General features: G+C 43.4%; 1 long non-coding RNA gene across 1 annotated transcript; it reads left to right on the forward strand.

The window, feature by feature from the left end:
- The first annotated feature begins 10,305 nt into the window (after positions 1-10,305).
- On the forward strand, positions 10,306-48,505 carry LOC142652869 (uncharacterized). Its single transcript, XR_012847965.1, has 4 exons — positions 10,306-10,390; positions 46,749-46,817; positions 46,904-46,930; positions 48,149-48,505. It is a non-coding gene; the product is annotated as an uncharacterized LOC142652869 (long non-coding RNA).
- The last annotated feature ends 95,674 nt before the right edge of the window (positions 48,506-144,179 follow it).

A 144,179-nucleotide genomic window follows, 5' to 3' on the forward strand; every position in this document is an offset into this window, starting at 1 on the left:
GGACCCACTAGACAGTATGACACAGGATAGGCTTAGATTCATGGCCCCAGCGGACAGTATCACACATGATAGGCTTAGATACATGGCCCAGCAGACATTATCACACATGATAGATTTAGATACATGGCCCAAGTAGACAGTATCACAGATACATGACCCCAGCAGACAGTATCACACATGAAAGACTTAGATACAGGGCCCCAGCAGTAAGTATCCTTGTATTAACATATGTCCACCCCCCAAGAAAAATGTGTGCATGAGTATGTGTATATATATATATATATATATATATATATATATATATATATATATATATATATACAGCATATCTGTAGCACTCTGACCCTATAGCTTTGGATAGTATTAGATACAAGCAGCTTAGCAGACAGTATCACACATGAGAAGCTTAGATATAGGGCCCAGCTCGCTGACATTGCGGCTCCAGCGCTGGACCCAGGAAAAGTAAGTATAAGAATTGCTTTGCTTTTTTATGTGTTGTTAATTTTTTGTGTGTGTATTTTTACAGGCTCGGTTGTTCGACTACGTCGGATTCGAGGACTGCTTCGATGACGGCTTTTTTATTCTCAATAAAAAGGTTAACGAGGGTTGTGTGTTTTTTTTTTATTTCAATAAAATATTTCTTCCATGTCCTTGTATTTTTGTAAACTTTATTACTACTGCCTTAGTAATGGCCGCTGGCTGATTGTCAGCGTCCATTACTAAGGCGGGGCTTAGTATTAGCCAGTGAAAAGGCTAACACTGACCCCCCAATTACTACCCCGGTACCCTCAGCCACCAGTGGTTGCTGGTAAGAGCAGAGTATGTTCCAGTACCTTGCCATCTGTAGCGACGGCCGGGTAGTGGGGCGACCACAGGCTGGTATTATTATGCTGGGAAAGGCCAAAAACTGTGGCCCTTCCCGCCCTGGTAATGCTAGCCTGCTGCTGTGTTGTATCTGGCTGCTTATGAAAAATGGTGGGGGGACCCCATGTTGTTTTTTCCAATTTTTTATTTAAAAAAAAAATAATAATAATTAAAAAAAAGCACGTGGGGTTTCACCCATTTTTCATAACCAGCCAGATACAACACAGCAGCAGCAGGCTGGCATTACCAGGGTGGGAAGACCCATTGTTTTGGGGTTTTCCCAGCCTAATAATACTGGCCCCAGCCTCCTCCTCAGGAGACGCCAGCGATTGCATCCACTCACCTCTGCCGGATCCCGTAGGGTGCGTGCGCACGCTCGTGCCCGCTCTTAAAGGGGCAGCGCACGCACCGGACCTCATGGACGAACTTTACCCGTGAGTACCCTGGACTATAAGAGGGGTCCAGCCCCCTAGTTCTATGCCTGAGCATTGTTGTGTTCCCTATAATTTGTCTTTGTGATGGCCTCCTAGTGTGTTTCCTGTTCCAGTCCCTGTCCCTGTACCTATACCTGTCTCCAGTTCCTGTTCCTAGCTATCCATACCTTCCTGGTCTAGTACCGAGCTGCGCCAAAGTCGTGCCGTGCTGCATCCACGTCTGACCTGCTTCACCTCGCCTGACGTCCGCCTGCTACCTAAGTCCCAGCCGAGCCTGCCCTGCTGCTGTCAGAGCTGCCACAGAAGAGGTACCTATAGAACTATAGACATTCACCTGCTCCCTGTTGGCCAGCTGCCTTACCACCAAGGCGGTACGGCCCAGTGGGTCCACAGACCCTTCGTGACAAATACCAGCCTGTGACTGCCCCAGTACCTGACCATCACTACAAGATGGTCAGGTACTGGATCGTACCCGACTGTTCCCGGCATTACCTGGTGGCGGTTGGTACCGGGGTCATAATGGGGTTTGGTGTTAGCCTTTTCACCGGCTAACAATAAGCCCCGCCTTAGTAATAGATGCTGTCAATCAGCCAGCGGCCATTACTAAAGCTGTAGTAATAAAGTTTAAAAGAAAATACAAAGATATGGAAGAAATATTTTTTTTAAATAAAAAAAAACCCAGACACAACCCTCATTAACCATTTTATTGAAAATAAGAAAGCCGTCATCTAAGTAGTCCTCGAATCCAACATAGTCCAATGACTAAACCTGTAAAAAAACAAACCCGTATCTAAGCCTACCACAAGGTAGGCTTAGATACAGGACCTGCAGCAGGCAGTAATCTTATACAGTATAAAATTACTGTCTGCTGGGGCCCTGTATCTAAGCCTACTATGTGGTAGGCTTAGATACAGGGCCCATCAGACAGTATCACACAGGGTCATGTATCTAAGCCTACTATGTGGTAGGCTTAGATACAGGGTTCATTTGTGATACTGCCTGTTAGACCCTATATCTAAGCCTACACCTGACACCATCCCGCATCCTGACATCATGCTTGGCGCACAGCGTTGTGATGTCATGAATCGAGAAGACGTCAGGACTTCCGCTGCACTCGGGAAGGAGGAGGGTAAGTATAGTGTCATCACTATAGTAACAGGGGATTAAAGAAAAACTGCAGCACTCAGATATCCAAAAAGTGTTGGTCTTTATTCACTAAGCAGTAAAAACTACAACGTTTCAACCCCTGTTGGGTCTTTGTCAAGCATAGTGATAGTAAATCAGTGCATTCTTTATAGAACACATATGGAATGACATCACTTCCTGAACATATTAGATATCAACAATAGTTAAATAACCTTTAAAAAATACAGCATCATGGCTTTAAATCTCCCCCAAATCATAAAAGTGAAATACAATTACAGAACATGAATAGATTGCCAGTCTAGTACCTGTATATCAGTCGATTAAGATACATCTTATCTTGTAAGCGTCTATGGTTCATTGCGCATGACAGGAAATCCTGGTAACCTCAATGTCCGGCGTCTGCCGTTACTATGGTTTCGCATCGCGATCTCACTCAGGACCGCGCATGCGCATGCGCATTAAGATAGGTTACCCAATCGTAACATAATAACCACGGAACCCGTTGTTATAGTAACAACAAGACGCTGACATAACATAGATGTGTCGCAAAGAGAGGGATTCTGCGTGTCTCATCAGAGAAATGGTAATCAAAGTACATTTATTTCACAATATATTTAACAGATGGCCAAAAAATGGAATCATTAATATCAGTTTCGATAGAAAGTGGACAGAAACGCCTATAACACTCCTGCACCTATAATTTTTCTCTTTCGATAAGACAGGCAAAAAATCCCAAAACAGACAGCAATCCAAAAGACTGATAAGGTTTCTTCAAAGCTTTCTTCACGGATAATTCAAAAAGTGATTCCCCATAAAGTGTAAGTGGCCTAAAAATATAAACAAGAACTAATAAGTAACATTAAAAGGAATATCCAATAATATTACAATCACATGACTCCTGGTCAGGCACTCTATCTTAAGTCTATTACCGATGACGATGTGGCCAGAACCATCTCCACAGACACAACCCTAACAAATGCCCGTTGTCCTGAACTCCCTGTTTAACGTCTTGGGTTCCAGGGTGTCCAGTTCATAAATCCATTTTAATTAAAGTTTTTTAAGGGTCTTTTCCCTATCACCTCCTCTCCTCATTGGAGCTACCCATCAATTATTCTAAATCGCAATTGTGAAATATTATGTCCAAATTGAATTAAATGTTCTGGAATCGGTAAGTCTACCTTCTTACTCCTAATGGTATACTTATGCTGGTTAATTCGTGTTCTACATTCCTGAGTGGTTTCTCCCACATACAAGAGTCCACGAGCGAAACATGTCGGGGGGGGGGGGGGGCTCTTCCTTGAATTTTAAAAACATGCTTCACTGCTGGATCTCTGTACTGGACATTTAGTGTAGGTGCAGCATTCTGCAGCCGCTGACACTCTGAATAATCACACTCATACGCACCATACGATATTGCATTACGCTGATCATTTCCAGCAGCATGCATGGCCTTTTTAATTTGTATGTGGTTTGTCTGGTTGCTTATATAGCATAATAAAGATTTATTATTTCATTATTTTTGATAGGTGGAAAAAGAGGGCTTATCTTGCCGGCAGGCATCCAGTTGTATATATTTTTCATGTGCCCACCAACTATTAGGGTCTCTTTCCTTGTTCTTATGCAACAGCCTGTTCTAGGTATAGTAGGTAAGATCAATATCTATATGTTATAATCCTGTGGTTCACTGTATGTTTTGCTGTATCAGATAGCACACTGAAACTGGCTACAACAACTTCTGTTCAGAACAGATCAAAAACCCGCTCTAGTTGAGAGAGACGCCCTTCACTTCAGAACGGTACTACACAGATTGTACTAAACCAGAGACTCCCAACAGGTATGATCGCACACCACACATGCACTCTGACAACACACCACTAGTCGGTTCCAACGTTAATCAAGCCACAATGGACTTTGCCAGGTTCCTTGTTCGACGTGAGCTGGTCACCAAGGCACTTGTAAAGTTCAGCGATCGCACTGAAAACTACAGTGCTTGGCGAGCTTCCTTCCAAAATGCCACCAGAGACTTAGATCTATCATGTAGTGAGGAACTGGATCTCCTGGTAAAGTGGCTAGGAAGTGAGTCCGCCGAACACGCTAAAAGAATCAGAGACATCAATGTAAATTATCCAGATGTTGGTCTTAAAAAGGTCTGTGACACACTTGAAGAGTGCTATGGCTCAGCCGAAGTCATAGAAAGTGCCTTATTCAAGAGAATAGAGGACTTTCCTAAAATAGCGAACAAAGGCTATACAAAGCTTAGGGAGTTAAGTGAACTGTTAATGGAGTTGTGTGTCGCAAAGGCAGAAGGGGATCTGGTAGGATTGACATTCCTTGAAACTGCGAGAGGTGTGAACCCCAAAGTTCAGAAGCTCCCATACAACCTGCAAAAGAAATGGGTTATGCACGGTTCTAGATATAAACAGACTTACAATGTACCATTTCCTCCATTTAATGTGTTCGTACATTTTGTCTCTGAACAAGCTAAAATTAGAAATGATTCTAGCTTTGATTTCACGTTGTCATGTGCCGCCACCCCTGTTAGTAAACCTCGTAGAACAATGGTGGAGGTCCACAAAATTAAAGTTCGATAAAGGAGACAAACCCAAAGACCCGAGCAGACAGTGTCCCTTACACAGGAAGCCACATTTCCTACTTAAAGAGGCTCTGTCACCAGATTTTGCAACCCCTATCTCCTATTGCAGCAGATAGGCGCTGCAATGTAGATTACAGTAACGTTTTTATTTTTAAAAAACGAGCATTTTTGGCCAAGTTATGACCATTTTTGTAGTTATGCAAATGAGGCTTGCAAAAGTCCAAGTGGGTGTGTTTAACAGTAAAAGTCCAAGTGGGCGTGTATTATGTGCGTACATCGGGGCGTTTTTAATACTTTTACTAGCTGGGCGCTGTGAAGAGAAGTAACATCCACTTCTCTTCAGAACGCCCAGCTTCTGCCTGATCACTGCTGTGACGTCACTCACAGGTCCTGCATCATGTCAGACGAGCGAGGACACATCGGCACCTGAGGCTACAGTTGATTCTGCAGCAGCATCAGCGTTTGCAGGTAAGTAGCTACATTGACTTACCTGCTAACGCCGAGGCTGCTGCAGAATCAACTGAAGCCTCTGGTGCCGATGTGTCTGACACGATGCAGGACCTGTGAGTGACGTCACAGATCTGCACTGCCAGAAGCTGGGCGTTCTGAAGAGAAGTGGATGATACTTCTCATCAGAACGCCCAGCTAGTAAAAGTAGTAAACACGCCCCGATGTACGCACATAATACACGCCCAGTTGGACTTTTAATTTTAAACACACCCACTTGGACTTTTGCAAGCCTCATTTGCATAACTACAAAAATGGTCATAACTTGGCCAAAAATGCTCGTTTTTTAAAAATAAAAACGTTGCTGTAATCTACATTGCAACGCCGATCTGCTGCAATAGCAGATAGGGGTTGCAAAATCTGGTGACAGAGCCTCTTTAAAGACGATAGATACCAGTAGACAATGCCACGTAGGGTTCGTCATGAGCATAGCAAAACTAGCTCCACTCCTTGAACACACAATACCACGCCTGGAACTTTGCGCTGCTGTGTTAGCAGTGGAGTTAGCCAAACTCATCACTATGGAAATGAACATGGAGATTAAAGATACCGAGTTTTACACTGACCTCAAGATAGTACTAGGATACATCTGTAACATAACTAGACGCGTCTATGCCTACGTAAGCAACAGAGTGCTAAGGATTAGAAGATCTACCTCTCCCGAACAATGGCATTACGTACCTACGCATCTCAACCCTGCAGACCAAGCAACCAGATCCATTGCTGCTAACCGTCTCAAGGATACAATCTGGTTTACAGGCCCTACGTTCTTGTATAGACCGATGCCCAGCACAGCAGAAACCTCCATGTTTGAACTAGTGGACCCACATGTAGATGTTGAGATACGCCCTCTGGTATCTGCGTTGCATACGGAGACTGTGGACAGCCACCTGAAATCTCATCGATTCCGTAGGTTCTCTACTTGGAGATCACTTGTCCGTGCAATCACCTGCTTGACTCCCATGGCTCAGTCGTACAAGACAACCTCGTCAGCAGATAAAAGGGACTGTAAAGGCTGGCATCGTTGTAAACATGTTTACACGGCTCTCAATCTGGAACAGGCAAAAAAATTAATCATCCGAGCTGTACAGCATGAAATCTATGCCAAGGAAATCGACTGTGTAATCAGTCAGACACCCGTACCCAAAGACAGTGTTCTGAGGAAACTTGACCCAGTCATCGATGAAGTTGGGCTCTTAAGAATAGGAGGACGCCTTAAAGAGACTCTGTCACCACATTATAAGTGCCCTATCTCCTACATAAGGAGATGGGTGCTATAATGTAGGTGACAGCAGTGCTTTTTATTTAGAAAAACTATCTATTTTTACCACGTTAGGAGCGATTTTAGTTTTATGCTAATTAGTTTCTTAATGCCCAAGTGGGCGTGTTTTTACTTTAGACCAAGTGGCCATTGTACAGAGGAGTGCATGACGCTGACCAATCAGTGTCATGCACTTCTCCCCATTCATTTAGACACTGCGTTGTTCACTATGTGCTGTTCCTGAAGTGTTTAGACAGTGACTAGACATTCCTTCCAGCCAGGACGGAATGTCTATTCACAATCTCGACACTTCGTTAACGTTTGTTTGGTACTTACAGCAGAGCAAGCGTAATCTCGCGGGATCACGCTGTAAATCACAGGTTACAGCGAGATTACAATTTGCTCTGCTGTAAGTACCAAACAAACATTAAAGGACGAGAGTCGCGGAAAAAATTTTTTTTATATCAATTTGCTTTTAGTGTTTTATTAAAAAATGTTTTATTTATTTGTGTGTTTGTGTTTTACTTTTTTTTTTTTTTTTAACTTTTTCTTGTCTATGGGGGCTGCCATTTTTTTTTCCATCTCTGTATGTGTCGATTAACGACACATACAGACATGGAATACGGCACATACAGCCCCATAGAGAATGCGAACGGTGCCCGTTCCATCCACTATGTTGTACGCCGTCTGTGTGGGAACGGCGCATGCACCGCTCCCACACAGTCCAAATTGAAAGTCTTCTGTCGAGCGACGGCCGGCGCCATTTTCATGTGGACCGGAAGCCGCGGCCGGACAGTAAGATTACTACTTCCGGTTGCGGCTTCCGGACTTGTGCACTTGGAGCGGAGGCAGCAGACGGAGCGGACGGACCGGAGGGAGCGGCAGCGGCAGGAGCAGGTAAGTTAGGTCTGTGCATGTACGTGTTATAGTGTGTGATTACTACTGTATGTAAACCTACTACACTGTGTGTTAGCTCAAAAAATGGCGACACACAGTGTAGGAGGTTTGGTCGTTCAATCCCCTCCTTTCTCCTGGCACTAGCCAGGATAAAGGAGGGGGGATTCTGTGAGCTCACTAGAGCGTGTGTGTATTCTCAAATTTTGCAGCATAAAGCAATGTGGTTGCATTACCACATGCCAATGCTGCAATTTTGGGAATTGCTCCATCTAGTGACCAGCACTGTGAAATGTTATAAATTAGAATCTAATTTATAATATTTCCTGACTCGTGAAAAAATAAAAAAAATTAGAACAATGTTTAATCACTTATACACTAAGGGTATGTGCACACACACTAATTACGTCCATAATATACGGACGTATTTCGGCAGCAAGTTCCGGACCGAACTCAGTGCAGGGAGCCGGGCTCCTAGCATCATAGTTATGTACGATGCTAGGAGTCCCTGCCTCGCTGCAGGACAACTGTCACGTACTGAAAACATGATTACAGTACGGGACAGTTGTCCGGCAGCGAGGCAGGGACTCCTAGCGTCGTACATAAGTATGATGCTAGGAGCCCGGCTCCCTGCACTGTGTTCGGTCCGGGACTTGCGGCCGAAATACGTCTGTCAATTACGGACGTAATTAGTGTGTGTGCACATACCCTAACTGTTTAACTAATAAAAAAAAAATAAATAATTTTCTAGCGACACATTCCCTTTAACGAAGTGCAGGGATTGTGAATAGACATTCCGTCCTGGCTGGAAGGAATGACTATTCACTGTCTAAACACTTCAGTAACGTAAATAGTTCAGTATAAGACAGCACATAGCGACCAACGCAGTGTCACTATACGCAGACTAAATGAATGGAGAGAAGTGCATGACGCTGATTGGTCAGCGTCATATGCTCTCTGTACAATGCCCACTTGGTCTAAAATAAAAACACTCCCACTTGGGCATTAAGAAACGAATTAGCATAAAACTAAAATCGCTCCTAACGTGGTAAAAATAGATAGTTTTTCTAAATAAAAAGCACTGCTGTCACCTACATTATAGCGCCCATCTCCTTATGTAGGAGATAGGGCACTTATAATGTGGTGACAGAGTCTCTTTAAGGAAGCCAAGGTAGATTTTGCAGAGAAACATCCCTTGATAGTTCCTGGACAGCATCCAATAGCTACTCTGCTTGTGCAACATCACCATGAGCAAACAAGGCACCAGGGTCCCGTTCACAGAAGAAGCCTTACGATCAGCTGGACTGTGGATAGTTGGAGCAAAGGGATGTGTGTGCAGATTCATCTTTAAATGTGTTACTTGTCGGAAACTTTGTGGTATGTTACAGATTCCAAAGATGGTGAATCTCCCCTATGATCGACTTAGCACAGATCCACCCTTCACCAATGTCAGCCTAGATGTGTTCGGTCCTTGGTCTGTGATTGTCCGGCAAACCATAGGAAGCCGTGCGAATGGGAAACGTTGGGCGGTTATGTACACTTGTATGTCCATCAGAGCTGTCCACATAGAAGTAATCGAATCTATGGCTACTTCATGCTTCATAAACGCTCTCCGTCGTTTCATTGCCATCAGAGGACCTGTCAAACATATTCGTTCTGACCGAGGCACGAAATTTGTCGGAGCAGCAAGGGAACTACAACTCTCTTCTAACTTGGACGCTAACAACGTAGAAAGATACCTTAGTGGACAAGGATGTAGTTGGACCTTTAACCCACCACACTCTTCACACATGGACGGTGCTTGGGAGAGAATGATACGCATTGCACGTAGAATCCTCGACTCATTCTTCTTACAAGTAGGATCTACAAAGCTGACTCAAAAGAGCTTGACCACCTTTATGGCGGAAGTATCGGCCATCATAAATGCCAGACCGTTGACTCCGATTTCCAGCGATCTTGATGACCTAACTGTTCTCACCCCCGCCACGCTGCTTACTCAGAAGACTGACACTATTTGCACGCCACCTGGAGAACCTCTACAGAAGTTGATAGAGGCAAGTACAGAGTCTCTCCAATACTTTCTGGGACAAGTGGAAAAAGCAATACATTCCCACTCTGCAAGGAGAAAGTGGCAAATCAGCAAGCCTAACCTCCAGCCCAGCGATGTGTTTCTAATGAAAGATTGCCAGTCACGAAGAAATGAGTGGCCGTTAGGTCTTATTACCAAGACATTCCAGAGTAAAGAGGGAAATTTTCGTAAGGTCGACCTAAAAGTACGGAAACAGAGTGAGGCCAAATTGTTCCTCAGACCAGTAGGGGAACTCGTTCTACTGTTTTCATCCAACAAACCCAATAGTGACGTCGGCTGATGTCAAGCGGGGAGTGTTCTGGCCTCGCCAGCTAGTCCAGTAATTTAAGTAATAATACCTATTTTTTTGTGTATGATTACCAGTATAGATATTGCAATTGCCTATTCTTGTACCCCATCTATATTATATTGTATGGTTATAGCACCATCTACTGGTGGTTTAGTGTATTCCTAGATTGTAGTTTTTCTATGTATTATGGGAAATCTCCTGAGGCATTGTGGGTTATTTCCTGTTCCTGTTTGTGTATGAGTAGCAGCCATTTTCCTCATCCTGCCAGTTCTACCTCAAGTTCAGTGCCAACAGCCTGTTCTAAGCATTGTCGGTAAGATCAAAATCTATATGTTATAATCCTGTGGCTCACTGTATGTTTCGCTGTATCAGATAGCACATTGTCAGTTTGCAGTATTACCTCATGTCATATTGTGTGTGTGTGTGTGTGTATAGCAGATTATTTGTATCCTATGCACTGTACAGTTGATATATTCTGAATACTACTGTTATTTCATCCTATAGTTTCACCCTTTCCTGTGTAATAGCAATAAAGAGAAAGATTACAGTTTCACAGCCTTTTTTCTTAAGAAGACAGGGGGTTTATCTACATGTCAGATTGCACACCGTGCTAATTTGGTATGAGGACCAAATAATTACCACTTTGCAAAGCCTTAGTGCAGCCTCATCTAGAATATGCAGTTCAGTTCTGGACTCCAGTTCATAGAAAGGATGCCCTGGAGTTGGAGAAAATACAAAGATGAACGACTAAACTAATAAGGGGCATGGAGAATCTAAATTATGAAGAAATATTAAAATAATTAAACCTATTTACCCTTAAGAGAGATGACTACGGGGGAGGGGCATTATTAAGTTATATAAATAAATGCATGGCCCATACAAGAAATATTGTGAAAACGTGTTAAATGTAAAACCCTCTCGAAAGACAACGGGGCACTCTATCCATCAGGAGAAAAAAAGGTTCAGTCTCCGGAGGTGACAAGCCTTTTTTACTGTGAGGACTATAAATCTGCGGAATAGCCTACCACAGGAGCTGGTCACAGCAGGAACACTAGATGACTTTAAAAAAGGCGTAGAAAATATCTACTCCTCTGTCAATGAGTAGAATTCTTGTTTAAATGTTGATCCAGTCAGATTGGCACTTGGGATCAGGAGGGAATTTTTCCTTTTTAGGAAGATTGGTTAAAGGGAATGTGTTGCAAATTAAACATTTCTTCCACAAGGTGGGAAGTATTAAAAATAAAATAATAATTTGACATGTTTTCCTATGTTGGCCACCAGAGGGAGCACTTCCCTCAATTACAGCAAAGTGAATCAGGCAAAGCAACCTGACTCACAGCTGCTGTAAATGTGGGAGGGAGACTCACCCCCTTGTTTTTGGCTACAAGCCAGAAAGAGGTGTCTTCTAATTGCCAAACATTGTCCAGTTCCATTTTTTAAGTGATTCTATAATTGTAGGACATGCTAATCACAGCAGCTATAGGACACACCAAAAGGCTAAGGCTGTATTCGCACGATCACATTACGTCCGTAATGGACGGACGCATTTCGGCCGGAAGTCCCGGACCGAACACACTGCAGGGAGCCGGGCTCCTATCATCATAGTTATGTAATGCTAGGAGTCCCTGCCTCGCTGCCGGACAACTGTCCCGTACTGTAATCATGTTTTCAGTACGGGACAGTAGTTCCACGTAGAGGCAGGGACTCCTAGCATCGTACATAACTATGATGCTAGGAGCCCAGCTCCCTGCAGTGTGTTCGGTCCGGGACTTGCGGCTGAAATACGTCCGTCCATTACGGACGTAATGTGCTCGTGTGAATTCTGCCTAAGAAATATAAAAGTCAAAAGAGAAGACCCTGTAGTGAATGACTTTTCAGTTCACTTGTTCACATGGCGAGCATTCGACATGTATTTTAGCGCATTTTACGTGCTGAAAAGCGTGTCAAAAAACAATTAAGCTTACCACTTAAATAAATATATAAGCGCGCTGTTAGTACACAACACGCTTTTTTACATGTTTTTGAAAGACACGTTGCGGATTAAAGAAGCGTACGGTCAATTCTTTGGCACGTAAAATGCGCCAAATGTTCCCATAGTTAATGGGAGTCCTAATTACACGCCAAAAAGCGCGCACAAAATGCAATAAAAAAAACACGCAAAAATGCCTGTATTTTAAGACGTTTCACAAGAAACACTAGTGTATTTGACAGGTGTACACGTCGTTTTCCTTTTAGTACCGTGTGAACATCCCCTAAGGGAATTATTTTTCATTTATCTTTAGTTTCCACAGTGGTGGATCCTCATTAGGGCGGTTGTCGGCCGCCTGGGGCCCAATGCTCCCAGGGGGCCCATGCCCATTTCTAGCGACACCACCGGGCATGAGGGGGCCTCGGTGCTAGCGACTGCCACATTCACTTGTATCGGAGTCCTCAGGAATCCAATACAAATGAATACTATAGGCTGCAGGCCACCTTAGGCCTGCAGCCTATAAGGCTCCAGGAAGACTCCATGCGCAGGTCTGCGTATGCGTTCGGCCCAGAGAATGCGCATGCGTCCGGCCGGAGCAGCCGGAGCTGGAACGGGGCAAGGTAAGTGCAATATATATATATTTTTTTTACGGGGTATAGCGCTGTGTGGCCCTATATACAAGGGTGGGGGCGCTGTGTGGGAGGAGCGCTGTGTGGCCCTATATATAAGGGGGAGCATTGTGTGCCCCTATATACAAGGGGGAGCACTGTGTGTCCCTATATACAAGTGGGGGAGTGCTGTGTGGTGGGGGGACGCGCTGTATATTCCTATATACAAGGGGGAGCTCTGTGTTGGCGGAGTACTGCGTGGCACTATATACAAGAGAGGGGAGCACTGTGTGGCCCTATATACAAAGGGGGAGTGCTCTGTGCCCCTATATACATGGGGGGCAGCGCTGTGTGTCCCTATATACATGGGGGAGCGCTGTGGGGCCCTATATACAAGGGCGTAGCACTGTCTGGCCGTATATACAAGGGGGAGCGCTGTGTGCCCCTATATACAAGGGGGGAGAGCTCTGTGGCCCTATATACAAGGGGAGGAAGTGCTGTGTGGCCCTATATACAAGGGGGGTGTGCTGTGTGGCCCTGTATACAAGGGGGAACACTAAGTGGCCCTATATACAAGGGGAAAAAGTGCTGTGTGGCACTATATACAAGGGGAGCGCTGTGTGGCACTATATACAAGGGGAGTGCTGTGTAGCACTATATACAAGGGGGAGTGTTGTGTGGCACTATATACAAGGGGGAGCGCTGTGTGGCACTATATACAAGGGGGAGTGCTGTTTGGCACAATATACAAGGGGTAGCACTGTGTGGCACTATATACAAAGGGTGAGCGCTGTGTGGCACTAAATACAAAGGGGAGCGCTTTGTGGCACTATATACAAGGGGGAATCTCTGTGTGGCACTATATACAAGGGGCGAAAGGAGGGGGCTTTGTGACACTACAGGGGGCTGTGTGGTACTATATACAAGGGAGGGGGATGTGTGGCACTATATACAAGAGGGGGCTGTGTGGCACTATATACAAGGGGGGGGGCTGTGTGGCACTATATACAAGGGGGGGCTGTGTGGCACTATATTCAAGGGGGGCTGTGTGACACTATATTCAGGGGGGGCTTTGTGGCACTATATACAAGGGGGGGCTGTGTGGCACTATATACAAGGGGGGGCTGTGTGGCACTATATTCAAGGGGGGCTGTGTGACACTATATTCAAGGGGGGCTGTGTGGCACTATATTCAAGGGGCGGCTGTTTGGCACTATATTAAAAAGGGGGATGTGTGGCACTATTTACAAGAGGGGGAGTGCTGTGTGGCGCTTACTAAAGGGGGCTGTGTGTGACTCTACGCGGGGATGTTTGTGGTGCTAGCTGTAGGGGTAGGAGGGATATTTACAGGGGCTTTGTGTAATGAAATCTACAGGGGGCTGTGTGTGGCACTATGTACAGGGGGCACTGTGTATGTGGTGCATGATATTGACACAATTATATTCGGGGGCACAGTGTGTGGTATTATATTCAGGGGCACAGTTTTCGGTACTATTTTATTCAGCGGTGCAGTGTATGGTGCTATTATATTTAGGGGCACAGTGTGTGGAACCATGAATATTTTATCTTAGTTTATAGATGTGGAAATGTTGGAAAAGTGAGGAGCCAAAGACATCCGAGTGGCAAATTCTACAGAAATGGGTCTTGGCCCGGAGAAGTCGTCATGAACTCTAGACCTGATGGAGAAGAAAATAGGAAAAAAAACGACTCGAATTTGAGACGTTGTCACCTGTGAGTCAAAAGATTTATAGAGAATCTGTCACCTCTCCTGACATGTTTACTATAGTAAATCCTTAAGAACAACAACCTAAAAGAAATGAGTCAAAGACTGAATTTATAATAAAGAATTTATAATTTTTATTATTGCACAACAAAACAGATAAATATATTTACTCACGAGTACTATCATATACTATCATTTGGGACCTCATTCAGTCCTTTTGATAGACATACCCAGGTGTTAGTAATTTATTTATTTATTAACTTATTTATGCACCTTGTTTTCTCATATATATCCTTTTCATGCATATCCTACAATAGTAGCCCCATTATACACATGTGTCTGGCTTCTTTTTCCACACTGTGATAGTCATCCTTGTCTTTTTAAACTTGTGAGTAAATATATTTATCTGTTTTGTTGTGCAATAATAAAAATTATAAATTCTTTATTATAAATTCAGTCTTTGACTCATTTCTTTTAGGTTGTTGTTCTTAACATATTATATGAGTTATCGCTAATGTTACCAATATTCATGGGTATTCACCTTTGTATGCCCTTCCCCTATATATTATATATTTATTAAAGTAATTTACTCTATATGACTTTCAAAGGGGTATTTTGGTTGTCCTCCGCATTGGTTGTGTATAATAAATCCTTGTATTTCACAAAAAGTCTTTGTGCAGTCTAGGACTGATAGACAATTCCCCTTGTCAGGAGGATGTGTTCCTGCACAGTGTGATACAGTCAGCGATGGTTGGAGACTGTCAGTATGTAGGGATTCAGCCCTTTGACAAGGACAATCATAACACCCATTTGTTAATGCTTGCACAAAAAGGTAATGTTAACAATAGTTATGGCGCGGAAGGGCAGCGGTGGAGAAGGGGGGGCCCAAGTTTGGGTAACAGCCCAGGGCCTATGGTCTACTTAATCCGCCACTGGTCTTTTACCTCTTTGGCTAGTATATGTTCTCTGGCTCTTCCTGCAACCCCATTTTGGACCTTTTGACCAAAAAACTCTTCCTGGGCGATCACCCCCATAATATGGACTGAAGAGTCTCTCCGGTTCTTAGATCGCCACCATGAGCACCAGTTCACTAGCAAACCCCCTTTAAAAATTCAGACAATGCTGAGAATATACTGTGTATTACAATATTACTAAAAATGCTCTATTAAGCCCTTAAGGACACAGCCTGTTTTGGCCTTGAGGACACAGCAGATTTTTTTTCAAATCTGACAAGTTACTTTATGTGGTAATAACTTTGGAATGCTTTTACCTATCCAAGCGATTCTGAGATTCTTTTCTCGTGACATATTGTAGTTTGTGTTGCTGAAAAAATTTTGCTTGATTAAATTCAGTATTTATTTGTGAAAAACACCAAAAGTTAGAGAAAATTTTCAAAAAATAGCATTTTTCTAAATTCAAACATATCTGCTTGTAAAACAGATAGTAATGGCACACAAAATAGTTACTAGTTAACATTTCCCATATGTCTACTTTATGTTTGCATTGTTTTTTGAACGTCCTTTCATTATTCTAGGACGTTACAAGGCTTAGAACTTTAGCAGCAATTTCTCACTTGTTCAAGAAAATTTCAAAAGGCTATTTTTTCAGAGATCAGTTCAGTTTTGAAGTGGCTTTGAGGACCTCATATATTAGAAAGTCCCCATAAATCACCCCATTTTAAAAACTGCACCTCTCAAAACATCATTCAGAAAGTTTCTTAACCCCTTAGGTGTTTCACAGGAATTAGAGCAAACTAGAGGTGAAATTTAAAATTTTCAATTTTTTTTTGCCAAAATTCATTTATAATAATTTTTTTCTGTAACACACAAAGTTTTACCAGAGAAGTGCAACTCAATATCTATTGCCCAGATTCTGCAGATTTTAGAAATATCCCACATGTGGCCCTAGTGTGGTAATTGACTGAAACACAGGCCTCAGAAGCAAAGGGGCTCCTAGCGGATTTTGGGGCCTCCTTTTTTTACAAATATATTTTAGGCACTATGTCAGGTTTGAAGAGGTATTGTGGTGCCAAAACCGTGGAAACCCCCCAAAAGTTACCACATTTTGGAAACTATACCCCTAGACACATTTCTTGAGGGGTGTAGTTACTGTTTTGTCCTATTGGAATTAGTCTGTAAAAATGAAAATCGACTTTTTTTTCTGAAAAAACGTAGAAAGTTGTACATTTTACAGAGAATTAAGAAGAAAAAGCACCCCAATATTTGTAAAGCAATTTCTCCGGATTACGGGACTACCCGATATGTGGTAATAAAATGCAGTATGGACCCACGACAGAGCTCAATAGGGAAGGAGCATCATTTGGATTTTGGAGCGCAGATTTTGCTGGAATGGTCTTCAGTGCCTTGTCATGTTTGCAACGCCATGGAGGGATCAAAACAGTGCAAACCCCACAAAGCTACACCCCAAGGAATTTTTCTATGGGTATAGTTAGCATTTTGACCCCGCAGTTTTTTTGCGGAATTTATCCAAATTTTTTCTAATAAAATGTAGTTTTAGCTCAGATTTTTTCATTTTAACAATAGATAAAGGAGGAAAAGCACCACAACATTTGTAAAGCAATTTCTCCCGAGTACAGCAATACCTCATATGTGGTAATAAACTGTTGTTTAGACACACGGTAGAGCTTAGAAAGGCAGGAGCACCATTTGACATTTGGAGCTCAGGTTTTGCTGGAATGGTTTGCGGGGCCATGTCACATTTGCAAAGCCCTGAAGGAGCCAAAACAGGGAGAAACCCACAAAAGTGGCCCCATTTGGGAAACTACACCCCTCACAGAATTTATCTAGCGGTATAATGAGCATTTTGACCCCACTGTTTTTTTGCTGAATTTATTTGAATCAGGCAGTGAAAATGAAAATCTAAATTTTTCCACTAAAATGTTGAATTTTTCTCATTTTCACAAGGAATAAAGTAGAAGCACCCCAACATTGGTAAAGAAATTTCTCCCAAGTACGGCAATACCCCATATGTGGTCATAAACTGCTGTTTGGACGCACCGCAGGGCTCAGAATGGCAGGAGCGCTACTTCGCATGCAGATTTTGCTTGATTGATTTCTCTGCACCATGTCACATTTGCATAATCCCTGATGTACCAGTACAGTAGAAACCCATGAGAAATGACTCAATTTTGGAAACTATACCCCTCAGGGCATTTATCTAGGGTTGTAGTGAGCATTTTGATCCCACAGGTGTTTCATAGATTTTATTAGAATTAGGCAGTGAAAATTAAATTTTTTCCAAAATTATATAGTTTTTGCTCCCAAATTTTTATTTTCACAAGGCGTAGAAGAAGAAAAAAAATCATGTGTGGCCCTAAATTGCTGATTGGGCACATGACAGAGCTCAAAATGGAAGGAGCGCAATTTGGCTTTGAGTACAGATTTTGCTGGACTGGCGTACGGGCGCCATGTCGCATTTGCAGAGCACCTTAGGTACCAGAGTAGAGTGGAAAACAATGAGAAGTGACCCCATTTCAAGGCATTTATCATTTCCCTGGACTCATAATCGAGCTTAGGAGTGAAAGAACACCATGCGCATTTGAGGTCTATTACAGCAAGTTGTCAGCTATGACACCCGCGGCCATGGCACCCATCAGGAATGCCGACAGGCTAAATACCACTCGCTGCATCTAAGGGGTTAATCAGCCGGATCGGAGCCTAGAAATATACAGCCGACATCCAGCAGTGATGGCGCTGGCTTATCTTCTGAGCCAGAGCCATCACATACTCATTCTCAAGGGGCTGTGATTGCAATGCTTGACGTACCGCTACATCCTGGTGCGTGAAGGGGTTAATTAACTAATCATAATAAAAACTAAATTAAAAGTATAGACAAATACATCTTATCAAGATAATTTTTGGTAGCCGCTGCTCTAAGTAACCGACAGCCGAGGATAAAAGCAGAGAGTGACTACAGCGTGTCCTTCCTCATAGCTGTAAGGCGGAAAGGTGAGACCCAATGTACACTACCTTGCTAAAAGTGTGTGGACACCTGACCATTACACCTATATCAGCTTGTTGGACTTCCCATTCCAAATCCATGTCGTTAATATAAAGTTGTCCTCCTTTTGCGGCTATAACAGCCTCCACTCTTCTGATGTTGGTTGAGTACTAGTTCGCAATCACGTTCAACCGAAAGGTGTCTGATGGGGTTGAGGTCAGGGCTCTGTGTAGCCACTCAAGGTTTTCTACACCAAACTACTCACCCCATGTCTTTATGGACCTCGCTTTTTGCACTGGCGCACAGTCATGCTGGAACAGAAAAGGACTGAACCTTAAACTGTTTCCACAAAGTTGGAATTTACAACTGTGTTAAATGTGTTGGCATTTTGCAGCATTAACATTACCCTTCACTGGAAATAAGGGACCAAACCCTTAAAAACAACCCAGACCATACCTCCCAACTTTCAAGTATCGCAAAGAGGGGCACATTTTTTTTCTTTTAAGCCACACCTCTAATCCCGCCCAATCCCTGCGCATATACACCTGGTCCAGTCCACACGTTATTATGCTCTCATAGTGCCTCCCACACAGTATAATGCCACTTTAGCTGCCCCCATACAGTATAATGCCCCCTAGCTGCTACCATACAGTGTAATGCCGCCTTAGCTGCCCCCATACTGTATAATGCCCCATTAGTTGCCCACATATAATGCCCCATTGCCCACATATAAAGTACCAGAGCCCACGTAGATAGTGCCACAGTGCCCATGTAGATAGTGCCACTCCCCCTGTAGATAGCATTACCCCCTGTAGATAATGTCATTGGGACTCCCTCTATGTGCGCCAGAGCTGTGGCCATGGATTCCGCTTCAGGAGGAGTCCCTGACGTCACTGTCTATATATGGAAAGTCAAATCAGGGGTTACATCTAAGGGCTTATTCAGACGAACGTGATATATGTCCGTGCAACGCGCGTGATTTTCACTGGCCTCGCACGGACCTATATTAGTCTATGGGGCCATGCAGACAGTCCGTGATTTTTACGCAGCGGGTGTCCTCTGCATAAAACTCACGACATGTCCTATATTTCTGCGTTTTTCACGCATCACGCACCCATTGAAGTCAATAGTTGCGTGAAAATCACGCGCACCACACGGAAGCACTTCCGTGGGACGCGCGTGATTCGCGCAACAGCAGTGAAAAGTATGAATGAAAACAGGAAAGCACCACATGCTTTTCTGTTTCCAAACATACAAACAGATTGTCATAATGATGGTGGCTGCCCGAAAAGCACGCAGCCGCGCACCATATGATCATGACACACGGAGCTGTTAAGTGCCTTTTGCGCACGCAAAACGCAGCGTTTTTTGCGTGCGCAAAACGCACACGTTTGTGTGAATCCGGCCTAAGAGTGTAATCCTCGGCCAGGGCGTCGGCAACCCTCTGGAAGGGGAATCTGCTTCAGGGTAGCCCCTGACGTCACTGTCGTCACTGTCCATATATGTTCCTTCCAAGTCTTGGCAGCTCCTGAGCAGAGCAGTTAGGGAGCAGGGCAAGTCTCCATCAATGATGGGCGATCAGATAAACAAAAATAATACCCCCAGTAAACGCTAAAATAGCATACTAAGTAAGAGAATAAGAAAACTTATTTTTAATTAGTTTTAATTACTTTTTTAAATATGACATAAGTAAAATAGACCGTTATAAACACCAATTATAGGCATCAATGAGATAATCCCTCTCTTGCACCACTGTCCCTATAGATGGCGTCACACACTACCCCTGTAGTTAGCATCACACACACACCCCTATAGATAGCGGCACACACATCCTCATGTAGACAGCATTACACACAGCCCTACCTATAGATAGGGCCAGACAGTCCCCCTTAGAAAGCGCCACCCCCCTGTGGATAGCGCCACACTCAGCCCTCCCTATGGATAGCGCCACACTTAGCCCCCTGTAGATAGCGCCACACACAGACCCCCTGTAGATAGCGCCAAACAGCCTTCCACGTCTTGTAAATAGTGTCACAAAGCTCCCATTGTATATAGTGCCATACAGCCCCCCTTGTAGATACTGCCACACAGCCCCCCTTGTATATAGTGCCATATAGCCCCCCTTGTATGTAGTGCCACACAGCCCCCTCTTATATATAATGCCACACAGCCCCTCTCATGTATATAGTTCCACACAGCGCACCTGTAATGATGGGGGTAGGGAAACAGATAAGTGAGCCCTAATCTACCCGCCACTCAGTCCCTGCCTACTTGCAACGACCCGCCCTAGGCGACGGGGTACAACTGGGCTACGGTCCTTACGCTCAATATGTGCACGACAGACAAACAGACAAGGGTACACAGAAGCTAAGGGAAATGGGGCAGTTGCCCATGGCAACACCGTGAGCAACAAGAGAGGTGAACGAGCCGAGTCAAACCAGGAGTGTACGAGGTACCAAACGCAGAGCAGGAGAGTAGTGAACAAGGCGAGTTAAACCAGGAGTGTACGAGGTACCAAACGCAGAGCAGGAGAGTAGTCAGTAAGCCAGGGTCAGTATGAAGCAGGGACAAATAGTTCAAGAAGCTGCAGCAGGGCCAGGAAACCAAACGAGAAGAATCACAAGCAAGGAGGAACAGGAAAGGCAGGTATAAATAGACAGAGGGCGGGAGCTAGCTCCATCTGGCCAGACTGTGATAGGCTCTCCCACTCCTAAGCCTGCCATCCTGAGTGGTGGAAGATGGAGTCAGTCTCACAGACATAGAAGCAGGTGCAGACTGATTACCTATGGGCGTTGACACAGAAGCTGTGCCTGGCAGATCCTTTACAGCACCCTTGTATGTAGTGCCACACAGCCCCCCTTTTATATACTGCCACACAGCTCCCCTCTTGTGTATATAGTGCCACACAGCCCCTCTCATATTTAGTGCCCCTTGTATATAGTGCCAGGCAGCCCCCTTGTATAAAGTGCCACACAGCCCCCCTTGTATAAAGTGCCACACAGCCCCCCTTGTATATAGTGCCACACAGCCACCCTTGTATATAGTGCCACACAGTCCTCCCTTGTGTATAGTGCCTCACAGCCCCCCTCTCTTGTATATAGTGCCACACAGCTCTCTCCCCCCCCTTGTATATAGTGTAACACAGCCCTCGTCTGGTATATCATGCCACACAGCTCCCTCTCTTGTATATATGGACAGTGACGGCAAGGGCTTCGCTGGGCTCAACACTTAAAGTAGAGCTGTGCCCGGGAAGTCCTCGTGACTATTGCTTAAGTATTAGTTTGGCGCTGCTGGGGAGGTATTTTGTACTGCACTGTGGTATTTGTTTGGCACTTCTGTTGAGGTATTTTGTGCTGTACTGTGGTATTAGTTGGCGCGGCAGGGGAAGTATTTTGTGATGCACTGTCGTATTTGTTTAGCGCTGCTGGGGGGGGTATTTTATACTGTATTGTGGTAATAGTTTGGTGCTGCTGGGGTGGTATTTTGTTCAGCACTGTGGTATTAGTTTGGCACTGCTGAGGAGGCATTTTGTGCTCCACTGATATTATTTTGGTGATGCTGTGGTGGTACGTTGTGCTTCACTGTGGTATTCGTTTGGCGCTGCTGTGGAGGCTTTTATACTTTGTGTGGGGGGAATGCTGTGTGTAGGGGGAGTGCTGTGTGTCCCTATATACAAGGGGGGAGCACTTTGTGGGGGGGGGAGTGCTGTGTGGCCCTATATACAAGGGAGGGGAGGGCTGTGTGGCCCTATAAACAAGGGTGAGCGCTGTGGGGAGCGCTGTTTCCCTATATTCAAGGAGGGGAGCGCTGTGTGGCCCTTTATACAAAGGGGGCGCTGTGTGTGCCCTTTATACAAGGGGGCAAGCTGTGTGGCCCTATATACAAGGGGGAAGCACTGTGTGGCTCTATATACAAGGGGGTAAGCGCTGTGTGGCCCTATATACAACGGGGGGAAGTGCTGTGTAGCACTATATACAAGAGGGGAGCGCTATGTGGCACTATATAAAAGGGGAGCACTGTGTGGCACTATATAAAAGAGGGGGAGCGCTGTGTGGCACTATATACAAGGGGGGGACTGCTGTGTGACACTATATACAAGGGAGGGGGTCTGTGTGGCACTATACAGTTGTAGCCACCTTTAACTTGATTCTGATAACTTGCTGCAGCGTGATATCATACAACAAAAGCAATTGAAAAGTCATTGAAAAAGTCAAGATAAAAGATCTAGCCATTGTTTATTTAATGCGTTAAAAGTCAAGGTAAAGATGGCTACATCTGTATTCAAGGGGGGCTGTGCGGCACTATATACAAGGGGGGTTGTGTGGCACTATATACAAGGGGGGTTGTGTGGCACTATATACAATAAGGGTTGTGTGGCACTATATACAAGGGGGGCTGTGTGGCATTATATTCAAGGGAGGGTTCTGTGGCACCATATACAAGGGGGGCTGTGTGGAACTATATACAAGGGGGGTTGTGTGGCACTATGTTCCAGGGGGGGTTGTGTGGCACTATGTTCAAGGGGGGGCTGTGTGGCACTGTGTTCAAGGGGGGGCTGTGTGCCACTATATTCAAGGAGGGGCTGTGTGGCACTATATTCAAGGGTGGAGCTGTTTGGCACTATGTTAAAGTGGGGGCTGTGTGCCACTATATTCAAGGGGGGCCTTTGTGGCACTATTTACAAGAGGGGAGGGCTGTGTGGCGCTATCCACAGAGGTATGTGTGAGGTGCACTGTACAGTGGCGGCTGTGTGGTGCTATCTATAGGGGGCTGTGTGTGGCGCTCTCTGCGCGGGGATGTGTGATATCTTCAGGGGGCTGTGTGTTGCACTATGTACAGTGGGAACTTTGTAAATGTGGTGCATTACTTTACAGATATTGACACAATTATATTCAGGGGTACAGTGTATGGTATTATTATATTCAGGGGCACAGTGTTTGGTACTATTTTATTCAGGGAGCAGTGTATGGTGCTATTATATTTAGGGGCACAGTGTTTGGCACCATGATAATTTTATCTTTATGTATATGTGTGGAAATGTTGGAAAAGTGAGGAACTGAAGACATCTGAGTGGCAAATTCTGCAGAAAAGGGTCATGGCCGTGAGAAGTCGTCATTAACTCTGGAGCGGATGATGAAGAAAAGGGGAAAAAAAAGACTAGAATTTGAGACGTCGTCACCTGTGAGTTACTAGATTTATAAAGAATCTGTCACCTCTCCTGACATGTTTATTATAGGAAATTCTTGTATTTCACAAAAAGTCTTTGTGTAGTCTAGGACTGATAGACAATTCCCCTTGTCAGGAAGATGTGTTCCTGCACAGTGTGATACTGTCAGCGATGGTTGGAGACTGTCAGCATGTAGGGATACAGCCCTTTGACAAGAGCAATCGTAAAACCCATTTGTTAATGCTTGCACAAAAAGGTAATGTTAACAATAGTTACGGCATGGCAGGGTGGAGAAGGAGGGGGGCCACGTTTGGGTAACAGCCCAGGGCCTATGGTCTACTTATCTGCCACTGAGTTTCTATTGCGGCGCAGCTGAGAAGACAGGAGACTGTTGTAGGTGAGTAGAAGTATTTTTATTTTTCATATTACTAACTTAATTTTTTTGTTTTGCAGGTTCGAAAATAGCGTGTGTTTTCCAATGTGGTTTTCGGTGGCTTGGGAAAACTGTGCCAAAACCACACTGTGTGAATACACCCTTAACCCTGTTCACACACAGTTGTTTGCAGGCAGAAAAAAATCTGCCTAAGAATTCCTAAGAATTTTTCTGCAGTTTTCGTGGCAGTGTTTGGCCACGGCCATTGAAGCTAATGCAATGACCTCTGAAACGACTGCCATGGGTTTTTTCTGCCTCCCACTGATTTCAATGGGAGGTCAGGGGCGGAAGCTGCGGCAATAAAGGACACGCCACTTTTTTTTTTCACAGGAGTGGCCAAAATCTGTCTGGGAAAAAAACGCCTCTGCCTCCCATTAAAATCAACGCAGGCGATTTCGGGAGTTTTATTGTGCTGATTCTGACGTGGTTTCAGCATCAAAATCAGCGCCAACGGCGAGCTAGACCTCCCAGACTGGCGAGCTAGACCGCCCAGTCTGGACTTGGTTTACCGGATTGTCAATCCTACTATTTTGCAGCGGTGAGTGCTAGAATATTGGCCTGGTTCCATCATAAGTCATCCAAGTTGTGGATTAATATTGAAGTTCCTGTGGCGCCTGTTCCACTAACCGCCATCCCATGGCTTAGAACACATTATTACACACCGGGTAAAAACGCCCATCTTCCATTTATTGCAGGTCCAGTAGTTAACACATATAAAAGATTTGGGGGTCAGTCAATACTGATACCACCAGATGGTCCGCTAGTTCCGATCTCCAACAACAATGATTTCCCTCCGGGTATGTGCCCCAATTTTTTTTTTATTGGCTTACTCATCTAGACCATCTCCTTTGACATTCCATAATTTCTTAATGACTCGGGGGCTTAAACTGTAATGACGGGGTAGGGAGACAGACAGGTGAGCCCTAATCTACCCGCCACTCAGTTCCTGCCTACTTGCAACGGCCCGTCCTAGGCAACGGCGTACAACTGGGCGACGGTCCCTACTCTCACTATGTGCACGACAGACAGACAGACAACGGTACAAAGAAGCTAAGGGAAAAGGGGCAGATGCCCACGGCAACACCGTGAGCTACAAGAGTAGTGAACGAGCAGAGTCAAACCAGGAGTGTATGAGGTACCAATCGCAGAGCAAGAGAGTAGTCAGTAAAGCCAGGGTCAGTATGAAGCAGAGGACAAATAGTACAAGCAGCAGAGCCAGGAAACCAGCAGAATCACAGGCAAAGGAGGAGCAGGAAATGAAGGTATAAATAGACAGAGGACGGGAGCTAGCTCCGTCTGGCCAGGCTGTGATAGGCTCTCCCACTTCTCAGCCTCCCAGCCCGAGTGGTAGATGATCGAGTCACTCTATCAGACTTAGGAGCAGGTGCAGACTGAGTAACCACGGGCGTCGACACAGAAGCTGTGTCTGGCAGATCCTTTACAGTACCCCCCCTTTTATGAGGGGCCACTGGACCCTTTCTAGGTGGACCTGGCTTATTGGGGAACCGAAGATGGAACCTCCTGAGCAATACCCCAGCGTGAACATCCCGGGCGGGTACCAGCAGAATCACAGGCAAAGGAGAAGCAGGAAACGAAGGTATAAATAGACAGAGGGCGGGAGCTAGCTCCGTCTGGCCAGGCTGTGATAGGCTCTCCCACTTCTCAGCCTCCCAGCCCGAGTGGTAGATGATCGAGTCACTCTATCAGACTTAGGAGCAGGTGCAGACTGAGTAACCACGGGCGTCGACACAGAAGCTGTGTCTGGCAGATCCTTTACATAAACTCTTTGATTTAATCATCCCGGAAACTGAAAGATCAATGATATGACGTTGGGACTTTCTACGGGTACAACACTTTTATAATGACAATAAAACAAAGCTGCATTTACATAGAGACTTGACACCATTGGAGCAATCGTGTGTATGGAATTGAGGAAGCGACAAAGCCCCATAATATTGCGCCCGGGACTGCGAGTTTAGTATGGCATGATTGGAAGGTGTTCTGCGCTTCTGAGGAATACTTGTCTTACGCATGAGTGACATTCCTGGGGGTAAGCGTTTAGCGTTCATTAGACTCTGGGAACTGATTTCACCGGATAGGGGTAAATGGCGAGACTGCTTTACCCTGCCATGGGTAGGGGTCTGTATTGTATTGTTACAATGTATAAACCTTCTGGGACCACTTGGTTACTTTACATTAGTCTCTTCTCTCTGATAAAGGGTATGTGTTTTATATGATTCCAATTCTGAGTGGGATTGGCCTTGGTCACCGTGGTACCTACATCTGTATTATTGATAATCTTACAGAGATATCTGTATATTCTATGTTCTGCATGTACTTTCTGTTTATATGATGCCCTTGTACCCTGCTGTGTCAGAGGTTTATTGTACACTGTGTATTGGAACATTGTACACTTAATATTTGATATTTATTTTTTGTTTATTCTTTTTGCGATTGCATTATATCTGGCCGTATGATATAATGAAAAGAATGTTAAAAAAAAAAAATCACGACCAACTAACTCTGTGTGAACAGGGAGTTATGTCTCTGTTTTTAAATACTTTATTAGTGCCTTAGTAATGGCAGTTGTCTGTTTGCTGACATCCATTACTAAGGCGGGGCTTAGTGTGAGCCAGTAAAAAGTCTATCACTAACCCCCCCATTATTACTTCGGTATCCACCACAACCAGAAATATCGTGAAGAGCCAGTACCTGACCATCTATAGTGAAGGTTGGGTACTGAGGTGGCTGGTATTATTAGGCTGGGAAGGTCCAAAAACAGTGGCCCTTCCCATCCTGGTAATGCTAGCCTGCTGCTGCTATATTGTATCTGGCTCGTTATGAAAATAGGGGGTCCCCACATAGTTTTTGTCAATTATTTATTTATTTAAAACTATTTGGGGTACCCCCCCCTATTTTCATAACCAGACAGATACAACATAGTAGCAGCAGGCTATCATTACCAGGGTGGGAAGTGTCACTGTTTTTTGGACTTCCCAGCCTAATAATACCAGCCTCTGGCTGCCCCAGTGCCCGACCATAACTACAGATGGTCGGGTACTGGATTGTATCCGGCACTTCCCGATATTCCTGGTGGCGCTGGGTACCGGGATAATAATTGGGGGGTAGTGCTAGAATTTTTAGAGGCTAACACTTAGCCCCGCTTGGGATGCTGGCTGTCAAAGTGTAACAGATTGTTACGATCAGTCCTTTTTTCATATAGATCAGTCTGTAATTTACCACTTTCAATATCAATCAAAGTGTCAAGGAACTGTATAGAAAAGAAAAGTCAGAATGGACCATGTTAAATTGTAATTCTGGATATATCACATTAAGTTCATTTAAGAACAAATCTAGGGTAGTAAAATCACCTCTCCAAATAACGAAGGTATCATCTATGTATCTAAGCCAGATCAATACATATTGAAATAAAACAGATGTATAGACATAGCTATCTTCAAATGATGAATTGGAGGGTTCACTAAAAGATATTCTGACCCTCAATGAGTTCCAAAACATGAGAGAGAAATTGGACGTCCAATTAACTGCACACTGTAAGGACCTGGAGGAAACTAAAAGAACCAAGAGGTATCGGGATATTGAGGACTATGGCAGTGGTAAGATCTATACCTGGCAAACCTTGCATGGTCCAGATGGTAGTGGTCACCAACAGCAACGTCGAAATAGGAGAAGACGACCTAGACAACAATATGAAGGTTTTTTTTGTCCACAGCAATTGATACAGAGTTCTCAGATGGCTCAACACAGAGTTCCTCTTTTTTTAGGGGGACATATGGACTCTGTACACAGAGAAGAGGTGGGAGAAAACACTACAGAGGGTATCTGGCAGATAATTTACAACCATCCACGGGGACGGGGCACCCCCGGAAGGAGGACTTAAAATTGGTGGTAAATATATCCACATATACAGTGTCAGATATTGAATTGAAGGTCCTGGAAAAGGGACTTTCTTTTTGTCCAACTAACGATATTGATTGGTTCCAATTACATGTTGTTTTAGATTTTTTTTTTTAGAAGACTGCGATTAAACGCATTATTCACCAATTAGCTCGTCACTGACTCAACAAATGATGCCATGTTATCTAGTGAACTTAGGCTGAGTGATTTAGCCTTTATATTACGAATTCATTTCAACCCCCCTAATAACCATGGGGTGGAGGCAATTGTTGAGACAATTGAGGAACTGAAACAAAATGAGGGTAATGTGAGACTAGGTTGGTGTAACATAACCAAGGAGGAACGTCATGCTTTGCAGGGGTTCAGAAAAAATTAAAAAATCACCACTAAGCAGGCAGACAAGGGGGTGCAGTCATCCTGATAAACGCCTCCAAATATCTAGCCGAAATACATAGGCAACTAGCAGACACTGATGTGTATGAGAGAGTGATGTTTGATCCCAAGTTTAGGATTATGAAAATTTTGAAAGATATGGTAGGAGAGGCAGTTCCAAACAATGTGATTGATATTAGTGCAGCAAAGTTACTAATTAATGAACACCCTAGAACCCCGATTTTGTATTGCTAACCCAAGATCCATAAGAATCTGCAGACCAATTGTCTGAGCGATGGATATTGTTTTTTGTCCTCCAGCTATTTCTTGTGGATAAGATCTTGAGGGTATAGGCAAACAATTGTAAATCATATATTAAGCCCTTAAGCTGGGGTGGCGGAGTATTTCAACTAGGGCTGAGGAGGGAGGTCAATGTAGAATATAAAGGGGTAGTCAGGTTAGAGAGGGGTCAGACTATATTGGTGGGGGGAGGACTAGACAACAGGATAGGGAGATCCTTTTGTTACAAAACAGCAGTGAAAATAAAAATGCCCAAATAATGTCAAATAATCACATTTCTGAAACTGACAGTGAAAAACTTAAAGGCAAGTTAAAGTATATGTTCACAAATGCCAGAAATCCAGCAAGCAAAATGGGGGGAGCTGGATGCCTTGATACTGGAAGAAAATATAGATATAGTTGGTGTTGCTGAAACGTAGCTAGACTCTTCACATGACTGGGCTTTAAATCTACAGGGTTTTACACTGTTTCGGAAAGACAGGACAAATAGGAAAGGCGGTGGTGTATGTCTGTATGTGAGAAGTGATATGAAGATGAGTGTGGAAGAGACAATAGTGGGTGAAGACTGAGGAGGTTGAAACCTTGTGGGTGGAACTAGAAATGGAGGTAAATACTGAAAAAATTACTTTTGGTGTAATCTATGGACCCCCCAATATATTACTGAGAAGATGGAAGGTTAGCAATATAAACAAATGGTGCGGGCTGCACAAGGGGGTACTGTACTGATAATGTGAGATTTTAATTACCGGGATATTAATTGGTGTCATGGTTCGGCTTCAACTGAAAAGGGGAGAAATTTCCTCAACCTGTTGCAGGAAAATTTTATGGGCCAGTTTGTGGAAGACCCAACTAGAGGTGAAGCACTTTTGGATCTGGTCATATCTAATAATGCAGAGCTTGTTGGGACTGTCAATGTTCGTGAAAACCTCGGTAACAGTGATCACAATATAGTTATATTTTACCTATACTGTAAAAAACAAACACAGGCTGGGAGGGCAAAAACACTTAATTTTAAGAAGGCCAATTTCCCCAGGATGAGGACTGCAATTCAGGATATAGACTGGGAAGAATTAATGTCAAATAATGGTACAAATGAGAAATGGGAGATTTTCAAATCTACTCTGGGTAATTATAGTGCAAAATTTATTCCTATAGGTAACAAGTATAAATGACTAAAATTAAACCCCACATGGCTTACACCTTCTGTAAAAAGGGCAATACATGACAAAAAAAGGGCATTTGAAAAATGAAAATCTGAGGGTACAGCTGTAGCCGTTGTAAAATATAAACAGCTTAATAAAATCTGTAAAAAGGTAATAAAATCAGAAAAAATACAAAATGAAAGGCAGATGGCCAAGGATAGTAAAACAAATCCCAAAAAATTCTTCAAGTATATAAATGCAAAAAAGCCAAGGTCTGAACATGTAGGACCCCTAGATAGTGGTAACGGGGAGTTGGTCACAGGGGATCAAGAGTTGATCACAGGGGTTACTACTAGCACTCTGCCTGGGACTCCTGCTCTGCTTCTGACATCACTGTCCATATATGGATAGTAATGTCCCGGAGCAGAGCTGAAGTCCCGGGCAGAGCACTAGAAAAGGCTCTGCTCCAATACTCTGGCTCTGGGGAATCCCCTGACATCACTGTGCATATACGGCTAGTGATGTCAGGGGCAACCCCAGGGCCAAAGTCCTGGGTAGAGCGCTACTAGCACTTGGCCTGGAACACTGCTCTGCTCCAGACAACACTGTCCATATATTGACAGTAATGTCAGGGGCTACCCCATAGACAGAGTCCCGGAGCAGAGCCACTTCTTGCGCTCTGCCTGGGACGTGTTTTTTCCTCCTGACATATATGAACAGTGAAGTCAGGAGGAGAGAAGCGTTCCAGGCAGAGCTCTTCTAAGGGACTCGGTCTCTGGGGAAGCCACAGATGGTCAGGGGCTTCCCCAGAGACGGAGTCCCGGAGCAGAGCCGCTAGCGCTCTGCCTGGGAGTCCTTCTCTCCTAATGACATCACTGTCCATATATAGACAATGATGCCGTGACGACGGCAGTGTCAGCACCCGGCGGATTAGTGGGCCCCCTAAGGATAGTGGGCCCCCGGCACTTGCCCGGGTTCGCCGGGTGCTGATGCCAGCCCTTCATCGATCGATCGATAGATAGATAGATAGATAGATAGAAAGATATGAGATAGATAGATAGGTATTACATAGATAGTGTGTAACTATCTATCTATCTATCTATCTATCTATCTATCTATCTATCTATCTATCTATCTATCTATCTATCTATCTATCTATCTATCTATCTATCTATCTATCTATCTATCTAATACAGGGGTCTCAAACTCGGCCGGGTAAGTGGGCCACATATAGAAAAAATTTGAAGTTGATGGGCCGCATTACTTTCAAATTTGATATATTACTAAATTATTGTTCATTAATTAGTTATTTGAACTACTATAAAACTATGTTACTATAATACTACATTACTATAAAAATACTACGTTACTATAATACTACATTACTATAATAATAGCGCTAGGTTTAAACTTACCGGAAATTTGCGTGCTTATTTCAACAATCCACTTTTCCACTTATTTCAACAATCTTACAGTTTGTGTCGCTAAATGCAGTCCAGCAGCTCAGTTGGCAGCGTTTGGCAGACACACAAATGTCAAAATTAGGCAGCCCCTTTTTTTATTGTTGTGTATTAAAAGAGGCATGGACTCGCGGGACAGGGATATAATATTACCACTTTACAAAGCATTAATGAAGCCTCATCAAGAATATGCAATTCAGTTCTGGGCCACACAAGAAATGCATACTAATAACACGTCATTTTATGTACCAGCTTTATGTTGTCTGAATATCATGTCTGTCTCCAGTAAACTTGGCAGTCTTATATTAGAACAGCCTTAAAGGCCTGCTAGGGAGAGCAGTAGTCTGATATTCAGAGAATGTGGTTCAAGAACAAACCTTCGCTAGTAATATTATAGAAAATATATTTCAGAGGCAAAGTATACATAGCCAGAGTGCACATATATGTAGCATAAGTATATAATAATGGCAATTGATTATTAGCAAAGCTATAATAATTATTTTTCTTTATCAACTCCCCCTTTTGTTTATTATATAAACACCTTTATTAACATAAATGTAATACTGCTTTTATGAGCTTATACTACAGTGATGACAAATGCATATAAATATGTGAAATGCGACATACAATACCAGATTAAAAACAATTATCGCAGCTATTGGTTTGAGAAAGGAGCTAAAAAACTCATTCAACCAAATTCCTATGGAACCCATCCACGAGAACGGGTCCCACTCTAGTTCAAACGTTTATGTTAACCTTTGAAGCTCTTTTACCTTCTGTAAATGCTCGGTTACAATATCAGAGCTATCAGAATTATAAGAACCGCACTCATTCTCCGCAAACGCATACGCACCATCTTGTGCGGCAAGTGAAAAAAAATCATCTACTATCATATTTTGCAAACCTATCCTGCTTGTCTGTGCTAGTTCTAAAGACTTCTCTGTTAGGGCATCCGATGTTTCGCTAATAACCTGATCCACTAGGTGAGAGTACAGATTTAACTTTCTCATAATGTGAATATCCCATCCTGCCAAAATTTAAGGAATAAGTCATCTCTATACTAGAGAAGATGTCTCATTTAAGTCTAAAAGTCGTGTAAAGTAAAGAGAAAGTGAACTCCTCAGAAAGGGGCAGAGTTTGTCTGACCCGCACAGCTGGAACCACATTTCCTAAAGTGCAATTACCTACTTAACATCTAAGTAACTACTTATAGGCCGTGTGTCCCCTCAGAAAATACAGATTTCCTATCAAAATCAAAGATTGGTTACAAATAACACATAAAAATGCAGTAAGCTATCTCTAGTCATAACAGTCCTTAAAATGCCTCTACAAAAGCAGGTATGTGTATAGCAATTGAAATACATACTGAGTCATTCAAGAACATCTAGATATCAAGAGCATAAAGAACACATAGAAATCTCACGCGTCTGCACTCATTTTGTGTCCTTAAAATGGAGACTAATTTAACCTACAGAGAAAGGGAAGAGTCTGGTCCAATACTTGTCCAGACCCTGCAAAGGTGCATTGTAAACATGTGTCATGACATAAAACATGACATAAAACACAGGAATTCCAACAATACCTTTAATAATTACCAAGGCCGCACCGTCCATGAGGCGAGATGAGCATCTCGCCTCAGGCGGCGGCCTGTTGCCTCTCTGAGAGGGCGGCGGCGCCACTGAAGCCAGCCACCGCCGCCACCACCCCCTCCTGCACTAATTGTACCTGCGTTTATTAGACGCAGATACAATTACATGCAAGTTCCGTGCCCGACCATTCAGCGCCCTACAATGACGCTAATTGGCAGGGCAGAATGAGCGCCGCTTCAGTTGTCAAGTCATTCTGCCCTGCTAATCAGCACCTTTCAACGCCGCTTCCATTGTTGAAAGGTGCTGTTTGGCGGGGCAAGTCATTCTGCTTTTTATCATGCCGCTTGCATCATTCAGCCCAAGCAGACCTACTGGGAAGAGAGCAGGTCTACATTGACACAGGACGGCGTGGGAACAGGATCAAGGTATGGAAAGTTTCGTTTTTTTCACTTAAAAGTGTGAGTGGCATTAACTACAGGGAGGGAGCTATATGTGTTGCACAATCTTCAGGGGAGGCTATATCTGGGACACTATCTATAGGGGGAGGCTATATGTGGGGCACTATATACAGGGGGAGCTATATGTGGGGCACAATCTACAGGGCTGGGCTATATGTGGGACATCATCTACAGGGGGCTATACGTGGGGCACTATATACCGGAGGAGCTATATATGGGACACAATCTACAGGGGAGGCTCTATGTGGAACACTACAGGAGGAGCTATATGTGGGGCACTATATACAGGAGGTGCTATATGTGGGGCACTATCTACAGGGGGGGCTATATGTGGGATAATAGCTACAGGGGGGCTATATGTAGAGCGCTATCTACAGGGGGGCCATACGTAGAGCGCTATCTACAGGGGGGTTATATGTGGGGCACTATCTACAGGGGCTATATGTGGGGCACTATCTACAGCGAAGCTAAATGTGGGGCACTACCTACAGGGGGCTATATGTGGGGCACTATCTACAGGGGGCTATATGTGGGGCACTATCTACAGGGGGGCTATATGTGGGCACTATATACAGGGGGGCTATATGTAGAGCGCTATCTACAGGGCGGCCATATGTGGAGCGCTATCTATAGGGGATGCTATATGTGGGGCACTATTTACAGTGGCATCTATGTAAAGCACTACAAGGGGATCTATGTAATAATACATACTGTATTACGTAAAAATTTTATAAAAATCAAAAAGTTGTATGTACCAAAAAATGGTACCAATAAAAACTACAGCTCATCCCTCAAAAAATAAGCCCTCACACCACTCAATCAACCAAAAAATAAAAAAATTAATGCCTCTCAGAATGTGAAAAATAGATTTACTTTGTAAAAGTAGTAAAATATAAAAAACATGTATAAATTTGGTATCACCCTAATTGTATTAAATCTCTGAAAAAAATTAAGTTGTCGTTCTTACCGCACGGTGAAAGCTGTAAAAACGAAATCCAAAAAAACAATAGCGGAATCACAGCTTTTTCCAATTTCAGCCTGCAAAGAACTTTATTTTCAGTTTCCCAGTACATTAAATGGTACCACTAGAAACTACATCTCCTCCCGCAAGAAATAAGCCCTACACCACTCTACTGATGGAAAAATAAAAAAGTTATGGCTCTTGGAAAGCGGGAAGGGAAAAACTAAAATGAAAAGGCAAAAAATGTATCGGTCTTGTAAGGGTTAATTAATTTCAAATGAAAAACCATTTATGACCTCGTGCGGTATTGCTGTACATAGGAGAAATTGCTTTACAAATGTTCTTTTCCTCCTTTATCCTTTGTGATTTTCTCGGCCTAATTCTAATAAATTCTGCAAAAGACCTGTGGGGTCGAAATGCTCACTATACCCCTAGATAGATTCCTTAAGGGGTGTAGTTTCCCAAATGGGGTCACTTTTGTGGGGTTTCCACTGTTTTGGTCTCTCAGGGGCTTTGCAAATTCGACATGACACCCGAAAACTATTCCAGCTAAATTTGAGCTCCAAAAGCCAAATAGCGCTCCTTCCCTTCTGAGTCCTGCCGTGGGTCCAAACAGCATTTTATTACCACATATCGCATAATGCCATAATCTGGAGAAATTGCTTTACAAATTTTGGTGTTCTTTTTCTCCTTTATTCATTGTAAAAATGAAACATTTCTATGTTTTTTCAGAAAAAAAAGTCGATTTTCAATTTCATGGTCTAATTCCACTAACTTCAGCAAAAAATGCTAACTATACCCATAAAACAATTCCTTGAGGGGTGTAGTTTCCAAAATGGGGTCACTCTTGGGGGGTTTCCACTGTTTTGATCCCTCCAGGGTGTTGCAAACACGACATGGCACTGAAAACCAATCCAGCAAAATCTGAGCTCCAAAATCAAAATGGCGCTCCTTCTCCTCTGAGCTCTGCCGTACGTATTGCCGTAATCGGAAGAAATAGTCTTACAAGTTTTTGGGTGCTTTTTTATTCTTTATTCCTTGTAAAAATTTAATTTTTTCAGAACAAAAGTAGATTTTTATTTTCACAGACAAACTCCAATAAATACAGCAAAATACCTGTGGAGTCAAGATGCTAACTGTACCCCTCGATAAGTTCCTTGAGGTGTGTAGTTTCCAAAACCGTGCCACTTTTGGGGGAGCTTCCACTGTTTTGGCACCACAAGACCTCTTCAAACCTGACATCGTGCCTAAAATATATTCTAAAAAAAGGAGGCCCGAAAATCCACTAGGTGCACCTTTTGTTCTGAGGCCTGTGTTTCAGTTCATTAGCACACTAGAGCCACGTGTGTTTCTAAAAACTGCAGAATCTGGGCAATAAATATTGAGTTATGTTTCTCTGGTAAAACCTTCTGTGTTACAGAATTTTTTTATGACATGAATTTCGGCCCAAAAAAAAATCTATTTGTAAATTTCCCTTCTATTTGCTGTAATTGCTATGAAACGCCTAAAGGGTTAAGAAACTTTTGGAATGCTGTTTTGAATACTTTGAGGGGTGCAGTTTTTAAAATGGTGTGATTTATGGGGATTTTCTCATATATAAGGCCCTCAAAGCCACGTCACATCTGAGCTGGTCCTTGAAAAATAGCCTTTTGAAATTTTCTTGAAAATGTGAGAAATTGCTGCTAAAGTTTTAAGCCTTGTAACGTCATGGAAAAATAAAATAATGTTAAAAAAAAAAATGCAAATATAAAGTAGACATATGAAATATGTGAAATAGTAACTATTTTGTGTGGTATTACTATCTGTTTTACAAGCAGATACATAAAAAATGAGAAAAATCATAACTTTTGCAAATTTTCTTTACATTTTGGTGTTTTTCACAAATAAGCAATTAATTTATTGACCACATTTTTCCACTAACATAAAGTACAATATGTCACGAGAAAGCAATCTCAGATTCGCTTGGATTGGCAAAAGCATTCCGGAGTTATTACCACATAAAATTACACATGTCAGATTTGAAAAAATGGTGATGGTCCTGAGGGTCAAAATGAGCTGGGACCTGAAAGGGTTAAGTGACTCACAGGTGACGTCAGATCTAGTTGTTCTTTTTCTCTTTTCTTCTCCATCCGGTCCAGACCTCTATGACGACTTTTCCTGGCCACAGTCCATTTCTGAAGTTTGCCGCTCAGATATCTTCAAGTTCTCGTGATGTCACACACTGTACCCCTAAATATAATAGCACCATACACTGCACCTCTAATTATAATAGCACCATACACTTTGTCCCTGTAGATTGTTCCCCCCATAGAGACCCCTGTAGATAGTGGCCTACATAGATCCCCTGTAGATAGTGACCCACATATAGCCCAGCCATGTACTGTAGATAGTGCCCACCTATAGCCCCCTGTATATAGTGCCCCACATATAGCTCCCCCTGTAGTGCTCCACATATAGCCCACCCCTGAATATAGTGTCCAACATATAGCCCACCCTTGTAGATAGTGCCCTACATATATCTCCCCCTATAAATAGTGCTCCACATATAGCCCACCTCTGTATATAGCCCCCCTGTAGATATAGCCCACCCTTGTATATAGTGTCCAACATATAGCCCATCACTGTAGATAGTGCCCTACATATATCTCTCCGTATAAATAGTGCTCCACATATAGCCCACACCTGTATATAGCGCCTCACATAAAGCTCCCCCTATAGTGCTCCACATATAGTCCACCCCTGTATGTACATAATGTCACTTACATTAAAAAAATATATTTACCTTACATACTCACCTTAATCCCGTTCCCGCACCGTCCAGTGGCAATGCAGACCTGCTCTCTTCTGAGCAGGTCTGCTGGGGTTGAACCATGCAAGTGGTGCATTGTGTCGTTGAAAGGTGCTGATTGACGTCATCGTGCCGTTTGCGTCTATGAAAGGCGCTGAATGACTTGCCCTGTCAATCCGCACCTTTCAACGTCGCAAAGAAGTAATGACGCCGCTTGCGTAGATGAAATTCACTGAATGGCCGGGCACGGAACGTACCCGGCCATTCATCTCTTATCCCTAGGAGGGGTTGGCGGTGGCTGGTTTCAGTGGCGCTGCCGCCATGGACAGTGCGGCCCTGGTGCCCCCCACCTTCCCTCTTAGTTGCGCCCGGGGGAACCTGCCCCGCCTGCCCCCCCACTAGCTACACCCCTGTCTTGGCATATTTCGCAGAACCCCAAGCTTGGTATCTCATATTAAGTGGTACCCGTACACCCAGTTGTACAATCTGTAAACATAGTGCCAGCAGAGTGCCCCTGTAAACAATAGTATTGCCAACTGAGTGAAACTAATACACAATAGTTCTAGCATAATGTAGTGTTATAATTTTAAGTGGTCATGGGCAGTAAAGTGATTATTGGGTACAACATCCCTGTCCCGGGGCGTAGCTACAGGGGGTACAGAGGTAGCAGTCGAACCTGGGCCCTGAAGCCAGAGAGGGCCCAAATGTCCCTCAGCCGCATAAGAAGACAGCAGTATTATATGTTGTATATGGTAGGTGGGGGCCCTAATATAGAGTTTGCGTTGGGGCCCAGGAGCTTAAAGTTATGCATCTGTTCTTGGCAGTCTCTGGTTGTGAAGTGGTTTGTGTAACTGTCATTTTGTTTTATCTATTTTTTCAAATACATCCATGATGATGTGCTGAATTTTACAATATATCTTTATAGAGGTCCAAGCTCTTTCCAAATCCTCTTTTTCCACAACAAGCTAGAGTTAAATGATACAATTCTGGCTGCTAATAGCTGTCACGAGAAGGATTTTACTGCTTTAGAATTATGAGGCTCTTAGAGGGTCTACAAACTGGGGTATAGATACACCCCTATTGTGTATGCCCCTGATGTGCGGAGTGACATAAGTTTGAAAAAAGACGGAAGTCCATTTAGTTCAATGCATTGTTGATCCAGAGAAAGGCAAGCTAATCCCCTTGAAACAAAAGAGCAATGCCTTGCAGCAACTATGGACAGAGACCGTATGTGCCTTTTATGCCCCGCTGGGTCAGTCTCGTGTTAGGTGGGCACTGGTGGAAGGAATACACCACAACCACCAGAGCCAGAGAGCTGGGAAGACCCGCAGAGGACTCAGCAGACTTCTAACACCTGGCTTGTGGGCCCTCAATACTTTTTGCTAGAGTCTTGGAATTGGGCCGTGCATGTGTTTTTAATAAGGAGAAGGGAAATAGCCGCTGCCAGACTCCAATGGCAGCGAATTATCTACTGACATACAAAAGGATCGTGCATGTTAGAATTCAATAATTCCATCCTTCTCTCCGCAACATTTACCGTAAGGGAAAAGTCAAGTCGCTAACATATACATTAGATGGTCGGCCTTTACCACAGAAATCTGTGGGTTTGGCTAGCACACATCTAATGTGTATGGCCAGCCATAAAGTGGGGGAAATGCACAAAAAGGTTAATCTGTTGTCTGGAACGCTTTTGTCCTCAGCCAGTTCCATGCTTACCTGCTTATGCATAAATTAGTTCATCAGAGACTTTTTTTGACCCTCGCTTACTGATAGATCAGAACAGATGTTCTATACATGCTCATAGTCAAGGGGCTCAGACCTGCTATAAGCAATTGTCAGTTCTTATGTGGACTGCTCCACTTGCCAGGAGATTTACAAAGCTGGCATCTCAAAGGCCCAAACTCACCTAGTTTGACATGTAGCACTGGGCTGTTCTGCTGCCAGGGTCTTCTCCAAACAACTTTCCCAAATGGCAGGAGGGGTTTTCAGCACCCCCAAAGTGATACACAATTATCTAACAACACATAAAGTACAGACAGCCTCTGGAGAGATACTTGGGAGCTTCATGAAAACCAAGTGCAGTCTCCACAGAGAGTGCATAACAATAAGCTGTAGTTTAATTAAAGTAATGGAATCCCTAAGCCATTCAAATCCATGTCAGAATTTTTTATAATGAAACCCAACTTCTGGTGAGAAATTTTAGAGATTTCAACCGGCAGAATATCAGGCTGACTGTAAATTACACTGTGTCTTTACATGTGAAATTTTAGGTCAGACCTTTGGAATTTAACGACAAGATGGAAGCACAGATTCATTAATTGCTAAGGACTTACCAAAATTAGATTACGCTATTTTTATAGTAAGACAGCATTTGTGGATAACATTTACTGTAACAAGTGTTTTGGGCTTTATCCTCGGTTAGCAATCTGGTTTGTCTCGGAGCTGCATGCAATAATGAACAAATATAAAAATAAAATAAAAACTGGAAAAGTCAGCTTCTCGTTAGCAGTTACTTTTCAGTAGCCATGTGAATGCTACAGTAGGGTACTGTCCAGTACAATTCGGCCTCCTTTTTCAGCTGATTTCTCACCGCTTCATCGTCTCTGTCAGAAGCGCACGCTCTCCTTCATCCAGCTCTGTGGATAGTGCTGTAGTTCAAACTTCCTCCTAATCAGAAGACTGATGGACAAACAGCTGATACTTGGATCCTCTGGGAAGCTGATAGATGGTTTCTTACCTCCAAAAGGAATTTGCAGTGAGAGAAAAGCAAAAATAATCACACTGGGGGGAAACCGATTAGCCAGTTAGATGCCCTGCATTTATTTTAAAACGTACAAAATGATTTCTTGAATAAAAGCATATCAGCCTGACTTGCAGGCTACATCAATTGATCCTCAGTGTATACGTCCGACTAGTTTTGCCTATTCCGGCTTCATCTGGGACATAATACTGAGGACACCTTATTCCTTTATAAATCCACAGCAGAATTAACTTCTGGGTCAAAAAGGTTGCAATGTTTTGCATACACATTTACAAGCATATAAACATATACAACAACTATTTTAAAATAAAAGAATTTAGATCCAGCTCAATATTTAAACCTTGTCATTGTTTTCAAAAAATAAATAATTTCTGTTTCCTTTTGAGACAGAAATGTTATTATGTCGCCTCCCCCCCCCCACCCCTCCAGTTCGGGTCCACCTTGCAAATTCCCATCATCTTTAGATCCTTCGAGTTTTTATTATGGCAAGTGGCAAAATGAGCTGACACACTATGTGTCATAACCCCTTTTTTATGTTATTGATATGCTAGTTTATTCTTTTCTTTAACTTACTTCCCATCCACCCCACATAATGCAGGCCACAACTGTACTGCAGAAGATAGACCACATTCACACAGTTGGGGTATGTGCACACGATAATGACCATTACGTCTGAAATTACGGAGCTGTTTTCAGGAGAAAACAGCTCCTGCATTTCAGACGTAATTGCTCGTACTCGCGTTTTGCGAGGCGTCAGTTACGGGCGTAATTTGGAGCTGTTCTTCATTGGATTCAATGAAAAACGGCTCAAATTACGCCCCAAGAAGTGTCCTGCACTTCTTTGCTGAGGCAGTCATTTTACGCGTCATCTTTTGACAGCGACTCGTAAAATTAAAGGTCGTCGGCACAGTACGTCGGCAAACCTATTGAAAGCAATGGGCAGATGTTTGCCGACGTATTGAAGCCGTCTTTTCAGGCGTAATTCGAGGCGTAAAACGCCTCGTTTACGCCTGAAAATAGGTTGTGTGAACCCAGCCTTAGGCTGAGTTCACACGTGGCGGATGCACTGCATAATATGAGGAATTCTGGGAAACTGTGGTGCAGATTCCGCCCGGAATGTCAGCTGCGATAAACTGCAGCACTAAAGCCGGCGGCCGGCCTCCTGGAATGACGTCATCACAGGAGACTGCTACAGCCTGTGATTGGCTGCAGCGGCAGTCACATGGGATAAAGCATCATACCAGAAGGCTGGCCCTCTGATGTCATCCAGGCTGGACTTCTGGGATGACGTTTCATCCATGTGACCACCGCTACAGCCTGTGATTGGCTGCAGTGCCGGTCACATGAGATGAAGTGTCATCCCAGGAGGATGAAACACAGACTCCTGGGTAAGTTTATTTATTTTTTATGAGTTCCGTTTTTTGCGGCGGGATCGTTGCGAATCCACCGTAAAAAAATGGAACAAGTGCTATTTTATGCAGGATTTACATCCCATTTGAATCCAATGGGGAAATCCCGCAACATATAAGCATATAAGCATTTATGTAAAGACAATTGACATTCTGCGGAATGAATTTCCGCACCACAGGTCAATTTCTGAGGAGTATTTCCACTCAGTATTTACGCAGTTGTTCACGCATTTGTTCAATCTAAACCACTTTGTTGCTACTGTATTTGCTGCAGATTTTCCGCAACAAATTCTGTTGCGGAAAATCAGCAGTATTTACGCAAGTGGGAACTGGCCCTTGCATGAAAACTTTCTCTTATCTGGTATTGCGTTTTCCCTCCCATGTTTGCAGGTTGTTTTTTTTTTTGTTGAAAGGTGCTAACCAATCTATCCTTAATTGTCCTTGCTCTCCTATAGACTACAGTAGGTTTGTCCTGTACATAAGGGGCGAGTCTAAAGTCATTTTTCAAAATATGTCTGTTTATTTAATATTTTCCTAATAATCTTTCCATTTCTGGAAAAACTGGTGATGAATGGAGACAATTCATCTTTGGCACCTCCACTCATCACTAGGTCTCCACTTCTTTTGTTGTTTACAAGGTGATGTCTATCCACCTTGTGCACCTCATTGATTGCCCTGTCGATAATGTGTGGGGGGGGGGGGGGGATCGTTTCTATTTTAAACCTTTCTTTTAGGAAATTGCTTTGCTTCACAAAATCATCCTCAATAATACAGTTTCTTTTAATCCTAAGAAACAGATTTTTGGGATGTTTCGTATCCATGGAGAAAAATGGCAGCTGCTACTATCTATGTAGCTGTTGCGGTCAGTATTTTTAAAAAAACGTTTTGGTGCATAATGTTCCATCTTCAACAAATATAGTTAAATCAAGTAAATCAACTTTTATTTGGCTCGACTCCCAAGTGAGGTTCACACCCCAATCGTTGGCGTTGAGTTTCCCCATAAAGTTGTCCAGACCTTCCCTCTCAACTTCCCATATGATCAAGCAGTCATCTATATAGCGACCTCAATATTTAAAACCCTCTGCCCCACATATACAAAAGAATTTTCCCACATGTCCATAAATAAATTTGCGTAGCTGGGGACAAATTTTTCCCCCATCGCCACGCCAATGGTCTGCAAAAAAAACTTATTCCACCAGAAAAAATTATGGGTAAGACAGTATGCGACACACTCACATAGGAAATTAAGCTTGTTGAATGGGAAGGTCTAGATCACTATCAAAGGTCCCTCTGATGGCGTTCAGGCCAAGATTATGGCGAATTATTGTATACAGAGAATGTGTAACATCAGCAGTACAGAGCCATAAATTAGGTCCCCAGTTTATCATCGCAACAGTCCTAATCACACTGGTGGAGTCTTTTATACAAGAGGGCATTACTTCTACATACTTCTGTAAAGAATTATCTATATACTCCCCCATTGTTATGGATATGCAAGTTTGGGCGATTTTCCAATGGCTGCTGGAGACTGCCAGGAGAGAGCGTGCACGTAAAACCGTAACCTCAAATCCGTAACCACTCGGATCGACAGAGTCTAAGGCAGGGGTCTCAAGCACGCGGCCCGCGGGTCGCATGCGGCCCCTGGGGCTGTCATCTGCGGCCCGCGGGACACAGAGCCGCTAGTATCGGCTCTGCTCCGAGACTCTGGAATTCCCTGACATCGCTGTACACATATGAACAGCGATGTCTGGGGCTTCGCCAGAGCCGGAGTCCCGGGCAGAGCGCTAGTACAGGCTCTGCTCCGGGACTCTGTGGAATTCCCTGACATCGCTGCCCATATATGGACAGTGTGTCAGGGTCTTGCCCAGAGCGGAGCAGAGCGCTGGTGTCGGCTCTGCTCCTGGACTCTGTGGAACTCCCTGACATCGCTGTCCACATATGAACAGCGATGTCTGGGGCTTCCCCAGAGCCGGAGTCCCGAGCAGAGCGCTGGTGTCGGCTCTGCTCCGGGACTCTGTGGAATTCCCTGACATCGCTGTCCACATATGAACAGCGATGTCTGGGGCTTCCCCAGAGCCGGAGTCCCGGGCAGAGCGCTAGTACAGGCTCTGCTCTGGGACTCTGTGGAATTCCCTGACATCGCTGCCCATATATGGACAGTGTGTCAGGGTCTTCCCCAGAGCGGAGCAGAACGCTGGTGTCGGCTCTGCTCCTGGACTTTGTGGAATTCCCTGACATCGCTGTCCACATATGAACAGCGATGTCTGGGGCTTCCCCAGAGCCGGAGTCCCGAGCAGAGCGCTGGTGTCGGCTCTGCTCCGGGACTCGGGGGAAGCCTCTGACATCGCTGTCCATACATCGACAATGATGTCAGGGGCTTCCCCAGAGCAGGAGTCCCAGTGATGTCAGGAGCACAGCTGGAGTCCTAGGAAGAGCCTACTAGCGCTCTGCCTGGGACTCCAGCTGTGGGGTTGCCCCTGACATCTCTGTCCATATATGGACAGTGATGTCAGGAGCAGAGCTGGAATCCCAGGCAGAGTGCCAGAAGCAGCTCTGTTCTGGGACTCCAGCTCTGGGCAAGCCCCTGACATCACTGGGGCAGCCTCTACAGAGGGCACTGGGGCAGCCTCTACAGAGGGCACTGTGGCAGCCTCTACAGAGGGCACTGTGGCAGCCTCTACAGAGGGCACTGTGGCAGCCTCTACAGAGGGCACTGTGGCAGCCTCTACAGAGGGCACTGTGGCATTATCTACAAGTGGGTGTGTGGCAGTATCTGAAGAGGACACTGGCATTATCTAGGGGTGTGTTGCATTATCTACAGAGGGCACTGTGGCCTTATCTACAGAGGGCACTGTGGCCTTATCTACAGAGGGCACTGTGGCCTTATCTACAGAGGGCACTGTGGCCTTATCTACAGAGGGCACTGTGGCCTTATCTACAGAGGGCAATGTGGCCTTATCTAGGGGTGTGTTGCATTATCCACAGAGGGCACTGCGGCAGCATCCACAGAAGGCACTGCGGCAGCATCCACAGAGGGCACTGCGGCACTATCTAAAAAGGGGCTGCCCAATCTTGACATGTGTGCTAACTGAGCCGCCGGACTGCATTTAGCGACACTTAAACTGGAAAGCTGGATTGTTGAAATAAGCACGTGGAGAAATATCTCAAATTTTAAACCTAGCGCTATTATTATAGTAAGGTAGTATTATTATTCTAGTAATATAGTGTTATAGTAGATCAAATAACTAATTGATTAACAATAATTTTGTATTGTATCAAATTTGAAAGTAACGCGGCCCGTCAACTTCCCATTTTTTCTATATGCGGCCCACTTACCCGGCCGAGTTTGAGACCCCTGGTCTAGGGCAAGGGTTTAAAAAAAAAAATGGGGCAGCCTGATATGGACTTTTCAGGGAGTTAAGGATTTCTAACAAAAACCTGCACTCTGCTTGTTTGGTGGTTTAAATTATTTTTTTAAAACTTGTATCTAACTGGAAAGGTCAAGTGCCAAATTCTGTGTTGTTTTACATCTGTACTTTATATGTACGTGGAAAAAACAATGATTCTCCCATTATCATTCGGCAGCAGTAGAAGCACTAGACAATGCAGGTGTCACAGACTTGTTAATGCTGTTTTATTATATCTGTCACTTTCAGCTTGCAATATTTGGTATCTGAATTCAGTGGAAATGGAGTCACTGACAGGATATCAGGCTGTGCAGAAAGCATTGAGTATAACTCAACTCCAAGACCCCCCTCCTATTTCTACTGTGGTACACTTCAAGGTGTCTGCTCAAGGAATCACTCTAAGGGTATGTGCACACGGCCTATTTACGGACGTAATTCGGGCGTTTTTGCCCCGAATTACGTCTGAAAATAGCGCCTCAATAGCGCTGACAAACATCTGCCCATTGAAAGCAATGGGCAGACGTTTGTCTGTTCACACGAGGCGTATATTTACGCGCCGCTGTCAAATGACGGCGCGTAAATAGACGCCCGCGTAGAAGAAGTGACCTGTCACTTCTTTGGCCGTAATTGGAGCCGCTATTCATTGACTCCAATGAATAGCAGCGCTAATTACGGCCGTAATTGACGTGGCGTTCAAGCGCCTGCACATGCCGGTACGGCTGAAATTACGGGGATGTTTTCAGGCTGAAACATCCCCGTAATTTCAGCCGTTACGGACCCCCGCCGTGTGAACATACCCTAACAGACAATCAACGGAAGTAAGAAATCTGCCTGACTTTGCAGTATATTGTTATAATTTCTAATAATTGTATAACGTTATTATTATCCTTTTAATTATAAAGCAAAATAGCATAGCACTGCTTTTTTGGGAGGGAGGGAGGGTGGCATTGTGTGAGTTACAGAAGCCTCTATTTTTTTGGGTGGGGGTGGGAGGAATGTGGACATTGTGTAAGAGCCATATAAGCATCTTTCATCTGCGTTGGAGGCACTGTTAGGGGCTTCCATCGCAGATCCAGCCGAAAATATCGGAAACCATAGCACAGTATGATGCGCTATTGTTTCTGGCAAAACCACAAAATCAATGGGTTCCACCGTCCGCCGGTGGTGTCCATCGTGTAACGTAACCTGCGCTTCCAGTATTTCCGATGTTCTGCTCCTCTGATGGAGCAGAACAACGAAAAGCCGAATGCAGGTGTGAACCCAGCCTAAGGGTCCTCTTACACGTCCCGACACGGGCTGTGTAAATGAGATCAACGAGACAACTCGGCGCTAGTTTTCTCCTTTCACAAGGAGTATGGTGACTAGCGATCGTTATTACGATCCTTCATCCTCATATATTTCTAATATGGCGGTAGCAGTTCTACATGTTTACACAGGGAGATCTGCTTCCGACAATGATAAGATTTTCTGCTGCATAAACCATGTGATCACATTTAGATACCCAAGGTGTTCATAATATAGTCACCCTGTTATTAATAACAACAGCAGCTTTATTGTTTGCTGCCATGGCCCCATAGAATTGAATGGTTCGGTATGCTATCCGCCAAAAAAAAACATAAAACGGTTAGGACACTGATGAAAATAACGGTTGTGTTCGTGAGCTCTTAGACAAAATGCTAAAAAAATGTTTTTAATTTGCACCCAATATATACTGGACACAAAATGTGTGCTTTTTTGTTAAAGGGAACCTGTCTCTAGGTTTGGATCCCATAAACCCCCAGCATGTTGTTATGCAGCTGGGTTTTAGTGTTCAAAACCTGCCCAGGTCTAAACTGACCATTTAGGCAATAGTTTGTAAAGTTACTGAGAAGTCTGTCCTGCATGCGCATTGTACTGTCCTCTATTTCATGTGCGCTCTGGGCATGCGCCTGATGGCGCTACCAGACTCATTTCAGTAATATGTAAGTTATTTTACAAACTATTGCCTAAACTGACCCTTTCAACCTGGGCATATTTGGAAAACCCTAGCTGCATAATAATATGCTGGGGGTTTAGTGGCTCCAAATCTAGTGACCGGTTCTCTTAAAAGTAGTATTGTGAAAGTTAAAAAAAAATAATTTAATGTTGCAAATCTACTTAATAATGACAAGAAAAATATTACTTGGCGTGTCAGTGTGGTGTACTTTATTTGTAAAACCTTTTTATATTTTATTTTTATTTTTTTGCACCCCTTTATTTTCTAACAGACTATTTTTCTGAAGACACTATCCAGTAAATACTGTGATATTCTGTGCCTTGGATCCACAAGACAGAAAGTATGAACTATTTATTTTATTTATTTATTTTTTTACTAGTATCACATTTTATTGCATGTTTATAAATTGTTTTTTTCTACTATTAGGTGGACAAGAGATGGACTTTCGGCAAAGTAAGTAAAACTTACATCAAATTATGTGTATAGTTACTTACTTTTAGTTTAACATTCACAAAGAAAGGACAGTTCAACACAAAGGGAACTTGAACATGCCTATCTCTCACTTATACATGGTGAAAAATAGAAATATATGGTGATTTACCTAAAAGACAATGTATGTATTTATTACCTCTACGACTTTTCAAGCCTAAAAAGTCAACCAAGTTCAACAACAGACTATAGTTTACGTCTGCGTCTCATTTTCAGACTACCAGTCACGTGCCGCTTTTGTTGCGTTTTTTTATTTCACACTATTTTAAAGAACTCCGGCAAAAAAAACACAACTAAACAAGCACATGTTAAAGAGGCTCTGTCATCAGATTTTGCAACCCCTATCTGCTATTGCAGCAGATAGGCGCTGCAATGTAGATTACAGTAACATTTTTATTTTTAAAAAACGAGCATTTTTGGCCAAGTTATGACCATTTTTGTATTTATGCAAATGAGGCTTGCAAAAGTACAACTGGGCGTGTTGAAAAGTAAAAGTACAACTGGGCGTGTATTATGTGCGTACATCGGGCCGTTTTTACTTCTTTTACTAGCTGGGCGTTCTGACGAGAAGTATCATCCACTTCTCTTCAAAACGCCCAGCTTCTGGTAGATCACGCTGTGACGTCACTTCCCCAGGTCCTGCATCGTGTCAGACGAGCGAGGACACATCGGCACCAGAGGCTACAGTTGATTCTGCAGCAGCATCAGCGTTTGCAGGTAAGTAGCTACATCGACTACATACGCCCCGATGTAAGCACATAATACACGCCCAGTTGTACTTTTACTTTTCAACACGCCCAGTTGTACTTTTGTAAGCCTCATTTGCATAAATACAAAAATGGTCATAACTTGGCCAAAAATGCTCGTTTTTTTAAAATAAAAACGTTACTGTAATCTACATTGCAGCGCCTATCTGCTGCAATAGCAGATAGGGGTTGCAAAATCTGGTGACAGAGCCTCTTTAATGCAGAGACTTTACTTGAAGCTTTACTTGAATGCCTTCAAACCTCTTGCCAAACAGAAGGTGCCACAGTTTTTGCATGGGTTAAATTTAACACATGTGAAGGGTCCATGCAAGTGTCGAATGTATGTAACCTCAGCAGAATAGGTACAGTAAAGTAATTTATGTAAAAATAAAATATAACACATGTAATTTTGACCTTTTTTTTTTTTTTTAAACAGAGTGTTTGGCTTTGTAGCCAGAAAGGGCAATGGCAACGACAACATCTGTCACCTTTTTGCAGAACATGATCCAGAGCAACCTGCCAGTGCCATTGTGAACTTTGTGTCGAAGGTCATGATTGGTTCTCTGAAAAAAATGTAGAACTGCTCTTTGAAAGAATCATTTAGGGCACGAACACACTAGGCCAATACTCTGCGTAAAACTACACCGCGTATCTGCCCAGGTAGCAACAGGGAATTCCACCTGAAAAACTGCACCAAATTGTGGTGCGTTTTTTTTGGGCATCATGTCCGCAATGGAAATATTGCAGCAATAAAAAAAATTAAGTTTATACTTACCTGGCCGTAGTCATGGCGACACCTCTCTCTCTTATAAGTGTTGGCCGGCCTACTGGAATGCCGCTGTAGTCCATGTGACCGCTGCAGCCTTTGATTGGCTGCAGCAGTCACATGAGATGAAATGTCATCCAAGGAGTCCGGGCTGCGCTCAGAAGAGAGAATCGCATCGCTAGTACCAAGACTGGGGATAAGTATGAACTTTTTTATATATTTCACATTAAAAATTACAAATAATATTTTTTTTTTGCAATGGAATAGCAACTTTTTCGCTGCAAAAGTTTCAACACGTAGCTATTTCTTGCGAGTTTTACCTCCCATTTAATTCCCAAACAGAAGAGCAGCGATTCTGCAGCATAAATTGACATGTTGCAGCTGCAAAAATTTAAAATCCGCAGTGTTTCCGCCTAGTATGTTCCTACCCTTATACTGAAGGACAATGAGTGTTGTGTTATTTTGTGCCTTCCTAAAAGCAAATCTTCCAATACAAATAATTAAAAAGACTGAGAAAAGAAGTAGAAAAGGAAATATCTTAAGCCGTATCAAAAATGTCATGACAAATTTCCACTCATATTCCACTCATATTGCATTGCATTGAGTCATGTAGACATTCAGTATTATGGTTCCAGAGACTATATGGTTTTATGATATTGTCTCTCTCTTATTCAAATACTACATAGGAAACTGATTATTATAATACTTTTCTTTACACAATATTATAAAAAATAAAACATGGCATTTCTTATAGGAAATTTTTCATAATACCCTGTTTACACAGCCTTACCTGAGGTCAGTGCTGCCTTATGTGTTTATTTTTCTCCAAACAGGAACGGATGCCTGCAGGGATCCTTCTTCTCTTTGCTGGAGCCCAATCTCCTGTCTTTTGGGTAAACATTTTAAAATAAAAGTGAATAAGGACCCTTGATATGGCTGTGTAAACAAGTCCTCATACAAGCTCCATCATAATCCCTGCTCTTGGTTGCATTAAACCCAACTTAGTCTGAAGAAGGGAGGTTTGTTTAAGCATGTAGTAAGAATGATATGTGCAAGTGGTTTAGAGAATTGTGTTGAGAATTATCATTATACTGTAAGGACGGTTATAGGAGGTTACTGCACTGAAGGATTATTGTAAGTGGTACCCTAAAGTGAATAAATAATATAGTGTTATAGTAGTTCAAATAACTAATTGATTAACAATAATTTTGTATTGTATCAAATTTGAAAGTAATGCAACCCGTCAACTTCCCATTTTTTCTATATGCGGCCCACTTACCCGGCCGAGTTTGAGACCCCTGGTCTAAGGCTACGTGTTCGCCAGAGCCATTAACAAGGTGGAATGGTCTTTGCTGCTTAGAACCCAGGTTGTTTTAGCAGAGTACTGTGTTGGATTAGAGGTGCAATGCAGGAAAGCCTGAGCTGGAAACCAGCCCAAAACTAGAGCAAGGGATAAACAGGCAAAGCAAAGGTCATAACCAGCAGATAAACAGAATCGCTAAGCAGAGGGTAAACGAGAGACAAGCCAAGGTCAGTATTCACGAGGTCCGGAAGTTAGAAGTGCAGGAAATGTGAGGAGCTTGATTAGAACACCAGAATATAGGAGAATCACAAGCAAGGGAGAGGTGGAAGAAGGTGGGATTAAATACTAATCCACACCTGGCAGGCAGAAGGACAGACAAAAGTGTGAGGCTGGGTTCACACGAGCACATTAACGTCCGTAATGGACGGACGTATTTCGGCCGCAAGTCCCGGACCGAACTAAGTGCAGGGAGCCGGGCTCCTAGCATCGTAGTTATGTACGATGCTAGGAGTCCCTGCCTCTCCGTGGAACTACTGTTCCGTACTGAAAACATGATTACAGTACGGGACAGTTGTCCTGCAGAGAGGCAGGGACTCCTAGCATCGTACATAACTATGATGCTAGGAGCCCGGCTCCCTGCACTAAGTTCGGTCCGGGACTTCCGGCCGAAATACGTTCGTCCATTATGGACGTTAATGTGCTCGTGTGAACCCAGCCTAAGGCTCAAGGAAAAACAGACATGCCCAGAAGCCAGAACCATTGTCATGGTAATCTTAAGGGAACAGGCATTTCCTAACAATTTGTGTTAAAGAGCCTATCCCTGAGACTATAGGTCTGGGAGGGGGTCGAGTATATCCTTGTTAATCTTTGGTAAATAATATATTACTGGGATTCTGGGATATTTAATAGTTAAAAATGCAAATTCCTTTTTATTGAGGATCCCGTTGATTCTTCCTTTCCCTAGTAAAATGTTTAATTGGCTTTGGTAGTTATTAGTCAGAATATTCTTTATTTTTTTTATATATGTCTTATCATCATTAAACATTTTATTCAATACTTCAATATATTTTTCATGTGTTAGAATAACCACTTCCACCCCCTTGTCTGCCGGTTTTATTACTATTCCTCTATTCTTCTCAAATTCCTTAAAGGCTATATACTCTTTTCTAGTCAGGTTTGACTTAGCAATATGTTTTGTTTGCATTTTTGCCAGATCATTGCAAACCAAATTCTTAAACCCCTCTACTGAGGCAGATCTCTCTGGGGGGGTTAAACGTTGAGGGTGGATATAACATTGTATGTATAAATTAATTTCCTATTGTCTTTGCCCTATTTTCCCCAGTCTCTTTTTCAACAGGATACTTTTTCCCAATAAAGTGTTTTTTTATATTTAATTTCCGAATACATTTTTGAATATCTATGAATGTGTCCATTCATTTTTTTAATTGACAGTCAGGGGCAAACTTAAAACCTTTTCTTGTGCCCCGGACTGTCTTAATTGACAATCAGGGGCAAACCTAAGACCTTAGATTCTCATGTTCATTGGTTAGCGTATATGCCTGCCAAATTGAAAATCGCAGGTGGCTGTTTCTACTCCTGTCCTCTCTTCTGTTTTTTTTAGATTGGCCTACCTCTTGTAAAACCCATGGCCACACGCCGTCGGGATTACTCACCTCCCGACAGCCGCAGACATGGATCTGTGAGCGCTGGCCCGCATCTCCTCTATAGGATACACCAGCGCTCACTTCCGCTTGATTCTGTGGTGTCCTATTCGCCATGATCACCCTGGACTATAAGAAGGGCCCTGCCCCTTCCCTCATTGCCTGAGCATTGTTGTGTTTACCCATGTTAATCTTTGCAAATGGTCCCTTAGTGGTTTCCAGTTCCCAGTGTTCCCGTACCTGCTACCTGTATGCTATATCCCGTGCTACCTTGTTCCTGTGCCATTGAGAGTTGGAGTCATGTTGTACCGTATACTACACCTTCCGTGTTACACCGTGCCTGGTGTCTGCCTGCTGCCAAGGTCCCATTCGAGCTTACCATCACTATTGTCTGAAGTTACCACAGGTACCCTTATTTGAACTATAGACTGTGACTTGGTATCCTGTTGGCCAGCTGCTATCCCTCTATGGTGGCACGGCCCAGTGGGTGCATGCACCCATCGTTACAGTACGCTCAGGCCATGGACCCCGCTAATCAACCCAAGACCATGTCAACATCTCAAGCCATGCAAGCAGATCTGTGAGACCTTCGTTCACGACAGGACCATCTCCTCCTGGCAGTGAACTCCATTGCACAGCGGCTGGATGCGCAAGCTGCAGCCTCCTCAACTCCTGTTCCGGTTACCTCAGCTGACCCTCCTACTACACCTCCTGTCAGCACCAGTGCTGATCCCCGATTCTCGCTACCACTACCGCCTTGTTACAACGGAGACGCGAGTACCTACAGGTGATTTCTCTATCAGCGCCAGATCCATATCTCTCTACATGCCAGAGCATTCCCATCTGATGGCGCCATGATCGGCTTCATTATTTCTCTGCTCACCGGCAAGGCCCTAGCATGGGCGAACCTTATCTGGGAACAACAAGGATCAGAGACCCGTGATTTCCAGGGGTTCCTACGGACATTTTGCACTGTGTTTGAGGAGCCTGGACAAGTCTCGTCGGCAGCTGCCTTCCTGCTGAACCTCCACCAGGGAGACGCCTCCATGGGCGAGTACGCCATTCAGTTCCGTACCCTGGCAGTGGATCTGTCCTGGAGCAACGAGGCCCTGGTGGCTACATTCTGGCAGGGACTGTCGTCCGAGATCAAGGACGAACTGGCCGCTCGTGATCTGCCATCTACCCTGGACAACCTTATTTTGCTTGCCACCCGGGTGGATATGAGGTTCCAGGAACGATCCCAAGAGATTCGTCTGCCACTTTCCAGCAGTCCCTGTTGCCCTCACCAGGTGGCCCACCTGAGGAGCCTATGCAGGTGGACAGACTTACGTTATCCATCCAGGAGAAACAGCGCAGATGCACTTCGGGATTTTGTCTGTATTGCGGCCTCGGGGACCATGACGTGCGTCTGTGTTCTCAGAAGCCAAAAAACCCCAACACCTAGTATTGGTTGGGGAGACAACCCTAGGCGATACAGCGGTGGATGGAGAACTCTCTTCTAAACTGTCCATCGCCGTGACTATAATAATGTCCAGCGAGAAGACCCACCGGGTCTCTGCCTATCTGGACTCTGGGTCAGCAGCCTGTTTTATCCACAAAGACCTACTGGATCTCCTTCAGTTGTCCAAACCCTCCCTGGATAGGCCATTGATCGTCGCCTCGGTGAATGGACTACCTCTGCCAGACCCGATTGTAGCTGTGACCGAACCGCTGAGGCTCTAAGTGGGAGCCCTTCATTCCGAGACCATCTCGTTTCTTGTTCTACCCCAGGCCATCAACCCTGTGCTGCTAGGCCTGCCCTGGTTCTGGACTGGAATTTCGGAGAGGTTCTCCAGTGGGGTCCCAAGTGCCTCAACCGCTGTCTGGGGCCGATCCATCTGGCCCAGCCTCCTCGGGCTCAGTCATTGGCAGGATTGCTTTCTCATTATTCTCTGTTCTCGGATGTCTTCAGAAAGAAGGAGGTGGAGATGCTGCCTCCACACCGTGCGTATGACTGCCCTATTGAGCTGGTTCCTGATGCATCTCTTCCTTGTGGTAGGCTATACCCTCTCTCCTTGCCAGAGACTCAGTCTATGTCGGCCTATATTAAGGAGAATTTGGAGAGAGGTTTGATTTGAAAGTCCGGGTTCTTCTTCGTCAAAGAGAAGGATGGATCTCTGCGACCCTGCATCGACTGCCGGTGTCTTAACCAGATCACGGTGAAAAAATAGATATCCGTTGCCATTGATTTCAGAACTTTTTGACCGCATACGAGGAGCCAATATTTTTTCTAAACTATACCTGCGTGGGGCTTACAACCTAATCTGAATTCAATGGGGTGGCGAATGAAATGTTATTTAACACCCGAGATGAGCACTATGAATATCTGGTAATGCCCTTCAGCCTGTGTAACGCTCCCACGGTCTTCCAAGAATTTGTCAATGACATCTTCCGGGATCTCCTCTATGTTTGTGTTGTGGTCTATCTCGATGACAACTTAATTTATTTCCCAGACCTGACGACTCATCAGAGACATGTCTGTCAAGTTCTTCTGCGATTGAGGGAGAATCGCCTGTATGTCAAGCTGGAGAAGTGCATGTTTGAGAGGAATTCTCTACCCTTCCTGGGCTACATAATCTCGGACCAAGGTCTCAAGTTGGATCTGGAGAAAGTAAAGGCCATCCTGAAATGGCCATGTCCTCAAGGCTTAAGATCCATACAGCATTTCTTGGGATTTGCCAATTTCTACCGTCAGTTCATCCCAAGCTTCTCCTCACTGGCAGCTCCCATCTCTACCCTCACCAAGAAAGGCATGAACGCCAAGGTGTGGACTCCAGAGGCTGAATCCGCATTTAATAGCCTGAAGAGTGCCTGCACGTCAGCCTCTACCCTCCGTCATCCTGATGTAACTCAACAGTTTTCGTTGAAGGTGGACGGCTCCTCGGTTGGTGCTGGCGCACTTCTGGTCCCAAAGGCAAGTCAGTGGTATGTGGCTATTAACGCTAAACTTTTCTCTTCCGCAGAGTGTAACTACCCGATTGGGGATCGGGAGTTACTGGCTATCAAGTTGGCCCTGGAGGAGTGGAAACATCTACTAGAGGGCGCAGCTCATCCCATCCTGATATTTACTGACCACAAGATCCTCACCTATCTCCAGACGGCCCAACGGCTGAACCTACGTCAAGCCAGTTGGTTGCTGTTCTTTGCCCGGTTCCAGTTTGAGCTCCACTACCGCCCGGCCTCCGTCCTGCATTATCTCGGTCAACCCTCTAAAAGTTAGAGACATCCCTCCAGGAGGAATTTTGTGCGCCTGGCAAGACAGAGGGAGAATCCTCCGCTGGGGACACAGCTCCAAATTGGCAGGTCACGCGGCTGCCCGTAAGACCCAAGACCTGATTGCCAATCATTTCTGGTGGCCCACACTGCCAAAAGACATCATGGACTTTGTTTCATCCTGCACAGTTTGCTCGGCTAATAAGGTTTTTCACTCCAAACCTGCTAGCCTGCTCCAGCCGCTGCCTGTGCCCAATGCTCCCAGGCAGCATATAGCAATGGACTTTGTTACGGACCTGCCTCCCTCTGCGTTGTAGTGCGTAGTAGTACATAGCACGGTCTGGCTGGTGTGTGGACCGATTTTCTAAGATGGCTCATTTTGTTCCACTGACCAGCCTACCTTCTACTTCTCGACAGGCCAACCTCTTCATCCAACACATTTTCCCGCCTGCATGGCTTACCTCTGCATATCATGTCTGATCGGGGGTTCAGTTCACCTCAAAGTTCTGGAGAGCCCTCTGTAAACTCCTTGATGTAAAGTTGGACTTTTCCTCAGCCTGCCATCCCCAGTCCAATGGTCAAGGCGAGAGTATCTATCAGATCATGGAAAACTAACTCCGACACTTCATCTCCAGGCAGCATGACGACTGGGTGCAGCTTCTTCCTTGGGCCAAGTTCTCTTACAATAACCATAACAATAACCATTTGGTTGAGCTAGCATCGAAAAACTATTTGAAGTTTCAAATGGGGCATGATTTTGGGGATCAGGCAGTCTCGGGGGTGCCCCGAGGCCTATTGTACAAATTTCATTATGCTATCTTTATAGTGAGACAGGATTTGTGCATAACATTTAACAAATGTTTTAGGCTTTATCCTCTGTTTTTATTTTCGTTTTCTATAATAATATATGGATGAAATAAAAACAATTCCTAGAAATCACATGAACCCACATCAAAGTAAACAGCTTGACCTCAGTTATTCTGTAAATCCGAAAATACAAATTCCTTTGGAAGAAAAAAAAATAAGCTTTTTTTGTGGTTTGTTAAGCCTTGGGTCACGGAAGTATGTTTTAGACTGTTAATTAGAATAAATTGGAAGCAGCTTAATAAGATATGCAATTGAAGGAAGCACGAGTCATCTCACTAGTGGCAGTATTTTGTTCTCTATATATATTGGCAGAAGAAATTTTTCATAACATATGGATACACATGCTTGCAGAAATGCTATTTTGGGTTAGTTAGAGTTAGACTAAAACACAGCAATTAGATTTCAATTGCAATCTTGGCATTTCAATCTTTCTACTGTTAATGACATCATGTTTCAATTAGTGTATTTGTATGGTTAGATGTATCGTCCACGCACATTGTAAGTACTGCAGAATTTCCGTCCAGATTTTCTATGTGGAATTTATGCAGCTTTTTTGTAAGAGAAATTGGCATGTTGCTGATTGAGCATATGAACCGCAGGTAAATGTAGAAATGTGTTTTCTATAGTTTTTTTTGTGCAGCACGTGGATACTGTAATACCATGCTGAAATTCCACACCGAAAATCCGGATGGAAATTTTGCAGTGTTTACAATGTGTGTGGACGTATCCTTAGAAAGGATATGATACATCATTTCTTATGTGGGACTCCAGGTTTAGGGTCCCCTCACATGTTTAGTATTGCCTGCGAGCATTTCCACAGTGTTTCTGAAGCAAAATACTCACGCAGCATGCTCTGATTTCTGTACGGAAAATGGACAGAAGCATGTGGATGTGGACTACAAAAAAGCCACAAACAAAAACAATGTATATGTAGGCTTTCACATATTTTACCATAAAATTTAAAGTAACACATGGATACAGTCTTTTTATAAAAAAAATGGTGTGAAAAAAAGCCACTTTCATATGGCAGTGCTTGTAAACAGGAGTGGATCCTTAACACGGAAGAGATACAAATTGTTATATAAGGTCTATTTCACGCGGCAGTATTTTGGTCAGCATTTTGCTTTAGTATTTGGAAACCAAAACCAGGAGTGGGTCCAAAACACTCAAGAGGAACAAATCTTTCCATTATACGGTGTGTGACGATCGCCGATCTCAGGTCACGTCACGGGTGAACTACACTACTGAGTTTATTAATTTACCACATAAATCCACGCCCACCTACTCTAGATGACGGGATTATGCTAAATTACTCACATAGGTTTCCAACACCCCAATAATTTATACCACAGTATGCTACCACCACCTATACTTATCTAGGCAATAGGGGCCTAAGTCTCTATGTTCCCTTAACACCAGTTCCTATAACACAGGTTATCTAAATTGAACATAAAATACAGGTAACGTTCCTCACCTTCGGAAGATTAAGTTCTGTAAGACTACAAGGAAGAGACTTATAAATATTTCAGATTTAATACACAATAGTGCAGTGCAATACAAAAAATAGGTGTCAGATTAAAAGATGAAAAATATACATACAGTTACAATGCAATCAAACAGTTTATGAAAATAAAAGGGATAAAAGAAACAGAACAAAACCTTACTGATGTACAGCGGCGATATCCTGGCTGTGGGGACAGCTGAAAATATGGGCAGTCACTCCAACCGAGATATGGATCCCCAACGACTGACACTGACCCTCACTTCTCCTGGCATTTTAAACCCAGTTTTTCCCTCCAGTTCACTGGCTGGTAATGTCACTGAGAGGAGGCTGTTCAGATGATAATGAAGCGTACTCCTCCCATTACACAGTTGTATTTCTATAGAGAAACATACAAGTGGTCATGTGTTCTTGCAGGAATCCCCTAGAAATATAATATTACCTGCATTCACCTGTGCAGACATTTACCAACCAGGGCATATCAAACACCACTGTAATAGGCCCATGTTTTTAGCCAATAGCCAATTTCAGGTAGTTCCTCTGGGTGTATGGATGTGAATTTGACATATATGTGAGGGCTATTTCCCCTGATCATAACTAGCTATGTGGGTCACTACAAATATCAATTATGATGGGGTTTGCCTTGATGTATCTTATTTTCTTTGAAACATGTAACAATGGCCAATGCTTACCTTGTCCACATGGCAGACACACCACAGGCATCCATTTGCATAGCTTTAGATGTTTGGTCAGGATGTGTGGGCAATTACCTCCAGCCCTAGGTGAGAATGCTATCTAAGGCTAGATACAAGCCCTGGTGACAAATTCTTAATCAGCACATCTTGCACCTTGGTGAGGAAAGGGTCAATTAAACATTTGTCAGACAGTGGACATCCTTTGATGGCCAAAGATCTGCATTTCTTCTGTAAATAAGTTGTATCTTCTGTGTCAGGAGGAGTTATGAACTGACCTCCTAATAACCTACTTTTGATATAACCTATAACACCACACGGTGTCTGTTTAATTTCCATTTCTGGTTTTGGCTTCCAAATACTGAAGCAAAATATTGACCAAAATCCTGCCATGTAAAAGTGTTTACACTGTTTTTTCTTTGTGTATGACCCACTCTTGGTTTTGGCTTGAAAATAATGATGCAGAATACTTCCGTGTAAAGGAGGCGAAATGCTACAGAAAACGTGTTTAAATGCTGTGTGTGAATCCAGCCATAGGCCTAATTCACATGAGCGTATTTCATGTCCGTGTTACGCACGTGAAAATAACGTACGTCACACGGACCTATGCAAGTCAATGGGGCCATTCAGACATTCAGTTTTTTTCACCCAGCGTGTGTACGCTGCGTGAAACTCACTGCATGTCCTATACCTGTGCGTTTTCTGCGCATCACGCACCCATTGATGTCAATGGGTGCGTGAAAATCATGGACAGCACACGGACGCACATCCGTGTGCTGTGCGTGATTCACGCAACAGTTGCTAAAGAAATGATGAGAAAAAGAAAACCACCTCCTTCAGTTTATTTTGCTGACTTAAAAAACGCATGACATACGGATGACATACGTGCGTAAAAACCGCTGACAAGCACCATACACCGATGTCCCACGGAACTGCAACTGCATTTATTGTAATAGGTATGCTGATACTGGAATAGGTATACAGAGTAGAACAACCCCAATTTACTACACATAAATATAAAAAATATATAATAAAGTGAGTATTAAATATGTAGTTTGTGTCAGAACATGTAAAAGAGAGAGAGAACATAAAGGATGGTTGGGAAGCACTAGAGAAAAACAGAAAATTATATTTCAGCATTAGGCAGAATAGAGCTCATGAGGAACATAAGTAGATTTTTCAATACAAAGATCCAGAATAAGGCCATATTTACATAGAGCAGACAATTTCTGCTGAGGAAATTGCATGATCTACAGTGTACCCTCCAAGCAGGGCCGCACCTACCATGAGGCGAGTTGAGCCTCTGGCCTCAGGCAGCACTCTGCAGAGTCTGAGTGGGGGCGGCATTACAGAGCTGCTTGCCAAGGTTTCCGCCACTTATCAGGTGCTGCAAGATGTGCTGCATCCTTAAGACACCCCTGTGCCACCTTAATAACCCCCCCTGTCCCCACCCTGCCCTCCCCCAATCTCCCTGCTCTCCACTCTCCTGTCGCTATTGTAATATGATCCTGCTCAGTGTCGGGACGGAGAGGGAGGCGAGTAGGGTGTCTGCGCTGCTGCCGGAATGAAGAGGCTGAGGTGAAATCCTGCCATGGACTCACCACCTCTTCTACTGATTTTCTCTGGAGTCTCCCTGCACAGCAAGGGAAGATCCATATAGGCAGCAGCCTGCACAAAAGGTAAATGTAGTGTGTACTGTATGTATCATCCCTGCTGTAGCTGCATTTCAAAAAGCTGAAACTTTTATTTTATGGTATATAATCCATTTCATTCCTGCATGAACCTCATCCCTGCTGTAGCTGCATTTCAAAAAGCTGAAACTTTTATTTTATGGTATATAATCCATTTCATTCCTGCATGAACCTCATCCCTGCTGTAGCTGCATTTCAAAAAGCTGAAACTTTTATTTTATGGTATATAATCGATTTCATTCCGGCATGAACCTCATCCCTGCTGTAGCTGCATTTCAAAAAGCTGAAACTTTTATTTTATGGTACTCTGCTTTCCTGTCTTGCTATATAGTCTAATGTTATCTCAAAGTTTTGTCAAAGTGTTTGATCGTCGTTAAGTTTTATGAGCATCCAGACCTGCTAGTTTGTTTGTTTATCTCTGCATAGCTTTTTCACCTCATGTGTCTAGTTGATTTGATTAATAGCTGAACGAGCTTAATTAGGCCTAGATCTGAGCATCTACTCCCCTATAAATTTAGATGTAGCATATGGGGAAGGCACTCGTGCAGGGGGGCACGACGGCAGAAGTCATCTCTGGCTAAGTGTCATACTGTCAAAGTGTCCTGGCAGTTATACATGGCAGTTAGACAGGGCCAGTGACAGGTAAGCTGCATTACCAAACCAGACAAACTAGCCCACGCTCTCAATATTAGATTTCTAACTATCTGTAAACAAACATGTTTGCCACCGCTCTCATCATTGTAGCTGCTCTTGGTTTTCAATCCTATCGCCCATTTAAGACTTGCCCAAACACAGTCCGCATCAGTCCTTCTATCCTGGCCTCACCCATGTACAGCTCCCATTCACTATTCACTTTCCTCAGTCAACTTAACCCATCTCATCCCACTGCCCAACATAAAAAACGCTCTCATAAATCACAGAACCATCTGCTGTCACTCTCCATTCTCCTGCTATTAGCTGCAGGGGACATCTCTCCCAACCCTGGGCCTCCCTTTTCTTCTGCCAAGCTCAACCACTTACCTGCCACACATAGAAACCCTGCAAATCTTCTTGCCATTCCTTGTAGGTCTTCTCCTGTCTCTTTTAACTGTGCTCTCTGGAACTCTCGGTCCGTGTGCAACAAACTCACCTTTATTCATGACTTATTCCTTTCTAACTCTCTCAACCTTCTGGCTCTTACAGAAACATGGCTACACCTGTCTGACACTGCTTCCCCTGCTGCTCTATCTTATGGTGGTCTCCAGTTCTCTCATGCCCCCAGACCTGAGAACAGGCAGGGTGGAGGAGTAGGTATACTTCTTTCCCCACACTGCACTTTCCAGGTCATTCCCCCGGTCCCCTCACTCACATTTCCCTCTTTTGAAGTCCACACCCTCAGACTCTTTCACCCTTTTCCCCTCCGAGTGGCAGTTGTCTACCGCCCACCGGGCTCACCCCGCCAATTCCTGGACCATTTTGCTGCCTGGCTTCCACAATTTCTATCCTCTGAAACACCCACTCTCATCATGGGTGACTTCAACATCCCCATTGATAACCCAATCTCCTCATCTGCCTCCCAGTTTCTATCTTTAACCTCGTCCCTCGGTCTGTCACAACTTACTAACTCTCCTACACATGAAGACGGGCATTCACTTGACCTGGTCTTCTTCCGGCTCTGCTCAGTTTCTGACTTTATTAACTCTCCTCTCCCACTTTCTGACCACAATCTTCTCTGCTTTACTATCAAATATTCTCTGCCTCCTCAGGTCATCCCTACGTATCAGACATACAGAAATCTACATGCCATTAACACTGTTAAACTCATAGACAGTCTACAGTCCTCATTGTCCCCTATCTCTTCCCTCTCCTGTCCCAATCTGGCTGCCAAACTTTATAACAACACTCTCAAAAATGCATTGGATGAAGCAGCCCCCACTACACTCCGAACCACCCGACAAAGACGACGACAACCCTGGCACACGCCTCAATCCCGCTTTCTTCAGCGGTGCTTGAGATGTGCCGAACGACTGTGGAGAAAATCGCATTTGGATGCAGATTTCCTCCATTACAAATTTATGCTCAAAACTTACAACTCTGCCCTTCACCGAGCCAAACAAGTCTATTTCACTTCTCTCATCTCCACACTATCTAATAATCCAAAACGCCTCTTTGATACTTTTCACTCCCTCCTTAGTCCTAAAGTGCAGACACCAATCACAGATCTCAGTGCTGAAGACCTGGCCAATTATTTTAAAGTTAAAATTGACAACATCCGACATGATATTATCTCCCAGTCCCCTAGTAACATCGATCCCCTTCCCCCCCACACTCCCTCTACTTCACTCTCAGCATTTGACCCAATAACTGAAGAAGAAGTCTCGAGGCTCCTCTCTTCTTCTCGTCCTACTACCTGCCCTAGTGATCCTGTCCCCTCACACCTCCTCCAGTCCCTCTCCCCAGCTGTCACTAGTCACCTCACTAAAATATTTAACCTCTCTCTTTCCTCTGGTATCTTTCCCTCCGCTTTTAAACATGCCATTATAAACCCATTATTGAAAAAACCAACACTTGACCCATCCAGCGCTGCCAACTACCGACCAGTCTCTAATCTGCCCTTCATCTCCAAACTCCTGGAACGCTTGGTCTACTCTCGCCTTATCCGCTATCTCTCTTCTAACTCCATTCTTGACCCCTTACAATCTGGTTTCCGCACTCTACACTCCACAGAAACTGCCCTTACTAAAGTCTCAAATGATCTCTTGGCGGCTAAATCGGACGGTAAATCCTCTCTCCTGATTCTTTTGGATCTCTCTGCAGCCTTTGACACTGTAGACCACAAACTCCTACTTAACATGCTCCACTCTATTGGCCTCAAGGACGCGGCTCTCTCTTGGTTTTCCTCCTATCTCTCTGACCGCTCATTCAGTGTGTCATTTGCTGGTTCCACTTCTTCTCCTCTTCCCCTTGATATCGGGGTTCCTCAGGGATCAGTCCTAGGTCCACTCCTCTTTTCTCTCTACACAGCTCCTATTGGACAAACCATCAGCAGATTTGGCTTCCAGTACCATCTCTACGCTGATGACACCCAATTATATACCTCTTCCCGTGACATCACCCCTGCTCTAATACAGAACACCAGTGATTGTCTGTCCGCTGTCTCTAACATCATGTCCTCTCTCTATCTGAAACTGAATCTTTCTAAAACTGAGCTCCTTGTGTTCCAACCATCTACTAACCTCCCTAAACCTGATGTCTCCATCTCTGTGTGTGGCACTATCATAACTCCTAAGCAGCACGCCCGCTGTCTCGGGGTTATTTTTGACTCAGATCTTTCCTTTACTCCTCACATACAATCACTTTCACGCTCCTGTCATTTTCACCTAAAAAACATCTCCAGAATCCGCTCTTTTCTTACGGAGGAAACTGCCAAAACTCTCATTGTTGCTCTGATTCACTCTCGTCTTGATTACTGTAACTCATTACTAGTCGGTCTTCCCCTCACTAAACTCTCCCCTCTCCAATCTATCCTCAATGCAGCAGCCAGGCTCATCTTTATGACCAACCGCTACACCAACGCCTCTAATCTGTGCCAGTCACTGCACTGGTTGCCCATCCCCTTCCGAATAAAATTCAAACTTATTACTCTCACCCACAAAGCTCTCCACAGTGCTGCACCTCCTTACATCTCCTCCCTCATCTCTGTCTACCACCCTACTCGGGCTCTACGTTCTGCCAACGACCTTAGATTAAAATCCTCCATAATCCGAACCTCCCACTACCGTCTCCAGGATTTCTCTCGTGCTGCACCCGTCCTCTGGAATGCGCTACCCCAGACAATCCGATTAATTCCCAATATCCACAGTTTTAAACGTGCCCTGAAAACACATCTATTTAGACAGGCCTATAAAATTCCCTAATCTGACTCCTTTTCATGGCCCTCCATTTAGATTAGTCATCAGAATAAGATTCCCTCACACTCCTTCTCTTCATGTCCGTCATACACGGATACTGGCTGGTGACCGGCTCATGCAGCTTTATGTTACCACCGCATGTGTATAAAAATGGCCGGACCATTGTACAGAACAAACACTGTTACACTTTGTGTCTCCCTTATGTCCTCATAGATTGTAAGCTCTTGCGAGCAGGGTCCTCACTCCCCAGGTTTGAATTGTAAATGAACTTTGTCACTATGTAATGTCTGATATTGTTTTCATGTTCCCTCTACATTGTAAAGTGCTGCGTAATATGTTGGCGCTATATAAATAAAGATTATTATTATTATTATTATTGTATGTATGTACTGTATGTGTGTAATGTATGTGTAATGTGCATTTGTGTTAAGTGTGTGTGTGTGTGTGTGTGTGTGTGTGTGTATAGTGTATGTGTTTTTTTATATATATGTGTGTAATGTATATATGTACTCTATGTGTATATTTGTGTAGTGTGTGTGTGTGTATGTGTATATATATTTGAGTATGTGTGTTATGTACAGTATGGCCTCACGCACATGATCGTTCTTTTGCGGCCGCAATTTATCCGCATATTTGCGGATAAATTGCGGATCCATTAATTTCTATGGCCCTATGACGGATCCGTGTGGGGGGCGCAAATCTGGATTAGCATCTGTGTATATATTTCTGCATGACACATACCCAGGTGCTATATGGCGCACCCAGGCCATAGAAAAGTAGGGATGGGAGCCGACCCTATCCTTTGTTGGAGCCATTCTAGCTTTGATCTGCGCATGCTCTGTGGTATTCGCGGTTTACGGGGATCCACAGCGACCCTCACTTTTAGGGGAGGACAGGTGCCATTTTATCTAAGAGCGGCAGCCACTGCAGTCATCGCAGTTGTCTGTCAATGGAAATGAATTGCCAGACCCTGCCTGCTGTGAATGCAGGACCGCCCGCCAATTTATTTGAATTGCCGCCTCCTCCGGCCCCCCACCGTTTACTAACACTTTAAAGGGAATGTGTCGCTAGAAATAGTTTTTTTTTATTTTTTTAGTTAAACTGTTAGTATATAAATGATTAAACATTGTTCTCATTTTTTTAATTTTTTCACTAGTCAGGAAATATTATAAATTAGATTCTAATTTATAACATTTCCCTGTGCTGGTCACTAGAGGGAGCAATTCCCAAAATTGCAGCATTGGCATGTGGTAAAGCAACCACATTGCTTTATGCTGCAAAATATGAGAAGACACACTCGCTCTAGCGTCCTCAAACAATCCCCCCTCCTTTATCCTGGCTAGTGCCAGGAGAAAGGAGGGGATTGAATGTACAAACCTCCTACACTGTGTCGCCATTTTTTGAGCGAATACACAGTGTAGTAGGCTTGCATACAGTGGTAATCACACAGTAAAACACGAACAAACACATACATAACTTACCTGCTCCTGCCGCCGCCGCTCCCTCCGGTCCGTCCGCTCCGTCTGCTCCCTCCGCTCGGAAGTAGTAATCTTACTGTCCGGCCGCGGCTTCCGGTCCACGAGAAAATGGCGCCGGATGTCGCTCTGCCAAAGACCTTCCATTTGGACTGTGTGGGAGCGGCGCATGCGCCGTTGCCACACAGACGCCGTACACCATAGTGAATGCGAACGGCTCCCGTTCGCATTCTCTGTGGGGATGTGTGTGCCGTATTCCATCTCTGTATGTGTCGTTAATCGACACATACAGAGATGAAAAAAAAAATGGCAGCCCCCATAGAGAAGAAAAAGTTAGAAAATAAAAAAAAGTAAAACACAAACACACCAATAAATAATTTTTTTTAAAATAAAACACTAAAAGCAAATTGATATAAAAATTTTTTTTTTTGCGACACCCTTCCTTTAATGTGACTGCTAGTAACCCCGGTGACATAGCTTATACAGAGACTCTCCGTCACTTTAGGAGTCACTGCATTAGCATTTTCTGGTGCAGGGGACCTTCGAGATGTGCCAGAATTATTAACAACGATTAATAATTCTGCCGGATCTCTAGGTCATTTGGACAATGTCCTAGATTCGTTGGATTACTTCGATCTACATTTTTTTTTTTATTAAAATGATCAGAGGGATGTGTGGGGGAGTTTTTATTTTAATTTAAAAAAAAAATTTGTGTCTTTTTTTTTTATTCCTCATTACCGTCTTCGTACTGGACACTCTCTGACAGTGTCCATTACTAAGTCAGGGCTTAGTGTTAGCCAGTAAAAAGGTTAGCGCTAACCTCCACATTATTACCTCGGTACCCACCACTATCAGGGGTACCAGGCAGGGCTTAGGGTATGTGCACACGATGAGAGGCTTTTACGTCTGAAAAGACAGACTGTTTTCAGGAGAAACAGCTGCGTCGTTTCACACGTAAATGCTCCTCCTCGCATTATGTGAGGCGTCTGTGACGCTCGTAAGTCTTGAGCTGCTCTTCATTGACTTCAATGAAGAACGGCTCAAATTACGTTGCAAAGAAGTGCCCTGCACTTCTTTGCCGAGGCATTCAATTTACGCGTCGTCGTTTGACAGCTGTCAAAAGACGACGCGGAAATTACAGGCCGTCTGCACAGTACGTCGGCAAACCCATTCAAATGAATGGGCAGATGTTTGTCGACGTATTGTAGCCCTATTTTCAGGCGTAAATCGAGGCATAATACGCCTCGTTTACGCCTGAAAATAGGTCGTGTGAACCCAGCCTTAGTGTTAACACTACTGGTTAACACTAAGCCCCAGGGAGTAGGCTTCCGGAGGCAGCGCCCGATGGTATAGCACATGTGGTTTGTGATGTGCTGATGGAGTAGCTCTATCCGGGACCTGTAGCTGACCGGCTCTACGAGAGGGCAAGGGGATGCAGCCCACGCACTCGTAGCGAGAATACAGCGTGATTACCGTGATCCTCAGGAGAGATTTTGCTCACTACCTGATGTTTTTTCTGAAAATGAGACCACCATATCAGCAGTGCAGGCAATGGCAGTCTGCAGGATGATGTGAGGAAGTGCTAGGAATGACCCAGCTTTCCCTCTCTCCTGAAAGGGAAAAAAAAAAGAAAACATACCACAGACATGCCTGTGGATAGCCTTGTTTTGTACAGCAAATGTTTAAAATGTTCAAACTGAACAAGAAGGAAGTAAGAGTTGAAAATTAAAAGCGTAATCATCGCTATATGAAATACAGAATTTCAGATGTGCATATATCGGGTCGTATACCCTACTCTCTGAACCTTTTTTCTGCATTTTCTTGCCCTCTTGCACTTTTTTTTTGTGTGCTTCCTTCTCTAAAATAAAAAACATCTCGGTATGTCTCTGAGGAGTTCACTAGAAATAATGTGGGTGAATATGCAATAGCAACAGGTACATGTTGTGAAAGATTGAGGAGAAATCACAAGCCACTTGTACCTATAAATCATATCCTGATTTTGAATTTTTTTTTTTCATACCTATGAACATTGCTGTGTAATTAGCTTACAGAGGAAGATATGCAATAAAACATGGTTTTCATCCAGTATATGCATGAGCTTAAGGAGAGCAGAATAGAAAGAATAAAAAAAAAAAAAGCACAAATGAAAAACGTGCGCAAGTATTTTATTATTTATTTATGTTACTTATATAGCACCAACATATTAAACAGCGTTGTACAGAGGTCCTCTTTTTTACTTTCCCCATTCTGGCTCACAATCTAAATTCCCCATTGGTATGTTTTTGGGGTGTGTGTGCAAAAGCAGGGAGAACTCCATGCAGATATTGTCCTTTGTTGGATTTGAACCCAGGATCCCACACTGCAAGGTAATACTGCTAACCACTGAGCCACCGTGCTGCCCAAGCATGGAAAGGAAACCTGGGTATCATAATTTTCAGAAAGCATAAGGGTATGTTCACATGCAAACTCAAAATCGTCTGAAAATACGGAGCTGTTTTCAGAGAAAACAGCCTCTGATTTTCAGTCGTTTTTGAAGCTGAAAATGAAGCTTCTTTTAATTTGGAGCTTCAATTGAGGCTCAAGAAGTGACATGCTACTTCTTTTTACGGAGCGTCTTTTTACACTCCGTTTTTTAAAACAGCGGCGTAAAAAGATGCCCCGTATGAACTAAATGCTGTTTTTCCCATTGATTTCAATGGGCAGATGTTTGTAGGCGTTCAGCTTCTGTATTTTCAGGCCTTTTTTGATGCATAAACGCCCCAAAATATGCCTGAAAGCACTGCGTGTGAACATACCCTAATGATTAATTAAGTGTGGAAAGAACATTGGATATGTTTTTTTTCTCTTTCTGGAAAGAGATCTAAAAAGCTGAAAAGGAAAGTGAAAAAAAAAAAAAAAGGTTAAAGAAAAAGGAAAAAAAATATAAAAACTGGTGAAAGCTTCACTGAAAAGAAAGATCTGAGAAGGAAAGAGACAAAGGGGAAAAAGTGGGGTGGGGGGAAACAGGCCTTAATTTGCACCAGGTGGTAGTCTGATTAGCTTGACGCTTGCAGGACTCCTTTTTATTATTTTTGGCCATTGCTGCTGCTGTATTTCCCCCTTCTCCCCTTCTAAAATGCCTAAAGGGAATTTGCAGAGTAAAAACTTGAGAGGCACTACAGAACCACATAAAGCTGACTCCGCTAGAAGTACACCAGATAAAGCGGGGGGGGGGGGGGGGAGGGAATGAGAGTGACAAACGTGACATCTACAGGCAGACAATCAATGGGAGGAATCGCGATGGAGAACCTACCAACACAAAATATAAAAGAAATAGCACAAGCAATATAAAAGAAATATTGCCAATGATGGACGACATTATAGACAGAGCATTTCAAAAGACCTTTGCGAAAGTGAGTCAACAAATGGAGGAACAAAGAGAAAAGTTGTAATATTTAGAACAAAAAGTGACAACAATGGAGGATGAGTTGGAGAGCTTACACTGTCAAATGCAGGACATACAAAGGGAAATATAAACAATTAAAGACAAAGTCAATTACCTAGAAAATCGATCCAGACAAAATAATATTCGGATAGTCGGTATCCCAGAGAGGGTCTCCAACACAGCCTTGAGAGATATGATCTCTAAAGAGATACCCAAGTTATTAGGGCTTAATAAAGAAATTAAAGTTGAAAGAGCCCACAGAATTGGCCCAACAATACCACAGGAGGAGGAGGGCAAGAGATCAAGAGTGGTGATTGCAAAAATTATGGACTTTCAGGATAAATGTGAGATTGTAAAACAATATAGAGACAAAAAAAGAGCTTATCTGGGAAGATAAAAAGCTATTAATATTTCCCGATTATTCCATGAAAACTTGAATGAAAAGGAGGCGATTTTCAGCTATATGTTCAGAATTGTATATATATAAAAAAAAATAAAAAATTCAGGCTACAATACCCTAAGATATTGTCACAAGATGGCACAGTGCAATCATATGACCAATCAAAGGAGGCCGCCAAATATTGCAAAGACAAATTTGGATGAATAGATAGGAGTCCCCCCCTACTATTAAGGAGGAATACATTAAAAAGGTCTAGCTACTATAGGTATACCGGAGAGCAATTTGTATGGAAAGCTTATATATTAGTAATTGCTGTCGGGGAAGAAAGGAAGTCAATATGCAAGGAAAACGGGGAGTTAGGGGGGTAAAGGGGATCCATGGTCCATGCAGAATCTTCATGTTTAATCTCTTTCTCTGGGAGAAATAATGGCTAAGCTAAATATAGTCTCATGGAATGTAAGAGGAGTGGTCACCTCGATAAAAAGGGAAAAAATTGTGAAATACCTGAAGAGGCTTAATACAGACATAGCATTGCTTCAGGAGACATATCTTTCAGAGAAAGAGATTAAAAAATGAAGTAAAGGCTGCGTTGGACAGGTAAGGGGCAAAGGGAAAACACAGCGCAAAACTGGTGTAGTTATGTTATTCAATAAAAATCTAAATGTTGAGATAATTTCAACTGAGCATACGGAAGAGGGGAGAACAATTTGTACCCTAATTAGGTATCAGAATAAGGAAATTATGATTTATAATATATATGCCCCATATAATATATATGCCCCAACTGGGAGTAGATGGGGGGATGTGAGGATGGGGTCATGAGAAAATGTATTGAGTCAACTAATATGGTAGATATGTGGAGAGTACATAATCCGGCAGAGAGAGACTATACTTATTTGTCCAAAGTACATGATACTTGGTCTAGAATTGACCTCCTCCTTGCATCTCCCTCCCTGGTGTCAAGGATACCAACCAGCAAGATTTATGAGGTGATTATATCAGATCATGCTCCTATATCTATCGGCATAGAGGGTCTGGGTAAACAACCACAATCTGGTATATGGAGGTTCTCAAGAGGGTTAGAACATGATAAAACATTTCAGGAACTAATGTTCAGTGAATGGGAGAATTTTAAAATGGACAATAAAGGCCATTAAGAACAGCCAATCCTTCTATGGGAAACTGCAAAGGCAGTACTTAGTGGTAAAATGATAGCATATACAATAAGAACTAAAAAATCCCAAAGAGCTAAATATATGAACCTGAGCAATTTATACAAACAAAAGATTGTGGAATATAAATTAAACCCAACTACACAGAATAAGAACAGGATGTTAGAATATAAGACCATGTTCGAAAATCATTTAGAAGTGATAGAAAGAAATAACATATCAAAAAGAGAAAAAAGTCTCTTCCTTTGGGGTAATAAATTGGGGAAATTACTTTCAAATTTGATGAAAACAAGGGATGGTACAGGTCATATAGGGGCTTTAAAAAATGAAAAAGGAGAGAAAGTAACACATATGAGAAGAATAAATCAAATCATCACAGATTATTATAAGAAACTATATGAAGGCAAAGGGTTGTCCATGGATAATATAAATCAATATCTCGAGAACATAGAGATGCCTCTAATAAAACAAGCTCAATTTGACCAATTACAAGCTCCAATAATAAAAGAGGAGGTATACGAGACAATCAAAATGTCACCAAAACAAAAGGCTCTGGGAACAGATGGGTACACTTCAGAGTTCTTTAAATTAATGCTTTGTAAGGTGGGAGATATTTTGATGGAAGTATACAATAAACTTTTTAAAGATGCAGATATAATGGAAACCGGAAATACAGCTTATATAAAGGTGATCCCCAAAGGGAAAGTTGACTCATTAGATCCGGCCTCATACAGGCCAATATCACTAATTAATGTGGATGCCAAGATGTATTCAAGAATATTAGCAGATAGACTGGCAGCGGTCCTTCCTGGTATCAGCCATGACTCACAAAATGGATTTAGAAAAGAAAGACACGGGGTGAGAAATATAAAAAATATACTTGGGGTTCTTGACTGGGCCAGGGCCAATCCATCTTCAATGAAAAATGCGGCAATAATGTCTTTTGACGCGGAGAAAGCATTTGACAGTGTGGCCTGACCCTGACTCATCAAAGTGATGGAAAGGATAGGAATAAAGGGTTCTTTTTTAGCAGCAATTAATGCTATGTATCACCACCCATATGCACAAATAGTTACACAAGGAGTTATATCAGAAAAGTTTAGATTGTATCGTGGCACCTGGCAGGGATGCCCTTTAACACCTTTATTATTCAATATAGCTATTGAACCTCTAGCGAGATATGTATCACAGTCCTCATGGATAGAAGATCTAAAACTTGGGGAAGAGGAAGTTAAAATAGCTCTATTTGCGGATGATTTGATTTTGTTTGTACACAATATAAAAGTGCAGATAAGAAAAATATTAGAAACACTGCACAAGTTTGAAAATTTGGAGGGTTATTGTAAAGGATCTGCCAGGCACAGCTTCGGGGTTAACTCCCAGAACTAATCAGTCAACACCTGAGAATACATCCCTGAGACTGACTCCTGCTTCCACCATTCAGGCTGGCAGGCTTAGGAGTGGGAGAACCTATCGTAACCTGGCCAGACTCAGCTAGCTCCCGCCCTCGGTCTATTTAAGCCTGCACTTCCTGTCCCTCGGTGCTTGTGATTCTTTCCTTGTGGTTTCCTGGCCCAGCTACAGCTCCTGCTATTTTTGATCCTGCTCCATACAGAACCTGGCTTACCGACTACTCTTCTGCTTTTCGTTTTGTACCTCGCACACTCCTGGCTTGACTCGGCTCGTTCACCACTCTGGTTGCTCACGGTGTTGCCGTGGGCAACGGCCCCTTTTTCTTGCTTGTGTTCCTTTGTATGTTTGTCGTGTTTGTCGTGCACTTACTGAGCGCAGGGACCGCCGCCCAGTTGTACCCCGTTGCCTAGGGCGGGTCGTTGCAAGTAGGCAGGGACAGAGTGGCGGGTAGATTAGGGCTCACTTGTCCGTCTCCCTACCCCCTGCCATTACAGTTATAAAATTAATAGCACAAAAACTGAGGTTTTATTGCTGGCTAAACAGATGGATGTGGGATGGGATCAAGAGATTGGATTGAACATTGTAAAAGACAAGATCAAATATCTGTGGATCTACAGTGAAGGAAATAAGTATTTGATCCCTTGCTGATTTTGTAAGTTTGCCCACTGTCAAAGTCATGAACAGTCTAGAATTTTTAGGCTAGGTTAATTTTACCAGTGAGAGATAGATTATATAAAAAAGAAAACATAAAATCACATAGTCAAAATTATATATATTTATTTGCATTGTGCACAGAGAAATAAGTATTTGATCCCCTACCAACCATTAAGAGTTCAGCCTCCTCCAGACCAGTTACACGCTCCAAATCAACTTGGTGCCTGCATTAAAGACAGCTGTCTTAAATGGTCACCTGTATAAAAGACTCCTGTCCACAGACTCAATTAATCAGTCTGACTCTAACCTCTACAACATGGGCAAGACCAAAGAGCTTTCAAAGGATGTCAGGGACAAGATCATAGACCTGCACAAGGCTGGAATGGGCTACAAAACCATAAGTAAGACGCTGGGTGAGAAGGAGACAACTGTTGGTGCAATAGTAAGAAAATGGAAGACATACAAAATGACTGTCAATCGACATCGATTTGGGGCTCCATGCAAAATCTCACCTCGTGGGGTATCCTTGATCCTGAGGAAGGTGAGAGCTCACCCGAAAACTACACGGGGGGAACTTGTTAATGATCTCAAGGCAGCTGGGACTGCAGTCACCAAGAAAACCATTGGTAACACATTACGCCGTAATGGATTAAAATCCTGCAGTGCCCGCAAGGTCCCCCTGCTCAAGAAGGCACATGTACAGGCCCATCTGAAGTTTGCAAATGAACATCTGGATGATTCTGAGAGTGATTGGGAGAAGGTGCTGTGGTCAGATGAGACTAAAATTGAGCTCTTTGGCATTAACTCAACTCGCCGTGTTTGGAGGAAGAGAAATGCTGCCTATGACCCAAAGAACACCGTCCCCACTGTCAAGCATGTTGTTTTGGGGGTGTTTCTCTGCTAAGGGCACAGGACTACTTCACCGCATCAATGGGAGAATGGATGGAGCCATGTACCGTCAAATCCTGAGTGACAACCTCCTTCCCTCCACCAGGACATTAAAAATGGCTCGTGGCTGGGTCTTCCAGCACGACAATGACCCGAAACATACAGCCAAGGCAACAAAGGAGTGGCTCAAAAAGAAGCACATTAAGGTCATGGAGTGGCCTAGCCAGTCTCCAGACCTTAATCCGATCGAAAACTTATGGAGGGAGCTGAAGATCCGAGTTGCCAAGTGACAGCCTCGAAATCGTAATGATTTACAGATGATCTGCAAAGAGGAGTGGGCCAAAATTCCATCTAACATGTGTGCAAACCTCATCATCAACTACAAAAAACGTCTGACTGCTGTGCTTGCCAACAAGGGTTTTGCCACCAAGTATTAAGTCTTGTTTGCCAAAGGGATCAAATACTTATTTCTCTGTGCACAATGCAAATAAATATATATAATTTTGACTATGTGATTTTCTGTTTTTTTTTTTTTTATATATAATCTATCTCTCACTGGTAAAATTAACCTAGCCTAAAAATTCTAGACTGTTCATGTCTTTGACAGTGGGCAAACTTACAAAATCATCAAGGGATCAAATACTTATTTCCTTCACTGTATATTGGGAGAGACATACATGATATTTACAGGATGAATTTTGTGCCGGTACTGGATGATGCCAAAAGGGAACTCATTTTTTGAAAGGATTTGCCATTATCATTACATTACATTACAAAATGTTGATCTTCCCTAGATAATTGTATAAGCTCAAAATGATTCAACTCCTATTGAAAAATAATGACATAAAAAATATCAATAAAGCCTTTCAGAAATGTGGAGACATAAAAAATCCCATATGTCGATGAAGAATCTACAAAAAGATATTGTAGTTGGAGGGATATCCTTCCCGGACATCCGGGCATATAATATTGCTTGTATTGCAAGATATGTTATAGAGTGGATAAATGATAATAATAGATTTGTTAATTCTAAAATAGAAAAACAATTAACAGTATCAATCTCCTTGCGGACATATCTCCATCAATCACCGAGTGGGGGTCCCTTGAGGACAGGATCTTCGGTTTTATTGAGAGATTTTAAAATAGTATGGAGATTGCTGAGAAAAAGCTTTGATTTATCCTACAGCTTGTCAGGGTTTTTGACCTTTAGGGAATATTTACAATCTAAAGGATATCAGAATAATATAGAATGGACAAAAAGATGGGCTTAAAAAGGTATATGCAAAATCTCAGATTTGGTGGATGAACAAAATAGAAAACTTAAAACCTTTGGCAAAATAAAAGAACAATTGGGTCTTGAGCAAGGGTTTTTCTTGCAACACATTCAAATATGCCACATAATAAAAAAACAAGGGGATTTAAAAAAAATTACTGGGTATCAAACAAAAATAATTTGGAGATATGATGAGAGGTATGTAGGGGAGTCTTTCGATTGCATTTATCAGAAATAAAATCCCGGTTAAGGCAAATAGGAAAGGTATAAAAAATATTATTAAAAAATGGAAAAGAGATCTGGATACACATATCTCGGAGGAAGAAGTAGAAAAATGTCTGGTAAAAGGATGGGCCTGGGTTAGGAGGACATCATCATCTGAAAATTTAAGAGAGATGCAGCGGAAGGTAGGGGCTAGACTTTATAATGCATTTAACCTGCCTTACGAAAAATATGTACCTAATTATACACGACAATGCCCAAAATGCGGGGAGATTAACGCAGGATTGATCCATTGTTGCTGGCTATGCCCGGCAAACAGAAGGTTGCAGGTTATTAGCTATGTACTAAAATGTGTTTGGTACAGTTTAACCCGGGTGAAAAAGATAACCATCTTTCTGATATAATTCATTTCATGACACTTTCAGTGAAAAAAGTTATTCTATCAGGTTAAGAGATTATGGAAGAAAATATTATATTGGCAGTGGATCGACAAAAATAAATTAAAAAGAGAGAACAATCCAGCTGGAAGGAAAACAAAATGGGAGTCAATTGTTAATAGAATATTATCTAGAGCAGAGTTTAAAGAAATGTACATAAATTAAAATAAAAAGGAAGGAAAGAGGATGAGCATGGATCATGGCGGGGGTAAAGTATATTTGAAATATCCTTTTTGTCAATATAAATGTATGTTTATACAAAATTCCACCTGCGAGGGGATAATGTTTTTATCTAGATGAAAAACCAAATAAAGTATTTGAAAAACAAAACACTGATCCCCAGCCTTAGTAATGGATGCTGTCAATCAGATAGTGGCAATTACACTGGTGGTAATAAAGTATTAAAAAAAACACATAGACATAAGAAACATTTATTTAACTGAAATAAAATCTCCCTCACACAACCTGCTTTCACGACTTCATTTAAAAAAATATATTTAAAAAAAATGTAGACCATCAAAGTAGAACAATAAATCTATGATGTAGTCCAAATGGTCCATTGGAACCTACCCAAAAAAAAATAATTTGTATGAAAAATAAAACTAATTTCCTTCTCCACTGCAATGCAATAGAAACTAGAGGTCAATGAAAAATAATTCCCCTTCATGTAACACTGCTACCTTTCAACTGAAAAGTCATTCGCCAAGGGAAAAATGTTTCCCCATGTCAGAGTACCTGGTCTCAGGCCCAGGTGAAGTTTTCTCTTACTCCACCACCGGGAAACATTTTTTCCTCTGGTGGAAGATTTTTTCATTGACATGTAGCCGTTCTATAGGGGTGGTGTTAGGGAGGGAAAACTCCGCAATTGCACAGTGCCACCAAAATGGGCTGCTACTCTTGGGCCAGTGCTGTGTGCTTGACCCCAAGCTACACTTTGCCAGCCAGCCCTGGGCCGTTGGCTCCCTGCCCGACCATTTTCTCTCATAGGCCACAGCCTGGTTTAGGCCTGCGGTCTACAACTCTCCAAGAGCACGCTGATGACATCAGCGGCTTATCGCGATGACGTCACCGCATCATGAAATACGCGCTGGGCCGCTGAACTCAGCAGAAAGTCAGAACGTTTGGCTGGGGTTACTTGGATAGGATTTTTTTTGGGGGGGGGTGCCTTTCTATAGTTTTCCTCAGGCAGCAAAGGGGCTAGGTTCACCCCTGCCTCCAAGCGGTGTATTCTGGCAAGTAAAGGTTAAAGAAACCTTCTAATGAGGGCAACGAGTCTTACCTTTTTAACTCCTTTAGGGTCAATTCACACTTTCTGTAAATACTGTGGATTTTCTGCAGCAAATAGAGTAACACTGCATAAATACTGAGCAGAAAAAACGCTCATAAATTGACCTGCAGTGCAGAATTTTATTCCGCAGCATGTCAATTGTATTTGAGTAAACGCTGCTTATTTGTTGCGGTTTTCCCCATTCAATTCAATGGGGAGGTAAAACCCACAACAAACAGCAGTAGTTGCATTTTTTTGGGGTGGATTCACAGCGATTCTGCTGCAAATAAATCAACTCAGAAAAAAAAAATCTTATACTTACCCAGAAGTCTGTGTTTCTTACTCCAGGCCGGCCTCCTGGAATGATATTTCATCCCATGTGACCGCTGCAGCCAATCACAGGAGGTAGTGGCGGTCACATGGGGTGAAACGTCATCCCATGGGGCGGGCCTAGCTGACGTCAGAGAATCTCTAGTGACTGGTATAGTGCCAAGGGACTGGCGCAGCGCAAATGTGGTGCCTATTTTCAAAAAGGGCTCTAGGTCTTCCCCGGGTAATTATAGACCAGTAAGCTTAACATCCATCGTGGGGAAAATGTTTGAGGGGCTATTGAGGGACTATATACAGGATTATGTGACAATAAATAGCATTATAAGTGACAGCCAGCACGGTTTTACTAAGGACAGAAGTTGTCAAACTAACCTAATCTGTTTTTATGAAGAGGTGAGCAGAAGTCTAGACAGAGGGGCCGCTGTGGATTTAGTGTTTTTGGACTTTGCAAAGGCATTTGACACTGTCCCCCATAGACGCCTAATGGGTAAATTAAGGACTATAGGTTTAGAAAATATAGTTTGTAATTGGATTGAGAATTGGCTCAAGGACCGTATCCAGAGGGTTGTGGTCAATGATTCCTACTCTGAATGGTCCCCAGTTATAAGTGGTGTACCCCAGGGTTCAGTGCTGGGACCACTATTATTCAACTTATTTATTAATGATATAGAAGATGGGATTAATAGCACTATTTCTATTTTTGCAGATGACACCAAGCTATGTAATATAGTTCAGTCTATGGAAGATGAATTGCAGGCAGATTTAAACAAACTAAGTGTTTGGGCGTCCACTTGGCAGATGAAGTTTAATGTAGATAAATGTAAAGTTATGCATCTGGGTACCAACAACCTGCATGCATCATATGTCCTAGGGGGAGCTACACTGGTGGATTCACTTGTTGAGAAGGATCTGGGTGTACTTGTAAATCATAAACTCAATAACAGCATGCAGTGTCAATCAGCTGCTTCAAAGGCCAGCAGGATATTGTTGTGTATTAAAAGAGGCATGGACTCACGGGACAGGGATGTAATATTACCACTTTACAAAGCATTAGTGAGGCCTCATCTAGAATATGCAGTTCAGTTCTGGGCTCCAGTTCATAGAAAGGATGCCCTGGAGTTGGAAAAAATACAAAGAAGAGCAACGAAGCTAATTAGGGGCATGGAGAATTTAAGTTATAAGGAAAGATTGAAAGAATTAAACCTATTTAGCCTTGAAAAAAGACGACTAAGGGGGGACATGATTAACTTATATAAATATATTAATGGCACATACAAAAAATATGGTGAAATCCTGTTCCTTGTAAAACCCCCTCAAAAAACAAGGGGGCACTCCCTCCGTCTGGAGAAAAAAAGGTTCAAGCTGCAGAGGCGACAAGGCTTCTTTACCATGAGAACTGTGAATCTATGGAATAGCCTACCGCAGGAGCTGGTCACAGCAGGGACAGTAGATGGCTTTAAAAAAGGGTTAGATAATTTCCTAGAACAAAAAAATATTAGCTCCTATGTGTAGAAATTTTTCCTTCCCTTTTCCCGTCCCTTGGTTGAACTTGATGGACATGTGTCTTTTTTCAGCCGTACTAACTATGTAACTATGTAACTATGTAACCCATGTGACCGCCGCTGCAACCAATCACAGGCTATGTGCTGCCGTTTTTCTCGGCTGACATTTTGGGCGAAAAACTGCACTACAGAGTTCATTAAAATAATGGACAGTGGATTCTCCAAAGATGAATCTAACACCCTTACCTCTTCGGGCTGTAAGAGCCAGGCTTCCAAACAACTGGCAACAAGTTTTATCTAGGCTCACCTCATTGCAACGAACTTTAAAAAACAAGTCTGAAATGAAAGATCAGTTTGTGTCCTTTATGGATAGGATATTTCGCAATGACCATGCGGAGCCAGCTCCACCTTTGCAAGAACATGAAGAGTGCTGGTATCTCCTCTCCTTTGGAGTATATCATAAAACCGAATCAGATCAGGGTGGTATTTGACTCAAGTGCCAGGCATAGTGGTGTATCTCTGAATTACGTTCTCCTCACTGGTCCAAACCTGACCAATAACCTGGTAGGAGTGCTGATGAGGTTCAGAAAAGAGGCAGTCGGCATAACCGCTGACATTGAACAAATGTTCCATTGTTTTATCGTACGACAAGATCACAGGAGTTACCTTAGGTTTGTGTGGCACCGAGACAACAATGCTTGTGTTTGGTAACACTCCTTCATCTGCAGTTGCTACAAATGGCCAGTTTGGACCACCTCTGATAACGAATCAGAAATAAGAGAGAACGCTCTATACACTGTGTTGTACGTGGACAATTCACTCAAATCCTTGCCAACAGCGGAGGAAGCCATAGATCTGCTGAAAAGAACGCAAGGCATGCTTTCTGAGGCTCACCTCAGGTCACAGAAAATTGCATTCAACAGTGCTGTTGTCATGAAAGCCTTTCAGCCCAGCGATCACGCGGAAGAATTCAGAGACTTGAATCTAGGCTTAGACAATCCAAAGTCTAGGTTTAAGATGGGACTTGTTCAATGATTCTGTCAGCTTTCAGGTCAGTTGTGCAGACAAACCATTTACTAAGCGTGGGGTTCTCTCAGTTGTGAACAGCCTATATGATCCACTTGGATTTGTAGCACCATTAACTGTACAAGGCAAATTCCTGTTAAGATGGCTCACGGAGTCTATTGAGGACTGTGATGCTCCACTGCCCACTGACAAACAACAAAAGTGGGAATCTTGGAAGGAATCTCTACGTGCCTTGGATAGGATTGACATACCATGATGCTACACCCAAGCATCTCTTGCCGTGAGTCAGAGAAAGGAAATCCACGTATTTTCAGATGCATCTACTGAGGACATAGCAGCTATTGCCTATTTGAAGTTGTAATGAATCTCATGTTGGATTTCTTTTCGGGAATGCTAAATTAGCTCCTAGACCTGAGCATACCTTCCCTAGGCTTGAACTTTGTGGAAATGTACTAGCTATAGAGATTGCAGATTTTATGCAGCGTAAGCTAGATATTTACATTGATGAGATAAAATTTTACACAGAAAGCAAGGTTGTTCTGGGTTATACATACAACCAGACAAAACGCTTCTATGTTTATGTCAGTAACCGCATTGAAAGGATTAGGATGTTCTCTAAACTTGAACAATGGCACTATGTTCCATCCCATCTCAACCCTGCAGATTGTGCCACCAGATCAGTGTCCGTTAGAGCCTTTGAAAATTCTTCTTGATTGACAGGTCCGGAGTTCTTGCTGAACAGACCAAAGAGACTTATAATGAAGACGTCTTCAGTCTCCAAGACCCTGACAATGATTCAGAGATTCGTCCTGATGTTAGTACCTTTGCCACCTGGTACAAAGAGAAGTTTGGCTAGGGCTGTAAGCGTTTCGAACGCTTCTCCAAATGGCTAAAGCTTGTACGCACCATTGCAAGCTTAGTTCACATTGTACAGTGCTATCACACTGAGAACACTAACGTTGCTTTTCATGGTTGGCATGTGTCATAAGCCTCTCTTTGCAGATGACATTTCCCTAAGTGAGTTGATCATGATATGTCATGTACAGCAGAGTGCCTTTGACACAGAACTGAAATGTATACACGACAAGCGAGATATTCCAAAAACATCCCCATTGTCAACTTGAAACCAGTTATCGACAATCATGGCATGCTGAGGGTTGGTGTTCGCTTAAACAGGGTCAAGTTGGAGAGTTCAGAAAGCAATCCTCTAATTATTCCTGGCCGCCGCCATGCTACCACCCTGCTGATACGGCATTATCACGAAAGGGTCAAGCACCAAGGCAAACATTTCACTGAGGGTGCTTTAAGAGCTGCAGGCCTTTGGATAGTTGGAGAAAAAAGACAGATTGCAAACTTAATTCACCATTGCATTCAGTGTCACAAGTCAATTGGAAAATTTCAACAACAGCAAGTCTGGTTTGCCAGCTGATAGGACAAGTACTGAGCCATTGTTTACTTACATTGGTCTGGATGTCTTCGGATCATGGGCAGTCACTGCACTTAGAACCAGAGGTGGTCACACCGACAGCAAACGATGGGCAGCTTTGTTTACATGCATGAGTGTACGAGCTATACACATAAAAGTGATAGAATCCATGGACGCTTCCAGTTTCATCAACGCTTTAAGACGATTTCTCGCCATCAGAGGACCAGTAAAGCTGTTGAGATCCGACTGCGGAACCAACTTCACAGGCCCCTGTTGTGAATGCAAATGAACTCTAAGCCAGTTCAGGACTACTTGGCTGATAATGGCTGCACATGGATCTTTAATACTCCCCATGCTTCTCATATGGGCGGTTCATGGGAAAGGATGATAGGCATCACTCGTAAGATTTTGGATTCTATCCGCATGGATTCAAATTTAACCACCTTCTTAGCTGAGGTGTCTGCTATTGTCAACTCAAGGCCTCTTGTTACTGTATCCACGGATACAGAATCACCTATTATTCTCACTCCAGCGACTCTTCTCACTCAGAAACTTGGAACTGTTCCTAATCCACCCGAAGACTCTACATCTGCTAACCTATATCAGAGACAGTAGAAACATGTTCAACATCTGGCTGTTTGTGGAGTAGATGGAAAAACGAGTACCTTACTCTCCTTCAAGGACGAGGAAATTGGCAGCATGTAAAACCGAACTTACAGATAGGAGATCTTGTTCTCATGAAGGACCAGAAGGTGGAAATAAACGCGTGGCCCATGAGGCTTATCTCAAAGATTTTTCCTAGCGAAGACGGAAAAGTTCGTACGGTGGAAGTGACCGTCACAAAACAGGGTGACTCCAAATCTTTCATCAGACCTATATCCAAGGTTGTCTTGCTATTACCTGTTGAGAAGTAATTCGCTGTCAAGCCAAAAGGAACCTGCAAAAGAACGTTCAATCGACGTAGGTCTTCATCACTTGATACGTACCTGGAACTTTGACTATTGGATTACAACGATTGGCCTAGTGTGCCTCTCCAATACGAAGATGGGTTATCCATTTGATTATACCAAGAACAGTTGCCTGTATTGTGAACTAGGCTTACAAGCCATTGGACTACCCCTGTCCATATATTCAAGTTATTATTGTTTTATGCCTTGCTTGCCTTTTGTCTTTCAAGTCAGAACCTTTGTTGTACATCAGACAGAAATGACTCCTTGATCTCAGATCATATAGTGAAATCCTAGGATTTCAGATGGGGAGTGTGCTGTCCCAGCTTAGGGCTTCCCATATGGAATCCACTTATGTTGCATTCAGTGTTATTTCTGTTATACACTATGCTTAGTGTGCCTCGCTGCCACATTGTGGTCATTGTTATATTTAGTTTATGTAAGTTATCAGTGGCTGTAATTTACTATTTGTCATTCTTTCTGTTACTCCTCCTGTTTTGTGATGTCATATCCTGTGTCCTGCAGTCCTTCCTATTTGCCAGATATGTATCACAGAGCTGAAGAGAGGATTTTCCTTTGACTTCTATCACATCATTTCTCAAGGTACATTTCAATAAATTACCTAAAGGCTGTAACATCTACGGCCGCAGACCGTCGGGACTACTCACCCCCTGATGGCCGCAGCCATGGACTTGTGAGCGCTGGTCCGCATCTCCTCCCCAGGAGAAGCGAGCGCTCACTTCCGCTCCACTCTGCTGTGTCTCATAGGGGGCTGCCGTAAAGAGCCAGTATGCGCACATGTTAAACATGACTAAATAGCCCATGATAACCCTGGACTTAAGTAGGGCCCTGCCCTTTTGCTCATTGCCTGAGCTTTGTTTGCATTCCTCTGTTAGTCTTGCAAATAGTCCCTTAGCTGTATCCTGTTCCCTGTCTTCCCGTGCCCTGCTACCTGTATCCCGTGCTGTATTTGTTCCTGTACCATCTCTAGTGTTGGAGTCATCTTGTGCCGACTAATACGCCTGCTGACTTACACCACGTCTGGTGTCATCTGCCACGTTTTGCATCACCTGCAGCCAAGGTCCCATCTGTGCTGTTGCTACTGTCTGGACTATTACAGGTACCCTTGTGCTGGACTTTGTATATACTTGGTACACTGTTCTTTGGCCAGCTGCTACCCCGCTACAGCGGTGTGGCCCAGTGGGTCCACATACCCACAGATCATGACAAAGGCATCCATTGCATCTCCCTCACTGGATTTCTGCTGGTGTCGCTAAGAGAATGAGTATAGTGAGTTCACTATCTTCCATTGCTTGTACAAGAGCTTGCCACTCACACTCAGAGATTTCTATCAAGTACATCGGTGGCAGAATACTCAGCCTTATCATTTCCAGAACAAAAAGTTTAGAGGGAACAGTGCTGAAATCCACAGCGAAATCCGTATATGTTATATGCTGATTTTCCCCACAAAATGTTATTAGGTAATTGCTCATGGATTTAAGCTTCTAAGATATGTGACAAATCTGCTAGAAATCTATGACAGTTAACCCCTTCCCGCCATTTCACGTACAGTTATGTCATGGGAGATGGCCTTTTCCCGCATCTCCACGTAACTGTACGTGAAGGAGATGAAGCTGGCTCAGGAGCTGAGCCAGCGACATCACCGCCGGGTGACAGCTGTATGTTACAGCTGGCACCCTGAGGTATCGGCCAGGACTGGAGCTAGCCTCCGATCCGACCGATTAACCCCTCACATGCTGCGTTCAATAGAGATCGCAGCATGTGAGGGGTTTATAGCCATCGGCACCCCAGCAATGTGATCGCTGGGTTGCCGGTGGCTGCAAAGGTGATCGGAGGGCTAATACTTACCTCCCGGTCCGCCAGTAATGGAATCCTCCTATGCCCCGTCGTCGGCGGGGCCCAGAAGGCTTCCGCTACCATTGGCAAGATGGCGCCGGCACAGCTTCCGGCTCAGAAGCTGAATCGGCGTCATCAGCAGTGGGTGTCCGCTGTATGTTACAGCGGACACCCCGATCTATTCTTGCCGATTCCTGCCATTAACCCCTTCAATGCAGCGATTCAATGCCATCGCTGCATCAAAGTGGTTTGTATGCAATCGGCAGCCTTGCCATGCCGACTGCTACTATGGCAACAGGATGCCTAACAATGGCTTCCTATCTGCCATTACGTTAGCCGATTAGGCCCCGCCCGGAGGCGGAGCCTGATCGGCTTGCTGTCAGTGAACAACTGACAGTTCTAATACATTGCACTACATAGGTAGTGCAATGTATTAGAACATCAAACAAACAGTTGGACCTTCAAGTCCCCTAGTGGGACAAAAGAAAAGTGTAAAAAAAAGTAAAAATAAAAGTTGTAAAAAATACAATAAAAGTTTCAAATAATAACACAAAACACAATCGCCCTTTTTCCCTTATCAAGTCATTTATTATTGAAAAAAATAATAAAGCCATACATATTTGGTATCGCTGCGACCGTAACGACCTTAACTATAAAAATATTATGTTATTTATTCCGCACAGTGAACGCCGTAAAAAATAACTAAAAAATACTGACATAATTGCTATTTTTTAGTCACTTTGTCTTCCAAAAATTAAAATAAAAAGAGATCAAAAAGTCGCATGTACCTAAAAATTTTACCTATAAAAACTATAACTCGTCTCGCTAAAAACAAGCCCTCATACAGCTCCGTCGACGAAAAATTTAAAACCGTTATGGCTCTCACAACTTGGCGACAGAAAAAATTCTCTTTACAAAAGTTATTTTATTGTGCAAAAAGTTGTAAAACAGGGGGGCGTGGCTTGAACGCTGCAGTGACCGGACGCAACTCTGGTGAGCTCCGCCGAAAGAGGACTTACCCTGCTTCATCTGCCGGATAATATAGCTCTGACTGAGCTGAAACAATTCTGCCTTTTCTCCCTGATGACTCGGGGACGACCGGGCACCCGTTCAGATCCATTTTCGGCGATTTTTCGACGATTCCTGATGGAGGAACAAGTGAGGCCTTGCCTCGTGTTAGACCGGGGCCTGGATTTCCGGCAAGACGGATCGGAGAGACCAGAGGAGTTGTAGCAGGTACCAATAAGTGTACATTAAGCAGACGCAGCTACCTTAAGGACGCTGATGCTGATCTGATAGATCCACATTAGATATACCTGTCTGGGTCTTACTGGCAGTTGGAGCCTCACTATGAAGTCTGGGGAGAATAGGCCTAGGCCTGAACCTGCAGACAAGCGTCCATAGACTTCAGAGTAATTGCCACTCATACCCCCAAGCTTCATATTATAACACTACCCAAGAGAGCAACGCTCTAATATTTTATTGCTAGGAGCATACCTAGTGTTTATGTTCTATCACTGAACTGCCATATACTGCAGTCATCTGGACTTCAACTACACATTTTTTGCTAGGCGACCCCCTCCCCCCCCCCTCCATTGCTAGGGAGGTAGTTGGGAAGATGTAAGTGCGGTTCTGAATGAGCTACATGTAACTACCACTGGAGAGACACGCACTTTCTTTTTTTTTTCTTTGGTACCACAAACTAATACAAGGTGGTGAAAACGGGCAAAGATAAGCTCAAGGACATACAACACACACCTAAAAAGCACAAAAGTCAACATGAAGTTGACCGTTTCTTTAACAAAAAGCACTCTGCCTCCTCCTCTGCTGGGAGTCACTTATCCGCACATGAAGAAGATACTGAAATGTCACAAGATGGTGATTCAGATAGAGAGAGCAGTACAGCTCAATATTGTGTCATTGAATGCGAGAGGGCTTAATACTCCTCAAAAACGCAGCCAAGTATTTGCTATAACCAGGAAAGCTCGATCAGACATTCTATTCCTGCAAGAAACCTATTTCAGACACACACACACACCCTCACTAACCCACACCTCATTCTCACAGTGGTTTCACAGCACACACTCCTCTGCATCAAGAGGAGTCAGCATTGCCATTGGTAGATCGGTTCCATTCACCCTGATAGCTCAACAAATCGATCCTGCTGCTAGATATGTATTTATTAAAGGGACAATAGGGAACACAATGATCACTTTAGCTAACATCTATGCTCCTAACAGAAATCAAGCTAAATGGTTAACTAGTACTTTAAATAAGATACACATTTTTAAAGAAGGAATTCTTGTTCTGGGAGGGGATTTCAATTTTGTCTTAGAACACAACATAGATGCTACTTCCAAAACTTCGGCTATATCCAACAAAGCGCTCAGGACAATGAAGAGGGCACTAGCTGACCTCTCGCTCGTCGATGCATGGAGAGCAGCCCATCCTGACACAAAAGATTTCACATACTATTCCACAGTACACAGGACATACCACAGATCAGATCGCATATATATTTCCAACAGACACCTCGGCGACGTTACTGCCTCAGACATAGGGTCCATACTAAAATCTGATCACGCGCTAATTTCCATGTCCTTATCTATTTTGTCTCTCCCTAGAAAAACGTTGAACTGGTCACTAAATGAAACGTTGTTGGGCTCTCCAGATGATATTTTAAAGATAGAAAGCAAACTTCAGGAGTATTTTCACTTTAATAACATTCCGGAGACCCCTGTTCCTATCATATGGGAGGCTCATAAAGCCTGTGTCAGAGGCGAGTTTATTGCTCTAGGTTCTAGACTCAAAAAAGCCAGGGATGCCACAATGAACTCCCTATTGAACAGAATTTCAGCCTTAGAAACACTTAGAAAACAATCCGCTATACAGAAATCTAAACCTGAACTCGTGAAATTGAGAAATGATCTCAGGGATCTCCTGAATGTTAAAGCTGCTAAGGCTCTCCAGCGATGTAAATTTAAATATTACGCTAATGGAGATAAGTGGTCCAAAATTATGTCAGGACTTCTTAAAAAACAAAATGAAAAATCCTATATTACCAAACTGAAAACAGAAAAAGGTTTCACAGATTCTATTCCTCTCTCTATAACTTGGAGACTGGCGGTCCAACCTCAAATATGGGAAATCGTTCTGCCCCCATTGAATCTTTCCTTGAGGGTATGTTCACACGAGGGCGTCCGTAACGGCTGAAATTACGGGGATGTTTCAGCCTGAAAACATCCCCGTAATTTCAGCCGTAACGGCATGTGCAGGCGCTTGAACGCTGCGTCCATTACGGACATAATTGGCGCTGCTATTCATTGGAGTCAATGAATAACGGCTCCAATTACGGCCAAAGAAGTGACGCGGGCATCTATTTACGCGCCGTCATTTGACAGCGGCGCGTAAATATACGCCTCGTGTGAACAGACAAACGTCTGCCCATTGCTTTCAATGGGCAGATGTTTGTCAGCGCTATTGAGGCGCTATTTTCGGACGTAATTCGGGGCAAAAATGCCCGAATTACGTCCGTAATTAGTGCGTGTGAACATACCCTGACTCCATCTCCTTACCTAGATTAGAGGAGGCGGATCTGGAGGGGTTGATGGCCCCTTTTACAGAACAAGAAGTTAGGGAAGTGCTTGCCTCCCTACCCAGTGGTAAGAGCCCTGGCCCTGATGGGTTCCCCATATTTTATTACAAAACATTCGCTGCAACTCTGTTGCCGCACTTTGTGAAACTTAGCAATTCATTATTGGAGGGAGAGGGTCTCTCCAAACGAATGCTTGACGTGCATATCACAGTTATCCCAAAAGAAGGCAAGGACTCTATGGTATGTGGAAGTTATAGGCCCATTTCCCTCCTGAACACAGACGTCAAATGGTGGGCAAAGTTACTGGCACATCGCATAAATCTATTACTCCCCAAACTGATCAATCCAGAAAAGACAGGTTTTGTACCGCAAAGGGAAGGGAAATTTAACACTACCAGGGTAATTAATGTAATATCTTGGGCAAAAAAACTCAAAATTCCCCTAGTTCTCCTCAGCACTGATGCAGAAAAGGCGTTCGATCGTGTTGCATGGGACTTTATGACAGCGACTCTCATTAGATATGGTTTTCCTCCCGCCTTTATCAGAGCCATCTTCACGCTTTACCATCAGCCATCCGCTAGGATCAAAATAAATGGTACCCTCTCACCATCCTTTGATATTTACAATGGAACGCGACAGGGTTGCCCGCTGTCCCCATCTCTATTTGTATTAACTATAGAACCTCTAATTCAGAAATGTATACAGTCCCAAGAGGTTCAGGGCCTTAAGATTGGGGATGTTACTCACTCAACGGCAGCATTAGCAGACGATCTACTTCTATTTATATCAAACCCATTCCAAGCTTTTCCAGTAATTCTTGCGATTCTGGAGGACTTTGGAAAAATTTCAAATTTCAAGATTAATCTGGGAAAATCCGTAGCTCTAAATATCTCGGCGCCAAAATCAAAAATCCAACGTCTCAAATTGTCTACACCCTTCACATGGAACTCAACCGACATAACATATCTATGTGTTCGTATCCCCTCAGAACCTGCTAAGCTGTTCGAGTATAACTATAAAACGCTATATAAGAAAATTAGTTTGCATCTCACAGGCTTAAGAATCCCGTATGTCTCTTGGATGGGTAGAAAGAACATTCTCAAATGTTATATAATGCCGCAAATTTTGTATGTGATGCAGACAATTCCTATTTGGCTCCCGAAATCCTTCTTTATCCAAATGCACCGCCTATTCTCGAAGTTTATATGGAATGCTGCTCACCCTATGCTTGCATACGCTCAAATGCGACTTGGCACATGGCAAGGGGGATGCGGATTACCAGATGTTCAGGCCTACTATAGAGCTAATCATCTAGCTAGATGGCTGACGCTAGTGCACCCACAGCAGCCTGTGTGGCCTCACACTCACGTTGAACGACAGATTCTTGGGGAGGAGGGGATCATACACCTTTGGTCCAATGTTCCGATAAAGGCAGGTAATTTGAGTGACACACTGAAAGGCACAGTGGAGGTGTGGCAGCACCTCCTTATAAAACTAGAATCGGATACGGGACCCTCTCCACTTATGCCTCTCAAGGTCCTCCCAGCCTTCCTGAAAGCAGCAGTTACCCCGATTCACTTTCCTTGGTCCCACTTACAACGAACCTTAGTATATCCTACTCTACAAAATGTCTCGGCCCTACCGAAACTAGCGGACTTATTAAATCCACTAGAATCTACCTCCATTCCATTCATACATGAATTTGCATTCAATAAGGTATGTAGAGAATTTTGTACAAGGTATACACAACCATTAAGGGACATTAATTGGCTAGAACATTATTTGCTATTCCCAAACTTACCCAAAGGCCTTCTCTCTAAAATATACACTAAACTGTTGGCATGGGAAAAGGAGTTCTCCACCACCTTTACCCCTTCTGAAGTCTCTACTGTTCTGTCCAACTCGCATGGATTTTCCCGCTGTGTTAAGATCCAAGAGAACTCATTTAAGACGCTGACGAGATGGTATAGAACCCCCCAGCTCCTCCATAAATGGCGGCTTACCACTAACGAATTATGTTGGAGGTGTGGATTAGATGTGGGGACTATCTCACATTTATGGTATCACTGTTCAGTCCTAAATAAATTTTGGTCTGAGGTTGGGAGACTTATTAATGTAATATGTGGGGTGAACATATGCCTCACCCCTGAACTGGTGGTACTCAGGTTACCTAACACTTCATTTAGACCAACTAAGCATTCACTAGTAACCCACTTGCTGACAGCAGCCAAACTTCTTCATCCCCATGCAATGGAAATCTGAGTCCCCGTCTACAATCCCTCAATGGCTGGAAAAGGTTAGACAGATTTTCAGAATGGAAGAACTGGCGGGATGGGAGAGTGGAACACACGTAAAATTGCTACAAACATGGAAGAACTGGCTGGAATTCACTAAAAGACCATTATATGGTCATACCCTGACCCCCTCTCCTCTGACCTAATCTTCACACTTATTACTATCTCACATACAGAAGTTGAGCTTTCTAGTACTTACACTTATTTTACTCGGGTCTCATGGTAGTCACCTGTTTTGTTGGTTTATTTGTGTTTATGTTTATCCGTTACTTAAGAGAAATGCCCCTGATGGAAAAGGCAGAAACAATCGAACATGCATCTACTTGGTATAACAGGAAGAATATTAATAAAGCCATACATGACCAGGCTCTCTACTTATCTAGATCTGATTTAAGATTGTCTTTGATTGTGTATAAATACTTCTTTTAGTAGGCCTGTGTGCCGCAAAATTTATATTGCATGTCGTGTTTACATGTTATTATGTATTTCTCAATAAAAATATATTGAAATAAAAAAAAAGTTCTAAAACACAAAAAGTGCTATAAATTAGGTATCACCGGAATCGGACTGACCTGCAGAATAAAGGTAACATGTAATTTATAACGCATGGTGAACACTATATAAAAAGAACTAAAAAAAATATGCCAGAATTGCTGTTTTTTGGTCACCTTGCCTCCCAAAAAAAAGGATAACAAGTGATAAAAAGTCGCATGCACCCCAAAATGGTACCAATAAAAACTACAGCTCGTCACATAAAAAAAAACAGCCCTCATACCACTACGTCTATGAAAAAATAAAATTAGTCAAGGCACCAATAAGCCAGGAATTAAAAATATGCAGTTGTGCCGGCCCGAGGGGAACGTTTCTTCTGTTTCAAGTGGCGAACTATCAAGGCCCCTAAAATTAGGGAACCAGGAAGGGGAGGGCCCAAACATATCTGCTGGAAGTGAGGGCGCCCGTATTATACCAGGACAACACTTTCCCAGCAAAATTCCCCAAACTTCAAAGGTGCGGAGTGTGGACCAAAAGGGGAATAAGTAAAGACCATTTATTAGTGCGACACCGGCCTGTGCAGAAAGGATTGTGTAACAGCATAACACACATCTATGGATTATTTTACTGTTTTTTTTTTACCCCACTATACCACCTGACTATGCCCCTTATATACTCCGCCCGCCTTACATGTACCCCCACATTATAAACGGAAACACCAGTAAGACTCCAAACAAAACTACTACAAGCAAAATCCACGCTCCAAAAGCCAAATAGCGCTACCTCCCTTCTGAACTCTACAGTGTGCCCAAACAGCAGTTTACTTCCACATATATGGCATTGCCATACCCGGGAGAACCCTTTTAACAGTTTTTGGGGTGTGTGTCTCCAGTGGCACAAGCTGGGCGCCACATATTGGCATATCTATTGAAAAAATGTTTTCACTCTGCAACATCGCGTGCACACCAATTTCTGCCAATCACCTGTGGGGTTAATATGCTCACTACACCCCTAGGTGAATACCTTGAGGGGTGTAGTTTCCAAAATGGGGTCACTTCTGGGGGGGATCCACTCTTTTGGTCCCACAGGGACTGTTAGGGATCTGCCAGGTACTACGTCTAGGTATACTCCTGGGATTAATCAATCCACACCTGAGGCCAGACCTGTTAGACTGACACCGTCTCCCACCAACCAGGGTGGCAGGCTCAGGAGTGGGAGAGCCTATCGCGGCCTGGTCAGTCGGAGTTAGCTCCGCCCCCTGTCCTTTATTACCTGCCGTGTTCTCTTCCTCAGTGCTTGTTATTCTTCTGGATTCCTGGCCCCACTGCTGCTTGCTCCAGCCTGCTTCTGCCGTGCTTCTGCCTTGCTGCAGTTCCGCTTTACCTGCTTCGCTTTGCCCCTGGCTTGCTTCCTTCTCCGTGCTCACGTTGGTATACTCCACTTCATCCTGGTCCTGACTATTCGTTCACCGCTCCGTTTCCTCGCGGCGTTCCGTGGGCTACTGCCCCTTCCCTTGCGTGTTCCCTGTTTGTTCTCCCGTGCACTTAGACAGCGTAGGGACCGCCGCCCAGTTGTACCCCGTCGCCTAGGGCGGGTCGTTGCAAGTAGGCAGGGACAGGGCGGTGAGTAGATTAGGGCTCACTTTCCCTTCACCCCCTTCCTGCCATTACATAATTACAAGCCCATACCTAGTCTACCATTCTCCTACGCTGACGCTATCATGGACCCCCTTGAGACCCTGACCCAGCAGATGCAGGGCCTCTCCCTACAGGTCCAGGCCCTGGCCCAGAGGGTCAACCAGGGTGACGCTGCCTTAGTAGTACCCCTCAGCTCACCTCTAGAACCCGACCTCAAGTTACCTGACCGGTTCTCAGGGGACCGTAAGACGTTTCTCTCCTTCCGGGAGAGTTGCAGACTGTATTTCCGCCTAAAACCCCACTCCTCAGGTTCCGAGAACCAGCGGGTGGGTATCATCATATCCCGACTCCAGGAAGGGCCCCAAGAGTGGGCCTTCTCCTTGGCTCCTGACGCCCCTGAACTTTCCTCTGTTGATCGTTTTTTCTCTGCCCTCGGACTCATTTACGACGAGACTGACAGGACTGCTTTAGCCGAGAGTCAGCTGGTGACCTTACGTCAAGGTAGGAGACCGGTTGAGGAATACTGTTCTGATTTTAGAAAGTGGTGCGTAGCTTCTCGGTGGAACGATCCGGCCCTAAGGTGCCAGTTTAGGTTAGGATTATCTGACGCCCTGAAGGATCTGCTGGTTAGCTACCCCTCTTCTGACTCCCTTGACCAGGTTATGGCCCTGCAGTACGACTTGACCGACGTCTCAGGGAACGTCAGCTTGAACGTTTCAATGTGCTCCCCTCTGACTTTTCTGCGATCCCCCCCGAGGTCCCGTCCCCTCGCCCCTCCACGGAGGACTCGGAGGTACCTATGCAACTTGGGGCCTCCATGTCCCCTCGACAACGTAGGGAGTTTCGCAGAATGAATGGTCTCTGCTTCTACTGTGGGGATGACAAGCATCTATTGAACACCTGTCCCAGGCGCAAGAATAAAAAGCCGGAAAACTTCCGCGCCTAAGTGATCATCGGGGAGGTCACTTGGGCGCACAGGTATTTCCCGTTAATGTGAAACGCAATAAAATTTTGCTTCTATTTCAGGTCTCGTTTGCTGGCCGGTCTGCCACAGGCAGTGCTTTCGTGGATTCTGGCTCATCTGCTAATATCATGTCTGTGGAATTTGCTATGTCTCTAAAGATGCCTTTTATTGATTTACCTTATCCTATCCCGGTAGAAGGTATCGACTCCACTCCTCTTGCTAATGGTTATTTTACTCAGCATACTCCTGTTTTTGAACTCCTGGTTGGCTCCATGCATTTGGAGCAGTGCTCTGTACTGGTGATGCAGGGATTATCGTCTGATCTGGTATTAGGTCTTCCCTGGTTGCAGTTGCATAATCCCACGTTTGATTGGAATACTGGGGAGCTTACCAAATGGGGTAATGAATGTCGTATGTCATGTCTTTCTGTTAACTCTATTTCTCCCCGGGAGGAGGTAAACACGCTTCCTGAGTTTGTTCAGGACTTCGCCGATGTGTTTTCTAAGGAGGCCTCCGAGGTGTTGCCCCCCCATAGAGATTACGATTGCGCCATCGATTTGGTGCCTGGTGCCAAGCTTCCTAAGGGTAGGATATTTAACCTTTCATGTCCTGAACGTGAAGCTATGAGGGTGTATATCCAAGAATGCCTGGCCAAGGGTTTCATTCGCCCCTCGACTTCTCCTGTAGGTGCTGGCTTCTTCTTCGTGGGGAAGAAGGATGGTGGTCTTAGGCCGTGCATTGATTATCGTAACCTGAATAAGGTCACCGTAAGGAACCAGTACCCACTTCCTTTGATTCCGGATCTTTTTAATCAGGTTCAGGGAGCCCAATGGTTTTCTAAGTTCGATCTACGGGGGGAATATAACCTTATCCGCATCAAAGAGGGGGATGAGTGGAAAACGGCGTTCAACACACCCGAGGGTCATTTCGAATACCTGGTCATGCCCTTTGGGTTGTGTAATGCCCCTGCTGTCTTCCAGAATTTTATTAATGAAATCCTGAGAGATTACCTGGGTAATTTTCTTGTTGTGTACCTTGATGACATACTGGTGTTTTCCAAGGACTGGTCCTCCCACGTGGAGCATGTCAGGAAGGTGCTCCAGGTCCTTCGGGAGAATAATCTGTTTGCTAAGACTGAAAAATGTGTCTGGGGTACAGGAGATACCATTTTTAGGGCAAATCCTCACTCCTCATGAATTCCGCATGGACCCTGCCAAGGTTCAGGCTGTGGAGGAATGGGTCCAACCTGCCTCCCTTAAGGCGTTACAGTGTTTTTTAGGGTTCGCCAACTATTACAGGAGATTTATTGCCAACTTCTCGGTCGTCGCTAAGCCTCTTACGGACCTTACTCGCAAGGGTGCTGATGTTCTCCATTGGCCCCCTGAGGCCGTCCAGGCCTTTGAGACCCTCAAAAAGTGCTTTATCTCGGCCCCCATGCTGATTCAGCCCAACCAAGAGGAGCCATTTATTGTGGAGGTTGACGCATCCGAGGTGGGAGTGGGGGCCGTCTTGTCCCAGGGTACCAGCTCCCTCACCCATCTCCGCCCCTGTGCTTACTTCTCTAGGAAGTTTTCACCCACGGAGAGTAACTATGATATTGGCAACTGCGAACTTCTAGCCATTAAATGGGCTTTTGAAGAGTGGCGGCACTTCCTGGAGGGGGCCAGACACCAGGTAACGGTCCTTACGGATCACAAGAATCTGGTTTTCCTAGAATCGGCCCGGAGGCTTAATCCTAGACAAACTCGGTGGGCACTATTCTTTACCAGATTTAATTTCTTGGTTACCTATAGGGCTGGGTCCAAGAATATTAAGGCTGATGCTCTGTCACGTAGTTTCATGGCCAATCCTCCTTCCGAGAAGGATCCTGCTTGTATTTTACCCCCTGGTATAATCGTTTCTGCCACGGATTCTGACTTGGCTTCTGATATTGCGGCTGATCAGGGTTCAGCTCCCGGGAACGTCCCTGGGGACAAACTGTTTGTTCCCCTGCAATACCGGCTAAGGGTACTCAGGGAAAACCATGACTCCGCTCTATCTGGTCATCCTGGCATCTTGGGCACCAAACACCTCATTACCAGAAACTATTGGTGGCCTGGGTTGCCTAAAGACGTTAGGGCTTACGTCGCCGCTTGTGAGGTTTGCGCTAGGTCCAAAACCCCTAGGTCCCGACCTACTACGTTCCTTGCCCATTCCCCAGAGACCTTGGACCCATATCTCCATGGATTTTATCACCGATTTGCCCCCATCTCAGGGCAAGTCGGTGGTGTGGGTGGTAGTAGACCGCTTCAGCAAGATGTGCCACTTTGTGCCCCTTAAAGAGGCTCTGTCACCAGATTTTGCAACCCCTATCTGCTATTGCAGCAGATAGGCGCTGCAATGTAGATTACAGTAACGTTTTTATTTTTTAAAAACGAGCATTTTTGGCCAAGTTATGACCATTTTTGTAGTTATGCAAATGAGGCTTGCAAAAGTCCAAGTGGGTGTGTTTAAAAGTAAAAGTCCAAGTGGGCGTGTATTATGTGCGTACATCGGGGCGTTTTTAATACTTTCACTAGCTGGGCGCTCTGATGAGAAGTAACATCCTCTTCTCTTCAGAACGCCCAGCTTCTGACAGTGCAGATCTGTGACGTCACTCACAGGTCCTGCATCGTGACGGCCACATCGGCACCAGAGGCTACAGTTGATTCTGCAGCAGCATCAGCGTTTGCAGGTAAGTCGATCTTACCTGCAAACGCTGATGCTGCTGCAGAATCAACTGTAGCCTCTGGTGCCGATGTGGCCGTCACGATGCAGGACCTGTGAGTGACGTCACAGATCTGCACTGTCAGAAGCTGGGCGTTCTGAAGAGAAGAGGATGTTACTTCTCTTCACAGCGCCCAGCTAGTGAAAGTATTAAAAACGCCCCGATGTACGCACATAATACACGCCCACTTGGACTTTTACTTTTAAACACACCCACTTGGACTTTTGCAAGCCTCATTTGCATAACTACAAAAATGGTCATAACTTGGCCAAAAATGCTCGTTTTTTAAAAATAAAAACGTTACTGTAATCTACATTGCAGCGCCGATCTGCTGCAATAGCAGATAGGGGTTGCAAAATCTGGTGACAGAGCCTCTTTAAGAAGCTACCTAACGCCTAACGTTAGCTTCTTTGTTTGTGAAACACATCCTGCGTCTCCATGGGGCCCCAGTCAATATCGTTTCTGACAGAGGGGTACAATTTGTTTCCTTATTTTGGAGAGCTTTTTGTAAAAAGTTGGAGATTGATCTGTCCTTCTCCTCCGCCTTCCATCCCGAAACTAATGGCCAAACGGAAAGGACTAACCAATCCCTGGAACAATATTTAAGGTGTTTCATCTCTGACTGTCAATTCGATTGGGTCTCATTCCTTCCCCTTGCTGAATTTTCCCTGAATAACCGGGTCAGTAACTCGTCAGGGGTCTCCCCGTTTTTCTGTAATTTCGGGTTTAACCCAAGGTTCTCCTCCGTTTCCCCTGGTTGTTCCAATAATCCTGAGGTAGAGGATGTTCATCGGGAACTGTGCACAGTCTGGGCCCAGGTTCAGAAGAACCTAGAGGCGTCCCAGAGCGCACAAAAGATTCAGGCTGATAGTAGACGTTCTGCTAACCCCCGGTTTGTTGTCGGGGATTTGGTCTGGTTGTCGTCCAGGAACTTGCGCCTTAAGGTCCCGTCCAGGAAGTTTGCTCCCCGATTTATTGGACCTTATAAGATCATTGAAGTCCTCAACCCTGTATCCTTTCGTCTGGAGCTGCCCCCATCCTTTCGCATACATGACGTCTTCCATGCATCCCTCCTCAAACGCTACTCCCCGTCCTGGTCCCCCTCGAGGAAACCTCCTGTTCCCGTTCTCACCCCTGAGGGGGTGGAATTCGAGGTGGCCAAGATTATGGACAGTAGGATGTTCCAGGGCTCCCTCCAGTACCTGGTCCATTGGAGAGGATACTGGCCGGAGGAGAGGACTTGGGTACCTGCCCGTGATGTTCACGCTGGGGTATTGATCAGGAGGTTCCACCTTCTCTTCCCTACTAAACCGGGTCCTCTTAGTAAGGGTCCGGTGGCCCCTCATAAAAGGGGGAGTACTGTTAGGGATCTGCCAGGTACTACGTCTAGGTATACTCCTGGGATTAATCAATCCACACCTGAGGCCAGACCTGTTAGACTGACACCGTCTCCCACCAACCAGGGTGGCAGGCTCAGGAGTGGGAGAGCCTATCACGGCCTGGTCAGTCGGAGTTAGCTCCGCCCCCTGTCCTTTATTACCTGCCGTGTTCTCTTCCTCAGTGCTTGTAATTCTTCTGGATTCCTGGCCCCACTGCTGCTTGCTCCAGCCTGCTTCTGCCGTGCTTCTGCCTTGCTGCAGTTCCGCTTTACCTGCTTCGCTTTGCCCCTGGCTTGCTTCCTTCTCCGTGCTCACGTTGGTATACTCCACTTCATCCTGCTCCTGACTATTCGTTCACCGCTCCGTTTCCTCGCGGCGTTCCGTGGGCTACTGCCCCTTCCCTTGCGTGTTCCCTGTTTGTTCTCCCGTGCACTTAGACAGCGTAGGGACCGCCGCCCAGTTGTACCCCGTCGCCTAGGGCGGGCCGTTGCAAGTAGGCAGGGACAGGGCGGTGGGTAGATTAGGGCTCACTTTCCCTTCACCCCCTTCCTGCCATTACAGGGACTTTGCAAATGCGACATAGCGACCAGAAACCAATCCAGCAAAATCTGTACTCCAAAAGCCAAATGGCGCTCCTTCCCTTCTGAGCCCTACTCTGTGCCTAAACAGCAGTTTATGACCACATATGTGGTATTGCCGTACACAGGAGAAGTTGCTTTACAAGTGTTGGGGTGGTTTTTTTCATTTATTTGTTGAGAATATGAAACATTTTCAGCTAAAACTACGTCTTATTGAAGAAAAAGGATTTTTTTTAATTTCACTGCCCAATTCTAATAAAATCTATGAAACACCTGTGGGGTCAAAATGCTCACTACACCCCTAGATGAATTCCTCAAGGGGTGTAGTTTCGTTAATCGAGTCACTTTTGGGGAGTTTCCACTGTACTGGTACCTTAGGAGCTTTGCAAAAGTGACATTTATCTTCACTGCGCAATTCTAATAAAATCTATGAAACCCCTGTGGGTTCAAAATGCTCACTACACCCCTAGATGGATTCTTCAAGGGGTGTAGTTTCCTAAATGGTGTCACTTTTTTGGTGTTTTCACTGTTTTGGTCCCTTAGGGGCTTTGCAAATGCGACGTGGTCTCCGCAAACCATGCCTGCTAAATTTGAGCTCCAAAAGCCAAATGGCGCTCTTTCCCTTCTAAGCTCCGCCGTGTGTCCAAACAGCCGCTTATGACCACATGCGGGGTATTGTTTTACTTGGGAGAAATTGCTTTGCAAAAGTAGTGGTGCATTTTCTCCTTTTAGTCCTTGTGGAAATTAGAAAAAATTAGCTAAGCCTACATTTTCTTTGAAAGAATGTAGATTTTGATTTTCACGGCCTACTTCCAATAATTTCTGCAAAAAACCTGCGGGGTCAAAATGCTCACTATACCCCTAGAAAATTTCCTCAAGGGGTATAGTTTCCAAAATGGGGTCACTTTTGGGGGATTTCCACTGTTTTGGTGCCGCAAGAGCCTTTCAAACCTGACATGGAGCCTAAAATATTTTCTAATAAAAAGGAGGCCCCAAAATCCTCTAGGTGTTCCTTTGTTTCTGAGGCCTGTGCTTCAGTCAATAAGTGCACTAGGGCCACATGTGGGGTATTTCTAAAAACTGCAGAATCTGGGCAATAGATATTGAGTTGCGTTTCTCTGGTAAAACTTTCTGTGTTACAAAAAAATAGATGAAAAATGAATTTCTGCAAAAAAAAAAAAGAAATTTGAACATTTCACATCTACTTTGCCTTAATTCCTGTGAAACATCTAAAGGGTTAAGAAACTTTCTGAATGCTATTTTGAATACTTTGAGGGGTGAAGTTTTGAAAATGGGGTGACTTATTGAGGGTTTCTAATATATAAGGCCCTCACAACTGAACTGGCCCGTGTAAAAATAGCCTTTTGAAATTTTCTTGAAAATGTGAGAAATTGCTGCTAAAGTTCTAAGCCTTGTGATGTCATAGAAAAATAAAATGATGTTCAAAAAACGATGCCAATCTAAAGTAGACATATGGGTGATGTTAATTAGCAACAATTTTGTGTGGTATAACTGCCTGTCTTACAAGCAGATACATATAAATTTAGAAAAATGCTAATTTTTGCAATTTTTTGCTAAATTTTGGTGTTTTTCACAATTAAATACTTAATGTATCGAGCAAATTTTGTCAGTAACATAAAGTCCAATGTGTCACGAGAAAGCAATCTCAGAATCGCTTGGATAGGTAAAAGCATTCCGAAGTTATTACCACATAAAGTGAAACATGTCAGATTTGAAAAAATTGGCTGTGTCCTGAAGGCCAAAACAGGCTGTGTCTTGAAGGGGTTAAGGCATACTACAGATTTGAAAATCTGCAGCATGCCCTCAATTCCTAAATCATTTTTTCCAAAGCATTTGAATTCTGCAGAACTTCAACACTAAAGCCACTTTTTCTTAAAATTCTCAAATATTGGAGCTGTTTGGACATACATATTGTAGCAGACCAAGTCAGATCATATGAGATAATAATCACTAACAGCTTAAAGAGGCTCTGTCACCAGATTTTGCAACCCCTATCTGCTATTGCAGCAGATAGGCGCTGCAATGTAGATTACAGTAACGTTTTTATTTTGAAAAAACGAGCATTTTTGGCCAAGTTATGACCATTTTTGTAGTTATGCAAATGAGGCTTGCAAAAGTCCAAGTGGGTGTGTTTAAAAGTAAAAGTCCAAGTGGGCGTGTATTATGTGCGTACATCGGGGCGTTTTTAATACTTTTACTAGCTGGGCGCTCTGATGAGAAGTATCATCCACTTCTCTTCAGAACGCCCAGCTTCTGGCAGTGCAGACACAGCCGTGTTCTCGAGAGATCACGCTGTGACGTCACTCACAGGTCCTGCATCGTGTCAGACGAGCGAGGACACCGGCACCAGAGGCTACAGTTGATTCTGCAGCAGCATCAGCGTTTGCAGGTAAGTAGCTACATCGACTTACCTGCTAACGCCGATGCTGCTGCAGAATCAACTGAAGCCTCTGGTGCCGGTGTCCTCGCTCGTCTGACACGATGCAGGACCTGTGAGTGACGTCACAGCGTGATCTCTCGAGAACACGCTGTGTCTGCACTGCCAGAAGCTGTGCGTTCTGAAGAGAAGTGGATGATACTTCTCATCAGAGCGCCCAGCTAGTAAAAGTATTAAAAACGCCCTGATGTACGCACCTAATACACGCCCACTTGGACTTTTACTTTTAAACACACCCACTTGGACTTTTGCAAGCCTCATTTGCATAACTACAAAAATGGTCATAACTTGGCCAAAAATGCTCGTTTTTTAAAAATAAAAACGTTACTGTCATATACATTGCAGCGCCTATCTGCTGCAATAGCAGATAGGGGTTGCAAAATCTGGTGACAGAGCCTCTTTAAGTTCCTTCACTACCTTTAACAGTGAAAAAATTTAACCCCTTAAGGACGCAGCCTTGTTTTGGCCTTAAGGCTCAGAGCCCATTTTTCAAATCTGACATATTTCACTTTATGCAGTAATAACGTCAGTATGCTTAAACCTATGCAAGCGATTCTGAGAAAATTTTCTCGTGACACATTGGGCTTTATGTTAGTGGTAAAATGTTTATTGGTGAAAAATTGCAAAATTTAGAGAAAATGTATAAAAAATAGCATTTTTCAGAATTTAAATGCATCTGTTTGTAAAACAGACAGTTATACCACCCAAAATAGTTACTAGCTCACATTTCCCATATGTCTACTTTAGATTGGCATTGGTTTTTGAACATTCTTTTATTTTTCTTGGACGTTACAAGGCTTAGAACATAAACAGCAATTTCTCATATTTTTAAGAAAATTTCAAAAGCCTTTTTTTTAAGGTACCTGTTCAGTTCTGAAGTGGCTTTGAGGGGCCTATGTATTAGAAACCCCCATAAAACACCCCATTTTGAAAACTAGACCCTTCAAAGTATTCAAAACAGCATTTAGAAAGTTTATTTAACCCTTCAGGCAATTCACAGAAATTAAAGCAAAGTAGAGGTGAAATTTGCAAATTTAATTTTTCTTGCTGAATTTCAGTTATATTCAATTTTTTTCTGTAACACAGAAGCTTTTACCAGAGAAACACTACTAAATATGTATTGTCCAGATTCTGCAGTTTTTAGAAATGTCCCACATGTGTCTCTAGTGCGCTCGTGGACTAAAACACAAGCCCCAGAATCAAAGAAGGACTCTTTTTTTATTAGAACATATTTTAGGCAGCATGCCAGGTTTGAAGAGGTGTTGAGGTGCCAAAACAGTAGGAATCCCACAAAAGTGACCCCATTTCGGAAACTACACCCCTCAAGGAATTAATTTATGGTTGTTGTGACCATTTTGACCCCATTTTTACATAACTTGTATTTGAATTGGGCTTTGAAATTGAAAAAATGAAAATTTTTCCAATAATATGTAGTTTTCGCTCAATATGTCTTATTTTCATAAGAAATAAAATACTCCATTTTGTTGCCCAATTTGTCCTGAGTGCAGCAATACCCCATTTGTGGTGATAAACTGCCGTTTGGGCACATGGGAGGGCTCAGAAGGAAAGGAGCGCTATTTGTTCTGTGGAGTCCAGATTTTGCTGGATTGGATTTCGGGTGCCATGTTGCATTTGCAGAGCCCCAGAGGTATCAAAGCAATGGAAACCCACCAGAAGTGACCCCATTTTGGAAACTACACCCCTCAAGAAATTCATTTATTGGTGTTGTGACCATTTTGACCACATAGTTTTTTCACATCACTTATTTGAATTGGGCTGGGAATTCAAACAAAATAAATTTTTTCCAATAATATGTAGTTTTGGCTGAAAATTTCTTATTTTCACAAGAAATAAAATACCCCATTTTGTTGCCCAATTTGTCCTGAGTGCGGCAATGCCCAATTTGTGGTGATAAACTGACCTTTGGGCCCATGGGAGGGCTCAGAAGGAAAGGACCATCATTTGCCCTACTGGGTATTTTCTGGTGCGAAGTCATGTATGCAGAAGCCCCTGAGGTACCAGTACAGTTGAAACCCCCAAGAAGTGACCCCGTTGGTAACCCTGGTCCAGCAGTGGGTGCACCAAATCCCACACAATTTTTGCATTAACTCCCAGTAATGGGGGGCATTCTGGGGGCTGAGCACTGGTATCCTTCCCTTCATATATCCTAAATTTGTAGGTATACCCTGATGCACTATCGCACAGCTTATACATCTTCACACCATACCTTGCCCTCCTACCCGGCAGGTACTGGTTGAATTGAAGCCTCCCTTTAAAATGTACCAAGGACTCATTAATAGAAATACAATTCTCGGCGGTGTATGCTTGGGGAAACTGGGCACTGAAACGGTCTAATAGGGGTCTCTGTTTATACAAAAGGTCAAAACTGGGGTCGTCTTGGAGTAGGCAATGCTCATTAGGAGAAGCGAAGTATTGCCTCATTTTTATTTTTTTTTAGGTTCCAGTTCAGTTCTGAAGTTGCTTTGAGGGGCCTATATATTAGACACCCCCATCAAACACCCCATTTTAGAAACTGGACCCCTCAAAGTATTCACAACAGCATTTAGAAAGTTTGTGAACTCTTTAGGTGTTTCACAGGAATTTAGAGCATAGTATAGGTGAAATGTACAAATTTATTTTTGTCAGAAAATCCTTTTTATAAATTTTTTTTCTTTAACACAAAAGGTTTTACCAGAGAAACGCAACTTAATACTTATTGCCGAGATTCTGCAGTTTTGAGAAATATCCCACATGTGGCCCTAGTGCGGTAATGGACTGAAGCACCGGCATCCGAAGCAAAGGAGCACCTAGTGGATTTTGAGGCCTCTTTTTTATTAGGCACCATGTCCGGTTTGAAGAGGTCTTGTGGTGCCAAAACAGTGGAAACCCCCCAAAAGTGACCCCATTTTGGAAACTAGACCCCTTGAGGAATTCATTGTAGTTTTCTTGGGGTGCTTTTTGATTAGTTTTTATTCTATTTTTAGGTGGCATGGTGACTAAAAAACAGCAATTCTACTATTGTTTTTTTATTCTATTTTTTTTACAGCGTTCACCGTGCGCTATAAATGACATATTCACTTTATTCTGCGTGGCGATACGATTACGGCGATACCATATATTTATAGTTTTTTTTATGTCTTATGGCGTTTGCACAATAAAATAAGTTTTGTAAAAAATCATTCACTTTTTGTGTTACCATATTCTAAGAGCCAGAACTTTTTTATTTTTCCATCAATAAAGCCGTACGAGGACTTATTTTTTGCGTAACGAACTGTAGTTTCAATCAGTACCATTTTTAGGTACATGTGACTTTTTGATCTCTTTTTATTCCATTTTTTGGGAGGTGAAGTGACCAAACAATTGTGATTGGGGTACGGTTTATTATTATTTTCTTTTACGGCGTTCACCGTGCGGGATAAATAGAGAAATTATTTTGTAGTTCAGGCCGTTACGGACGCGGCGATACCAATTATGTATAGTTTATTTGTTTAATTATATATTTTTATTAATAATAAAGGACTGATAAGGGAAAAAGGGGGATTTTTACTTTTCTTACTTTTAAAACTTTTATTTTCTTATTTTTACACATCTTTTTTTAACTTTTTTTTAACTTTATTACTTTGTCCCACTAGGGGACTTTAGGGCAGGAGACCCTGATCGCTATTCTAATACACTGCACTACATGCGTAGTGCAGTGTATTACAGCTGTCGGCTACTCACTGACAGAAAGCATAGTGTGTCCTGACTTTGTCAGGACACACTAGGCTTCCGTCGATGGCATAGCCGGATGCCATTGTTTGGTGTCCGGTTGACATAGTCACCATCGCCGGCCGCTAATTAACCCCTAAAAAGCCGCGATCGCTATTGAACGCAGCTTTTAAGGGGTTAATCAGCGGGGACACGGCGATCGGTCCCCGTTGTAGGAGCTGCGGCAGCTGCTGTACGAGACAGCAGCTGTCACAGCTCCTGTATGTGTCGGGAGGACGGCCGAAAAAATATGGTGGTGATCTAATAACCTATGTATAAATACATCGGAGGTAGCTAGGGGTTCAGCACAGGGGGGAAACACATCCAAGGCCAAAGTGGGCCCCCAACACAGGTAATGCATGTTTACAACTGCAGAGGTGCCTCCTAATCATAGTGGTTATAAGCATACTAGTGGACAACTCAGTAATGCAATTTGAATACCCCTGGTATGCCATCACTCTGCCCCACTTTTATATTATCACTCTGTTCCCTAGTGTGCCATCAGTCTGCCCCTAGTATACAATCACTCTGTATGCCATCATTTTGCCACAATATGCAATCAGTCTGCCCCTGGTAAGCATTCACTACACATATATGCATTACACATACACCAGCACTCACTACACATTTTTACACTACACATGTCTACTACATGTAGACAAGACTTAGAGAGGGCAAAATGCAGGACTTACAGTAAGCGCTGTACAGACTGAAGTACATGAAGTGGAGAAGCAAAGGAGAATGCTGCTTAGAAGACTACTGCCCAAAAACCCAGGAGTGGTGACAGGTGCGGATTGGGAGCTGGAAGTGGCCCTGGAAAAAAACCTAAATGTGGCCCCATGTTGTGGGTGGGGCCAGCACAAGTAGGCGGCGTCAGCAAACCGTTAGCTGTCGCCACATTGGTCATAGATGTAATAATGCAACCTTATTATTATGGTCATTGGGCTGTGTTCACATCTACATTGGACGCTTTCACACCACAATATTTATATTAATATAATGTATGTGCTGATAAAGCTCCCAGGAGATGCATTAAACGATTTAAAATACGGATGTCTCTGCTGTCCGTCCTCCATAGGCGCCTATGTTAAAAAAAAAGCACATTTATATGCATTGCATTCGCGCAGCCTTCATAGCTATTCCACACCGCAAAAAATGCTTTTTTAGCCTCCGTTGGGTGTATGGGGGTCTGTGGATCCATTTATCATAGGCGTCTGGAGCTTTCCCGCCACATACAGTAAACTGATAGAAATACTATGCACCTTAGAAGCTTCTACTGCAGGTAAAAAACTAAAATTGTGACCAAAATAGTGCAGCGTGCGGCGCTATTGTCTCCGGTAAAATTCCGGGCAGCAAGTGGTAGGGGTACTATGGGGAACATAAAGTGGCAGGGGGGTCTCATGGGGTGCAGGGGACACTGAAGAGAATTTTGAACCTTTATTTGTGGTGGGGGGATAGATGGGGAAGAGGGTCTGTGGGAGCAGGGGGAGAGGGGCATAGAAGGAAGTAGAGGTTAAGTAGAGGGCAGGGGGGAGAGTGTTGGTGAAAGCTGGGCCATATTAAGAGTTGATGCTGCCCTATAACTCCTGAAGTTACGGAAACAGCGTAGCTCGCTGACATTGCGGCTCCAGAGCTGGACCCAGAAGACGTAAGTCTAATAATTGCTTTCCTTTTTTATGTGTTACTAATTATTTATTTTTTTTTGTTTTTTTACAGGTTCGGTTGTTGGACTACTTTGGATTCATGGACTACTTCGATCACAACGTTTTTTTATTCTCAAAAAAATGGTTAATGAGGCTTGTGTGGTGGTTTTTTATGTAAATAAAATATTTTTCTTTATACTACTGCCTTAGTAACGGCTGCTGGCTGATTGACAGCATCCATTACTAAGGCAGGGATTAGTAGGGTTGTCACAATACCAGAATTTGGACTTTGATACCGATACTTTGTGTAGTATTGTGATACTCGATACCAAAACGATACTTTGTCAACAATAATAAGAAAAATAAGAAAAGTTCTACCATTTTCTGATGTGAGGAGCGAGGTGTGAAGAATTTGGTACCTCCATGTGCCTCACATTAATAGTATTTAACCCCATCCATCATTTTCCTCACAGTCATAATGGACAACATTGGGTTAATGTGTGGTACATGATAGGTTTAATTACTATTAATGTGAGGCACATGGAGGTTCAAAATTCATAACACCCCGTGCCTCAAATTAATAAGTGAAAGAAAGCAGTTTTTGTTTTATTTTTTACCCACGTAAGCATTATAAATGACGCTATAAATACAAGTGGAGCTGTGATTGGTGAGTCACTCTTAGCACACTGCACAGTGCACAGGGAATAATTTTGTAATTTGTCCATAAAAATTTTGGTCTGTCCGTGATTTTTAGCTCAGTTGTCCAGAAATTTCTGAAGTGGAGTTTGTCAACCCTGGTCCCCCCTATTTTTCCTAACCAGCCAGATACAACATAGCAGCAGCAGGCCAGCATTACCAAGATGGGAATGGCCATGGTTTTTGGGCTTTCCCAGCCTAATAATACCAGCCTGCGGCTGCCCCATTGCCTGACCATGCATACAGATGGTCGGGTACTAGATCGTACCCGCTCTTCCCGGTACCCCTGGTGGCGGTGGGTACCGGGGTAATAATGGGGGGGTTAGTGTTAGCCTTTTCACCAGCTAACACTAAGCCCCTCCTTAGTAATGGATGCTGTCAATCAGACAGCAACCATTACTAAGGCAGTGGTAATATAGTTAAAAAAGCAGAGACATAAAAAAAATATTTTGAATAAATATATTGGGTGGATACCAATGTGAATTTATTTTTGTTACAACCTAACCCTCAATATAAGATTCGTTTCACTCTTTATCAATTTATAATAATGATACAGGCTTACACCTTCTGTAAAAAGGGCAATACATGACAAAAAAAAGGGCATTTAAAAAATACAAATCTAGCAGGAAAGTGGTATCCAATATCTGGGCATCACTTTGACACCTCTACATAAATCCTTATACCGAGCTAACTATGAACCCCTCCTAACAACCATTCAATCAGAGACTACTAGACTACATAAATTTTAGGTCTCATGGGTGGGTAGGGTTGCTACTTTTAAAATGTTGTTACTACCAAAACTCCTATATCTGTTCCGAAGTCATTTTTTCGCCGCCTTCAAAAGATTCTCATGGGATACATATGGCCCTATCGTAAACCAAGAGTTGCTTTCTATATACTGACCAGGGATAAAAAATTGGGTGGATTGGGAATTCCTAATATGTACGGATATTTTGTTGCCACCTTGGTGGCACTTTTTAGTTCAGGCTGGCAAGCGAATCTCTCAAAACATTGGGTTCAAATTGAATCTCTATATATTTTCCCCTCTAATATGAAAGCACTCTTATTTCAAGAATTTTGGAATGTCTCTCTTCCTCCCCTTTATCTCCCCACTTACAACTGCTGCTTTAGCCTGCTGGTCTTACCTGCAACAGTAATCAGTTGACAAACTTCCTCTCCCTAAATCTTACCTCCCTATTGACACTTTGGAATTAACTATTCCTGACCTAAATTTAACAAACTGGAAGACCAGAGATATAACCAAGATATCTCAGATATATCAAAAGGACCTACTTAGCACCTTTGAATATTTAATGTCTAATTACTCATTACCCAGTAGCGATTTCTATAAATATTTGCAGATTAGGCACTTTGTTTCTAACCTTGACAAATTGCATCCTGTCTGCAATTTGAAGCTATTTGGATGTTTTGATAAGTCTACAAAAAAACTCAAAGGTATTTATAATACTTTAAAAGCCAACACTGAATTTAACAAAACTCACAATATTAGGACTTGGGGAAAAAATCTAGACACAACCTTTGAGGAAGGTCAATGGCTGAAAGCCTTCACACTCATTCACTCCACTCTACAATGTAGCTCGCACGTGGAAGCAGCTATCAAAACTAACCTACACTGGTATTACACCCCAGACATACTGCATCCGATATATCCAAATTCCTCAGCAGATTGCTGGAAAAGCTGTGGATACAAGGGCACTTTGCTACATACATTGTCGGACTGTCCTGTTATACATGAATACTTGAAGCATGTGTTTAACTTGCTAGAATCTCTATTTCATTTTAAGACTCCCATGTCCCCTCATTTAGCTTTGTTCTTTCTACAAATGGAGTTTGTTCCTTCCAGATTTAGACCATTAACATGCAAAATCTTGGTGATAAGATAATAGCATATGGCAACTTCTGCTTTCCCACATTTACCAACATCTGAACTCACTGGACTGTTAGTCCTTTGTGTCAACAAGTGTAGTTGTAAGGAGACCATGTGAATACACCTGCTAAATAACTGTGAATTGGAGTGTGCTGCTAGCTTTATGATTGTTGATTTTGTTTTTGTCTGTTTTTTCATATTATACCCTATACATGTAGCTCATGTTGGAGCTGTATATGTGTAACTGTAACTCTGATATGTTTATACCTGACCATTCATTCTTTCGTATGAAAATCAATAAAAAAAACTATTGAAACGGAAAAATACAAATCTGAGGGTACAGCTGTAGACTTTTTAAGTTATAAAGAGCTTAATAAAAACTGTAAAAAGGTAATAATATCAGCAAAAATACAAAATGAAAGGCGGGTGGCCAAGGATAGTAAAGCAAATCCCCACAAATTCTTCAAATATATAAATGCAAAAAAGCCAAGGTCTGAACATGTAGGACCCTTAGATAGTGGTAATAGGGAGCTGGTAACAGGGGATCAAGAGAAGGCAGAGTTAATAAATGGGTTCTTTAGCTCTGTATATACAACAGAAGAAAGAGCAGCTGATGTAGCTAGTTCCAGTGCTGTTAATATATCAGTTGATATACTGAATTGGATGAATGTAGATATGGTCCAAGCTAAATAAAAGAAAATAAATGTACACAAGGCGCTGGAACCAGATGGGTTACACCCTAGAGTTCTTAAAGAGCTTAGTTCATTTATTTCTGTCCCCCTTTTCATAATATTCAGAGATTCTCTAGTGACTGGTACAGTGCCAAGAGACTGGCGCAGGGCAAACGTGGTGCCTATTTTCAAAAAGGGCTCTAGGTCTTCCCCGGGTAATTATAGACCAGTAAGCTCAACATCCATTGTGGGGAAAATGTTTGAGGGGCTATTGAGGGACTATATACAGGATTATGTGACAAAAAATAGTATTATAAGTGACAGAAAGCACGGTTTTACTAAGAACAGAAGTTGTCAAACCAACCTGATTTGTTTTTATGAAGAGGTGAGCAGAAGCCTAGACAGAGGGGCCGCTGTGAATATAGTGTTTTTGTACTTTGCAGAGGCATTTGATGTTCAGTCTATGGAAGATGTTTGTGAATTGCAGGCGGATTTAAACAAACTCAGTGTTTGGGCGTCCACTTGGCAAATTAAGTTTAATTTAGATAAATTTAAAGTTAAGCATCTGGGTACAAATAACCTGCATACATCATATGTCCTAGGGGAAGCTACACTGAGGGAGTCACTTGTTGAGAAGGATCTGTGTGTACTTGTAAATCATAAACTAAATAACAGCATGGAATGTCGATCAGCTGCTTCAAAGGCCAGAAAGATATTGTCGTGTATTAAAAGAGGCATTGACTCGCGGGACAGGGATGTAATATTACCACTTTACAAAGCATGCCCTGAAGAAAGGATGCCCTAGAGTTGGAAAAAATACAAAGAAGAGCAATGAAGCTAATAAGGGGCATGGAGAATCTGAGTTATGAGGAAAGATTAAAATAATTAAACCTATTTAGCCTTGAAAAATGATGACTAAGGGGGGACATGATTAACTTATATAAATATATTAATGGCACATACAAAAAAATATGGTGAAATCCTGTTCCATGTAAAACCCCCTCAAAAAACAAGGGGGCACTCCCTCTGTCTGGAGAAAAAAAAGTTCAATCTGCAGAGGCGACAAGCCTTCTTTACTGTGAGAACTTTGAATCTATGGAATAGTCTTCCGCAGAAGCTGGTCACATCAGGGACAGTAGATGGCTTTAAAAAAGGCTTAGATAATTTCCTGGAACAAAAAAATATTAGCTCCTATGTGTAGAAATTTTTACCTTCCCTTTTCCCATCCCTTGGTTGAAGTTGATGGACATGTGTCCTTTTTCAACCGTACTAACTATGTAAATACTATGTAAATACTTTGGGTAATTATAGTTCAAAATTTATTCCTATAGGTAACAAGTATAAATGACTAAAATTAAACCCCACATGGCTTACACCTTCTGTAAAAAGGGCAATACATGACAAAAAAGGGCATTTGAAAAATACAAATCTGAGGGTACAGCAATAACCTTTTTAAATTATGAAGAGCTTAACCCCTTCCCGCTCCTGGACGTACTATTAGGTCATGGTAGCTGTATCGTTCGCGCTCCATGACCTAATAGTACTTCTCGGGAGTAACGGCCGTTTCGGCCGTCCTCCCGATACATACAGGAGCTGTGACAGCTGCTGTTTCGTACAGCAGCTGTCACAGCTCCTACAGCGGGGACCGATCGCTGTGTCCCCGCTGATTAACCCCTTAAAAGCCGCGTTCAATAGAGATCGCGGTTTTTTAGGGTTTAAGCTGCCATCGCCGGCCTGCTACACGACAGCGGCCGGCGATTGTAACTATGGCAACCGGACACCAAACAATGGCGTCCGGCTATGCCTTCGACGGAAGCCTAGTGGGTCCTGACAAAGTCAGGACCCACTATGCTTGCTGTCAGTGAGTAGCTGACAGTTCTAATACACTGCACTACGCATGTAGTGCAGTGTATTAGAATTGTGATCAGGGCCTCCTGCCCTCAAGTCCCCTAGTGGGACAAAGTAATAAAGTAAAAAAAAAGTAAAAAACAGATGTGTAAAAATAAGAAAATAAAAGTTTTAAAAGTATTAAAAGTAAAAATCCCCCTTTTTACCTTATCAGTCCTAAATCATTAATAAAAATATATAAACAAACAAATAAACTATACATAATTGGTATCGCCGTGTCCGTAACAGCCTGAACTACAAAATTATTTCGTTATTTATCCCGCACGTCGAACGCCGTAAAAGAAAATAATAATAAACCGTACAACAATCACAATTGTTTGGTCACTTCACCTCCCAAAAAATGGAATAAAAAGTGATCAAAAAGTCGCATGCACCTAAAAATGGTACTGATCGAAACTACAGTTCGTTACGCAAAAAATAAGTCCTCGTCTGGCTCTTAGAATAAGGTAACACAAAAAGTGAATGATTTTTTACAAAACGTATTTTATTGTGCAAACGCCATAAGACATAAAAAAACTATAAACATATGGTATCGCCATAATCGTATCGCCCCGCAGAATAAAGTGAATATGTCATTTACAGCGCACGGTGAATGCTGTAAAAAAAAATAGAATATAAAAACAATAGTAGAATTGCTGTTTTTTAGTCACCACGCCACCTAAAAATAGAATAAAAACTGATCCAAAAGCCGCATGCACCCCAAGAAGACTACAATGAATTCCTCAAGGGGTCTAGTTTCCAAAATGGGGTCACTTTTGGGGGGTTTCCACTGTTTTGGCACCACAAGACCTCTTCAAACCGGACATGGTGCCTAATAAAAAAGAGGCCTCAAAATCCTCTAGGTGCTCCTTTGCTTCTGAGGCCGGTGCTTCAGTCCATTACCGCACTAGGGCCACGTGTGGGATATTTCTCAAAACTGCAGAATCTGGGCAATACGTATTAAGTTGCGTTTCTCTGGTAAAACCTTTTGTGTTATAAAAAAAATGGTATAAAGAGGATTTTCTGACAAAAAAAAATATGTAAATTTCACCTCTACTTTGCTCTAAATTTCTGTGAAACACATAAACTATCTAAATGCTGTTGTGAATACTTTGAGGGTTCTAGTTTCTAAAATGGGGTGTTTCATAGGGGTTTCTAATATATGGGCCCCTCAAAGCAACTTCAGAACTGAACTGGAACCTAAAAAAATAAATAAATTACGCAATACTTCGCTTCTTACATTATACTGATAATGAGCCGTGCCCACCCCGAGATGACCCCAGTTTTGACCGTTTGTATAAACGGAGACCCCTATTAGACCGTTTTAGTGCCCGGTTTTCCCAAGCATACACCCCCGAGAAGTGTATTTCTATTGATGAGTCCTTGGTACATTTTAAAGGGAGGGTTCAATTCTGCGAGTACCTGCCGGGTAAGAGGGCAAGGTATCATCAGGGTATACCTACAGATTTAGGATATATGAAGGGAAGGACACCAGTATTCAGCCCCCAGAATGCCCCCCCCCCCTTACTGGGAGTTAATGCAAAAATTGTAATATGTAACTATGTAACTATGTAACTCTTCAACTGCCTCTCTTCCAGTCCTGCGGCATGCAGCACTGCTAGAAGAAATCTGAGAGGCCTCCCTAAGACTCTGCTTGGGCAAACACTCAGAAGGGGTGAGAGCAGGGCACATTCTAGCAGCAACATATTGCGTGTCAAGTACAAGGACAAGAGAGATGTCCTTGTATTGACAACAATACATGGCCATTCCAGTACCCATGTACCAGTACGAGGTACCAGTACAGAGACCCCAAAACCAGACTGCATCCTGGACTACAATAGGTACATGGGAGGAGTGGACTTGTCAGATCAAGTCCTGAAGCCCTACAGCGCCATGCGGAGTGGTATAAGAAGCTGGCCGTGCACATCATACCGATGGCTTTGTACAATGTGTACGTGCTACGTCGATGTGCAGGCCAGAGGGGAACTTTCCTGGAATTTCAAGAGGTGATTATCAAGAACCTAATCTTTAGGGACCAAGAAGGGGGGGCACCCAGTACTTCTGGAAGCGAGGCCACACGCATCGTACCAGGGCAACACTTTCCAGGAGAAGTTCCCCAAACTGGCAAAAAGGGAAAAAGTCAAAAGAGGTGCAAAGTCTGCTATAAGAGGGGGATAAGGGAGGACACAATATATCAATGTGACACGTGTCCCGAATAACCAGAGCTCTGTATGAAAGTGTGTTTTAAAATTTATCATACATCCCTTGGTTTATAATTTACCCCAATTTTACTTACCCTGATGTACTCTGCACAGCTTATCCCCCCTCGTCTTTCCCCTCTGGGCCCTGCTGTGTGCCCATGCAGCTGATAACAGCCACATGTAGGGTATTGCCGTACCCAGGAGAACCCACATTACAGTTTATGGGGTGTATGTCTCCGGTCAAAATGCTCACTACATCTCTAGATGAATGCCTCAACGGTGTAGTTTTTAAAACGGGGTCACTTCTCGGGGGTTTCAACTGTACTGGTACCTCAGGGGCTTCTGCATACATGACTTCGCACCAGAAAATCCCCAGTAGGCCAAATGGTGGTCCTTTCCTTCTGAGCCCTCCCATGGGCCCAAACCGCAATTTATCACCACAAATGGGGTATTGCGGCACTCAGAACAAATTGCGCAACAGAATGGGGTATTTTGTTACTTGTGAAAATAAGAAATTCAACACTACATATTATTGGAAAAAAATTATTTTGTTTTAATTCCCAGCCCAATTCAAATAAGTTCTGTGAAAAAGCTATGGGATCAAAATGGTCACAACACCCATAAATGAATTCCTTGAGGGGTGTAGTTTCCAAAATGGGGTCATTTCTGGTTGGTTTCCATTGCTTTGATACCTCTGGGGCTCTGCAAATGCGACATGGCACCCGAAAACCAATCCAGCAAAATCTGGACTCCAAAGAACAAATAGCGCTCCTTTCCTTCTGAGCCCTCCCATGGGCCCAAACGGCAGTTTATCACCACAAATGGGGTATTTCCGCACTCAGGACAAATTGGGCAACAAAATGGAGTATTTTATTTCTTGTGAAAATAAGAATTTTTGAGCTAAAACGACATATTATTGGAAAGAATATATTTTTTTTAATTACCAGCCCAATTCAAATAAGTTCTGTGAAGAAACTATGGGGTCTAAATGGTCACATTACCCATAAATGAATTCCTTGAGGGGTGTAGTTTCCAAAATGGGGTCACTTCTGGTGGGTTTCCATTGCTTTGATACCTCTGGGGCTCTGCAATTGCGACATGGCACCCGAAAACCAAACCAGCAAAATCTGCACCCCAAAGAACATTGCCGCACTAAGGACAAATTGGGAAACAAAATGAGGTATTTTGTTCCCTGTGAAAATAAGAAATTTTGATCACAAATGACATTTTATTGGAAAAAATGTCATTTTTTAAATTTCACAGCCCAATTCAAATAGGTGCTGTGAAAAAACTGTGTGGTCAAAATGGTAACAACAACCATAAATTAATTCCTTGAGGGGTGTAGTTTCCAAAATGGGGTCACTATTGGGGGATTCCTACTGTTTTGGCACCTCAACACCTTTTCAAACCTGGCATGCTGCCTAAAATATATTCTAATATAAAAAAGGCCTCAAAATGCACTAGGTGCTTCTTTGCTTCTAGGGCAGGGGTGGGCAAACTTTTTGACTCGCGGGCCACAATGGGTTCTAAAATTTGACAGAGGGGCCGGGCCAGGAGCATTTGGAGGGAGTGTTTGGGCCGGATATACTAAAGCATTAAATGTAGTGTGTGCAAACCTCATAGCACAGTAAGAACACTATAACCCAATTTATTAACTTTCTTTCAAATGTGAAAAATAGCCCTTATCAGTTAATAAATTTGTCTCAAGGAATATGCAAGATATGGCATTTACATACTATTTCGCAGATACTGGGAGAAGGAAATGTAAATAGATTAAAATAACATACGCACTGTGATTTATCAAGAAAAAAGTTCTGTTGACTCTGTAAATTAGCTGCCAACCTCTGAGCAGTAGCCGCCCGTTCTTGTGTTGACTGCTTGCTAGCATAGTTTGCATGCTTCGTGGCAAAGTGACGGCTGATATTGTACTCTTTGAAAACCGAAGGGCTTAACGGTGACGTGAAACGAAGTGAAAATTAAAGTGAAATAAAGAGAAATACGCGCCACATTAACCCCTTAATGACCGGGCCATTTTGCACGTTAATGACCAAGGATTATTTTTTGTTTTTCCACGGTCGCATTCCAAGAGTCGTAACTTTTTTTTTATTACGTCGACATAGCCGTATAAGGGCTTGTTTTTTCCGGGACGAGTTGTATTTTGTAATTGTACCATTTTTAGATGCTTATTACATATTGATTAACTTTTATTAACTTTATTTTAGGAGAGAATTGAAAATAAGCAGCTATTCCAGCATTAATTTTCACGTTATAAATTTACGCCGTTTACTATGCAGCGTAAATAACATGTTAACTTTATTCTATGGGTCGGCACTATTACAGGGATACCAAATGTGTAAAGGTTTTATATGTTTTTTCTACGTTTGCACAATAAAAACCCTTTTAGAAAAAAATTACTTGTTTTTGCATCGCCGCGTTCCAAGAGGCGTAATTTTTTTATTTTTCCGTCGATGTGGCCGTACGTGGGATTGATTTTTGCGGGACAATGTGTAGTTTTTATTAGTACTATTTTGGGGTACATAGGACTTATAGATTAACTTTTATTTTATTTTTTATGGGGGGAATGGGAGAAAAGAGAGAATTTTGCCGTTGTTTTTTGCGTTTTCTTTGGACGCCGTTCATCCGGCGGTTTAATTAATGTGTTCATTTTATTGGTCAAGTTGTTACGATCGCGGGGATACCATATATGTGTATGTGTGATTTGTTTTGACCGTTTTATTAAATAAAACCACTTTTTGGGGCAAAAAAGTAGTTTTATTTGACTTTGACTGTAATTTTTTTTATTTTTTTTTTCCACAAACTTTATTTAACGGTTTTACTTTTTTTTTTTTAGTCCCACCAGGGGACTTCACTATGCGATGTGCCGATCGCATATATAATGCTTTGGTATACTTCGTATACCAAAGCATTATTGCCTGTCAGTGTGAAACTGACAGGCAACCTGTTAGGTCATGCCTCTGGCATCGCCTAACAGGCAGATGCTGAAGACAGACCTGGGGGTCTTTGTTAGACCCCCGGCTGTCATGGAAACCCGACGGCGACCCGCGATTTGTTTGCGGGGGCGCCGATGGGGTGACAGAGGGAGCTCCCTCCCTCTGTCAAACACATTAAATGCCGCTGTCACTGTTGACAGCGGCATTTAATGGGTTAAACTGCCGGAATCGGCGCGTGCTTCGATTCCGGCAGTTGCAGCAGGAGCCAGGCTGTGTATAACAGCCGTGCTCCTGCCGCTGATCGCGTGGGTAAACTGTCAGTACCCGCGCGATCACAGGACGGATATATCCGTCCTCCTGCGCGAACTAGCAGCTGCTGAGGACGGATATATCTTGGACAAGTTCGGCGGGCCGGATTAAAAAGCCTAACGGGCCGTATGTGGCCCGCGGGCCGTAGTTTGCCCATGTCTGTTCTAGGGCTTGTGTTTTAGTTCACGAGCGCAGTAGAGCCACAAGTGGGACATTTCTAAAAACTGGGGTCTAGTTTTTAAAATGGGGTGTTTTATCAGGGTTTCTAATACATAGTCCCCTCAAAGCGACTTCAGAACTGAAGAGGTACCTTAAAAAAAAGGCTTTTGAAATTTTCTTAAAAATATGAGAAATTGCTGTTTATGTTCTAAGCCTTGTAATGTCCAAGAAAAATAAAAGAATGTTCAAAAAACGATGCCAATCTAAAGTAAACATATGGGAAATGTGAACTAGTAACTATTTTGAGTGGTATATCCATCTGTTTTACAAGCAGATGCATTTAAATTCTGAAAAATGCTGTTTTTTCAACATTTTCTCAAAATTTTGCAATTTTTCACCAATAAACACTGAATATATCGGCCAAATTTTACCACGAAAATGAAGCCCAATGTGTCACGAGAAAACAATCTCAGAATCGCTTGTATAGGTTTAAGCATTCCGACGTTATTACCACATAAAGTGAAATATGTCAGATTTGAATAATGGAATCTGAGCCTTAAGGCCAAAATTAGGCTGCGTCCTTAAGGGGTTAATAAAATCCGTAAAAAGGTAATAAAATCAGCATCAATACAAAATGAAAGGCAGGTGGCCAAGGACAGTAAAACAAATCCCCAAAAATTCTTCAAGTATATAAATGCAAAAAAGCCAAGGTCTGAACATGTAGGACCCTAGATAGTGGTAATGGGTAATTGGTCATAGAGGATCAAGAGAAGGCAGAGTTACTAAATGGGTTCTTTAGCTCTGTATATACAACAGAAGAAAGAAGATAGAGCAGCTGATGTAGCCAGTTCCAGTGGTTTTAATATATCAGTTGATATACTGAATTGGCTGAATGTAGATGTGGTCCAAGCTTAAAGGGATCCTGTCATCAACATCTTACCTGTTAAACTCGCCTGACCCCTCAATAGCCGCAGCTGTCCAGAGTGCGTTCCTGTTCTCTTCTTTCCTGAAGTCCTCCTCTGTCTGTAAATATCGTCGTTTAAACTCTTCCCGCCTTTTATGGTAATTATTTCTCCCTCTGGGATGCAGCTTCTTAACCCCGCCCACCGTTGCCACCTGTCTGGCCCTGACTGGCTATGGAGCTGTCAATCAAAAAGAAGGAGGTGGAGTCCACTCTGAGAAGCTGGAGGAATGAAAATCTGACTCTTTTCAGATGAAGATTTGACTCTTTTCTGCTCATTTGCATACGGCGTGGGACCACTGAAAAACGGAATACTAAAGGTACAGAGCTCACTTAGAACATATTTATAGCTTAGATGACAATGATTTTTCACCCACTTTCACCAGGTATTGCTGGCTTTATAGCTAAAATGCTGGTGACAGGTTCCCTTTAATTAAATAAAATAAACGTACACAAGGCCCCGGGACCAGATGTGTTACACCCTAGAGTTCTTAAAGAGCTTAGTTCAGTTATTTCTGTCCTCCACTTCATAATATTTAGACATTCTCTAGTGACTGGTATAGTGCCAAGGGACTGGCGCAGGGCAAATGTGGTGCTTATTTTCAAAAAGGGCTCTAGGTCTTCCCCGGGTAATTATAGACCAGTAAGCTTAACATCCATCGTGGGGAAAATGTTTGGGGGGCTATTGAGGGACAACATACAGGATTATGTGACAAAAAATAGTATTAGAAGTGACAGCCAGCACGGTTTTACTAAAGACAGAAGTTATAAAACCAACCTGATTTGTTTTTATGAAGAGGTGAGCAGAAGCCTAGACCGAGGGGCCGCTGTGGATATAGTGTTTTTGGACTTTGCAGAGGCATTTGACACTGTCCCTCATAGACGTTTAATGGGTAAATTAAGGACTATATGTTTATAAATTATAGTTTGTAGTTGGATTGAGAATTGGCTCAAGGACCGTATCCAGAGAGTTGTGGTCAAAGATTCCTACTCTGAATGGTCCCCGGTTATAAGTGGTGTACCCCAGGGTTCTGTGCTGGGACCACTATTATTCAACTTATCTACTAATGATATAGAGGATGAGATTAAAGCACTATTTCTATTTTTGCAGATGACACCAAGCTATGTGGTATTGTTCAGTCTATGGAAGATGTTCGTGAATTGCAAGCGGATTTAAACAAACGAAGTGTTTGGGCGTCCACTTGGCAAATTAAGTTTAATGTAGATAAATGTAAAGTTATGCATCTGGATACCAACAACCTGCATGCATCATATGTCCTAGGGGGAGCTACACTGGTGGAGTAACTTGCTGAGATGGGTGAACTTGTAGATCATAAACTAAATAACAGCATGCAATGTCAATCAGCTGCTTCAAAGGCCAGCAAGATAAGGTTGTGTATTAAAAGAGGCATGGACTCGCGGGACAGGGATATAACATTACCACTTTACAAAGCATTAGTGAGGCCTCATCTAGAATATGCAGTTCAGTTCTGTGCACCAGTTCATAGAAAGGATGCCCTAGAGTTGGAAAAAATACAAAGAATAGCAACAAAGCTAATATGGGGCATGGAGAATCTAAGTTATGAAGAAAGATTAAAATAATTAAACCTATTTAACCTTGAAAAAAGACGACTAAGGGGGGACATGATTAACTTATATAAATATATTAATGGCACATACAAAAAATATAGTGAAATCCTGTTCCATGTAAAACCCTCTCAGAAAACAAGGGAGCACCCCCTTCGTCTGGAGAAAAAAAGGTTCAACCTGCACAGCCGACAAGCCTTCTTTACTGTGAGAACTATGAATCTATGGAATAGCCTACAGCAGGAGCTGGTCACAGCAAGGACAGTAGATGGCTTTAAAAAGGCTTAGATAATTTCCTAGAACAAAAAAATATTAGCTCCTATGTGTAGAAATGTTTCCCTTCCCTTTTCCCATCCCTTGGTTGAACTTGATGGACATGTGTCTTTTTTCAACCGTACTATGTAACTATGTAACACCGTGCCCCCTGTAGATAGTGCCTCCATAGCCCCCTGTAGATAGTGACCCTCTATAGAGCACTTGATAGTGCCCTACATAGAAGCCCCTGTAGATAGTGCCCCACATACAGCCCTCTGTAGATAGTGCCCACATATGGACTGCAGAGCTGCAAGGCAATAGTGCTAACCACTGAGCCACCATGCTGCCCTACATATAGCTTCCCCTATAGATAGTGCTCCATGTATAGCCCACCTCTGTAGATAGTACCTCACATATAGCCCCCCTCTAGCTAGTATCCCAAAGGTAACCAACCCCTGTATATAGTGTTCCACATATAGCCCACCCCTATAGATGTTGACCTACAAATAGCTCCCCTATAGTTAGTGCTCTACATATAGCCCATCCCTGTATATAGTGTCCCACATATAGCTCCCCCTGTATATAGTGCCTCACATCCCTACATATAGACCTCCCTGTAGATAGTGCACACACATCCCCACATATAGACCCCCCTGTATATAGTGGCCCACATCCCCACATATAGACCCCCCTTGTATATAGTGGCCCACATATAGACCACCCCTGTATATAGTTGCCCACATCCCCAGATATAGACCCCTCTATATATAGTGCCCCCTGTAGCTAGAGCCCCCAATGTAGATAATGCCACTTAGTATTAGTAGAAAAATAATAAAAAATTACATACTCACCCTGATTCCGTTCCCGCGCTGTCCGGTGGCATTGCAGATCTGCTCTCTTCTGAGCAGGTCTGCTGGAGCTGAACTACGCAAGCGGCACATTGTTCAAAGGCCCTGATTGGCAGGGCAGAATGACTTGCCCCGTCAAACAGCGTCTTTCAAGCACGAAAGCGGCGAAATGACGTCATCGCGCCACAAGCGTTGTTGAAAGGCGGTGATTGCCCCAACGGTCAGCGTCATAGTAAGGCGCTGAATGGTCGGGCACAGAACGTGCCCAGCTATCCAGCGCTGATGCATGTATTTGGACCTGCGTGCTACAGACTCAGGTACAATTACTGCAAGAGGGGGTGACTGTTACTAGAACCGTGGCCCCCTCCGGAGCTAGCGACGCCTTCGTGCATGAGAGGGCCTGTGTCGCCCAGCCCATACATATTAGAAGCTCGGCGGCGCAGGCCCCTTAGTAGCATAGCTACTGCTGTAGCAGCCATAACTGCTGCTAGCGGCGCCACCGGGCATATGGGGGCATGTAGGCTGGCGGCACGAGCACCCTCAAGCCGTGGGCCTGCGGTAGTTTCGCCACTGTCTGTGTGTATGTGTTCTTTCCCATGCATCGATATCCTGATTTGGACTCCGGGGCTGGACTCCTAGAGTACCTTTATCTCTCCCAAACCCAGGCTACTTTGACAGGTCCCCTACTTCTGAAGCGGAATCCCCGGCGCAGTGGCCGGGGATTTCGATCCGGGAGAAGTCCCTGACATCACTGTCCATATATGTGTGTGGCATTATCTACAGACGGCAGTGTGTGGCATTATCTACAGAGGGAAGTGTGTGGCAAAAAGTCCACAAATGAAATTCATCCCTTTTTAAAACGGACAGGGAAAAAAACCGGAAGCAAAACGGATCAAAACCGGCCGTTAAAAACGGAAACACGGTCCTTAACATAAACTGAACGGATGCAAAATGGATGCAAAACGGCCGAGAAAAAGTGACCAAAACTGATATTTTTATCGGCCGACGCTCGGACCCTGTCGTGTGAATAGAACCTTATTCTAAAAAAAATAAGTAAATAAAGTATGAAATTCTTCAGGAATACTTTTCTTTGTTATTTTGGGGGAAAAAACATTTCCAAAAAGTGTAGAAATAATGTGGTGTAAAAGGGAAGTTAAGGCTACATGCACACGTTGCATCTTTTGCTGCGGAAACGGCAAGAAATTCACAGGAAAGAAACTTACTTGAAGGTGCGGGTTTTTTATTTTTTTTTCAGTGTGGTTTTTAAGTTTTGCTGCTGTGTAAATCGCGGCGTTTTCATGCTGCGGGTTTTTCTGCGTATTTCTGTAGAACTAGCGAGATAGAATTCGCAAGCGGAATCGTGGGATATTGACATGCTGTGGTTCCGAAAATACGCGCCGCGGGTCAATTTACATGCGGAAAAATACATTGCCTATAACTGATAACGCAGAGTCCGTAAAAGTCCAAACTATTACAATATAATGTTACTTAACCCGCTCGGTAAAAGCCATAAAAAAAATAATTGTTTTTTGGTCACCTTAGCACCCCAAAAAATGTGTTAAAAAGTAATCAAAAAATCGCATGTACCAAAATAGTAGCAATAAAAACTAAAAACCAATAAAATCTACAGCTTGTCCTGCAAAAAATAAGCCATCAAATCGCTAAATCGACTGAAAAATAAAAAAAGCTATGGCTCTCAGAATGTGGCGACACAAAACTATTTAGCTTTTTATCTGCTTTGAAAAAAGTTTTTTCTTTATAAAACTGGTAAAACATCAAAAAAACTGTATAGATTTGGTATCGCCGTAATCGTATCAACCCGTAGAACAAAGTTAACATGTCATTTTTACCACACAATGTACGTCGTAAATGCGAAATCCAAAAAACAAAGGTGGACACAGTTTTTTTTCACATTCCACCCCGCAAACTTTTTTATTTCAGTTTCCCAGTACATTATATGGCAAATTAAATAATGCTGTGAAAAATTACAACTTGTCCCGCAAAAAACAAGCCCTCATACAGCTATCTCAATGGAAAAATATATAAAAGTTATGGCTTTTGGAATGCTAGGAGGAAAAAACGATAATGAAAATCCGAAAAATTGCTGCGTCTAAAACGAGTTAACATATATATATATATATATATATATATATATATATATATATATATATATATATATATATATATATATAATATATATATATCAATAGTGTTTTTTTGTTAGCGTACATAACGCTAACACCAACGCTGTATTCGATCATATATATGTATATATATGTATATATATATATATATATATATATATATATATATGCACACTAGTCCTCAATGAATTAGAATATCATCAAAAAGTTAATTTATTTCAGTAATTCAATTCACACACAGAGTGATCTATTTCCAGCAATTTTTTTTTTTAATGTTGATGATTATGGCTAAGGGTATGTTCACACGCACTGTTTTCAGATGTAATTCGGGCGTTTTACACCACAAATTATACCTGAAAAAACGGCTCCATTACGCCTACAAACATCTGCCCATTGCTTTCAATGGGTTTTACGGTGTTCTGTTCCCATGAGATGTTATTTTACGCGTCGCTGTGAAAATACAGCGTGTAAAAAGACGCCAGCGAAAAAGACGTGCATGCCACTTCTTGGGACGTTTTTGGAGCTGTTTTTCATTGACTCCATTGAAAAACAGCTCCAATAACGTCCGTAAAATACGCCGCGAAAAACGCGAGTTGCTACAAAAACGTCTGAAAAGTATGTACAGTATATGCCCTCAATACTTGGTCGGGGCTCCTTTTGCATGAATTACTGCATCAATGCGGACTTGATATAACACAGTGGACCAACACCAGCAGATGACATGGCTCCCCAAACTATCACTGACTGTGGAAACTTCACACTGGACCGCAAGCAACTTGGATTGATGCCTCTCCACCCTTTCTCCAGACTCTGGGACCTTGATTTCCGAATGAAATGCAAAATTTACTTTAATCTGAAAACAGGACTTTGGACCACTGAGCAGCAGACCAGTCTATTTTCTCCTTCGCCAATGTAAGACGCTTCTGACGATGTCTCTGGGTCATGAGTGGTTTGCGACAGTTGTAGCCCATGTCCTGTCTACGTTTGCGTGTGGGGGCTCTTGAAGCACTCACTCTAGCTGCAGTCTACTCCTTGTGAATCTCCCCCAGGTTCTTGAATGGCCTTTTCTTGACAATCCTTTCAAGGCTGCGGTTATCCCTGTTATACCTTTTTCTACCACACTTTTTCCTTCCTCCCAACTTTCCATTAATATGCTTGGATACATCATCATCATCGAAAACTTATGGAGGGAGCTGAATATCCGAGTTGCCAAGCGACAGCCTCGAAATCTTAATGATTTACAGATGATCTGCAAAGAGGAGTGCGCCAAAATTCTATCTAACATGTAGGCGAACCTCATCATGAACTACAAAAAACGTCTGACTGCTGTGCTTGCCAACAAGGGGTTTGCCACCAAGTATTAAGTCTTGTTTGCCAAAGGGATCAAATACTTATTTCTCTGTGCACAATGCAAATAAATATATACAATTTTGAATATGTGATTTTCTTTTTTTTTTTTATATAATCTATCTCTCACTGGTAAAATTAACCTAGCCTAAAAATTCTAGACTGTTCATGACTTTGACAGTGGGCAAACTTACAAAATCAGCAAGGGATCAAATACTTATTTCCTTCACTGTATGTAACTGCCTCTTATGCAGTATAATAGCTGCCCCACACAGTATAAGGCCCTCCATAGCTGCCCCAACACAGTATAATGCCTATCATAGCTGCCCCCACACAGTATATTACCCCCCATAACTGCCCCACAGTATAATGCCCCATGCAGTATAATGCCCCCCATAGCTGCCCCACAGAGTATAATGCCCCCATAGCTGCCCCCATAGTATAATGCCCCACACAGTATAATGCTCCCTCTTGGCTGCCCACACAACATAATGCCACCCACAGCTCTCCCCACAGTATAATGCCCTCATAGCTGCCCCCACAGTATAATGCCCCATAGCTGCCCCCACACAGTATAATGCTCCCCATAGCTGCCCCCACAATATACACCGCGTTCCAAATTATTATGCAAATGTTATTTTTCGCTGATTTTCCTAAATAGTCGATGCAAATGACAGTCAGTATAATCTTTAAGCCATCAACCGTTGGAGTATAATGCAAATTTTATTGAACAAATCTAATGATAATGCACAATAATTATGCACAACAGAGATCAAAACATTTTAAAGGTTGTAAAGAGAAGTAAAATGGTAATTTGTTGAATTTGCAGCATCAGGAGGTCATATTTACAGAAATCAAAAGCTCTTTCAATAAAAAAAAACTTAGCAGGCCAAGTTACATGTTAACATAGGACCCTTCTTTGATATCACCTTCACAATTCTTGCATCCATTGAATTTGTGAGTATTTGGACAGTTTCTGCTTGAATATCTTTGCAGGATGTCAGAATAGCCTCCCGGAGCTTCTGTTTTGATGTGAACTGCCGCCCACCCTCATAGATATGTTGCTTGAGGATGCTCCAAAGGTTCTCAATAGGCTTGTGGTCAGGGGAACATGGGGGCCACACCATGAGTTTCCCTCCTTTTATGCCCATAGCAGCCAATGACACAGAGGTATTCTTTGCAGCATGAGATGGTGCATTGCCATGTATGAATATAATTTTGCTACGGAAGGCACGGTTCTTCTTTTTGTACCACGGAAGAAAGTGGTCAGTCATAAACTCCTTGCTCTGTCATAGTGTTCAGAAGTTCCGAAGGAAGCAGACACTATTGAATATTTTTACATTTAAGGTCAATGCACACGATGCATATTACGTGCGGTTTTGACGCGCGTATTTGCGTGCGGCAAAACCACAGCGTAATATGCATCGTGTGCATTGACCTTAAATGTAAAAATATTTAAACCACGGTTTCTGTAACCTCCTTTATTATACTTGTGAATGTGACTTTGCCAATTATGTCTATAAATAATGTTATCAAATTAAAAGGCTTCATTCAAACCAAGATGAATCTTTGTAGGCCAAGCTCACACTCGCACATGGATTTATTGATAAATCCAATTCATTTCTTTAGCACTTAAATTCATGCCACATTACATTAGTTTTCACCAATCTACAGTACATGCACCATTATCAAACTTTTATACAGGATCCATAATGATCCCTTTATTTTTAATCATTGAGGCACTTTAGGTGGGTGATGGATTGTAAAAGTGATGCAACATGATCAGTTTGTCTTTTTAGAACAGGTCGAGCACAAAATATTGACCAAAGAAAATGACTAAGGCTATGTTCACACGGAGTATTTTGGGGGAGGAATATCTGCCTCAAAATTCCGTTTGGAACTTTGAGGCAGATATTCCTCTCCCTGCACGCCGATTTTCGCGGCGATTATCGCGCCGTTTTTCGCCCGCGGCCATTGAGCGCCGCAGGCATAAAACAGCGTGAAATACGCTTTCTCCTGCCTCCCATTGAAGTCAATGGGAGGTCAGAGGCGGAAGCGCCCGAAGATAGGGCATGTCGCTTCTTTTTCCCGCGAGGCAGTTTTACTGCTCGCGGGAAAAAGACGCCGACGCCTCCCATTGAAATTAATGGGAGGCGTTCTCGGGCCGTTTTTGCCAAGTTTTGCGACGCGGTTTCCGCGTCAAAAAACTCGGCAAAATACCCCGTGTGAATATAGCCTTAAAGTGTTAATTTTGCCTATTTAAATAAAGGCAGGACCTTCTGATTTAATAATACTACTTTGTATAAATTAAAGTGTAAATTAAATTACTCTTAATTCTAATTAGCATTCTACAAAGTTATACTTTAACCAGTTAAGGACTAGGCTGTTTTATAGCTAAATGACCAGAGAAAATGTTCACAATTTTGCACTGCGCTTTTTTAGACGAATGTAACTCTGCCGGTGAATAAAGTATATCTTTGCATTTTACACTCTTTTTAAAGGATATATTGAGCTTTGTCTTAATAGCAGTGGTGTAACTACCGCTGTAGTAGCCATAGCGGCTGCTATGGGGACGGCGGCATGGGCCCCCCATGGCTGCTACAGTGATAGCGACGCCACATTCAATAGTGTCTGCTTCCTTCGGAACTTCTGAACACTATGACAGAGCAGGGAGTTTATGACTGACCACTTTCTTCCGTGGTACAAAAAGAAGAACCGTGCCTTCCGTAGCAAAATTATATTCATACATGGCAATGCACCATCTCATGCTGCAAAGAATACCTCTGTGTCATTGGCTGCTATTGGCATAAAAGGAGAGAAACTCTTGGTGTGGCCCCCATGTTCCCCTGACCTCAACCCTATTGAGAACCTTTGGAGCATCCTCAAGCAAAATATCTATTAGGGTGGGAGGCAGTTCACATCAAAACAGAAGCTCCGGGAGGCTATTCTGACATGCTGCAAAGATATTTAAGCAGAAACTGTCCAAATACTCACAAATTCAATGGATGCAAGAATTGTGAAGGTGATATGAAAGAAGGGGTCCTATGTTATCATGTAACTTGGCCTGCTAAGGCGGGATTCACACGACCGGGTCGTTCCCGAGCCCGAGTGTCGGCCGGTAAAATCGGCCATTTTGCCCGGCCGGTTTGCATAAAGTTATGCATCCGTGCCGGGCCGGGCAGATCCGGACAGTGACATCAGCGGCAGCTCCTGAAGGGGAATCCCCATGTGTTCTGGGATTCCGCTTCAGGAGTTTCCCCTGATGTCACTGCCCAGATATGGACAGAGACATCAAGCGCTCTGTCCAGGAGCGGAATCCCCGAAAACACGGGGATTCCGCTCCTTCAAGGAGCTAAAGTGCGGCTAGCACATAGCAGAGCGGGGAGATACCTCCCTGCTCTGCTATAGTGGCGTCGCTACAGTAGTAGCAGCTGCAGCTGCTAGCGGCGCCATCGAAGGTGTTGCCGAGCCAGGGTGCTTTTAACAAGCAGGGGAAGGGAGCCAGCGCAGCGCTCCCTCCACCTGCTGTACACCCCGGCCCTGCAACACAGTGTACAGCGATGCCATTCGTCAGAATGGCATCAACTCCTCCTCCTCACATGCACTCTGCGCTGTGAGGAGGAGGAGATAGAGCGCAAGCGCCGGGAAACCCGGCCATCACTCGGAACACATACCGGTGATGGCCGTGTAATACCCGGCCCCATAGACTTCTATGGGAGCCGGGCGGCCGGGTGCCCGGGCAAAGATAGAGCATGTCCTATTTTTTGACGGCCGGATTTCACGGCCGTCAAAAAATCGGTCGTGTGAATAGCCCCATTAGGGGTCTATCATTCCTAATGCAGCCGGGTGCCGGCCGATTTATGAACGGCCGGCACCCGGCGGGGAAACCCTGCCGTGTGAATGAGGCCTAAGTTTTTTTTATTGAAAGAGCTTTTGATTTCTGTAAATATGACCTCCTGATGCTGCAAATTCAACAAATTACCATTTTACTTCTCTTTACAACCTTTAAAATGTTTTGATCTCTGTTGTGCATAATAATGTGAAACAGTGCATTTTGAGTTTTTTACTTCTAAAAAAAAATCTGTTATCATTAGATTTGTTCAATAAAATTTGCATTCTACTCCAACGGTTGATGGCTTGAAGATTATACTAACTGTCATTTGCATCGACTATTTAGGAAAATCAGCGAAAAATAAGATTTGCATAATAATTTGGAATGCGGTGTATATTGTGGGGGCAGCTATGGGGAGCATTATACTGTGTGGGGGCAGCTATGGGGCATTATACTGTGGGGGCAGCTATGAGGGCATTATACTGTGGGGAGAGCTGTGGGTGGCATTATGTTGTGTGGGCAGCCAAGAGGGAGCATTATACTGTGTGGGGCATTATACTATGGGGGCAGCTATGGGGGCATTATACTCTGTGGGGCAGCTATGGGGGGCATTATACTGCATGGGGCATTATACTGTGGGGCAGTTATGGGGGGCAATATACTTTGTGGGGGCAGCTATGATAGGCATTATACTGTGTTGGGGCAGCTATGGAGGGCATTATACTGTGTGGGGGTAGCTATGGGGGCCTTATACTGTGTGGGGCAGCTATTATACTGCATAAGGGGCAGTTACATAGTTACATAGTTTGTACGGTTGAAAAAAGACACATGTCCATCAAGTTCAACCAAGGGATGGGAAAGGGGAAGTAAAAAATTTCTACACATAGGAGCTAATATTTTTTTGTTCTAGGAAATTATCTAAGCCTTTTTTGAAGCCATCTACTGTCCCTGCTGTGACCAGCTCCTGCGGTAGGCTATTCCATAAATTCACCGTTCACACAGTAAAGAAGGCTTGTCGCCTCTGCAGGTTGAACCTTTCTTTTTCCAGACGGAAATTATGGGGCATTATGCTGTATGGGGGAATTTGTTTGGTTATTGTACTGCATGGGGGCATCTGTGTGGGCATTATACTTTATGGGGCATCTGTGTGGGCTTTATACTGTATGGGGCATTTGTGTGGGCCTTATACTGTATTATAAAGGGAGGGCTGTATAGCACTGTATGGGGAGGCTGTATAGCCCTGTCTACAGGGGGCGCTGTATAGCACTGTCTACAGGGGGAACTGTATAGCACTGTATGGGGAGGCTGTATAGCCCTGTCTACAGGGGGCACTGTATAGCACTGCCTACAGGGGAGCTGTATAGCACTGTCTACAGGGGGGCTGCATAAGACTATCTACAGGAGGGGGCTGTATGGCCCTATTTACAGGGGGGCACTATCTACAAGGGCGGGCTGTGGGGGGGGGGGCCCAGTCAAAAGGTTGTTATGGGGCCCAGTGTTTCCTAATTACACCCCTGCTTAATGGTATTTGTCAATATACATCATTTTTCTTTTTTTCTTTAAAGTGGGCAAAATTGGAAAAGAAATGCAAGAATTTAGCAAATGTGTCATTTTATGCAAACAGTGATCACACATAGTATGGACCACAGATAAAATTCATATAATTTCACAATCTGCAACTTCTCCCATGTATGGGGACACCCAATATGCGTGCTTTATTTACTGTACTGGCATGAACTAGGGTTTGGCATAAAAGGGTTTGGCAAACGTAGACAGGACATGGGCTACAACTGTCGCAAACCACTCATGACCCAGAGACATCGTCAGAAGCGTCTTACATTGGCGAAGGAGAAAATAGACTGGTCTGCTGCTCAGTGGTCCAAAGTCCTGTTTTCAGATTAATGTAAATTTTGCATTTCATTTGGAAATCTCGGTCCCAGAGTCTGGAGAAAGGGTGGAGAGGCATCAATCCAAGTTGCTTGCGGTCCAGTGTGAAGTTTCCACAGTCAGTGATAGTTTGGGGAGCCATGTCATCTGCTGGTGTTGGTCCACTGTGTTATATCAAGTCGGGAGTCAACGCAGCCGTCTACCATGAAATTTTAGAGCTTCCCTCTGCTGACAAGCTTTATGGAGATTCTGATCTCATTTTCCAGCAGGACTTGGCACCTGCCCACAATGCCAAAAGTACCAATACCTGGTTTAATAACCGCAGTTGCAAACTCGCCTGACCTAAACCCAAAAGAGAATCTATGGGTTATTGTCAAGAGGAAGATGAGAGACACCAGACCCAACAATGCAGACAACCTGAAGTCCGCTATGGGCTTCCATAACACCTCAGCAGTGCCACAGACTGATCGCCTACATGCCACGCCGCATTGATGCAGTAATTCATGCCAAAGGAGCCCCGACGAAATATTGAGGGCATATACTGTACATACTTTTCAGACGTTTTTGTAGCAACTCGCGTTTTTCGCGGCGTATTTTACGGACGTTATTGGAGCTGTTTTTCAATGGAGTCAATGAAAAACGGCTCCAAAAACGTCCCAAGAAGTGGCATGCACGTCTTTTTCGCTGGCGTCTTTTTACACGCCGTATTTTCACAGCGACGCGTAAAATAACATCTCATGGGAACAGAACACCGTAAAACCCATTGAAAGCAATGGGCAGATGTTTGTAGGCGTAATGGAGCCGTTTTTTCAGGTATAATTCGTGGTGTAAAACGCCCGAATTACATCTGAAAACAGTGCATGTGAACATACCCTTAGCCATAATCATCAACATTAAAAAAAAAAATTGCTGGAAATAGATCACTCTGTGTGTGAATTGAATTACTGAAATAAATTAACTTTTTGATGATATTCTAATTCATTGAGGACTAGTGTGTGTATATATATATATTATATATATATATATGTTAACTCGTTTTAGACGCAGCAATTTTTCGGATTTTCATTATCGTTTTTTCCTCCTAGCGTTCCAAAAGCAATAACTTTTATATATTTTTCCATTGAGATAGCTGTATGAGGGCTTGTTTTTTGCGGGACAAGTTGTAATTTTTCACAGCATTATTTAATTTGCCATATAATGTACTGGGAAACTGAAATAAAAAAGTTTGCGGGGTGGAATGTGAAAAAAAACTGTGTCCACCTTTGTTTTTTGGATTTCTTATTTACGACGTACATTGTGTGGTAAAAATGACATGTTAACTTTGTTCTACGGGTTGATACGATTACGGCGATACCAAATCTATACAGTTTTTTTGATGTTTTACCAGTTTTATAAAGAAAAAACTTTTTTCAAAGCAGATAAAAAGCAAAATAGTTTTGTGTCGCCACATTCTGAGAGCCATAGCTTTTTTTATTTTTCAGTCAATTTAGCGATTTGATGGCTTATTTTTTGCAGGACAAGCTGTAGTTTTTATTGGTTTTTAGTTTTTATTGCTACTATTTTGGTACATGCGATTTTTTGATTACTTTTTAACACATTTTTTGGGGTGCTAAGGTGACCAAAAAACAATTATATTTTTTATGGCTTTTACCGAGCGGGTTAAGTAACATTATATTGTAATAGTTTGGACTTTTACGGACTCTGCGTTATCAGTTATGTAAACTTTTTTTAAAAACATTACTTTAGGGAAATTATGTTAAAAGTTTTTTTATAAACTTTGAATATTTTTTTTGTATATTAAAAAAAACTTTATTTAAGTGTATGTTAAACTTTATTTTATTAGTCCCCCTAGGGGACCTGAACCAGCGATCATTGGATCGCTTGCATAGTATACTGCAATACTACTGTATTGTATTATATCGTTATACTGACTGTCTCCCATGAAGCCCTGATGGGGGCAGGGACTACAAATATGGCAGACCTGGGGGCCTTCATTGGGCCCCCAGGCTGCCAAAACAGCCATCGCCCCACCCAATCACGCCATGGGTGGTCCGAAGGCATGTCAGAGGGGGCTGCCCTCTTATTTTAACTGCTTAAATGCTACGGTCGCTATTGACCGCAGAATTTAAATCGTTAAATGGGCAGAATCTAAGTAATCTTTGATTCCACCCATGTCACTGGGGTGTCAGCTGTAACATACAGCTGACACCTGCTCCGTATGGAGCACACTCAGCCCGTCAGCGCACTCCATACTTCTCCTTGGCTGCTGTCACATACACGAACATGACATGTCGCCAAGGGATTAATATATATATATATATAGTTATTATACACTAGGCTATCACTCCATTTTGCAACTCCATGCCATACCCTGTGGACAGCGCTTGATTGGAGCCAATTTCATTCTACAACAGGACAATGACCCAAAGCACACCTCCAAATTATGCAAGAACTATTTAGGGAAGAAGCAGGCAGCTGGTATTCTATCTGTAATGGGTGGCCAGCGCAGTCACCAGATCTCAACCCCATAGAGCTGTTGTGGGAGCAGCTTGACCGTATGGTACGCAAGAAGTGCCCATCAAGCCAATCCAACTTGTGGGAGGGCCTTCTGGAAGCATGGGGTGCAAATTTCTCCTGATTACCTCAGCAAATTAACAGCTAGAATGCCAAAGGTCTGCAATGCTGTAATTGCTGCAAATGGAGCATTCTTTGACGAAAGCAAAGTTTGAAGGAGAAAATTATTATTTCAAATAAAAATCATTATTTCTAACCTTGACAATGTCTTGACTATATTTTCTAGTCATTTTGCAACTCATTTGATAAATATAAGTGTGAGTTTTCATGGAAAACACAAAATTGTCTGGGTGACCCCAAACTTTTGAACGGTAGTGTATGTATATATATATATATATATATATATATATATATATGTATGTATATATATATATATATGTATATTTATATATATATATATATATATATATATATATAATAAAACTGTAAACTTTGCGTGTCTGTACATTGAAAATATTTTCTAAAACAAAATAATTAAGGGGGATGAAGGATAAGTGATAGAATGCATTAAGATCATTTTTAGAATTTTTGTCTGTTTGTGAACACATCACGTAAAAACTACTGACCCAATTCAGATGGAGAAAAACATAGGGGTCAACTTGAGGTAAAATTAAGTTTTTATTTCATTGCAATCGGTTTACTCAATCAAAAGATATGCGAATTGAATATTTTAAAAAATTCATTTACATTGCATTTGTACTACAAAAACAAACACTACAATCTGGTTGCTATGGACAAAAGTTCCAACATTTGTTAATTTTGGTTCTTACACATAGAAGGGAGATAAAATAACCAATCAGGTTACTGCTTTCATTCTCCTCGCTGTCTCACAAGAATCTAAACTGTAATTTGATTGGTTGCTATGGACAACAGTTCCAACACTTGTTTGTATTGGATATTACAAATAGAAGAGAAATAAAGCCACTAATCCGCTCGCTGCTTTCATGCACCTGGCTGCCTCAAAAAACTGTAATCTGATTGGTTATTTCAAAGGGCTCGGACAGCGGCCTCTCGGTCTCAAGAGAGTAAATGACTTCCAGAAAAAGATCAAATATTTCTCAATATAGCAGAAATGCAAAAAGAATGAGACTAATTAGGTCTCAAGAATCTGAAGAAGATCATGAGGTGACATTTACTGCAGCTCAAGAACGTCAGGCCAGAACTCGAGCATCCGAAACTTCTACCCAGCGTGAGTCTCAGCTAAGTACACAGCGTGCTTGCATGGCGGCCTCTCGGTCTCTGGAGAGTAACGAGGAACGCGAAGCGCGACTACCGTGTTTCCCCGAAAGTAAGACAGTGTCTTACTTTCTTTTTATCCCCAAAAGCCCCACTATGTCTTACTTTCGGGGTATGTCTTATATTGGAAAAAAATTGTCGAATTTTTTGCACTTTACTTTATTATTTATTATTTTTTTATTACTATGGTCTGTCCCTCAAAGGTCAAAAAAGACCTTTGGGGAACTTTATATATATTTTTTTCTTTCTTTTACACCATCTTTTCCCCTGTAACTGGAGCTGCACAGCAGCCCCAGTTACAGGGGAAATCAGCCCTCTCATAGTGACGATTGTCACTAATAGGGCTGTGCTGGGTCTTGTTAGACCCAGCAGCAGTCTGTCACTAACGGGACCCGGCGATCATGTGACCTGTCACATGATCACCGGGAGGAATAGAGACCGCGCCGCTGCTGCTGTCTCTATTCCTATACACAGCGTTCATTGAACGCTGTGTAAAAACACATCGGAGAAGACAGAAGCAGCTAAAGCTGCTCCTATCCTCTCCTCAGGGTCCCCGGCAGTCACTGACAGCCGGAGACCCGACATTCAGCTGCCCGATCGCGCGGGCAGCAAGTTAAAACCCGAGCCGTAAAAAGTCTATGGCTCGGGTTTTAAGGAGGAGGCGGCATTGACAAGTGCTGGGGACGGCGCGGTGACGTATGGAGAGGGGGGCGGCGCGGAAGTGGGCAGGAGGCGGCAATACCCCCGTGTTTCCCCGAAAGTAAGACATATGTCTTACTTTCGGGGTACGGCTTATATTAGCCGACCCCCCTGAAACCCCCGATACGTCTTACAATCGGGGGTGTCTTACTATCGGGGAAACACGGTATCTGTTGACCGACCACGCCCTGAATCGTCACAGCGTGTCTGAAACTTTCACTGAGTTGTCAGAGAGCTCACACAGCGGCCTCTCGAGAGCTTGAAAGTAATGAAGAACGTGAAGCGCGATTAACCGCCGATCGCAAACGTCACAACTATGCCAGAGCTCTCGAAAGCGAAGACCAATATCAACGACGATTGGAATTAACTAGAGAGAATTATGAACACACGCGCCAAGTTAATGAAAGTTATTTATTGACTGAAAGGGAAAGAGTAGATCAGGGGTCTCAAACTCGGCCGGGTAAGTGGGCCACATATAGAAAAAGTGTGAAATTGACGGGCCGCATTACTTTCAAATTTGATACAATACAAAATTATTGTTAATCAATTAGTTATTTGAACTACTATAATAATACAACATTACTATTACAATACTACATTACTGTAATAATACTACATAACTATAACAATACTACATTACTATAATACTACATAACTATAATAACACTACATTACTATAATACTACACTACTATAATAATAATACATTACTATAATACTACATTACTATAATAATACTATATTACCATAACAATACTACATTACAATAATACTACATTACTATAATAATACTATATTACTATAACTACATTACTATAATAACACCACATTACTATAATAATAGCGCTAGGTTAAAACTTAACGGAAATTTGCAAGATTTTTCCACGTGCTTATTTCAACAATCCAGTTTAACAGTTTAAGTGTCGCTAAATGCAGTTCGGCGGGTCAGTTGGCAGCGTTTGGCAGACACACAAATGTCAAGATTAGGCAGCCTCTTTTAAGATAGTGCCACAGAGCCCTCTATAGATAATGCCACAGTGCCCTCTTTAGATAATGCCACAATACCCTCTGTAGATAATGCTACAATGCCCTCTGTAGATAATGCCACACACGCCTAGATAATGCCACAGCATCCTCTGTAGATACTGCCACACACCCACCCGTAGATAATGCCACAGTGCCCAGTGCCCTCTGTAGATGCTGCCACAGTGCCCTCTGTAGATGCTGCCACAGTGCCATCTCTAGATGCCACCACAGTGACTTCTGTAGATGCTGCCAAAGTGCCATCTGTAGATAATTGCACAGTGGCCTCTGTAGATAATTCCACAGTGCCCTCTATAGATACTGCCACAGTGCCCTCTGTAGATGCTGCCCCAGTGCCCTCTGTAGATGCTGACACAGTGCCCTCTGTAGATGCTGCCACAGTTCCCTCTGTAGATGCTGTCACAGTGCCCTCTGCAGATGCTGCCACAGTGCCCTCTGTAGATAATGGCACACATACCCCTTATAGATAGTGTAACACCCCCCCCCCCCAGTAGATAGCTCCATTGTGGCTCTCTCTAGGAGTGGAATCCTCAGCCAGAGCATTGCCGACTCTTTGTGGGATTCCTCTGCTGGAGGAGTCCCTGACGTCACTGTCCATACATATATGGCCAGAGATGTCAGGGGCAACCCTAGAGCTGGAGTCTCAGGCAGAGCGCTAGTAGCGCTCCTACAAGGACTCCAGCTGTGCTCCTGACACCACTGTCCAACTCTGGGGAAGCCCTAGACATCGCTGTCCATATATGGACATCCATGTCAAGGGATTCCACATAGTCCGAAGCGAAGCCTATGCTAGCACTCTGCCCGAGACTCTGGCTCTGGGGAAGCCCCAGACATCACGTGTCCATATATGGACAGCGATGTCAGGGGATTCCACAGAGTCCCGGAGCAGAGCCTATACTAGCGCTCTGCCCAGGACTCCGGCTCTGGGAAGCCCGAGACATTGCGTTTCCATTTATGGACAGCAATGTCAGGGGATTCCACAGAGTGCCGGAGCAGAGCCTATACTAGCGCCCTGCCCGGGACTCCGCTCTGGGGAAGACCCTGACAACACTGTCCATATATGGACAGCGATGTCAGGGAATTCCACAGAGTCCCGGAGCAGAGCCTATACTAGCGCTTTGCCCGGGACTCCAGCTCTGGGGAAGCCCCAGACATCGCGTGTCCATATATGGACCGCAATGTCAGGGGATTCCACAGAGTCCCAGAGCAGAGCCTATACTAGCGGCTCTGTGTCCCGCGGGCCGCAGATGACAGCCTCAGGTGCCGCATGCGGCCTGCGGGCTGCGTGCTTGAGACCCCTGGAGTAGATGAAATATGGCAGACAGAAACAGCAGAACAACGTCAATCACGCTTAGGCCTTATTCAGATGTACGTGTATTACGTCCGTGCTACGCGCGTGGAAATCACACGCGTCGCACGGACTTATGTAAGTCAATGGGGCCGTTCTGACAGGTCGTGATTTTCACGCAGCGTATGTCCGCTGCATTAAAACTCACGACATGTCCTATACTTGCCCCTGTTTCGCGCAGCACGCACCCATTGAAGTCAATGGGTGCGTGCAAATCGCGCTCGGCACACGAAAGCACTTCCGGGTGCCGCGCGTGATTCGCGCTACAGTAGTAAAAAAACTGAATGAACACAGAAAAGCACCTCCTGCTTTTATGTTTTTAAACATAAAAACAAAGTGTCATAATGATGCTGGCTGCGTGAAAATCACACAGCCACGCACCATATACAGATGCCACACTGAACCTTTGCGCGCGCAAAACGCAGCATTTTTTGCACACGCAAAACTGACACATTCGTGTAAATAAGGCCTTAGAGGCTGATCGAATTCGACACTCTCTTAATAGAATGTCTATTTCATCAGAAGATTCAGATTAGTCTCAGGAGTATGGTACGGCAAACAATGTTGTTCCTTGGGTAAATAAGGAAACAGAAGGTTTTATGTATTCCCCTAGGATTGACTATGCTGAATTTGCTTCCAAAGGTGGTATGATAATTTTTTTGCAATTTTTGCGGTGTTCTAAAATAGAGAAAAGAACCAAATTGAATCTGTTGTTCTAGTGGTAAAGTTCACATTGAAAAATTTCAAGAACCTCCAGCTCTTATAAAACAATTTTTAAATGGTGACCATCCACAATCAAAACACTTTTAGACAGTGTCCGTTTATATAACAGCTCATTCCAAATGACATCTTTTGGGGCAAAACTGATTACAGCAGGACCATTCATGCCAACCTTCAAGGTGCAAGGCCAAGTTTACCATCTCATCGGATCTTTGCTACCACTAGACGCGCCAAAATTTCTTCAGATTTATTTCGGATCAGATTACAATGAACAGGCCGATATCAGAAATCAGAACTTTCCACAATGAAATAGTAACCTTATATCTCCAATTCAAAACATGCTGCATCAGGCGAATCCGTACGTGCATATTTTCAAAGCTGCATTACAGTCTATTCCGCAGGGGCAAAGCAATGATTACAAAATGATTATCAGCGCAGATAGACGTGAACACCGTGCCAGGTATAACGCCCCCATCACAGATGAAGTTGCAGAAGTTTTTGTTGAACAAGCTTGCGAAACATGACATCGTGTTGCGCATTCACGACGATTGCTTTCAACGCATTTTTGAAACACAGAGAGCTTACGATGCCTTGCAATATCCTTTAATTTATTGCCAAGGTGAAGATGGGTAAAATTTTGGACTAGGGTAACACATTTTCATAAAAATATATCAGCCAAGCAATTTTATTCATACCTGCTGCAGATAAGGCGTAATCGTTTTATCTATTTGCAACGATTTCGAGGAATGTTCACGCAATTTATTGTGGACATGTATGCGAAAGTAGAGACGGAGGGTTTAGTGTACATACGTACTAACCAGACACGTTTACGTGCTGAAGATTAGGTGCATCTGCGAGATGCCATGCAACAAGATAATAACATGCAAAACTTAGGGCGATTAGTTATCCTGCCATCCAGTTTTACCGGTGGTCCGCATTACATGCATGAACATACACAAGATGCTTTCTGCTACGTCCAAAAATACGGCCGGCCTGACCTTTTCATAACATTCACAACTAATCCAAAGTGGTACGAAATTTCCCAAGAACTTCTCGCAGGACAGGCGTCTTATGATAAGCATGATATTATAGTCAGAGTCTTCCCACTTAAAACTAAAGTTGATGATCGACCTGATCACAAAACAAAAAGTTTTCGGTTCAGCTCTTTGTTTCATGTACAGCGTTGAGTGGCAAAAGTGTGGCTTGCCACATGCCCACATTCTCCTGTGACTGCAAGAAAAAATTTGTCACGATGCTGTTGACATGGTCATAAGTGTTGAATTTCCTGACCAGACCGAGGGTCTGATATTGCACGAGATTGTAAAGACGCACATGGTTCATGGGCCATGCGGCGCTTTAAATAGAAACTCTCCTTGCATGCAGGAGGGTCATTGCTCTAAAGATACCCTAGAGTGCTATTAGAGCAAATAATGTTGGGGGAAAACGGGTATCCGTTCTATAGTGGAAGATCACTCCTACAAGGCGGTTTCACAGCTGCAGTCAGGTTACGTGGTCAAAAAATAGTTTTAGACAATCGATGGGTTGTACCCTATTCACCGGTGTTATCAAGAACATTTCAAGCTCACATCAATGTCGAAATATGTAACAGCATCGAAGCCATCAAATATATATGTAAATATGTCAAAAAGGGTAGTGATCAGGCCACGTTTGGGTTGAGAAGTAATAATGAATACGACGAAGTCACGAGGTTCCAATCTGGCCAATATATAAGCTCTTCTGAGGCGGTGTGGCACATTTTGAGCTTCCACATTCACGAGAGACATCCGCCAGTGATGCATCTTGATGTTCACCTTGAAGGCGGGCAACGGGTGTACTTCAACCCTGAAAATGGGGCAGAGTGGTTAGAAAACCCGAGACAAACCACTTTGCTGGCATACTTTCAACTTTGTGAAACAGATGATTTTGGAAAAACACTGTTATATAATGAAGTTCCGTCATATTATACTTATAATAAGCAGCAAGGTGTTTTCAACCGTAGAAGACATGGAACAGCTGTGAATGGTGAGCCCGGCATTTTAAAGGAATACATCATTGGAAGAGTCTATACGGTGCATCCAAACAACTCAGAATGCTATTACTTACGCTTACTTCTACATACAGTGCGGGGACCTACTTCTTTTGCCGAATTGCGAAAGGTTGACGATATTGAATATCCTACTTACTAGGCTGCTTGCCGAGTGCATCACTTGCTAGATGGTGATCAGCATTGGGATGGCGCTTTGTCCGATGCATGCGTCAGCGATAGTCCCCATCGCTTGCGTCATTTGTTTGCCATTTTGCTGTTTTTTTGTGGACTTTTGAATGCTGCACATTTTTGGCAAAAATATCAGGAAAAATTAGTTGAAGACTTTTTCAGGAATGCACAACTAAACAATAACGGAGAACTGAACGACACATTGCGTGAAAGTAATATGAATCGATGTTTTCTGGCTTTTCAAGACATAGTTACATCTATAGGGGGTAATCCTGTCTCTCAATATGGTATGCCCGCACCAGCTTTAGACTGGGAATGCATTAACAGGGAGTACGTGGCGGAAATAAACTATAATCTAGCAGAACTGGCGAAACATTGCAAAACGGTGTCTCGAGTCTAACAGTGGAACAGCGTATGATATTCGATCACGTGTGTCATAGTGTAGATGGTACTTTGGGAGAAATCCTGTTTTTAGATGCACCCGTTGGGACGGGAAAAACATTTCTCACCAAAGTCACCTTTCCCCAAATACGCAATCAAAGCAAAATTTCTCTTGGTGTCGCTTCATCGGGCATAGCAGCCACATTGTTGCCCAGAGGCAAAACCGCCCATACAATGTTCAAGATCCCGACTGACTTGAATCTTACGAAAAGTCCAGTGTGTAATGTTTCTAGAAACAGTGACAAGGCAAGGGTTCTACGCGATTGCTGCTTAGTAATATGGGACGAGTGCACTATGGCAAACCGTAAAGCAGTAGAAGCAGTAGATAAAACCTTGCGAGATATCAGACAAAATGACCGGCCCATGGGTGGTATGACAATGCTTTTCTGTGGCGATTTTAGGCAGACTTTGCCAGTCATACCACGAGGAACGAGGGCAGATGAAATTACAGCCTGCCTAAAGAGCTCAAGTCTGTGGCACAATGTTATACTTATGCATTTAACAATAAATATGTGGGCGCGAACAAGAGGCAACCCAAATGCACAAGGGTTTTCAGATTTATTACTAAAAATTGGTGACGGCACGTATCCGCAAGAAGAAGAGAAAGTTATATTGCCTTATAATTTATGTTATACAGTTCCATCACTGCAAGACCTCATTTCTTCTGTGTATGGTGACCCAATGCAAATAGCAAATCATGAAAACTCTTGGCTATTTTGACCCCTCGCAATGACCAGGCAGCAGCAATAAACACGGAAATATTGACTTGTGTTCATGGGGAAAGTGCATAATATATCTCTATCAACAGAGTCATTGAACAAGAAGACACTACCAACTATTTGGAGGAATTTTTAAATTCCATAAGCACACCCGGTCTTCCGTCACACAAAATTAATTTAAAAGTCGGCGTCCCCATATTTCTCTTTAGAAATTTAAGCCCACCAAAACTATGTAACGGCACCCAACTAAAAATCACAAATCTACAACAAAACGTGATAGAAGCTGAGATTTCAACAGCATGCGGCGCAGGTGATAGCGCTTTTATACCCCGAATCCCCCTCATTCCCCTCAAATAATTTTCCCTCCAGTTTTAGGCTGGGTTCACACAACCTATTTTCAGACGTAAACGAGGCGTATTATGCATCGTTTTACGTCTGAAAATAGGGCTACAATACGTCGGCAAACATCTGCCCATTCATTTGAATGGGTTTGCCGACGTAGTGTGCAGACAACCTGTCATTTACGCGTCGTCGTTTGACAGCTGTCAAACGACGACGTGTAAAAATACAGCCTCGTCAAAAGAAGTGCAGGACACTTCTTTCAGACGTAATTTGAGCCGTTCTTCATTGAACTCAATGAAGCACAGCTCAAAATTTACGGCTGTCAGAGAAGCCTCGCAAAATGCGAGGAGGAGCAATTACGGCTGAAACGAGGCAGCTGTTTTCTCCTGAAAACAGTCTGTCTTTTCAGACGTAAATGCCTGCTATCGTGTGCACATACCCTAAAACGTGTACAGTTTCCTGTCAGCTTATGTTACGCTATGACCATCAACAAAGCGCAGGGCCAAACGCTGCGTGTTGCGGACGTGGACCTCAGTGTCAGCTGCTTTGCGCACGGCCAGCTCTATGTGGCTCTCTGCCGTGTTAGCAACTCCACCAATCTTTATGCACACATAAAGTTCTACTGCTAACATTGTTTACAGGGAAGTGTTGTCATAGTGAACCTGACTACTGAAAGAAAACTAATTTTAATTGAAGTTCGTTTATAGTCTTAGGCTAGGAGTATACTTATAAAACACGGCATTGGTACGTTTTTCAGTGGTCTGCGTGTACGAAGTCTCGGGCACAGCTAGTATATATATATATATATATATATATATATATATAATTACTAGAAAAAGTACCCATCGCTGCCTGGGTATAACGTGTCGGTCTGTCTGTTTGTGTGTTCATTGGATTTGTTTCCAGGGTGAGCAGGAGGCCAATCTATGCCCTTGTATCGTATTTTCTTGGTTTACGGGGAAATCGCTTGTAGCCCTGTATACCCAGGCAGTTACACAATGTGTACTTAAATTTCAACTTCTTAAATACCTAACAGCAAAACTGGTAGGAAATGGAGCCATACGATTGTGACAAAGCCTGTTGATTAACAACATTGGCAGTTTTCTTACCAGTTGGCCGTAGACTATGGTTGGACCATAATTGAAAACATCATCATGCATGAAAGCCCACTCATTAGAACGCTGAACATTATGCGCTCTATCAGCTTGCTTTCTGGCCTGGGTTCAGGCAGAAGTCTCTGCGCTTCTGAGAGCCATCTGTCTGATCTGTCGCTGAAAGAGCCCAAGTATGCTGAGGAGTTTCAGCAGCAGTATGACACATTTGATCAACTTGCAGTTGGGCAAGAGGAGTCTCTGCAACTTGTAATGCAGCATTCCTCCTGGCCATCAGTAATCTGATTGGTTGCTCTGGGTAACCGCTCCCCTGTACCTTCCCATATAGGATTATCTTGTAAAGTGCACTACCTGCTATTGCCAGATAAAAACATCTTTGCTATTAAAGCGAATGTCTGTATTCGCTTTTATAGTATTGGATCGTGATCATGTGATAATGGCTGATATCAGAGAACAACAGCAATTTCGGGACATTTACGAAAACCTCCCTGAATACCTGATGTACCTATGTGCCAAATTTGAGGTCAAATGGTTCAGGCGTTTGGATGCCTATAGAGGACAGACAAACAGACATTCACTTTTATCATTTAGAATAGCTAAGTTACCCGGCTTCACACTGGTCCATTTGTTTGTTGTTTGTGTGTGTGGTTAAAAACGTCATTTCCTACTGATATGAAGCCAACAAATCCAATAAAGTCCAAGTACAGGGTTCCTTTTTGGAGGCATGACTGGTATAAAAGGGTTTCAATTCATAATAATACTCAAATCCATTATAGGTACAGTTCATTTACAGTGAGTAACACGTCGAGTAAAGAAAAATGGCTGGGTTGTTACGGAAAGCTGCCCTAAAACTGTGTGCATGTTAGTGAGGCTAAGAATAAAGGACCTGCGAGCTTCTATTGGCTAATATAGGTCATCTGATGTGATATGGAGGAAAGTCCTAGATGTTGAAGCCAGTGGTGCCTTTGGGAATATGTAGAGAACGGTAGGTCCTAGAGAGCTGAAACCCGGTCTAAACCTTTGCAAGAGCGTGATTTACTTATAGCTGAATGGAGAGAAAGAAGTCTGGCACTGCCCTAATTCAGTCACAATACAGTCTTTGCATAAAGATCCCTGTTAGCTTATACACGTGGAATACAGCTGTCAACGTGTTGCCACGGGGTGCTCATCGATAGAAAACAGCACGTATAGAACTAGAAAGAAGGGGCTGGACGCAGCCTGCAGGGCTTAAGGGGAAGCCTCCATGACCTCCCTGGTAGGGAAAGGGTTAACAGGTGAGGGAGAGTTGGAGGGAGTCGGAGGGGGGGACAAGGAGGAGTCAGGGGGCCGTTGCTGCGCTTCCCGCTGTTTTCGGCATTGAGCCGGAAGCAGCGGGAGGAGTAGCACAGGGAAGACAAGCTCCCCGTTGCCCGCGCTCGTAAAATATGTCGGAGGCAGTTTTATTAGAGCAGCTGCGTGCAGCTGCTGTGCACCACGGTCCCGGATGGCTGGAGGAGACCGTGGCTGCATTAGCGAGGATCCCGGACGCCGTTTTGCCACGTCAGGCCCGGCGTTCGGGGTCTGTTGCAGGAGACAGGCTCCCCTCCCCCGGCCCCCTTCCTAGCATGGCGGCGGGGGGGGGGAGTCGGCAACAACTGCTCCTGCTCGGAGCAGGCAGAGAGCGTTGCCGGGGGTGACGGCGACGCAGGCCGGGTCGACCCGTCCCTCCCGGCGGTCTCGACCTCCAGAGCGCCTCAGTCCTGAGGCAGTCCCGCGGACACGGCATCGCAGAGGGAGCCCGATCACGGACGCTGCAGGCCAGGCAGCTGGGAGGACCGCCCCTTCCCAGGCCCTGCGTTCTGGCAGGAATCCCAAGCCGCGACGGGGTCCGGCGGTAAGCAGGGAGTCGCAGGCCGGGCTCCCTGTCACCCCTCCCCCATCGGATGGAAGATTTGGAGGACAAGGTACGGCCGCCCCGCCTGGTGATGTTCCGGCCAGGGGGCAGGCTTCTTCAGGATCATCGAGACGGACGCCTAGATCTGCAGCGACGTTGAGGCAACAGGTCCGGTCGGAAGTCTGGGTTCCATCGGTCGGGCGGCAGGTTGCCGGCCCATCGGTCAGCGCTTCATCATCTCCGATCCGAAGATGTCGGTGGGATGGCCAGTCGTCTGCGAGAGAAGAGCTGGAGGAAGGTGAACTGGACGCGTATCGTCGAGGTCAGGATGGTCCGGCTGACGGGAACACAGCGCCTGTGCGGCCCGGTGAGTGTGTAACTCCATCATTGTCATATCCAGCGATTTTTATGTCGGGTGTCGGCGGGGGGGGGGGGGGGGGCTGCTAGCGTCGCATCGGTGGCCAGTAGTGGCGCGGGCGGGCGCGATGGCGCGGGTCTGGCAGATTTAGTGGGTTGCTTGAGGGAGCTGGTCGGGCGCCTAGATAGGGCGGCGGCGCCGGTAGTCACGGAAGTGTCCCCGGCGGTAGTGTGGGAGGGCCCCAGGGACGTGGGATTGTTACAGGCGCGGCCCGTGCTGGCGGTTAGGGAGGCGGTCGCGGTGTCGGTACAGACCGAGGCACAAAAAGATGGCGATCGGGTGCGTATTGATGACCGTGCTCGTGGGGAGGTGTACGTTTGTTTCGAAGGTCCGTTGGGGGCGCATTTAAAGCAGGAGGTGCATGAGCGGATCTGGAAGGACGAATATGTTGAGATTTTTTCTCTCTTGCCGCTCGCTAAATTTAATTTGGATAAGAGCAAGCGGGACGAGAGTAAAAAGGACGAGGAGGAACGGCGGCGGTATAGGCTTATCCCGCAGACGTTCGTTAATTGGTCGCAGGCGTTCGCCATATTGGCTAGTGTGATAGGGAAAAAGGCGCCGGAAAATTGTTCGGCGTTGTTTTGTTATTTTGATGCCATTGGGGAGGCTCATAGGGCGTATGGGGGTCAGGCGTGGCTGCGATACGATGAGCAATTCCGTCAGCGGAAAGCGGTTCGGCCGGCGATTCGGTGGGACCAGAAGGATATTGCTCTCTGGTTACGGGTTACGGCTCTGGTTAGGCAGTCCTTTCCCGGGAGCGCCGGCCAAGGAGGCCAGTCTAGTCAGGTTGGACAAGGCGGCGGGGGAAAGGCGGGCTTTTGCTGGCAATTTAATGAAGGCCAGTGTAAGTTCGGGGCCACGTGCAAGTTCAAGCACGTGTGTTCCGAGTGTAATGGTGCATCACACGGGGCGGCAAAATGTGTGCGAAAAAAGAGGTCAGGGAACCAGTCCTCCGCGGCTGGTCAAGGGGGTGTCACCGGTGAGGGTGGAAAAGATGGCCCCTTATCTAAATGAGTATCCGGATAGGGCGGCGGCTAAGTTGCTTTACGAAGGGTTTTGTGTTGGTTTTGTTATTCCTCCGCCTCCTTATGAGGTTCCGGTTACGCGGAGGAATTTAAAATCGGCTTACTTGCATGCCAAAGTCGTGTCGGAAAAATTGTTAAAAGAAGTTTCGTTGGGTCGCATGTCGGGGCCTTTTGTTGAGTCGCCTGTAAAAGATTTAGTTGTATCCCCGT

This window comes from Rhinoderma darwinii, chromosome 5, assembly GCF_050947455.1.
Source record: "Rhinoderma darwinii isolate aRhiDar2 chromosome 5, aRhiDar2.hap1, whole genome shotgun sequence".
In the NCBI taxonomy this organism is placed as follows: domain Eukaryota; kingdom Metazoa; phylum Chordata; class Amphibia; order Anura; family Rhinodermatidae; genus Rhinoderma; species Rhinoderma darwinii.